Raw genomic sequence first — 144,179 nt, 5'->3', positions numbered from 1 at the left:
AGACTTCATAACTGACTTACTGTCCCAACAGGTTGTTGCAGATCCTGATTACAGCCACTTTACCACTGGTTACATTAAAAGCGTAATCTCTACATTTTAGATTTTTTTCTCCTTGCTTGCTTGTTTGCTTTCATGTGCTGACAAATGTTTTGACTGAAATTGCTTTGAGGATAACGATGACCTGGACAAATGAGAATATTCACAGGCTTATAACCTTGAGATCTATGAGAGGAAAAAAAAAATCCAGTAGTTCTTGATATTAAAAAGTTTCTTTAAGAGTGCATGTCTATCATTCTATCTGTCAAGAGTGATGCTACATAATGCTTCAGACATGTTGCGTTTTTCTGTTCAAATAGCCTTCTGCAGGCTACACCATGACTAGGCCTGTCACGATAAGCAATAAATCGAATAATTGCATGATAACGTTTAATGAGCTTGCAAACTTTGCAAGCTGCGATAATTTCCATTTTTCATGTCTCAGAGTGACTTGATGTTGTCACCCCGGTGCATCAGTTTCTACTGACCCCTCCTAACCCTTGTCACGTGTCGTGCCAGTCACCTGTCAGCCGCACGGTCTCGTGTGTTGGAGACGGACCCCTGGCGTTACAATCAGAGTGCAGCATCAGAGCCCTGTGATTAGCAAACACGCTGGTTGAGATTTGGAGTTTTAAAAAGATGAAATTGGTTTCAAAGTCGAACGTGACAGCTGCCTGTGGGAACACTCCGGTTTCAAACAGAATGACTGCGGTGAACCACTTGACCTGAATGCACAGGTACTGTATGTCGCATTTGTCCGAAAACAATGCAACTAAACGCATCAATACAACAAACCTGCACCTCCAACTGAAGCATGATCATCCGATGCATTTTGTTTACATCCATTTTATTTATTGTTATAGTTGTGTGTTTTTTGTTTCAATTTCATTGACTTTGACACTGCTGTTTGCATGACATCTTCTAACAGTTAAACAGGAACGGAGGCTCAGTGTACGTAGGCAGGGTGTAGCAGGCTCTATCGTGTCTGTAACGTGTGGCTGCTGCAGCTTTTTGCTTTAACACAGTTGGTTCTGCAGGTTTGTAAGCTGTTTACAAAAGCCCTAACTGGCAGTTTTGCCTGTTAAGGAATGTATCACTCTTTATTTCTGAGCCTAATCTTTTATATTTTTTGAAGTGCAATTAAGTTAACATCCAATTTATTTCTAATTTTCTGTTGTGTGCATTTTTTGTTAAAACAGAGTGAGCGTCCTTTTCATTTATTGTGTTTGGTTGTTTTGTTTATTTATTTTGGATATTTAAAGACAATATTATTGCTTACCTTATAATTTCTGGGATAATTAATCGCCCAGCAAAATTAGTTATCGTGACAGGCCTAACCATGATCATCATAGGTTTCTTTGGGTTACACTCTTGAGAAGTGGATTTTGATTTTATGACTGATTCTTTACCAACGACCTCACTAAAACAGTTCAGTCTTGTTTTAAAGATCATTTTAAAGTTCTGTTTCATTTACTGGAAACACAAACTTGGGAATGTTTAAGTTGAACAGGAATGTACTTGAATAGAGTGGGCCAGGAGAAAAGCTGGATGCCTTTTTTTTGTTGAATTATTGACAGGCAAATAGAAGGTCCACATCTTTAACTTATAAGAGGGGTTTGTCTTTTACAGTACTCATTTGACAGTAGGACATGTCATGTCTAGTGTATTTGTAAAAAAGCTAAACATTTCTGAAGAGAAATTCTTTTTCCTACCAGTTACCAAAGTAAAACCACGAGGTGCCTTGTTGCCCTTTCATCTCAGTGTATTGATAAAAGTGATGAGATTATCGGCGTCCATAGAGATTACAACCTCAAGATCTATTCTCTTCCCAGACACAGACAACCAGTCAGACAGTACCAGGGAGTTTGCCCTTCTGTCTGGATCACATCTGTAATCTCCTCTAAATACATATACCGGAAGTGGGAGAAAAGTACAGTAGTCTGACTGCCTGCCACCACAGCTGGACAGAGAATGGCCACACAACTCAGATTTCATTCAAATCTGTGTTTATCTTTTGGGAAGTGCATCATTATATGTAATATACTTAAATGTCAGAATAAAAATATGTCAATCTGGCAGTGCCTAAACTCTTGCATCCTGCAGTGGTACAGGATTTAAAAATACTTAACAGTGGGAGCATAGTGTTGCAGTGGTGATATTGTGTATCAAAAATCAGTTTGTCAGAAACAGCCACAGATTGTGGGTTGCAGTCAAACAGTAGTGGGAATGGGCCAATATCACTTGCAATATCAGCTAAGAAAGACACTGTCAGGCTTCCCAACCAGCTTGATTTCAATTGAGATCGGGTCAAGACTTGTTTTAATTTTGTCAACAAGTTAATAAAACCTCTCCAGATGAACGCTCATCACTTATAATGTGTATTGTATAGCCTATGGGAATGGTCAGCTCTCTCCTTATCGAGTTTGTACATATGCAGTGTTTCCCCTACTATTATTTTAGAGGGGGTGCCCCGGCCCCCTTGAAAGTCAGGTAAATTTTATTTAATTTTATTTTCTGAATAGCGTCAGATCACAACAGAAGTAATTTAAGGATCCCTTTCCTACAGAACGGCTCTATACCATGTCCTTTTAGTAAACAAACTAAAAAGCCTTACGTTATTTATCTTATTTGCACAATGGCATGTCAATTTTGTCTCTACATGGTGGTGTGTTTAAAATTCTCAAAAAGTATTGGAGATTTACTTGTTCAAAGATCGTTTGTTAAATTGTTTGGAAAGAACTGAAACATATTGGAGATCCTTTATTATTTTGTCACAGAAGATGATTCACTCCTACAAAAAAACAACTAGAACAGAATTAAACACACTGAAATTCTTTCTTTACTTTGTTGTGTTTGTTGGAGAACATTATTTGGACCTTTTGGACAATTATTAAAAGACATTTTCTGGTGCCGAGTGTGGCCCATTGTGCAATACACTGATTTAAACTGTAGCATGGTGGCTATGATTATCATATAGCTATTGATGAAAAAATGCCAACCATAAATAGTATCACAAGGATTTAAACTTAAAGGCTAATATTGTGTGTCCATTCAGATTAACCTCGAGGCTATTTCTGCAAAACATGGAAGCCAGATAAAATATTTGCATTTCTTTATTTGAGACATTAAGTAGGCTATGTCAGAAAACTTGGAAAGTGAAATTGCCAATACAACAGATATAATGCCACTGCGTTTAGTTCAGAAGTTTGCACAACATGCTGCAGTTATGTAAAAGTAAGAACTGGCTAATGCATGAATCAGGCTTTAGGCTATTGGGCAACTGATGAGATCGAGTTGCAGCAAACCACCATTATATAACCTCCTTACCCAACATAGTGGTACCTGTATCCAATTCTCAAGTCTTTTAAAAAGAGCCCATAAACACAGTCCTTTGAAGGCAGTTTAGTGTCTCCCTGATGGAGAAAGACACAGGAAGGGACTGCTATCACTTTTACAGGTGGATGTCCCAGGCCTCATGCTTCTCATTCAAAAAAGATCGGATCCAGGAGGCATTTATGGGTGAAAACACGTAAGCCTTCATCTTCAGCTAACACCAGCTAGGCCAGAGTGGAGACAGTAGTCATTGAACCACCTTCCAGAACAGTACCACAACTCAGTGGGGCGTAACGGGATGGATGTTGAACTTTTGTTGGTTTAAATTACACACAAATAATGTGGAACTTGAACCAGGCAAAACTATGAGACCCCCCGAGTGACAATCCTGTATGATTAAATACATTGTAAAATATCACATGTGGAAAATAAACTGTACTTAGGGCAACTTTAGCCTAAGCACTGGGAATTTTAAAAAGTATACATTTTGAAGACATTTGGGGCGGCTTGGTTGTAAACTTAGGGCGCACTCACACTTGTCCCAGATGATCCGAGCCGTGTTTTAGCGTGATTATCCACAAGTTATCCGCATTCGACACAACAGGTAGACTGTCACAGTTTATATTAGCAGGGCTATTACCAATTGTTTTTGATGCTTTTAAAGTCTGTTAACTTCAGAGATAGCCAGCTCTAAATCTATGTGTATTATTGTTATTTCGGTTTATGAGAATATTTTCATTTGTCCAGGTCATCATTATCCCCAAAGAAATTTAAGTCAAAAGCAACTGGACTTGGCCAGATACTTTAACTTGCTGGTACAATAAGCATGATTCCATTAGCCCTATAGAGTGGCCTCCTGGAAAGCCCTCTCAAATGGCCGCTCACTCGCTGTGTTTCCATTACAAAAAAAAGGCCTGAGAGGGATTTACAAGACTCCAGAAGTGACGTATCAGTCTGAATTGGTTTAGATCACCGGTGATCAGCTAATCAGTGTTACGCGTTCTTTCTCAAAAGAAATACAGAAGAGTTGTAGTTTGCTTTAAGGTGGCCTGTATTATTCACAGCGTCAACTTATGTACAGGGCGCCCACTTAACAACCGGACAGATGCCATCACTCACTTGACTTCCACAGAGTCCCTTTGGTGCCTTAAGTGTGAATGTACTGAGGGATATCAACACCTAGTCCTATACAACAGATCTGATCATCTGGTCAACCAATGACTGCTGTAAAAAGTGCAGCTGGCAACAAGGGAAAGACCTTGCGACATATAAGTAAGCTGACAGGAGGGAATAGACCCCACCGGGGTCACCATGGGCTACCCACCCGTGGTGGCGGGATCCAGCACAAGCGGTGTATGGGTCCCACCCAAAATCTCCTACGAAAAATTCTAAGAAGAAAACACCTCTAGAGCCTGCGAGAGCGGGGCCGGAAGATGGCTCATCGGCAGATAACACGGTAACGAACACAGGAACGGAACAGACTACGAGACTGATGATCAGCACACCGGAGGCTCCGACAGCTACAACAAGACGCACGTCCCAGAACTGCGTATGTGGCTGGACAAAGGTTACTTCCACCCTCAGCCTGAAAATACACCAGGACAAGAAAGGGTGCCTAAAGAAGGGTCAACAGGGAAATTGCAATGACAGCTACCTTTTGATAAGCAGGCAGAGTCAGTCAACTGAAGTTCAGCAGCAGGACACACACCACAGTCTGCAGGACATCAACACCCCTGTCCCAGAGGAGGAGGAGCAAGGCACAGGAGAGCGACCTGAATCCAGCACATCAAGTCCACAAGCAGAGAAGAAGATCCTGGGGCGAAGGCCATTAGTCAACTGGCCAAAGTCCTGCGAGAAGACGCTGTGGAAGGAGGTCAACACTGATCTCTGCAACATCCTAGGAGGGATGAAAGGCACCATCATGAAGAAGTTGGAGGGAATGGGCAACCTAACTTATGTTATGTTAACAGTTCAGAGTTGCCGAAGGCAAGAGGTCTACTCCATCAATTCCCACCAAGTCCAGAAGGCAGACAGAATTAGGCCGCCTAGTCAAGGAGAGGAGGCAGCTGAAAAAGCAATGGAGGAAGGCCACAGAGGAGGTGAAGGAAGGATTAAACCTGCGGAAGGAAGAGATCCAGAGCAGGCTTGCAACACTTAGGAGAGCTGAAAACGTGGACAAAACCGCCCCAATGGAGTCCCATACAGGCTCTACAAAAACAAGCCAGATGTCCTGTGATGCCTCTTGAAGCTGATGAAAGTTATGTGGCAAAAGAAGGTGATACCAACATCCTGGCGGAGAGACGGAGGGATCCTTATTCCCAAGGAAAAGGACTCATCAGAAATCGTCCAGTTCCGCTAGATCAGCCTTTTAAATGCAGAGGGAAAAATCTTCTTCAGCGTGGTCGCTCATAGAATGGCAGGAAAGAGACAACATGATTGACATGTCAATTCAGAAAGCAGGCATTTCAGGCTTCTCAGGATGTGTGGAACACGCTAGTGTCATCTGGCATCAGATTCAGGTTGCCAAGAAGGAGGGGAAAGATCTACATGTGGTGTTGGTTCTTGGATCTTGCAAATGCCTTTGGCTCAGTCCCTTACAACCTCCTGTGGACAGCCTTTGACTACTTCAGAGTCCCACCAGCTCTTACAACCCTGGTCAAGGCCTACATCAGGACATCCAGCTCTTCGTGACAACATCAGAGTACACCACGGCGTGGCAACATCTGGAATTGGGAATCATGGCTGGCTGCACCATCTCCCTGCTGGCCTTCACTCTAGCCATGGAGGTCATCATACGGGCCTCTCGATGGGTGGTTGGCGGACAGCAAATAAGATCTGGGCTGAGGCCAGTCAGAGCCTATATGGATGACCTCACAACATTGATCAAGACCAAGGGTTGCACAGCACAAGTTCAGGAGGGTAGGAGTGGTCTTGGTCTCGGGGCCAGTACACCGGCCTGGAGTAAGGAGGCGCGAGCTGGTGGTCCAGGAGGTAAGGTGGGAAGAGGAAGCAGGAAGGCGCGCACCAGCCGTGACGCAGAATGACGGAATTGCACAACTCCTTTTGGTGCATACAACAAAGAAACAATAAAAACAATTAAAAAAATGATTTATAGAGAGGTACAAGCTAAACAAATCTAGCTTGGAAATAAATTAATTAATTTATCAACATAATGCTTACTTAAAGATTTTTGGGAAAATTCAAGACGATTCAGGACTGTTCTAAATGTTTTTCTGGACGATTCAAGACTGTTCAAAATATTTTTCGGGACGATTCCAAGACGCTGGTGGAAAAAGTCAGTTTTAACCCCCGCTCGGCTCGAATGCTTCTTTCTTATATGTCATCACCCCTCTGAGATTTTGTTTTGTCCAACTGTTTTTGAATAATTTCATCTGACTAAATCTGCAGTAAACACATCTGCATCAGACCACCACAAACCATTTGGCGGCATCTTTTTAAATGTCCGTCGCGGAGAACAGACATATATAAACAGACATCAAGACCGCCGTCAAGGCTCATGCATGTGCAATTAAAGCTAAAGCCTACCTCTCTCAAATGGGTCGCGGCCGGGAAGTGCTCCGCACTAAAGCATGGAACAGTTGCGCTCACACTGGTCAAACGAACTAGACTTTAGCAGTGAATCATGCTTGGGCACTGTACGAATGGATAGCATGAGTGTCGCCTTTTGGAATCTGAATCAGCTATATTCAAGCCTCATGTTTTGGAGCGTTATGGAAGGAGTGTGATTTACCATTTCTCTCTGTGCATCCCTGAGGTCCACAAAAGCATTGTCTTTAGCCACATCTCGTTCTCCTTTACTCTGTTCTGTACAGTCATCAGCCAAACACTCAGGAAAGGGCCAGGCAGTGACACATTATTAAATCACTACAACTGAAGCCAAAACTTGATAAAGGATACTTGCCAAGCCCTATGAAACTCCCCTCTGTTCTTTATACAAAAGAGAAACAGCCATAAATGGATCTTGAAGGAGGGATGAATGTAGATAGGTAGCAGCTGAAACCACTCTCACAAAATAATAGACTAAAGTGCTCCCAAACAACAGTGTGGGAGTACTGGTTGTCAGGCTTTACTGTCCCTTGATTTTGAGCCTAAGAGAGGTACAAGACCACACTACTGAACAAGGAGGCGTGATACAAGTTAGGACTTTAACATCCACACTGTTGTCAATCGGACTTAGTCTCAGACTACTAAGATTTCCTGCCTGCATTTTTATTAGCTTTCCATCACATGGACTGGGACTACACTATCAAACTAAGAGCGTGCTCACATTGTCCTTTTGGCCGCGGCCAAAACCGGTTTTTCAGCTAAAGTCTAGTACCTTTAAGCCATGTGAGTGCACCCGCTCCGCGCTCAACTGCGGCCAGCGGACCGTCCACGGCCCGCTTGAAAGAGGTGGGCTTTAGCGGAGCCGTTTGCACATGTACGAGCACGAGCGTGCGCACGTGTACGAGCACGAGCACGAGCCCTACGGCAGTAGCGTTATGTCCGCCTGTTCGGACATGTAAATAGAAGGACGGACCATGCGCGGACATTTAACAACAACAACGATGGCGGTGAAAGGTTCACGTTGGTGTGGTGCGGAGGTGGAGTGTTTACTGCAGATTTGGTCGATGAAAATATTCAAAAACAGTCGACAAGACGCACAAAAACTCCGACGTCTGTGGAAAGATTTGTAAACAAAGCCACACACACGCGATCAATGCGTGTGACGTGTTACGGCGTGATGGCGTATGGACAGCAAGAAGCATTGGTCGGGGCCCAGGTAGTGTGAGTACAAACGGGGCTGGGGCGCGGGGGGGAGAGGGAGGGGGGACAAGTACCCTAAAGTCCGGGTCGTGGTCCGGGAGGACAGTGTGAGCAGACCCTAAAGCTAATTTGGTTTTATGCCACAACTAAGCACTTATGAATAAACCTCAAGCTTAATCAACAAATGAGATGGTGGTGTTACACCAGTGCCTCTAAAAGTGGGAGGCTTTTAGGATTAGTCAAGGGTGCGGTAAGATTTAGTATATCATATTTTTTACGTGTGTTTCATCAAAAAACGAAGCAAACGATTTTGTGCTGTACAATTAAACTAAAATTACATTGAACACTCCTTGGCTAACTCCTTGACGGACAAGTTTTGGCTGTATGTCTAAGATATCCATCACTGTCTGATAGCACATTTAATGTGGTATTGCACATTCCCAACATCATATGTGTGATGTTCAACTCCAATTTCCGATGAAGTTGGGATGTTGGGTAAAATGTAAATAAAGACAAAAAAACAATGATTTGCAAATCCTTTTCAACCTATACTCACTTGAATACACTACAAAGACAAGATATTTAGTGTTCAAACTGATGAAAGGATATTTTTTTTTTTTTTTAATATTCACTCATTTTTAATTTGATGCCCGCACCTGTTTTGAACATTCCTCAGGTGAACAGGTCCATTTGAAACAGGTGAGTGTCATGATTTGGTATAAAAAGGAGCATTCCCGAAAGGCTCGGTTGTTCACAAGCAAGGATGGGGCGATGTTCACCACTTTGGGAACAACTGCGTGAGCAAATAGTCCAACAGTTTAAGAGCGTTCCTCAATGTTCAATTGCAAGGAATTTCGTGATTTCATCATCTACAGTCCATAATATCATCAAAAGATTTAGAGAATCTGGGAAAATCTCTGCACGTAAGCAATGAGGGGGCGAAAACCAACAATGAATGGCCGTGACCTTTGATCCCTCAGGCGTAGGGATTAATGCATTAAAAACCTACATCATTTTATAAAGGATTTTACCACGTGGGCTCAGGAACACTTCAGAAAACCACTGTCAGTTAACACAGTTTGACGCTACAAGTGCAAGTTAAAACTCTACCATGCAAAGTGAAAGTCATATCAACAACATGCAGAAACACCACCGTCTTCTCTGAGCTCAAGCTCATCTAAGATGGACAGAAGGAAAGTGGAAAAGTGTGCTGTGGTCTGAGTCCACATTTACAAATGTTTTTGGAATCAAGAATGGGAAAGTATTCCACCTACAAAGCTTCAACAGTCAGTGTCCAAAACTTATTGAGTTTATTATTGAGTGTTGTTAAAGGAAAAGTGATGTAACCCTGTGTCAAACATGCCTCTGTCACAGCTTTTTTGGAACGTTTTCAAATAAAGTTTTTTTGAATATTTGAAAAAAAAAAACCCTGAAACAATAAAGTTTATCAGTTTGAACATTAAATATCTTGTCTTTGTGGTGTATTCACTTGTAAATGGGTTGAAAAAGATTTGCAAATCACCTTTTATACAATGAAATGTCCCAACTTCATCAGAATTAGGGTTGTAATAACTTCATCTGACATGTTATTAATAAGACATGCTTTAGTCCCATGTGCTGATAACTGTTTGTATTTTATAAAGCACTAATGGCAACAACACATCACAGGATTGACTTATTGAGTATTATAGGCTACTGTGGACCATCATAACTTTTATTTCAGAGAAAGACATAACAAATATATCCCCTTCTTTTTGAAGACATATTTTTAATATATTATAGGGCTTATCAATGTGAGATGACTGTAAATCAAGCTGCATCCTTTTAAAACATGTCTATCAACCAGCCCAAGGTTGTCTTTCCAGCGAGTATGTCCAAATCGCCAGAAGCCATGTGAAAACTGCAGATCGTGGACCTCAGTGAACACACCACCAACTAACATCACCCGTACACATCGTGAAAACATTGGAATTAGGGGGATGAGTCATTGGCCGTTCAAGCCCTCACTGACAGGGGTGAGAGCAACATCTGACTGGCAGTAAATGAGGAGAGGAACTATTGAATCTACTGCTTCAACTCTGAGTTTATGCACATTAACAAGCAAACCACTGCAGGTCACACATACAGTGTTGTGCATACGATGAGTCCGATGACTTGTGCAGAGGTGGGTAAAGATGGTATAGCTGGAGAGTGGTACTCACTGCTAAGAGCCTCACAGGGAGAGAACACCCCACATACTGAAGATAATTACCTCACAATGCAAAATAGATATAATTAGGATGATGGGAAGGGGAAGACTTTTCATTTAGTCATGCATCACACTTAGCTCTGAATTTGTCATCAGCTGTCTCTGGCTTGGTTACAGTGTCCAGGCCTTATGTATTGCTAGGGACAAGCAATATTTCAGAAACCTTATATGGATAGTTAGACCCATTTTATTAACAATCTCAGGTGAGTAGTATAATGATTAACATTTTCTTTTTACGTAGTTTTCACACCTTTTTGTAAAAAGGCTTTTGGCAAAGTCTCTTTTACTTTTTGGGCAACTCAAATATGTGTGATAGGGAAACTCTATGACCTGATTCTCCTATCGACGTTATCTGAATTTCGTATGTAAAAATGACATTTTATGGTATCTGGCACTATGAAAAGTAAATGTAATGATTGTGAGGAAAGATCTGACATCCTAACATTATTTTAAGTAAATCACACATCCAAAATATACTATGTATTTTGTCTGTGCTCAAATTCTGATGGAGCACGATTTTTTATGCAAATTGCTAAACGCTGAAAGGTTTTAAAGTACCACAAATGCCTCCATGAGCTGTTGTGTCACCGCCACAGCTGCTGCTCCAACTGCTGACTGTGCTGGTGAGCAGCCAAATTACTTTGGTCCCCGTTGTTTTTCACACCGGCACTAACCTATCCCTTTCACCTCATGCAGTATCTTTGAGGATGTGTACCTCACAGTTTTAAAAACACTGATCTAAGCCACTCAGTGAAAGGCTATTTTAGCTTTATTGCAAAGTGGGACTTTTATTACCAAAACCATTGCAACCCATTAGGACCAATAGCTTTTAAGACCTCTTCCGTACCCCTGGGAGCTACATATCTCGATAAGCTCTCATGAGACACAGTATGTTCTACGGACGGCACACACTCACCTGAACTGTAGAGCTGATTTCAGCAGCAAAGCCTCCGGTTATTGGTGCTTCATGACTGACGAGCAATCGTCCGGTTTTCACCACTGACTGAAAAACACAAAAGTCACATACGGATGATTATAGAAAGTTCCACGTTCCCCTGTTTAATGGTTTCACAGCAGCGGGTGGCCTTCAGGCCTAAAACACACACATACCCCCACAGGACCCATGGACACAGCAGCGGCGCCTGTAAATGATGTTGTCATTATCCACAACAGTAATTCCCAGAGATTTTATTTGGGTCATCGAATACATGATTTCGGATGTTTTTGTGATTGATAAATACATAGCAATGTTAATTGTACATGCAACACACACTTTCACGACCTGATTTAAACCGTAACTTATAGGCTGTTGACAAATTAATGTTACAGACAAAGGAAAAACTGTAGTGAACTGCAGTCAGTTTGCCTGTCAAGTCAGTGAGGATGTTCACAATTACCTCTATAATGGAAATTTACCACTATAAACTTATGAGTTTTTTTTAACACAATCTGCGATAAAATTATGATTTTCCCATTCATTTATTTATCATTCATTATTCCACTGATGAGGAAAAGAAAGAGAATGCACTTATTGTCTCATTCATGTTTAGGCACTTGGTGCAATTTAATATTGGTCTAATTTAACAATAAACACTTGAAGCTTATTGTGACTTGGGTCATTATGGTTTGTCTTTTTAAAAAAGTGGGTCACCCGAAAAATGTATACAATTTTTTTGTTGTTGGGAAACTGGAATATACAAAATTAAAACTGGGCATGGTCGGCTAATGATGCGCATCAGAGTTCAGAAATGACAGTGCTAGTAACTGCTCAGCTTAACAGGAGAGTAAACTCTTCACACAGGTACATATTACCAGTCCCAGTCGACCTGTGCTGTGGCAACCCCATCACTCTGACATCTCTACAAAAATGCACGTCCATGGGTCCTGTGGGGGTATGTGTGTGTTTTAGGCCTAAATGCAAATAACAGGGGATAAATAAAGTTGTTCTTCTTTAGCACCATGCAAAAAGCTTCCACTGTTTACTCCGACAAAGTCACAATTACTTGTTCTTGTGTGTCTGAGTTTGTGTGACACGCGCACGCGCACACACACACACACGCACGCACGCACGCACGCACGCACGCACACGCTTAACTACAGAAGGTGCCATGTTGAGGCTGTATGAGGGCTGTTAGACGGGTGTTACCAAGTAAAAGTGGTTCTTACTGCCTGCTGTGGTATACTAAATCTGCTTGCTACCCCCCGGCTGCATGTGTGTCTGAATGTGTCACTGTGTGTGCATGTATAAAATGGACATGACACGAGAATATGAGCTGAAGGGCTGATTTAGGCTGGTATACAGTGCCAGCAGGACAATCATGGACATTAGAGGTCTCAGTCTCCAAGGCATTTACATTTGGGTTTTCTGCAACCTGACATTACAGCAGAAGGATGCCTCTGCTCCACCCGTTATCTACCAAAGCATAAAACCAATACTATACTATAATCTCATCCACTTGCCAGTGGTTCAGACCAAAGCTATGTCTGTTCCATGCAACTTCAGCAAACCTTGCCTCTCCTTTGCCCAGTTGTATGTTTCCAGCAATAAATTGGGTAAACACCTCTGAAACTCATCATTACCAATAGCAATGTACATGTTTTCTATATTATTTTGGAAATGTACATTTTTTAATAGGATTTAAAATAAATGTGTAGAGACTTATATGTTTGAGTGGAATCCCTGGTCTGTGTTTAGGAACATGCGCTAATTTTTCCACTGAAAAAAGGGGCACTAAACAGTAAACTCTTCATTTGAACACAGCGGAGTAAATATCAGATACCTCTCCCTTCTCTCAAAACCCCAAACCAGGCCAAACAGCGACTGGAACTAAATAACCCACTGAAAATAAGCAAAATAACTTCCAATTCACAAGGTGAAATATATGTCGGAGTACAAAAACTACAGAAGGTATTGCAGGTTAAATGGTGACCTGAAGTTACTGCATTTCAGTCACAGAGGGGAAAAAAAATACATATATTACATACAGTATATATTGTTGGGAACACATTTGTCTCCCCGCCTCAATGTATTCAGTCCATAAAAAAGCTTCAAACCTTGCCTCTCCTTTGCCCAGTTGTATGTTTCCAGCAATAGATTGGGTAAACACCTCTGAAACTCATCATTACCAATAGCAATGTACATGTTTTCTATATTATTTTGGAAATGTACATTTTTTAATAGGATTTAAAATAAATGTGTAGAGACTTATATGTTTGAGTGGAATCCCTGGTCTGTGTTTAGGAACATGCGCTAATTTTTCCACTGAAAAAAGGGGCACTAAACAGTAAACTCTTCATTTGAACACAGCGGAGTAAATATCAGATACCTCTCCCTTCTCTCAAAACCACAAACCAGGCCAAACAGCGACTGGAACTAAATAACCCACTGAAAATAAGCATCACATGCCCATATGGCACTGTAAATTAGGCCTGACATTTTTTTCCTTTAACAGGACCACATAGAATCAAACACAGGGGCATTTTGAGGCTTAATGCTGATGCTAAATGGGTAAATATTTACATTGCTGAGGTCCTTGGTTTGGCTGTAAAGCACTAAATACCAGTGGTAAACTGTACCACTATCACAAACTAATAATGGGGGCTAAATTAGTCAGCACTGTGAAACTCTAGGGCACTAATACGTGATGGAAAGCCAACATGGCTCTTTCTGGTGGGGCCCATTGGCAGAAAGATGGAATGCAAAAATTCTTAAGTGTTTCATTTAACATGAATGCAGAAAAGCTAAATTTAGTGCTAATGTCCATTTACAGAGGCTAACTACTGTTCATTATTTAGCCATCTTTAACCAGTTGAGGGGAATGAGTTTGGCGTGCAAAAATCACTGATTAGATGACACTATCTTCAGGAATGTGGAAGTTAATAACAACACTGGAAGACAATAACAACACTTGGCTATCAGGACAGTGAGGAGGAATCAGGCGAGGGGTTGAGAGTAGGGCGATGTCTTGATATGACATGTTGCTGTTAGGTTCGCCTTAGCCCAATGACTCATACAGGTGCAGAGCTGTCCAATCCTCTACCCCGCCCCTATGCTGAACTCAGTCCTCTTTGACACACACTATGCACAAAGACTGTTAAAATAACTTCCAATTCACAAGGTGACACCAGCATCACCCTGATGGTCATCTCCCCGAGGGGAGACCTATCATAATACTCGCTGCATTAGGGGTGCATTCTTCAGATGCTTTTGACACAAAAGGAGCTTGCCACTGTTTTGACAATATCGTGGGATAGAATTTCAGACTCTGGGGCCTGGTGGAAAAACTTACTGACCTAGTTTATAGACTTGTCCCATAATCTTGCTGCTTAAACAAAAGTGGTCAGTGGTACTAGTTCAGCAGACTATTCTAAGTAGTGTGTCGGGGCATTATATGACAATATGGGTTAAAATATTACAAAATGCGATAATGCCTGGGACAGCAATGTGGCCCTGGGAACACTACTACCACTAAGTGCCTGTAAGATATTGTGGCATCACCTCAGTGACACCTGTTTCATTTCAGTGGAGGGTGAACTCTTGCAAATATATGCCGGAGTAGAAAAACTACAGAAGGTATTGCAGGTTAAATGGTGACCTGAAGTTACTGCATTTCAGTCACAGAGGGGAAAAAAAATACATATATTACATACAGTATATATTGTTGGGAACACATTTGTCTCCCCGCCTCAATGTATTCAGTCCATAAAAAAGCTTCAGTTGTCAGATTGCAACCTACTCATGGCCAGGGATCTCCAACTATGTGGACAAGCATTACCATCTCTGTGTCCATCATCATCTCTACATTTAAGAGGGCACCGAGACAGGCCTAAAGGATTTAAACACCAGCTTCGACTCATGGATCTTCTGACTGGCCAGTGTGTAGGTGTTGGATGGGGAGTTGGCTGGCCTCCTTGCCCATGTTGTTTTCCAGCGGATGTCGACAGGATTCAGGAGTGCCGGTCAGCGCCATTCAACCAGTTAACTCTTTTTCGGAATGCGCGGAAGAATCACGCACAAGTTGAAGGAGCTGATGGGATTACAACTCACTGGAATTATACGATTTCATGCACGAAATAAAAATTGGTTGATTGAATGACTGATAATTCAACTCCCCTCTGCCTGAGGTTCAATTGACAGAGAAAACAAGACAAAAAACGCACTCGTGCGGAGTAGTTCTTGCATCTCTGACAGGAGACCAACTTCTACATAGCAATTGTGGCTATAGCCTTTGACCCAGTCACTTCCAGTTGCTGGATGGGTTTTCACGATAACCATCCACTCTCACTGTGCGGTTTGACCCTTTTCTCAAAAGTCAACCAGTCATCTTATTTACCCTTTGCAGCCACCTCTCATGGCAGTCGAACTGAGACTTAGATCGAGGCAATACTTTGAACACTGTGGTGGAGCCACAGGAAGTACATTTGACACGGTAAGAAGATGATCAGTTTGATACATCCAGGAGAGAAATTATATATCTTGAGTGAGGCGAGAACACTGAAACATGTCATGCATCTTTCAAGGCAACCTCAGGAAGATGTGTTGGTAGGGGGATCTCTTACCATGGCCTTGTGCCTGATGAGTGGCGCATGTCCGGTGTAACAAAGTGCATTTCCTCACCAAAAAGGAGCAGTGAAAAGAGGTTGTTGAGAGGAAATAGTAAACTATGCACCAATATTGAGTTTCATAGTGACAGTGGAAAACGGTAGACAATCTAAAACTGAGAAGGTGAGTTAAGGAATGTGGGTTCCGTTTTAAATAAATGTTGTTTTTCTAGTCTGGCAGATTTTTTAGTGGGGCAATTTTTACTTTAAAAAACAATGGGTGTGGGGTAATAATTGATGATAAACTGATACGTGTGAAAAAAAAAACAGTATTCCAGTGAATAGGAAACTGATCTGCTGTTACAATGAGAATCAGTTGGTTTGTTTAATTCTATGTCATTGTTTTTCTGTATGATTAATCTTCTAGACTGCACAATATTCTTGGGTGGAGTCAACAAATACATTTTTAATGTTTCCTTGCACTGTCTAGCTTCTGAAAAAAGCCAACAATCTCCAAGTAAGTCAGGCTATAAATAGTAAACTTGTCATATACTACTAAAACTTTTCCCAGACAATAATTACATGACAAAACAACAAAATCACATTGAGAGCCGTGATTGATTTAAGTGCCTGTAGGACACTGTGGCATCACCTCAGTGACACCCGTTTCATTTCAGTGGAGGGTGAACTCTTGCCAATATATGTTTGAGTAGAAAAACTAATTGCCTTATGCAGCACAAGAATTTGTCTAGAATCCCCCTGAAAAGGACCTGAATTTGCTACGTAAGATATTCACTTAATAAAATACAGTATTGGGGACCATGCTTAAAAAGTTGGCTAGCATTAGATTGTACCCTTTTCCTAGTTGGTGGAATATTTGTGAATTACGGTTTTGCATGTTGCTGGCACCCTCTTCCTTTCCCTGGCCTGGGCTCTGAGTCAAAATGAGGGCTCCTGGTTGGTAGTGGCTGGTGGTAGTTGGGCTGGGCAACAGCTCTGGTGGCTGTAGCTTTACTACTCATTGTGCTGCAGGGCTGTCATTAGATGCCGGAGCCGTTCCGCTGGCTGCAGAGGAAATGTCATGTTTACTTCCATTCCCATACACACCCAAACCTAATGAGTAACATAGAGCTCGTCCTCCGGCATTTACTCCGTCCGCACTACTGCAGTCAGTCTATTCTTCCATGATCAGGATCCTTTTATCCTGTTCTTCCAAACCCTGTTGCTCTTTAATGCTGTTGTTAGTCTCATCCTCATTAAAAAATCTTCCCTCTGCTCCTCCATCCTACCATACATGCATCCCTCAAACAATCCATTTATCCGAATCTGCATTCCTGAAGTCTATGTTCCCAGTAGAAGTGCTCCCCACTACGCTCAAAGGCTGGCAGCCAATGACCTGGCATAACCTCTGAGGCTAAAGTCAGAGCTGTCACTCTCCCATGGCATAGAGTGCTATTCAAAGGTTTGGACACGCTTTCCTACTCAAGTGAATGAAAACGCGTGTCCAAACTGTTGACTGGTACTGTATATACTCACACACACATACACATAAACAGAAGGGGGCCCTACAGAGGCATGTGCACACGGACCATAAAACCACACATAGGCTGTATATGAGCATATAGTGTGTTAAAGTACACCGCACGTGCAGACACACTGCTTTTCATACACTGCTTGTACAGAATTGATAGATTTATATTTCTGATGGTGACTAAGTTTCCTTCACAGGTTGCTCCCTATTGCTGATGCTGTCATGGTATTTTGGCATTGAAGTCTTCAAAGTCATCTTTGCAAAAAGGGGACACAGATATAGTGCAAAAATGGTGGCATATTTATTAACTATATACTATATAGAGCACTGATTAATTGCATGTGTAAAAACTGGGGATGAGAAGTGAATAAAAACAGTCCATACTCGGAGCTTAACTAGGCAGACACGTGGACCCACACACACTTTGTATGTGCATCACGCATCTGTATTTTTCCTTCACTAAATTGTTTGAAAAATAATTAAAAAAAATAGTGGTGATGACAAAAACTACATCTGCTGTGCTGGACTGTATGCGTGTGTGCACGCACACATACACTGTACACCATGCCTTCACATATAGTATGCCTCCTCTTCCCTCATGCTGTCCATCAAAACGCGACAGGAAGAGAAAGTTTAGTTGTGTTCCTTGCCGCTGGATCCACTGGCTTTGCTCCCTTCCACCGACCCTGTAATTGCACGGCTGCCACAGGGTCCTTACTCATGCGCCACCATGTGATCTCTTTGACAAATGAGATTTGGTAAGAGGCTTGACTACTTGCTGGGGCTTTTTAAAGTGGCACTCTGCGTTTAGCGTAGAGGGGTGAGTTCTCAGCGAACCACTGGCCCTATTAAATCACAGCTCTGGGAGGGAAGCAGGGCGTGAGGAAACAAACACTCACTCTGTGTCATACAATCACTTGCTCTCTCTCACAACGGAGAGAGGGAAGGTGAAAACCAGTGAGAGAGCGCAAGAATGAAAGAGCGAGAAGGAGGAGAAAGTGCAGGACAGCCCCAGTACTGGGCAGAGGGCCAAGACATCCTCCAGAGGAGCCAGGACGCCAGAGGAGACCTCAGACAGAAATAACTCCAAACATCCCATAAAGTGCCATTAAAACCAACTCACTCCCTGACACACACACGCAAACAGAGTCTACCTTTATGCCCTGCAACCACACACGCGTGTGCACGCACGCATAAAAAATGGCATGATTAACTGTGTGAGAATAGAACAAAAGAAAAGGAGCCAAATCAGCAGCTACAGCAGAGAAAAGGCTGCTGGTGTGTCTGCAGCTGCAGGAGGGCAGAGCTCTACCGAGGATACACTTTGCTCAGCTGAATGGTCGGACCGGTCCGGAGTAGAAAAGTACAATTACCACAACAGTAATAATATTAGAAAACCATCTTGCGATGGGATCACACCAGCTGGGACGTGAAATCGGGCCAATGGAGAGAGCGTGCACACGCACACACGCACACACGCACAAAGCAAACACAACATTACTGCACCGTGGCAGGTAAAAAAAGAATTTCCCCAAATCATTTAATGCACCAGCCCAGCTGCCCTCCTGACTTTTGTGTTCTTAAAACTGTACTTGTAAAAACAAACTGCCACAAGCTTTTCAAAACATTGAAACAAACAATAAATTGGCCAAAAGTGAATCATTGTAAATATAATCTTAGGCCCCTGACCCACTCAGCTACGGCCCTGCATCAGAGGTGCAGAGCTGCACAGTCCGGCTCACACAGCAAGTCTGCTGCGGTGGAAAGAGTGGAGCAACTGAGCTGCCCCCGAGCATCTGAAGGTGAAGTGAGTTTCCCCTGCTCAAGTTTAAACACAGTTAAAGTTACTTAAAAAATAAAGAAATAAATATATATATACGTATATATGTATATATATATATATATACGTATACGTATATATACACATATATACACACACACATATATACATATATATACACGTATATATATACATACATATACTATATATGTGTATGTATATATATATATATATATATATATATATATATATATACATACATATACTATATATGTGTATGTATATATATATATATATATATATATATATATATATATATATATATACATACACTACCGTATGTCACTACCGTACTTGTCTATTTATTTTTTACATAGAAAAGAGCTTTAACTTTAAGACAACTCTAACTTTAGCAACTGCAGTATATAGATTTCAGAGTGGTGAAACTGAAACAAAACTGTGAACAGAAGAAGTTTAGGGTTCGTCAAAAAAGTCATGGTCAAAAGAAAAAAAGTTGAGTATCATAATGTGTTAATTCCCAATCATACATTTTAAAAGGGAGTTTCAAAATATTGCAAAACCGCACAAAACATTAATTGATGTGTTTTCTATTAATCTTAAGAGCTGATGTCACAAGAAAAACATAAAAACCTGTGCTTGAGATTGATGAAAATCTTTATTACGTTTTTGGTTTGGTTTCAGGTTATGCAACGGATTCATGATTTATAACTGCCATTTAAAAGACCTGGAGAATCCCTGGGCAACAGGCAATCTGATAGTGAGCGTTGTATCTGAGTGGAGATATTGGATGCCTCTGTGTTCTTGTGACTTCAGGCACTGTTTTTTCCACACAACAGCCCTGCTATCAGCCTATAGGCTGACCTCAATGATCTCATTCTGCCCATACCTCTGGCCAAGGCTTCTTAACTTAACTGTCCTCTCTAGTGGAAAACTGATGACCTGTCCCGAAAAAAGCAAAAAGTATGATTTCTCTGCCTCATTTGGATGTTTCTGCCCAAGTTCAACAGTGTCTGGTGATTAATCTCCATTTGATCTGTAAGGGAGATGCCCTGGGGTGAGTGACATGGTCTGCTGATCTGAGGTAATCACTTGCTAGTCTATCTCCTTCAAAAACAACAGAACCATCAAGGTAACAATTCACAAAACGTCTTACTTCTCCGGGCCTATCAGAGCAACGAGCCAATATGAAATTTCAATGTGTCAGAGTGTGGATTTGGCCATATTTCTCCGATGAGTGACACTGGGAAGAATTTGAGAAATCTCCAGTGCCTAGCTGTGGAATGGAAGTGGTAGCTATTGCCAGGAGGAAGACTGGAAAAGAAGTCAGCAGCAGACATTCAAGTGGGAGGTGGGGGGTTTGGAGGAGACAGAGGGGAGATTACCCTACCTTAAAAATGTTTGGTAAACCACAAATGGGATTCATCGACCACAAATTTTATGATGTACACATCTAATCTAGATAAATGACCCAAATGATGGAAACTTAAGTGCCGGTCAATGGTTTATTCTTTTGCTGTGTTGCATCACGCCATACTATTCACCAGCGACACCACTAGAGATAAAAAGAGAAGCTGGACCCATCACAGAATAACAACCATGAGTAATTTTCCACTGATATAAGCACCAAAACACTGCTGCGGCATAACACATGACAGAGTTATGACACACACAGCCATTGGCCAAAAGGCATGTATGGTCTCCCCCGTCCCAAAATTCCCCCTTCCTGACTCCAATCTTTATCCGACTCTGTCTTGCCCCATGTTTTTCCTACTCTCCACAAAGTCCTGCTGGTTGGGCCCACAGAACTCACTGTTAACATTGTAATTACAGACGTGGGCTTCAATAATAAGAATGCAGGGAGTGGGGCCCAAACCTCTGGCCACTTTCTTCCTGTGCCATTTTCTTCTACTTTGATTGTTTCCATTGTGTATGTGTATGACAGTATGCCAAAGATATTAGGAGTGTGGTGGTGGGCCAGGGCGCAGATACTGGCTGAGACCCCACAACTGAAAAGGAAACACAGGCATGAGCCTGCTCCGTCTGTGTGCTAGTCACTAGCAGGCTGCCTGCCCCATTCCTGGCCCAGCTCCAGACCACAGACTCAGATATAGGAAGAGCATGATCACCACTGTGCTGCGCTGGGTGTCAAATCTGGCCAGGTACCAAGGAAAGGCAAGGAAACCTAAATGATGCGTAAGCTCACAATAATATCCCATGACTTTTTTGGTTCACAAAAATCAATTTTGGATCCTGCCACCAACTGATAAAACACAACTGACTGAACTTACAGCTTGTTAATCAACGGTTTTACATCTGCTGTTCAAAACACACACTGGGCCTCATGCAGCAACTTCTCTTGACTTTCTCTTATATTTTCACAGAATTTTCTGTTAAGAGAAAAAAACAAGTCAACTCAGGGTGCGCCAAACGTTCTTACCCTCCTAATGTTCCTCTTCTTACCCAAGTGTACACGATGAATACCACTTGATCATAACTGTTTATCAGCAAATGCCTGATACACACTGTTATTACACATCACAACACCTTCCCTTACACACACTGACACATGCCCAAGAACTGGAGGGATTTCAGCAAAAAAAGAGTGAGAAGAAGAACTTCAGCAGGAGTGAAATGGACGCAAGTACGCATGTTCTTTTCCAGAGCATCAGTACTGTCTTTACAGGAAAATCAAACACATGTAATTATCTAATATACTGCATATATATAAGTATAATGATCTAAAATATATAATTATCTAAATTTTATTATGATATTCATGCCTATTTTATGTTCCTTAAATTTAAAATAAGTTTGAAATTATTTATTGTCATTTGTATTACAGGAAGCAGTCGTTGGCCTGAAATATGATTTCAGGCTCCCTCCAACAACGCTCATTAAATATGTTTTAAAATAATACATTTGCACAAGCAAAAGTAAAATGTCAATTTAAGATATGACTGTACATTTGATTAATAGGGCTTACTTATAATAAATAAATAAATAAATAATATTTACTCTTGTGTAAAAGAGTATTTGCAAATGAATAAACTGAAAGTGAACAGAATGTTAACAGGTATTTAGTAAATGTGTTTGCATGAGAAGTAATAAATATATACACACAGGGAAGCCTTTGTATAAAGTAGGTGAATATATAAGGTAAAATGACAGTGTAAGGGAAAAGCTCAAACTTATGTTTTCTTGCATTGGACAAACTTTTTGTGGACTGTAAAACCAGATGTTTTTTCTGATCTTGGTTGGAGTGCTCTCGACCACTCGTACAATTTTCTCTTGCCTCAGAAGAGTAAAAATAAGAAAACTGGTGAATCCCAGAAAGTGATGGACACTGACAAAACATGAACAAGTTATATTACAAAAATACAAGAAAGTGAGTTCATATATCCCTTCATCCAATGTCTGGTATGTTGTTGGGATAATCATAACAATAATGCTCTGTCACACAGCAGGGGTTCCCATCATTTGAAAGACTTTTTTCCTGCGCATCCTACAGATCAATAATCTTATATATTATAATATCTATGGAGAATTCTTGTTGAATTTGCCAACATTTGATGTGTTAATAAACTTTGAAAACAGTTTTTAGATGGTAAAACATCATGACCAATCGCCGTCATGAGATCCTTGACACGCCTTCCTTCCCTTCTTTCTGTCTCTGATTAGCTGCTCTAACACCCACACAGATCATTTAGTGACTGAACTGGTCAGGGATCAGATAAATGCTACAGCAGTACGGCGCTCCTTGTATTTGATCGTATGTGTAGAAATCGCTGGAGCCAGTTTTACTTGTTGCTTAAACAGACAACAATGGTTGATTTCAGCATCATTTTAGACAAACTTCCGCTGCCGTTATTAGAACGACAGAGGAGACGGACCGTGAATTTATTATGAAAATCCGACTGACACTGGTTTCCCCTGCAATTACTGCTGTCCTGATAAGTTTGTGTAGCCTCGATCTTATTTGAATAACCCTAGTCTAAAGTACAGTGGAAACAAACTCTTGTTCTTCTTCACAGCAAAAAAAGCAGGTCCTGGGCCATCATCTGGAGGCCACCTGTTAGGTAGCCATAATTTGCTGTTCTAAATCATTATCATAATGACAAGCTCAAGGCTAATCTTTCTTATTGGGAAATAAAGCAAAAAAGGACTGGCTATTGTTCTACTTTACGTTCTTCACTTGGCTTTAATGGAAATGCAGAGGTCATAGGAAGCTGTGGCTGGAACGAGGACGAGAAGTGATGTCGTCAGGTTCAGATTATATCATGAGCCACTGCCATATTTTAACTGCTGGAGTACAATCAGTGAACACGTTTCAAGTTCGGGTTTCAGCATGATCGGTGTGGTGACATCTAAAATAAAAACCTGCTGTGCCATGTTCACATGCAAAATGCTAAATAGGATCAAGGAAGCGTGCTCTGAACCAGCATTCGCCAGCAGACTTGTTTCAATACATTTCCATGTGGCCGTTCAGAAACCTGGCTTTATTGGAAGAACTCCAGGAATTTTCATAGTTCAACATAATTGTAGCTGAAACCTAAAGGAAAACGAGGCCGCAATAAGTGGTAGATGTCAAAGCAGACATCTTAAGAGGTGGGACAGTCTCTGTAAAATATACATTTGTCACTTTTATCTGCCTATTTTTTCCAGTTGACCACCTGGCAAAAACTAAATGCTTCAAGTTGTGGAATCATTAATGCGCTGACATCATCATAATGTAGTCTGTGACTGATCTTAGGGTCTCTTGTGAACACAACAGAACCCTTGATGTCAACTATGGGGTTATTTAAAAATGCTAAAGCCAGATGTAGAAGAACAATCATGTGTCAAAATTGGGGAAACAGAAGAACCCCTGGCAGATTCTTTGCATAAGGAAAACTGACCAGCAAATTGAAAACTCATTTAACCACAATAAATCAGATCAACACTCAAAATTGTTGACAAATTGTTGAGATTTGATATTACGTTCATTTTTCCAAAACATGTAGAGAAGAGTGAGGTTTAGGGTAAAACAATTCCCGCCGAAAGCAGCAGCCAGAGTTTAAATTTTTCCACTATGGCGCATGACAGACAAAAATATCGGGTGTACTGTGTCTTGCCTGACGCCCACTTGCCTCCATACACTGTATTTACCACCCGCCTTTGGCTCGAGATACATATTACAGCTTGAAACCATTAAGAGAAAGTGAGGAGGTAAGCAGAGCCTTGATAAAGAGGTCTTATCTGTACAGTGAGTCAACAGTCTCCAGAGCACTCAGAGTAGGCAGACATTGCAACCTGCATCACTTCCATGAATCTGAACAGATGCTGCTGCACACTCCTCCATACGCACCCCCCCAACACTTATTTCTCCTCTATCAACCATCCTTTAAATTCTGCCTTTGTTGGCAACTTGGACAGAGATGTATTTATAAGACTTGAAATATTGGTGCACATGTGCACTGCAAGTCCTTAAGTGAATACCCCTGCGTATGTTTTTGAGGGTTGAACCGGTTCAGACAAATTGGTTGCATCACTGCGAGGGCTAAGATCCAGGCAGCGCTGCAGTCACAGAGACTTCAGCTGGAGGCAGGCCAAGAAACACATCTATTGAGGGAGAAAGTTTACACACACATTTGAGAGAAGAAAATGAGCTGGAGAAAACTGTTACCAGGCACACCAGGGACCTACGGGCTAGCTCAAGTCCTGATAGAACAGCATCAGGATCGGCACTGCTCCCAACCATACAGACAGGTAAACGGTAGCTGGTTCAGCAAATCAAGATGTCCCAATATAAAAACGTTGAGGCCCTGCAATTTGGCATGATTTTACACAACTTCAAAAACATCTTTGACATATCATAATTCTGAATGGGCCTGTGGATTTTCTCATTTGTCCAGGTCATCGTTATCCTCAAAGCAATTTCAGTCAAAAGCAACTGGACTTAGTTATTTGTTCATGTACGCATCTGACCAGGCTGGGACTGGTCCAACTAACTGGTGTGGAGATCCAGGTATTTGATTTGATGAAGTCTCTTGGATGAGAGGTGAAACGTCTTCCAAGACAAATAACCAAGTCCAGTTGCTTTTGACTGAAATTGCTTTGAGGATAATTCTGAATGGTTTGAACAATAAAAATTTACAACCAAAGCTATTGTATAAAATATTAGGCACGTAAATGCCTGTTAAATTCCATTTTATTCATAAGGCCTTAAACTATTATAAATACAGTGAGAATCATTTGGTGCTTCTGGATCTGTAGCGGCAAATATAAAGAAATTGTCTTCATAGAACTTAGACAGCTGCCTATTTGCAGACCACATGTTGATTGCTGTGCTTTGCCATACGGATACAAACGACGTTCATCATCCACCTCTTCATGCCTGCAGGGGCTGAATGTTTGATAATCAAGACAGACTTTGGATGGATTGTGACTTAAAGTCTTTAATGTGAGCTGATGGAACTTGCAAACTCACAGGCTAGCACAGACTTGCTAAGAAGACATGCCCCAACTACCTCACTCCCTGTGGTGGAAATGAACAAAAATCTGTGGGATGAGTCCAATAATACTAGGCGAGCGAGAAGGCAGAGAGATAAGAAAACATGGAGAAAGATTACTGACCAAAACAGCTTTTTTCTCAGGATATATGACCACAGTGACCACTTCAGGCCCACTGCATCTTGTGAAATTACCTTTTAAGAAAAGTATTAAAGGATGTAAAATTGACCCTTTGAATACATTAGTCATAAAAAGGAAGAAAAAGTACGCTTTCAAATCTCTATTGTAAGGTTGTTGTACAATAATGTACAAATGCAGTGTTTATAGCAGACATATGACTCAAGTCATTTGGTCCAAGTCTCAAGTAAGTCCCAAGTCTTGGGCAAGTCAAGTCATAGGTTATGTCAAGTCAAGTCATTATTCATGGCAAGTCAAGACACTTACCGGCAATATCCTATCTTTATAAAGAGAAAAGATGAGGTATTAGTTCCTGTCTAATATTATTATTTGCCAAGTTATCTAACCTGTTCAACGAAAAAACAATTTTATTAAAGCTTATTTATTTCTTAATATCTTCTCAATCAAAAATGCATCCCCTCCCCAACACTTTTGAAAAGTGCAATACTGGCTTATTTGGTTCTTAATTTCTTCTTTATCAAAATGCCATTTCGTCCTATAATCGAACCTTAGATTGAAGAGGAACAATGGGGATTCTGTCCTGGACATGGAACAACGGACCAGCTCTTCACTCTCGCAAGGGTCCTGGAGGGGGCCTGGGAGTATGCCCATCGAGTCTACATGTGCTTTGTGGATCTGGAGAAGGCATATGACCGGGTCCCTCGGGAGATACTGTGGGATATGCTGCGGGACTATGGGGTGAGGGGGTCACTTCGGTGGGCCATCCAATCTCTGTACACCCAAAGCGAGAGCTGTGTCCGGATCCTCGGCAGTAAGAGGGATTCGTTCCCGGTGGGGGTTGGCCTCCGCCAGGGGTGCGCTTTGTCAGCAATCCTCTTTGTGATTTTCATGGACAGGATATCGAGGCGTAGTCGTGGTGGGGAGGAGTTGCAGTTCGGTGGGCTGAGGATCTCGTCTCTGCTTTTTGCAGATGACGTGGTCCTGATTGTGTCGTCGGTCAGTGACCTTCAGCACTAACTGGATCGGTTCGCAGTCGAGTGTGAAACGGCTGGGATGAGGATCACCACCTCTAAATCTGAGGCCATGGCTCTCAGCAGGAAACCGGTGGATTGCTTACTCCAGGTAGGGAATGAGTCCTTACACCAAGTGAAGGAGTTCAAGTACCTCAGGATCATGTTCACGGGTAAGGGGACGATGGAGCGCGAGTTTGGCCGGAGAATCGGAGGCGGTGTGGCAGTCGCTCTACCGCACCGTTGTGACGAACAGAGAGCTGAGCCAGAAGGCAAAGCTCTCGATCTACCGGTCAATCTTCGTTCCTACCCTCACCTATGGTCATGAAAGCCTGGTCATGACCGAAAGAACGAGGTCGCTGGTACAAGCGGCCGAAATGGGTTTCCTCAGGATGGCTGGAGTATCCCTTAGAGATAGGGTGAGAAGTTCAGCCATCCGTGAGGAACTCGGAGTAGAGCTGCTGCTCCTTTGTGTTGAAAGGAGCCAGTTGAGGTGGTTCGGGCATCAAGTAAGGATGCCCCCCTGGGCACCTCCCTAGGGAGGTGTTCCAGGCACGTCCAGTTGGGAGGAGACCTTGGGGAAGACCCAGGACTAGGTGGAGCGATTATATCTCCACACTGGCCTGGGAATGCCTTGGGTTCCCCTAGTTGGAGCTGGTTAATGTGGCTCGGGAAAGGGAAGTTTGGGGTCCCCTGCTAAAGCTGTTGCCCCCGCGATTCGACCCCAGATAAGTGGCTGAAGATGAGATGAGATCAAAATGCCAACGTTTTACTTTGGCAATTTGGCAATAAATTAGTAACTGTTATGAGGCTAACGTAAGCTAGCTACGGAGTTGTGAGGGAGCAGATTGTATCTGGGTGACGTTAGCTAACATCAACCCTCAAAGACACTGGATCATGTTACACACACACACACACACACATACACACTTGTAATGTCAACACTGGCAATGTTGAACATTTGTAATATTTAATATCTAAACTTAAGTCAGGATATCAACATATACAAGTCTCAGGTTCTCATCTCTGGTTTATAGCTTGCTGCAAAACATTGATCTAATGGATCTGGGTCACCCTTTTTGAAACAAAATTTGAGAACCTTCATTTCAAATTCAAAATGTACAGTTTATGAGCACAGCAGACCATTTTAAGTAGTTTGTTCTGTGTTCCAGCAGAGGGCGTTACACTGCCTTACTGAACCATCAGTGAACTATGCTAATAAATAAAGATAAAAGGAGGACACTAGTGATCAATGGCATGCTGACTGGATAATCACGACACCAAAGTATGTGAGAACACTATAGATGGCAAAATTACCAAACAACAAATTCTCACCAAGTGAGGCAGCAGAGGCATCAGGAATGAGTGAAGGGACATCAACTATACAACCTCGTCTGTCTGCCTACTTTTCCACATTCATCCCCGGGACCCTTCTCAGGAGCTCGTATAAGCATTACATTAAATGTGTTGCTTTAAAATTAATTTGAATTAATTGTTGGTTCAAATGTGGCACGTGGTATGGTGGTTAGCTCTGTCACCACACAGCAATATGGTTCCTGGTTCAAATCCCGGCTGGGGCCCTTCTGTGTGGAGTTTGCCTGTTCTCACTGTGTCTGCGTGGGTTTTCTCTCCGGGTTCTCCGGCTTCCTCCCACAGTCCAAAGACATGCAGGTCTTAGGTTAATTGATGACTCTAAATTGCCCGTAGGTGTGAATGTGAGTGTGAATGGTTGTCTCTCTCTGTTTGTCTCTATGTGCCCTGTGATAAACTGGCGTCCTGTCCAGGGTGTACCCCACCTCACGCCCAATGTCAGCTGGGATCGGCTCCAGCCCCCCACGACCCCGATAACGACAAGCGGTTGAAGATGGATGGATGGGTGGTTCAAATGTGTTCGAACTAAAGGTGAGAATGATTCAATTCATCCACCACCCTCTGGTATATTTGAAAAAAGCATAATTTGACATGATTTACTTTTATGGATCACAAGTGCACAAGGAATCTGGAGCCCTTCTCTGGGGCTTCCCCAAGTATGGCAACTTTATCTTGTTCACATCTGGCAATTGATGCTAGCAGGTTTGTCTTGGACAGGCCTGTTTAGAAAGGCGATGTGCTTGATAGTGGACTGAGCAGTCACAGTCGAGAATGTATGGTAACTGAAGAACCACTGAGGGGAAAATAAGAGGTTTTTGTCGAGGTGCACGAGCTGCTGCCCAACGAGACTTGTGTGTGGTGCTGTAGGAAATGCCATCTCCAATAATGGTTAGAACCAATGAATGTATCATGGACTGCTCCTGGCAAGACACTGATACTTTACTGGCCGGATCTGGAATCTGGAAAACCTGAGAATGAGGCTGAATCAGCAATAATTGAGTGATACAATAATGAGAGCAGATATTTTTTATACTGCTGACTGGCCAAGTCAAAGCCAAGTCAAACAATCATGGATACAAGAAAAAACAGACAGAAATGTTGCCTTTCTGGCCATCACAATAACAATAAAAGCTATTAAACAACAGGGAGTGAAGCAGAACAGTGAGGAATTAAAAGCACTCTTATGCAGTATGTACCCTATCATGAGCATCTTTACACAACTAAATCTCCACACGCACTCCATCTAAGCACAACAGGGAGACTTTCCAAAGCATATCATCTGAGCCATTGGTCTGGCAGAGGTAAACCAGCCATTTTGTTCATCCCATAAAGAACAACGATTACATTTACTGGACCGCTCTAGACAGCGGGTCAATATAAAATACACTCACTTTTTCTCTATGTTTACAGCAATTTCTGCCCATGATTCCCTTTGTCAACCAGAGGGTTGAATATATTTATATCCAAGTATAGCTGGTGACTGCCAGAATGGATCCTTCAGGAAATAGAAAGATGGCATGTTCAGAGCATTGCCTTAATGCCTCTCATGCTGAAAGACATCAATCTTTATTTATGTTGTTACGCAGGCTCAAAAACAACTCTTGCTACATATAAATCAGCTCACCACTAAACACATACACACGAATAATACTGAACATTCATCAATTATCAGGTAACTGGTCAGTCTTTTTGTCCAAGCTTTTTCCTTTAGTATCTAGGGATACAGAGGCCATGATGGCATCTAAAAATACTGTATTTGCACAAATTTAAGAAGACATTTCTTCTCAAGAAATTGTGTTTGAAAAAGCAGGGGTTGTATTATACACAATGAGAAAAAATAATGTAGCTCTACCTCTTTCTGTACTCCTTAGGGCATCTGCAGGAGTCTCTAAAGCTGCATGAATGACTGCTCATTTTACAACTAAACAGTACACAAAGATGTTTTCTGAAAATATTTTATGCGTGAAAATATGCAGCAGTAACAGTTTGACAGGAGTTCACGGGCACTCATTGACACTGTGTCAGAGACTCCTGGGCTCTGAGTGGTTGTTGTAGGTTGGACGTGGTGGAAACTAGCAGATACAGGAGCAGGTACCATTAGGAGCAGACAGGAACAGGTGAAGGTACTGGACTTTTTCAGAGATCGTCTGTCTTATTGTGCTGTTAGCAAATTATAAAAAGTAAAACATTTTTCATAGAACGTTAACAACTTCAGCTTTCACTGCCAGAAAAAACCTCTTCGAAGAACCTGACAGGATATTATGTGAGTATAAGGACTGATAGACAAGCCACACGGCTATGACTATTACTTCCTGTCTCATAATAAGGGTTGACTAATGTTCATATTTAACCTCTAATCCTTAACATTCGCTTTTTCCTGCTTCTGTGAGGATTTCCTAAGTTTCTGTCTTAAATATCTGTTCAGACAAATCAAGAAATTTGAATACATCACCTTTGACACTCTGAACTTGCAAAGTGACCTTTTCTCCATTTTCTGAAATGTTATGGACTTAACAATTAATTGATTCATTATAAAAATAAATAACAGATAAATCTGTAATGGAAATAATCATAACCTGCAGTCCTAAAAATAGTGCAGTATATAGATATTCCTGTTAAACTACCTCAGCATAGGTGGGTTGCTGTGTAACAAAACTCTTGATGTCTGAGCATTAGCAGAGCTGCAGCCACAGAACCATCTAAATGTCCTGCCAGCCCAGAGCATCTGTGCAGCACCCAGTAGTTAGGGCACCACTGTGCAGGGTTACTGAGGACACACTGAACTCTGTTTCTCATTTCATGCATTATACTTTCGGCATGTGCATGGCTGCAAAGGACTGTAGCACAGGCAAATGTTAACACTTCTGAATATGCAGACACTCAATGCATTCGCTGTTCCTCTCCATTTTGGAGAACATCCTTGAGACAGGGGCTCATACAGTAGTAATAATAATAATAATAATAATAATAATAATAATAATAATAATAATAATAATAATAATAATAATAATAATAATAATAATGAGTACAATTTTTTGTCAATGACAGAAGCTTTAGAATTTTTAAGTAAAATATACAGCAGCTTAAGTCAGAATTACACTGTATGAATGATGTTGATAACACTCACTATTTTTCTCATTAATCAATGAAATGGTCAGAAAATCCTAAAAAATAGCCATCGCAATTTCCCAGAGACCAAGGTGACAACTTTAATATGGTTCGTCCAACATACAGTCCTAAACATAATATATTTTTATTAGATAGGTCACACAGGAAATGGGGCGAGGTTGGAGGAACGGGGGGGGGGCATGCAGCAAAGGGCTGCAAAAGCTCGGACCTGGGGCCGCTGCCTCGAGGACCTTCAGCCTCTTTACATGGGGCAACTGCTCTAACCACAGATATGTCTATCTTTTGTCACCAGAGGTTATCTTAGCATTAAGCCTTCAGCACCTTTTATGCAGGATGTTGCATTGATCTTTGTGCAATAAACCTGTGTTGATTCCATAACCTTTCATTTATATTAAAGTCTTTTGTAAGCTTGACAGCACTGAAGCATTCACATTTAATTCATTCTGACTAATGCATATCTATACATCAATAAAAATTCAAAATGATTTAAAAGAGAAGAGAGAAAATAAAGACCCTTAAAAGTGCAGTCCTATGCAATATGCATTAGTCTTGATGAAAAGAATCATGATTTAGTCTGGAATTAATTACTTGACTTCACTGAGATTTGATAATACTTGACAAAAAAAGGTTCCTCTTGTGCTCAGTCAGCAGAACACACCAGGAAAAAAGGGTCTCAATGGAGAAGAAAAAACAATAGGGACACCAGTGAATCAGTGTAATGCAACAATGACTGAACTGCCAAATATGAAAGAGCGAACAGGATATGCGTGTGTGTACTCTTGCCGGATTGTGGGGAAATTGGTTTATGGGTTTGACATCGACAGACATTCAAGAGGGCATTTGGTTGGAGGAAATGACAAGGAGAGATGTTGTTGACAAGCCCGAGGTGGCAGGCCTGGCATTAGGCCCACTAGGCAGCACATAAACACTCTATTCAATTTCATGGCAGTGGTTTTAATGGGGAACACCCCCTCCCCCCAAAACACACACACACACAAAAAGAAATACCACATTCACTTGAGAAGTTCCCTCTTAACGGACTACTGCTCACTTGGAGTTACAAGTCCTTCCGTGGCAGCGCTACAGTCTCTGCCATCAGTTTCAATTGACTCTCTGTGAAATTACTACCCTCCTATTGCAATTTCATCCTGTGCTTTAACTGTTGGTTATAAGATGTGCTTGGCAGTAGCAGCAGCATGGTGCTCACTGACAGAGTTGTATGGTTCACCAGAGGAGTTTGACAATTGGACAATAAATATGCAAAATTAATATGTATCTGGTGATAGAATAACCAATGGAAAGCATATCGAAGCCCTTCCAAATTAAATATGTTATATTGTTGAGAGCCATATCCTGCATGAATCTGTGGCAAACACAAGCTAGTAGTCATGTCTTACTAGCTATGGAAGGAATCCTGTTTTTCAAGCACCAAGAGAACCACACAGTCCAGAGGAACATTACCTGTGCACCACAATAAACACATCTACACTAGGAGGGTTATTCCAATGAACTCTTCAGTGGCATCATTATTATGTTACGGATGATTTAAATGATTTATTGTAGTTTAATCCTCACAAATGAAAATAGAGATATAAACAGACTATGGTAAAAAATATATTTTTAGAATATTGGTTAAAAACAAATGAGAAGGAAATCACCGATTACCACTATGGCAACCAATATTGATTTTTTGAGTTGGAGTGGAAATCGCCATTTTCTATGCGTTTTGTGGTACTCAGAAGGCTGGTTTTCTAGACTGTAACCAATTCTAGCAATAATAATTGAGAAAAAAAGAAGAAAAATAATATACGCTAAATAAACATTATGCACAGTATGGTGATCACCTATGCGCCACCATTTCTAATGTCTTCTAACCTGCATTATATGAACTGTAAAAAAGGTTTTTATATAAGCACATATCGGAAAACATATCAGTCAACTGCAATATCTGGTTCCTTTAATTAATGCCGTTCACAGTTTTGAGATTTTCAGCTCAGACTGCTGCATTTGTGAATGTATGTGTGTTTCTCTTACCTTACAAACAGTTTCAGTATCCCAGGGCAGGATGGTCTGCAGATCGATGAGCTCGCAGGACACACCTAGTTTCTCTTGAGCCATGTTGGCCACCTCCCTCATCACATGGATCTAAATAGGAAAAGGAACAATGGCTTTAAATGTAATTAGATAATGCAGTTTACAGTTTGGCTAGGAAATCATGTCCACTGCAGCACCAACCCTGTCGTACATTTGTTGTTCATATGTCTTTCAATTCTAACTTACACTAAAAAGTCTAGGGTTATTGGCAGTAAGCGTACACTCATATTAAATCCAGATGCTTCAGAGGTGCAATATTTATTAGAGCTCAAGCAGCCTAGTTATGATTGAAAAGATGTTGCAACATTCCCAAAAGGCAATTTTGTAGTACAAATCCTATAAATGTATCAATGAAATGCTGCAAACTTGCTCTCAATATCAACTGTGCAGTATTTAGACTGAAATACACTTAAAATATTGAGATATAATAAGTATCATAAACTTGATTAAAATTACTTGAGTACTTTGACTAAACAAAAGCATATGCCTTTTCCCTCATAATGTGTAGCTTATAAGAATTGGTTCACTACCCTAACATATATATAGTGTATGTATATTACACTTTAACTTTATATGTAAGAAAACATAAAACTTACTGTTCAAACTAGTACTTTGTAACTAAACACTCACAATAGCTACTTTTTAAATGCTCTGCTGGTGCGTAGGAGGTAAAAAAGAGAATTAATAAAGATTTGGTTTTTATGCATACCCTCTCGGTGATAAATGACTAATAAACAGAAAGTTGAAAATGCCTAGGCTATTTAAACCTCAAAATGTGATTCCCATTAATTCATCACTTGTATCATAAAAGTACTTGAGTTGACTGAGGGCGCGCTCACACTATCCTCCCGGACCGAGACCCGGACTTTAGGGTACTTGTCCCCCCTCCCTCTCCCCCCCGCGCCCCAGCCCCGTTTGTACTCACACTACCTGGGCCTCGGCCAATACTTCTTGCTGTCCATACGCCTTCAAGCCGTAACACGTCACACGCATTGATCGCGTGTGTGTGGCTTTGTTTACAAATCTTTCCACAGACCTCGGAGTTTTTGTGCGTCTTGTCGACTGTTTTTGAATATTTTCATCCGACCAAATCTGCAGTAAACACTCCACCTCCGCATCACACCAACGTGAACCTTTCACCACCATTGTTGTTGTTGTTAAATATCCGCGCATGGTCCGTCCTTCTATTTACATGTCCGAACAGGCGGACATAACGCTACTGCCGTAGGGCTCGTGCTCGTGCTCGTACACGTTCGCACGCTCGTGCTCGTACATGTGCAAACGGCTCCGCTAAAGCCCACCTCTTTCAAGCGGGCCGTGGCGGCCCAGCTGGCCCCAGTTGAGCGCAGAGCGGGTGCGCTCACACTACTTAAAGGTACTAGACTTTAGCTGAAAAACCGGTTTGGGCCGCGGCCAAAAGGATAGTGTGATCACGCCCTGAGTCCCTGTTTACTGGCAGGCACTACTGGCTGTTTCTAAGAATCGCTGTGATAAATCTGAATCATCACAACTAGAAAGTTTGTCAACAGTTAAGCAACTTTGAAAAGATACAGGCCGTGTAACCATAAACATTTGTTAGGAAATGATGTGCCATCACATTATTCTCAGCATATAAAGAGGATCTTACTGAGAAAAAAAAAAACATTAACAGAGGGACAGTTAAGACTCAGGGCAAAAACGTCCTCTGTTTTGGGTGATCAGAAACTGAGGATTTGGCACTCATCCTTTCTCTACACTGTGAAAGTTGTTTTCTTTATTCTCATCTGCACATGCTTGACAAATCAGGGGAGAAATGAGGTGGGAAAGAAGAGTGGCATTTCAATAAGGAGAGCCATGCTTTCCACTACTTCACTGGATCTCCGCTATTTTCTGTCCACCCTTCACCAGTAATTATGGCTTTGATAGAGAAGTTTTCCTTCAATGCCCTCCGACCCCCCTCCGGGACTCGTGGTACATTACGGTCTGGTTAAGCCCATTGAAGTGGCCTGGTACAATCAAAAGTCGAGGACGACTCCCGGTGAGTTACAGACACCTTGATACAGAGCTGCAGAAAATAAAATCTCTTTAATGAAAAGAAAGGCAACAATGGAAAAGTGTCCTGCAGACATGCAGTGTTAACACACGGGGAGCCAAGAACAACCTTGATGATGTGGAGATGTCTGGGCAGATATGGCCACAGACTGCTGGCTGAGAGACCCCGCTGGGACAGAGGGAGCTTGTGATGGACTTAAAGATAATCCACTGCTCGCCTCTGTGGCTTTAAACATCATTTAGTGGAAATAAGAACACATTCCTTTTTTCTTGTGGCCAAGGAAAATGATGAATGATAACTTAAAACCGAGGTCACCCACTGACTCTGTCAGTCATGAACGCCTACCTGCGTCCCCCAGGCAACTAGAGTGACATCACTTCCTTCCTGTAGGACCTCGGCCTGCGAGAGTGGGATGGTGTAGGGCTCCACGGGAACCTGCTCCACTGAGGGACACACACACACACACGCACACACGCACGCACGCACGCACACACACACACACGATCATTTTAAGACATTTAGGTAATTCTTAATCACACTGATGTTTGTTTAAGTATTCATTTCTGATAAGTTTGGTTTTAATTAGATATTTGATGCTATAAAAATGAGGTGAAACATTATGATTGACAGCTGTGATCTAGGCAGAGCACTATATTTATATAGCACAATTTAACAACCAGGCAATTCAAAGTGCTTTACATGAAACATTTAAACACTGGAAATATACATAATATTAAGTTGCATAAAGAATGGCATATAAATAAATCTATAAAGTGACATTCAAAGAAAATTATTAAAAGATCGGGACATTTTTGAAAAATAAATTCCAGTTGTCAATTACAGGTGAGAAACATCTTCAGTCTTTATTTAAAAGATGCAGCAGTCCTGCAGTTTTCTGGAAGTTTGTTTCAGATATATGGAGCATAAAACTGAACGATGCCTCTCCAAGTTTATTTCTGACTCTGGGGACACAGAGCAGACCTGTCCCAGAGGATCTGAGAGGTCTGGATGGTCCGTAGCTGAGCAGAAGAGTGTGGTCTATGCCTACTCTGTAAAGTGTCCTGAGATAACTTCCTTTTATGATTTGGCACTATAAATAAAATTGAAATTGAAATGTATTTTGGTCCTAAACCATTCAGTGCTTTGTAAACCAACAGAAGTATTTTGACATCAATAATTTCACAGACAGGAAGCCAGTGTAAAGATCTGAGGACTGGAGTGATATGATCAACTTTTTGGTCTTAGTGAGGACTGGAGCAGCAGCATTCTGAATTAACTACAGATGTCTGATGGACTTTTTAGGGAGACCTGTAAAGACTCTGTTACAGTAGTCGAGCCTGCTGAACATAAATGCAAGGACAAGTTTTTCTTAGTCCTTTAATCCTTGATATATTCTTTAGGTGATAGTAGGCTGACTGTGTAATTGTTTTAATGTAGCTGTTGAAGTTTAGGTCTGAGTCCATGACTACACCTAAGTTTCTGGCTTGGTTCGTGGTATTAAGCATTTCTGTTTGAAGCTGGGTGCTAACTTTCAACCTTGGCTCCAAAAACAATCATTTCAGTTTTTTCTTTGTTTAATTGGCAAAAATTCTGATCCATCTAATTGTTCATTTGCTCAATGCATCTACAAAGTGTTTGAATTGGATTATAGTCGCCTGGTGATATAGTTATGTAGATTTCTGTGACATCTGCATAGCTATGGTAACATATTTTGTTGTTTTTCATGATCTGAGACAGTGGAAGCATGTAGATTTTGAACAGAAAGGGCCCCAGAATAGAGCCTTGGGGAACTCCAGATGTAATTTTTGCCCGCTCAGATGTGTAATTACCTATAGACTCACAACTGGTCAAGCGGATGTATGGGCAGGACATCGATACTGAGCGATCACTACTGCACAAAATTACAACACAGCGCCCGTATCCAGGATATTTTGGCTTTACTTTTGTACAGTGGGAGGATGTGGAGATGGGTCGTCCATCTTTATATACAGTCTATGGTGCAAACACTTTACATGCAGGCTCACATACAAAATAAACACAGGGTGATTCTGAACACTATGTACCCTGTGGTTTTCATGTAACATATTCAGATCCCGAAATGACTGGACCTTAAATGATAGACTAGATGACAAGTTGGTGAAATGACAGAACACAATTCCTACATTTTATTTGGTTCATTTCAAATGCTTTTTCATGCTTTTTTTCAAGAACCTCATCTCACTAGAGTGAGCTTTTATCAGCACAATCCGATGCATTACTGAATTAAATCTCTTGCCAGCTACAAGCCCATAACCCCGATTAATCCTGACAACAAAACGTTGGTGGGATGGGATATCAATCAGAAAAGGGGCCACATAAACGGGGCATCGGTCCAAGGGGGGCCTCACAGCCAGCCCCTCTTTGAACCAAAGTCCAAGACAAAGTGAATGTAAGTACATGGTTTGAATAATACTTAATGCCTTGGAAAACTGAAGCATGGTCATGGAAATCATTATAATGCAAAAACAAACTGCCATCACTTTTAAAACATGCATCTTATTAACAATATTTACACTGCTAGAGGCAACATATTATCACTACACACAGAATTTTAACTATCTTGGAATCTCATTTATCATCATCGCTTGAGCTGGATAACATGATCTTAAAGTGTGAGAGGACTTTCAACCAAACTACTGAGAGCATTCCTACATGGCAATGCATGAAGTCAAATTCACAATTAGGGAGAGTAATTATACTCTGGGGAGACGCTGAGTGTGAGACCATTTTGGAAACCTTGAATGACTTCTGGAATCCTTTCAAGCCTTTGGGCTGCCCTAAAGGAAAGAAAAATTACCCATCCCGACGACTCACTATATTAAAACAACATAAAGGGATTGAGTGAATCATACGCAACTTCTGGTTTAGGCTTCCAGACGAGACAGAAAATAGGCCCTTAGAGTGGAATAATAGCATTTTGTAGAATGTTAAAATTGAATTATGAAAACTAGGTTATGGTTTAATAAGTGAAATCTCAGGCCCTACAAAACGGTATGGCCTTGATGAGAAAAATGTGTTTTTTTATCCTCTTTTGCATGAGAAAAGAGAGGCGGCTGCAATTAAAAACATGACTTCATAATCCTTGCAGAGATCATTAGAGGCATGTGGACATGGCACGAGAGCTGGCTGGCTCTGCCCCTTTAGGAAATCTGCAATGTCCTGTGATGCTACCAGTTCTAAATCTTGTGTCAGATGGATGAGCTCTCAAAACACAAAGAATTGAAAAGACAAAAAACAAACAACTAAGCAGAAACAAAGTTTTTGATTCTGCTTAGTTGTTTTTTTTGGAAAAAAAACACATGTTAATATTAACAGACACACCGCCAAGAACAACAAGTCGCTCTGAAACAGTGCTATACATTTTCCAACACACATGATCCTTATTAAACCAATCAGATCAGTCAGTTATTTCACAGCCACTTAATCCTCCACAGCTTTAACCGAATTTTAGTCCACCGCAGCTGTGAGGTATTAAAGACATCAATAACATGCTTGCATAAAGTCTCCGCTTTAATATTTTGCAGATATATTCTATGGCTACAGTTGCTGTTTCATAACAGTGGAAAGGAGCATTGTAACTATACACTACCACATTATTCATCATCAGTGGCCTATAGATCTAAAGGCCTGGGGCCTTATTTATAAAGCGTGCTTCGGCAAAATGTGCGGCAAAATGTGCGGTAAAATGTGCGGTAAAATGTGCGGTAAAATGTGCGGTGGCAAACGTGGGTATTTATAGAAAAATGATTTGGGTGCGTATTTCTACGCCACCTATCACCCGTGAGTAGAACGAAGAAGTTTTTCCGACCCACGAATCAGCGACTCTCCATGACGCCATGAAAAACAGCTGAGTCGACAGAAAAAACAAACACATTAACTATAAAATAATTGGCGGGAAAAGTATTTCCCACTGTATAAAGCCTAGTTGTAGTTAGGTGTGGATAGGCTATACTAATATAGGACTATACTGCTGGCGTGCAGTTAAGATGCAGTTTGAATTAATTATCAAGTTGTATATGTTTTAAGAACATGTTAAATTGAATTTCAGAACTGCATAAGTCAGGTGTGTCCATTTGGCCCAAGTTGTGAAAAATTTGAAATGCCTCTACTGGGACTTCAAAACAACACATTTTTGCGGTGCTCCACCTTGGTAACAAGCGCCTCCATTTGCTTCTCGGAGCACCTTGCTTTTTCCACCTTCTTCTGTGTCCTTTTCCTCACGTCAATCTATGTAACGTCCTTATTAAGACAGCGTCCATATTCATGAGCTATTTAGCATTTATGGTAGATAGTGGGAGGAAAAGTGGGATGACACAGGTGGGAATTTATCTGTATTTATAGAGGAAAGATGCAAATGTGCACTGCAGTTTTATAAATCTACATTTTTTTCTGCGCAGCACATTCATGGTTTTGTGCAAACGCAATGTTTTGGGAAGGATTCTACGCACAGTTTTATAAATGAGGCCCCTGGTCACGACAGCATTTAAAAGAGCTCTTTTCCCTCTTGTATAAAACTTAATTGAATGATGTACAACCCTGACAACAAAATGCCAGGGGGAGGAAACATCACAGTACAGAAACAACAGACAGAAGCCTGGAGAAAATACTGTAAATAGTGCTTGCATATAACAACTCACAGGCGTGTAAGCGGTTCGCTCGCCAGCTACAGAAGTTGTTCTTTTACGAGGAGTAACCAAGCTTCTACTGCAAATTAAATTACACTGTATGGGGGCCTTAAAAGTTGAAAAACTCAAGAAACAAAAAGGAGATGTGATGATTGGAGTCACTCCCTTTGTGCTGACTTAGAGTTAGTATCGTTTTAATATCGGACTGCATTGTAACAGGAGAAATGCTTTGGACAGCCATGCTACCATAGTGCCATAATTTATAATCACAGCATACAGCTGTAATATTTCACAGTCTTATCTTGTTAGTATCAAAGCGGTAAACTAACAAAACTGAAAATGAGGTTTCGCTTTGAGGCTGGTATTACCAATCGGTTTTGGCTCTGCCTTATATTTACTTTACTTTTATTACTATAATGGGCTCAAACATCATCTTAAAGCTTCCAAAACTTTCTTAATCACGGACACCAAATTATTAGCATGTAGCCAAGGCAGCACCAATTTGCTACAGCTGCCAACAACAACAACAGCACCAAGAGTAAATTACGACTTAGCTGGCACCTTTTTGCACGGCTGCCTGCCCGAAGCCTGCTGGTTTTAACACTTTTGTTCCCTTCACACAGGGAGGGGAGAGAGAGGGGATTCAGCTGGGCATTGTCAACACTTCACAGCCCATTTAGACGCTCCGCTTATCCAACTCACAGCATTCAGGCACATTGTTTGTCTGTCTTGCCTCCCGCCCTTTTAAACGGGGAATATTTGCTTTCAATAAAGTGCCCACGCAACAAACATGACGATAAAGGTGTATATTCACATACTTCCAACCACCCTTACCTGCTGCTCTGTACAGGATCTTCGGCTCAAAGAATATGCAGGGGTTCTGGTCGGCAATGCAGGCGAGGAGCAGCCCCTTGGCCTGCACTGGACTACGAGGTATGACAACCTGAGGAACACGACACTTTATTAGAACCAGTGTGATGTTAAGACAATTTCGTTTTTACTTTGATATGTCTAAAAAATAATTTATCAATTGTTGTCTCTCTGGTAGAGGCGGGCGATGTGACGATATTAGACTGTGAAGGATTAGAACGTGTTGACGAGCTGCCAAAGCAGAGAGATCGTGGTATCGTCTATAGGGCACATTCTATCCACTGCTGCTCTCGACTCTGCAGACGCATCAGCCAAATCCCACTATTGGCTAGTCCGCCTCATGCCCGCCCTAAAGACACACCGATAAACCAATAATAGCGGACTATAGGCAGTGACAAGGATTTCCCATCCCCCACCCGGTTTGATTCAGAGAGTAGCAGGGAGTCAGGGCTGAAAATGTTAACAGAACAGAGTAGCTACATCATGTCCGAAGAGAACATGAGCGGCAGACTATCGCCCCGCATCGACGCTCTGTCCACACTTATTCACAGAATGTGTGGAACAAACTGAAAAATATGCCCCTGAAAAACTGTTAAATGGCCTGTACACTAGCAGACTACTATGTGTTCAACAAGGAGCGAGCACAAATACTTCTGAGGCTGACTTGAGTGATGGTTACTCACACTGAATAAACTGTGTAGACCATACAGCCATTACAGGTCTGTGGCACATGAGATACTTTGATGACAATTATATGTATGCTCAGTAATATAAAAAAAAAGCAGGGAAGATGTGACACTTGACATTTTGACTTGTTTACTTGAGCAAATGCTAATAACCAATCCATCTAAGTGACGTTATCAGTGTTTAGAGAATACTGTTTTTTAATTTTTCCCCTCAGGCCCTGTTCAAGCCTGATGCTCGCAGGTGTGTTAAGTGTTGAGCAAGAAGTTTATATACTACTTTATTTATATGATTGTACAGTTATTTTCTCCAGTTGCCACTACAATGGTGCCAAAATTCCTGAGTGATCTGTTTCTAAAGATTGTTTTTTTTACTCAAGTCTCCATAGCTTGTAAAGTTATATCATACTGAATGGTGAAGCTGTTGTTTGCAACAATTCCTCCAGTTTCTTTTAAAGTACTTTTACTACTATTGAGTTGCAGAAGAAAACAGCTGTCCACTTGTGAACGGAATCCAAACAAATATGATCGGCTGTCTCCAGAGAAGATTTGCATAAAGTTGAAACTGGGGGCGCTGGGCTTCTTCTGTGTTGCAGTGCTTGTTGCCAAGATATTCTTTAGAGGTTAAGTTAACAATTAACAATATAATGTCCTTATCCTCAGTGAAGCAGATCTATGGTTCACATGTCTCCGCTAAAGCTTAATGTGTCCACACCAAGCGCCATTTGCGGGCATTCATACAACGGCAATGCAAAGACGCAAATTTGTGGTGGGTGAAGTGAATGATTTGAATGGCGCAACAGGAAACTCAAGATTCGGTTCGTTCACATATCCTTGAGAGTTGAAATATTTGAATGTGAGCGATCAATTTTGCTTTATCAACGAGGCGTCGGTTTGAACACAACATAAGAACCCTATATACATACACACCATATACAGTATAAACAGAAACACCACAGTACTGTCACCCAAAAGAACGAAATCCTGGTTCTCTGTTCAAACAGAGCAAGAGCACCATTTTTTGGGAGAAAAGTGAAGTCTCTATGTGAGGCAAGATTAGATAGTATTATCCTCCCTCTAACCCTTAGCTCCCCACCATCTCATCTCCTCCATAGGTTATCCAGTTCTCGCTGAATGAAATCTATATTTCTAACATGTTCTCTTTCTAGATTAGATCTAGCTGGTGCAGGTTATACTGAAGATGCAACTAAGGTTGAGTAATTGGCCGGATATATCAGCTATCGACAATGACCAAGTACATTAGCAGTTGTTTTTAGGGCAACCTTTTCGACTATAGTTATCATTTTCCAATTTAAAAAAGGCAATGCAGCTAACGTCTTAGTTCATTGAAAAGGAGAAACTTGATTTCAGTAGGTCTAGGATTGTATTTTTCTGTGGAAGAATTCTTACAGTTTGTGAGTTCATTTTGTCGATTTATCACTGGGAATAATATTGCGGAAAATAAGAAAACCCGGGGGATCTCTGTGAGATGCAGAGTTTGTGGCGGTGACCCCTCCCCACCCCTGGATAATAATAATACACCTAGGGCCTTGAAACAAATACAATTCATCAATCAGTGAATAAAATCATTACAACTCAGTCAAAATAGTCCTTCGGCTACGTTTTCAGCACCATTCAACAACTTTCTTCTGATAAGAAAATTTTGCCTGCACTTCACCAGTGTAAGCAGAAAACTTTTGAAAATGTTTTGGGGCGAGACATGGCATTTCAAAATTGCACAGAACAGAAGAAAATATATAGAAAGGAAAGAAATACCAGTCAGAATATGTAACAAACCACAACTGACCTTAATGCCAGGGCAGTGGGCGAAGAAGGCTTCGGGGCTTTGGGAGTGGTAAAGTGACCCGTGACCAACACACCCCCACGGAGCCCGAATAGTGAGGTTGCCACAGTCGAACAAGTTTCCAGAACGGTAGCGGTACTTGGCTGCTTCATTGACTATCTGGAAAGAGACCAACAGAATTGAGGTTAACACAAACACACATTATTAGCTGAATACTGGTCCTTATGAGACACCCGGGTTGTTGAAACAGTAAAAGCAGCACATTTCCGTCTGTGGCAAGCCATTCTCTCTGCTATTCCCCTAAAACCTTTATTTCCTTTTTAACGAGCAAAATCTTCTCAAGTGTCTGGCTCCTTTTACCTATATTTAAATTCAGCTTTAATGACTCTCTAAGGCCAGTTAGGACTGTGCCACTTTAAGCAAAAGCACAGGAGAGAGAAGGATTTGATCCACTGTTGCTCTGCACGGCAGCAGGAGGCCCTTAGAAACTGGCACCATTATTACACATTCTGTTTTATGTTGCCTTGACATAGCAGGGGGACTCTCATTCATCTTGTGGAGGGCGAGAATACACAAAATGACACTAGTGTCAGCATGTATGCATGCTAAAACAGCAGCACAACCCGCTGTCCTGCTCAGCATGTTAATGCCACATTAATCTTTCTCAGGAAAGACTCAGAGCAGGAAGACATGGGAAAGGGCATCTTTTGTTTAACCCATTTTTCAGTTAGGTTGTAGAATATGAAACAATTTGAGGTCTGCCTATCAAACACCTGCATGTAACAAGGAATACGATATAGACACGAGACAGGAGTCAAGTCAGAGGAATGACTAAAACCACCATTAGTGACTATCAGGCTAGCAAACATATTTAATTTTTTTTCCATTCCAAGTGTTTCTGAAGATACATTTTGTAGCTTTTGTTGGGGGCATCATCTCTCACATGGATGCAAACAAAAATATATATTACATAACCATAATCATTCCATCATTCATCACTTATTATTCTATATTCTGCTTTGTTGGACCATGATGTTCAGGTTTAGTGATTACACTTAATTTGTGTGCAACAATGGTATATGCACTCTGACAGTCCAGAGCCCTGCAAACATGTGTGTGAGTAGAACCTAGCTTGGTGCTCTACATGACTTCAGCACAGAAATATGTAGCAGGGATTTCAAACTATAGATCACACATACATTCATCCTTTTGATTAAAGACATCTGCAACAATATTTTTCTGTTTGTTAACCTTTATTTTGACTTATTTTACTCTGGCCTATAGCATTGGCTTGGCAAGCTATACAGTGTTTCCAGGAATAGTTAAGCCATCACTTAATGTGTGAGTGGAACTACACTGGAGATCAAAATTAGAGAGCAAAATTATTCTGAAATACTGTTATTTTTTTATTGTTCAGAATGATAGAATTGATCAGAATATCAGCTGTGTCTGTTAGCTGCTGAACTAGCATGTTTTTTTTAAATAACCAAGGCACTTCAACAAAAACAGTGATCAAAATTAGAAAACACAAACCACTGTGTCAGAAGAGAAGATTTAAACAATGTTTTATTGTACTACATCATATTCAGCATCAGACTGGGAAAAGAGTGTATAAAGAAGTCAGTTAAATTTGGAGGATGAAATGTTCAGATCACAACTCCATAGAGAATCTCCGGAAAAAATCAATCAAATTCTGAACATATATAACAGTATTTCAGAATAGTATTAATAATTTGTCTCTAATTTTGAGTGTACAGTGTATATCTAATAAAAAAAACATGGAGATGGGATATCCTTGGCCCCTGTCGTTACAAAAAATGTTTTCCTAGTGTTTTTTCTGTCCATATTCTTCTTCTTCTTCTATACTTTCATTTGTAGTTATCATCTTGTGATTTTTGCCAATACAGTTGCAGTTGGTAATGCAAACAGGATGTACAATGTTGCCATGGAGACAGCCAGGGGATTTATTACCAGCCGCAAGAGCGCTGTATTGTTTTCACTGTGTGCGTGTGCGCGTGTGCGCGTGTCCTCGAGACTCCTATTGTAGCGGGACCTACCACAGAGGAGATTTTAAGCATTTTGCCAGGTGTTTATATATGTCTGTCTGTGGACAGATTTCACCACCAGCAGCATCCTACGATCACAAAACGCTACAGGTGGGTAGTTGAGATCAAAATAACGGAAGAGTTCAAAAAAAGGGTGTGATCCAAGCTAAGGGCAGCGAGGTAGGAGGAACAAAATAGGGAAAGGGCCACTGCCTCACCACTTTATGCCCCTGGTCAGATTTGGCATCACAGCTGGTGTAATCTTAGTGTTAAGAGTTTGAGGTTAGAGTTCCTGTTTTCTTTTTTCTTTACTTTTCTTTTTGGGATGTTTTTCATTTGTATTGCTATGTGATATATCTAGGACCTTACCTGTAGAGCTGCAATGATTGGTAAATTTACCAATTACACAGTTGACAGAAAATTTGAAGATTTTGACCATTAAATATTTTTTCTATTTATTTTTTAAGCCAAATCTCAAACATTTGCAGTTTCTAGTATGATTGTAAGTTTATGGACAAAATGAGTGATCAAGACAAAAAAAGGGCAGATACCTTGACAATGACAGTAATCATTACTTGCAGCCCCTACTTACCTGGTCAAAAGCAGGATAGATGTAGTCAGCAAACTGGATCTCAGCAATGGCTGTGGCACCAGCAACAGCTGCACCAATACCGAATCCCACAATCCCCTGCTCACAAAGGGGAGTGTTGAAGACTCTGTCCTTACCTGGGGAACAGAAGCAGAGCAGAGGGGAACAAGACTAAGAAGCTGAAGCACTAGTAAAGGAAGTGAGTGGAAAGTAATCTGTGGCTACTGGGTGAGTGAACTGTTGTACTTTGTCAGAGAGAAAAGTTCACAGGTTTAAGGTTTAGGGTGTGGCAGCCACCAACTACACTGGGATCACTGAACAGCCCATTGTATTTTATTATTTATTTGGGACCACTGACCACAATTGTAGAGGGTGTCTAACACGATCGAAAACGACCACAGAAATACACCAACACGGAGAAGAAGAGAGGGAGGGCCGCTGTTGCGTAGAATCCTAATACAAACACTGGAGAGCTTCTCGCCAAATCTGGAGACTTCCCAAATCCTCCTCCATCCTAGAGAGAAATCTATCGACTGTGTCTGGTGTTAGTGGAGATTTTTGTGGTGTTTTGGACTCTGATGCACCAATCACCCTGCAGTTAGTGTCCTCAACGAGCAGAGGGTGCTGCTGTGAGCCCCTTCCCCGTCCCAAGCACTCTCAAGCGGGCACTGTCTCGCCAATTTCTACTTTATTTATAAAAAACTACTAGCAACAAATTTAGCGTCTTATTCAGAGCATCAGGGTCAGCCAAATTCATTCCCATGCATATCGCTCAGAGTACAGTTGGTGTTTGGGGGTCTGTGTCTCTCTCCACGCAGCAGCACTGTTGTTGTTATGACACCGCGGGGGTCAGAGGCCGAAGCGGGGGGTGATGATGCATCGTTAAAGCGCCCCAGGGGCCTTCTCAAATATTCCCACTATGGGACCTGGTTACAAAAAATACAGTTTTCAGGCGATAATTCCTGCTGCGTGTGGATGTTTGGCCAAAACGATACTAAAGTTGTGCGGTTACAGGAAAATGCGTCTTCGTGTGGACGGGCCCTAAGGAATAGCATGTTTTTTTTTGTTTTTTTATAAAGACCAAGGCCCACGCCACACACTTGAGTGATGAGAATGCAAAAAGCTCTCCCTTAAAATGCCAGGCAGTCCTAAAATAAATGAGGTGACAAGCTGATGACTCCTCCTCAGCTTTAGCTTACCAAGCCTGTGATGCGCACACACAACATCCACAGAGTGAAAACAGAAAAAAAGAGAGTCGTCCATTCTTCTTCCATTCTCCACCCTATAATCTGAAAAAAAGCCGCAAGAGTGGGACTCTAAATTTGGGTCGAGTGTGTTATTTTTGCTCTCATCTTTGTGTGTTTGCCAATCCAGTCTTTCTGTTTTGCTGGGAAGTGTGCTTCTCAGCAGCCAAACTCTGCCGTTTTGTGCTCACATAGTTCCATTATTAACCACAGCACCACAACCCCTTGGAGTAATGAACAATTAAGAGATCAAAATTTTATATCTTGCCGTCTCAGACTGAAGTCAACCTCAAACATGCAGCTTTATCTGAAAGTGGCTGAAAGTGGCAGAAAGTGACACGTGTGCTTCTGTGTGTCAAAGCAATGAGTACTAAGTCCCCTAATGATGAGAAAAATACAACTGAGAGATTTAGCAATAACACTATTTGTAACCATCAAATGTGTCGTCGTGTTGATGTTTGTGCTTCAGCTGTTCACACGGGTCTAGTACGTATATTTAAAATAGATATGTTTGGTTAAACTTGTACAGCCGCTGCTGCCTGGAACCAATGGAGCTTTCAGTGAAAAGGGCTGCACACATCAGTGAGAGGGAGAGCCAGTCAGAGCACAGGGTCAATGTGTGTTGTTGTTTTCAGGGAAACAGCCCTCAGAGGTAGCTAGCGACGGGAGCGCAGGATCACAGAGGTGAATGCATCTGACTTGTAAAAAGCAATTCATATAGTGTCCGCCCTGCATTAACCTCTGCTGTGTATAATGCCTGTGGGTGGAAGAGCTGTGCACCATCCCTTTCAGTAGTGAGGGGGATAAAAACAGCTCGTCACTGTACACACGGATGGGATGGAAAATAATGATCCCTCTCCAAAAAGGTCAACACTTCTGACGTCAATGAAAACAAAAGGCAAAGGCAGCTACCCTGTGATGGACTCGACCCTCTTTGCTATTAAAAAAAGAATACAAATGGACTGAACGTGAACTCAAAACCAAGAAAAGGCAAACTGTTGACATCCAATTACTGTTTGCGACTTTTATACCATAATAAAACAAGACTAAGACTAACTTAAGACTATTAAACACTGTCATCACACAGTTTAAGTACTGTGATTCGTCAACCAGTTTCAGAGAAGACACACTGGGCTGCTTAAGGCTATTTGGAGGGGGGGGCTTGGATTGGTTGTTTCCAGTTTTACAGAATAACTTTTTTTTTTATCAAAATGTGTTTTTTTTCAATCAATCTAGAGGAGATAGGTCACGACTACTGACTCCTACTCAGCATCTGTCGTGGGCATTCCCAAAGTCTTTTTATAAAAGGAAGCAGCTTCATGCTATTTCCAAGTGAGAAATGTCCTTTGGTCATTTCTGCCTCCCCACAGAGATTTATGTTTATTGTCAGACTGTCAACTGTAGAATCAAACTGAAACTGCCAGTTTCTTTTGAAGTGCAAATCCTCACTGATTAATACCAGAAGAAACATATATTAGTAATGTAATGAAGTGCAGATGCAGCGCTCTCTGGGGGTTCAAACTTGAAAGCAAGTTAGCAGCTACAACCCAATAAGCCTTTTTCACAGAAGGCATTCTCACGTGTGACAGTGGGAACAGAACAGGTATAAATAATCAAATGAGTTATGAATTCCATACATCTGCTTCACTTTCAGGTTCCTAAAAGGGATACAAATATGAGTGTATTGTGGGTTACTGTGTATCCAGAATGTAACATATTGGATATAAACCATGACATGACTTGTCAGTTGTTGCATTTGTAATATTTCATAGATATCCAGAAAACAAAAAATAATTATGAATTAAATGCATAGACATAGTCACTCATATATGCCAATTCTAAATGCCTCCACGGTGAAAAGAATGAATCCACAGAGAACAGAGTCTTGAATATGAGAGCTGATTTACCCTTTCAAGACTCCAATCATTTACACATTTAAGGCACATTAAAAAAGGAACACCTAACAAAATAATGCTAAATAATTGAGCCAGAAATACTATTTCAACAACATCTGACAAATTCTCAGAACACAGTAGGATGTGCTTGTTTGAAGCCTGAAATGGGAACGCCTAATGTAGCCTCTGATTATAATTATTATTTTTATTTATAATAAATAATTACGCCTGTAGTTTGCCTGCTGTGACAGTCCGCCTTTTGAGCACCAGAATAACACCAGTGGGCTCTAAAACAAACTCACAGCAGTGAGCAATGACATACTGCATCATCTTACCGTGTCATGTTTGTAAGGCTTCCCTGCTACAAAGGACAAATAAGTGCTAACGGATCCTTCCGGTCCTCTAGGTGAACAGTAATACGACCTTGCAAAGCCAGAGTTGGTGAGACGTTTAACAGTCCTCTGCTGCCACCTAGTGGCAAAATCATGTAATGCAGAGGGAACAGGTTTCTGTTTTAGCAAACTCAGCAGTAGCAACTAGAGTGAAATGAAGGGTAACGAAACATCTTACCATATTTGTCTCTCAGACCCACTGTGCAGCGGAAGACTCCACCGAAGGCAACATCTTCCCCAAAGATGACTGCAGATAAATACACATAATACAGATGAAAACACACATTGCAATCAGTGATAAAAATGTCACGTTTTCTCAAGATTCTGCGCTGCTCTAGCATGTAAGAACAGAATAAGCCAGAATATTAGACACAATACCTACCTACAGCTTTGTGATTGGGGTTTGTTTTGGCTCAGGGAACTGATCGAGCAACATTTCAAGCCTTTATGGAAAACTCATCTTGAGTAACACCCAGGACTGAATACTATGAGGATGCAAGTTAACATTGGAACATTTTCTGAAATAACACGATGACTCAGCAGCTGCCTACATCAGAAGTCCATTATAGTATAATTGTACGATAAGTTCATCTTCGTTTAGAGGTGTTTAAAATGAAACCGGGCTCCAGACTAACTTTTTTCACTAGGAGCACTGTGGCCCACAACTGAAACTTTTAGGGGCGCAACCAGAAATTTTAGGGGCAAACACGGCAAGTCAATAACAGATGATGAAATTACAATGTGCAGTTTCAAATTCAGTGTCACATTTTTATTGTGCTCTTTTGAAGATGCAACATAGAAGGTAAACCGACAGCACCATCGCTGTCTAGACAGTACAATATTAAAAAAATGTAATGTACCATAAAATCATAATAAGGGGCATGACGAGACGATACATGATATTGAGTCCACGAGAACGAGACACAAAGAGATTTTAACACACTTTTAAAATGTCAGTATTTTCTTTACAGGGGGTATTTGAGCAGAGAACTATGGTGGTACAGCAGGTGTCTTTGCATAGTACTTGTGTTAGCTGCGGTGTAGCCTACAGTACTCACGGAAGTATAACCCCCATCCCCTCAACCCAGTCGACTGCGGGGGGTCCTCGCCATCTAAAAGGGCCCCGCCCTGCGCCTGTCAACATACGGCACTGCTCCACAGAGAGCGAGACAAGAAGCGGTGTTACGTCCGCCACTCGTTCATCTCACAGAACAGACACGTTTACATTTTATTTAGTAGATCGACTCACACAGTTTTCTCCCGCTGTATATATGTTTTAGACATATGAACGGTATCTACAATGACTTATCAGATCAGGCTGTATATGTGTTTTAAACCTATGCACTGTATCTACACTGACTGATCAGATCAGTCTGTTTATGTGTTTTAAACATATGAACCGTATCTACACTGACTGATCAGATCAGTCTGTGTCACCTGCTGCCTCACTCGCTGCGCTGGGCGGAGAAACAAACGGGCAACATGAAAACTATTTTGGTTTAGTACATTTCTCGCCACATATGGAGGATTCCGGTCCATCAAGTCACGACACTGTGAGTAGTTGCAGGAGTTCACGTGTTACGTTTTTATGTTACGGTGCTGACGGCACTATCTTCTTACACTGCTTACATATCGTTCCTGTCCTATCTGTCACTTTGTTGCTGTTTAGCCACTTACATATTAATATGGTGAGACGTCTTGTTGCGCGACCAGATGTAAAATTCAGTTGCACACTCAAATTTGGTCGCAGTCTGGAGCCCTGTGAGTGCAGTAACATACGAAATATTTCCACATTCTGGTGTTCCTGGACACACCTAATCCAGTTGTGACAGAGAGATTAATTTAGCCAGACTATCAAATCTCTTAAGACGTACAATGTTTTGTTGGATATATCTAACCTGTAAAAAGTATGAAGTATTCTATTGTAGTCCAACAATTTCCATGGCTTGCATCTAGTCTTTCAAGCAACGCTATGAAAATGATTTTAAAGCCAGTGTGTTCTTTCAAAAGAAGCGTGATGGTGGTGGAGGTAGAAGGGTAGACTTCACAGATTCTCATCTGATAACAGCTATACAATTCCCTTCTCTATTTTAGCATCATACCTGCTGTTGGATCACTGGCGAGAGTGTTGTCCATGGCACTTGTAACTGACTGGAACAAGTTCATCTTCTGGGTGGGACCTAAAAGGTTTTAAGATAAAGAGAAAAAAAAACACATCTGAAAAAAAGGTTGTGACACAAGTAACAATTCATTATTCTGTATTTGACAGGTCACTGTTGATGAATAAGCAACCATACCAGTTGTACAGGAAATAAATGCCATTAAGGAAACTTGGCTAAGATGAGCTGTCACTGTAACTCATCGATCATATAGGCTTTGTCTTGTGTGGTTCGATCACCTCAAAAGTTCTTTCGTGCTGGCATGATACACAATACAGTGCTTTCAAATACCCACATTGTTGATAAACTTGTTTGGTAATTCCCCCTACAATCTTAAAGTCCATAGCCCACAATGTGAACTGAAACATTGTTGTTCAGTTCCTTGAATATAAAATGTGTTGCAATCAAGATTATTGATAATGGAGTTAGGCATTAGCTATAGTTGACCGACATTACTCCATACAAAGGGCAGCATGGTAAAAATCCACCTAGCTTACTTTTGAATTCCCCCTTCAGTCAAACATGTGTTTTGCTTATTGTGGGGTCAGGGGTCACCTTGAATCTCAGTTCGACCCCTGAACGGTCAACATGATTTTTGTGACATCACAACAATCGTGGTCCAATTTGCATCCATATGTTTTACTCAAGTGATGTGGAAACTATGAAGCTTCCTGTGCACATTCACTGATAACGGCTGCTTCGGTAAAAAACAAAAAAAGCAACGCTAATTAAGCATCTTGTGTATCGTAGTTAAAGTTTTGAGATAACCATTTTGCATATTCATACATTCTGGATTTTTTCAATGAGGGAGAACGATTACATGCAGATTAGTGAATTTTTAGCTTTTGGTAAAAAAAAAAACATATCAGAAACAAAAGATCATTCCAAGCGCAGTATTATTAATTTCTTAATATAAATAAAACTGTCTAGGGAAGATATTTAAACGTGCAGGTGCAAACTGTTAAACCTGTACCGAGTGAATGGTAAAGTGACACGGCGACTGAATAAATATATCAAATATGACCCTTTCAGAAACCATAAACTTCCCGCAATGCCGGTGAGTCACTTTTTTTAAAGCGTAACCCTTCAGTGCTCCATATGTCATGTCAAAATAGTGTAGGCTAAAGTTAGCCGGCTAGCCGGCAGCCACTCACCATATTGTGTCGGGACGGGGTCAGGCTGGAAGGTAAAATGCGCGGCATGTCTTCGTTGCGTTTTTGTGCGAGAGCTGGAGCTCGGTGACAATTTCAGCAGAGTGCCCCCAAAAGAGCAGTGAGTCCCGGTGCCAACACTGGAGATTGCAAGTTTGGAGTGTGAACCTCGGGTGAAGAACCGTGCAGCGGCCGCCATTACTGTTGTTGTGACTGACCAGGAAGGGCAAAATGAATCAACGTGCGAAGACCGTCTATTCAACACAGAGCACCGTCGCGTAGTGGAGGAAATATATTCAGGTAGACGAAATCACGCCCCATTTTTAAATCCTGACGTATGATGTATGTTTTGAAGATATATGTATTAAAATGTTAAGAACTATAAGAGTAGATACCCATTTAACTTAAATATAGGGAGAAAAAAACGTTTTATCTGGCAGAAAGGCCGTCGAAAAAAGTGAAACAGTTAAGAAGGGAGAGGAACGTCGGCTCTCCGTGGTAACTGGGAATAGGGGCAGAGTGAGAGCTCTTGTGTCTTCTTCTCCATGCCAGCCTCCCTGGGCTCATAAAGGCTGTGATTGGTCAAAATGGAGGGCGGTGTGCGTGGCAGCGATTTTGGATAGGTTCAGTAACGAAGTGGTCGTATTCCGTCGCCAGGCAGCAGTCTGGGGCTAACATGAGAAGTGTACGCTTTAACCTTATTTAGATTCATAAGTGCTCCATCCCTGTGACCAGAAAACCGGGCGTGTCAAGTCAGCCGCCGTTTGGATTGGAAGTCCTATAAGTTACACTATTTCAAAGATATAAACATTCTATATATGCCCTGGTTTATTTCCTGTTGCAGTGTATGTGAATGACACCAACTGACAGGAAGTTACCAAAGACTAAGGCTGTTGCCTAGCAATGGAATTATGTTGAAAAGGTATACTGGTAGTTTCACTCTAGCCCATTATAAATGGAGCACCATAAGGGGAAATTGAAACAGAGCATTTCTTTGGTGAATATCCAATTTTACATTTAAAACAGGACTTAAGAAGTTGGTTTTCAAATCCATTCATTAATTCATTATTAAAAGGATGAACACTTAAACGATTCTCCAAGTGAAAGTTTAAAACAGTATTTAAATACATCATTTCAAAATACATCATTGAATTCCTGTATGAATGACAGCATTCAAAATCAGTTTGAAAATGCCATTTTAAAAGCAGAAATAAATAACTGTATAATAACTAATATGGCTGGACCTAGCCAACGCCTACGGGTCTGTGCCACACCAGCTGATAGCCTATGCCCTCGAATTCTTTTACATCCCAGATAACATCAAGACCATGATCATGAACTACTTCCAGGACATGCACATGTGCTTTGCACTGAAGAACTTCACAACTGGTTGGCAGAAACTAGAAGTAGGGATTGCAATGGGATGCTCCATCTCCCCCATCCTCTTTGTAGCAGCCTTTGAAGTCATCCTGATCGGGGCTAGGCAGGTGGTGGGTGGTGTCCGGCTGCCAGCAGGGCAGAGGCTTCCCCCTCTAAGGAGCTATATGGATGACATCACCTGCCTGTTAAGAACAGCCCCATGTACATCCAGGCTTCTGAAGAGGTTGGACGAACTGATCGCTTGGGCAAGGATGAAGTTCAAGCCTCAGAAGTCTAGGAGCCTGTCGCTGCGGAAAGGGGAGAGAAATGACAGAGTTTCCTTCACCATCGGCGGGGAAGACATCCCCCTCATCGTGGACCAGCCCATCCGAAGCCTGGGAAGACTATACACATCTAGCCTCTCAGACAAGGATATGTGGAAAACCATCCTTCAGCAGTTGTCAGAAGGCCTGGCAAAGATCAACTCAGGCCAGCTACCTGGAAAGCACAAGGTGTGGTGCTATCACTTCACCCTGTACCCAAGGGTGATGTGGCCTCTAAAACTGTGTGAAGTTACCGCAACAGCCGTAGGCAAGATGGAGGCAAAGGCCAACTCCTTTATCCGCAAATGGCTCGGGCTGCCACGGTGTTTCTCAGCAGCTGGCCTATACGGTCGGAATCCATTACAGCTACCCCTGAAATCCATCACCCTGGGTTACCGGCAGGAAAAGGCAAGACTGCTGATGGAATTAAGGGACTCCGTCGACAGGACAGTGGCAGAAGCAAACGTCAGAGTTGCAACTGGAAGGAAATGGAGGGCTGAAGAGGAGGTGCAGAAGGTGATGGGCAGGCTGCAACACCAGGAGCTTGTGGGCAGGGTCCAAACAGGAAGGGAAGGCCTTGGGTGGAGTGATCCACCCATGCTATGGTCCAAGGCAAACAGGAAGGACCTTGTTGCTGCCGAGGTCCCCAGAATGGAACAGGAAGAGCTCAGAGTGAAGTCTGTGGCACAGGGGCAGCAGGGGCTGTGGACCACCTGGGAGGGTGTCGTGAGTCGAGCACTCAGCTGGGCAGACTTCTGGAAACTGCCACAAGCTCGACTTAGTTTCCTCATTAGAGCAACCTACGACACGCTCCCGAGCCCCCGAAATCTCCATCAGTGGTTTGGAACAGAGCAATCCTGCGACCTCTGTGGCAGCATCAATGCCTCGCTCCAGCATGTCCTGTCAGGATGTAAAACAGCTCTGACACAAGGTCGACTCACATGGCGGCACGACCAAGTGCTCAGGAAGCTGGCGGAGGTGCTGGTGAAACCTGCAGTACACTCCAGCAAGAGAGCACCATCCTCCAAGCTGTTAACACCAGGGGCAGAGTGGAAGATGGAAGTGGATCTAGGTCGACAGCTCCGGTTCCCACAGGAAATATGTACCACCACCCTAAGACCTGACGTGGTACTGTGGTCCGCAGCTGCGAAGTCTGTACTGCTGGTGGAGTTGACAGTGCCATGGGAGGAGGGAATGGCAGCTGCCTATGAGAGGAAGAGGGCGAAATATGCAGACCTGGTCGCAGAGTGCAGAGAAAGCAGCTGGCATGCAAGGACGTACCCGGTAGAGGTGGGGGTCAGGGGCTTTGTCGGCAGTTCCACGTCACGTCTGCTGAGAGACGTGGGGCTACGGGGAGCCCACCTTAGCAAAGCCACCAAAGAACTGTCAGAAGAAACAGAGAAATCAAGCCACTGGCTCTGGCTGAGACGGGGAGACACGTCTTGGGGGGGAACAACAATATAGGTTGAGCTGCAGGGAGTGTCCCTATGTACACTGCCCCGCCACTGGGAGATGTTCTGGGCTAAGGGGCGAAACATCCGAGAACAGTGGTGCCCAGCTGAAGACCCAGCAACTCAACCTGCTCTTTGGTATGCGGTCAGGTTTAGGCCTGGCTCAGGGAAGCGGACGCCCCTGCCATGCACAGTCCTCCATAGACACCGTAGGAGGTGCGTCAGGCCCAAGGCCAAGCAGATATACCATCACCCTGTATGAAATAATGCACTTCTGGAGACAGTGACTGCTGTGATAAGAGCAGATGAAGTTCAGGGAAGACTGGAGGACAACCAGGAGAGACAGGTGGCGGCAGGATAGACTGTACCGGGAGAGGCGGTCCAGTAACCCTACCCTCTAGTTTCCCAAAAGGAGACACCCTAACCTTACTACGAAAAAGAAACAGAGAAAACAGCCCGAAGGCCCTCCGAGAGGCGGGATGGAAGAAGGGCCTACAAGGACGGACCAAACGGTAACGAACGCAAGGACAACGGCAGAAGAGAAGATTCCCAGGAAGTGTGGGTGCGGCTGGGAAAAACAACTACTTTGAGGGGACTTCACATCCACATGGGAAAGATGAAGTGCGGTGGAGGGAGCCATAAGCAACCTTGCACTGCCCCAAAAAGGGCAGGTCAGACAAATGGGATCCAAGGCCAGGTAGACAACCACAGTGCCACAGGGCCCAATGTTGCAGAGGCAGGGCAGGAGGAGAGGAGAGAGGAGAACGAAAGGGATGATGATGAACCCCACGAAGTGAACCCTATCGCACCCCCGTTTCACCCAAGAACAGATTCACGTCAAAGTACCAGGATCCTTAAAAGCCCACTCCGAAGGAATAAGGTCAAGTGGCCAAAGGCCAACGAAACTGAGGAGTGGAGAAAGCTGGATGAACATCTGAGCGGACTGCTGCAAAGTGCACTACGCGGGTCAGTGGAATCCAAGTTAAACCTGTTTGGGGAGATCTTGTAGGGAGAATGCAGTAACAGGTATGGCGAGGTGACCATCAGAGAAACAGCCTCAAGGACAAAGGGGAGGAGAGAGAAAGAGATCGATGACCTGGTGACAAACAGAAGGCTGCTTCCCAAGCTTTGGAGGAAGGCAGAGGAGTTTGAGAAAGAAGGCCTGAAAGTTCTCTGGGATGAGATCAGGGCACGTCTCGCCAACCTACGGAGGGCAGAGTGCATCCGAAGGTGAAAGAAAAGGAAAGATCAAGCTTCTTCAGGAATCCATTCCAGCACGCACGAGGGCTCCTCGAGGAGAAAACAAGTGGAACCCTCAATGTCTCCAAAGAAGAACTGGAGGAACACATCCGTGCTCAATACAGTGACCCAGCAAGGAACAAGCCCCTAGGCTCACCAGGATATGTGCCCAGACATCCAGAACCGTCAGCCCTGTTTGATACATTGCCACCCAAACTCTGCGAGGTCACGCAGGTGGTCCAAAGGGCAAGATCTGCAGCAGCACCAGGCCCAAACGGAATACCCTACAAGCTCTATAAGAGCTGCCCAGGAGTGCTGAGGCTCCTATGGACCCTGTTAAGAGTCATCTGGACCAAGCAGAGCATACCATCTGAGTGGCAAAGGGCAGTGGCTGTCTTCATTCCCAAACAACAGAATGCCAAGACCATCGAGCAGTTCAGAAGTATAGCGCTACTGAATGTAGAAGGGAAAATTTTCTTCTCTGTGATGGCAAGAAGAATGACCACCTACCTGATGGACAACAGCTATATCGACACTAGTTGCCAGAAAGCTGGAGTTCCGGGTTTTCCTGGCTGCGTAGAGCATTCTTCGCTGATTTGGGAACAGATTTAGACCACCAAGAGGGAGAAAAAAGACCTGCATGTTATATGGCTGGACCTAGCCAACGCCTACGGGTCTGTGCCACACCAGCTGATAGCCTATGCCCTCGAATTCTTTTACATCCCAGATAACATCAAGACCATGATCATGAACTACTTCCAGGACATGCACATGTGCTTTGCACTGAAGAACTTCACAACTGGTTGGCAGAAACTAGAAGTAGGGATTGCAATGGGATGCTCCATCTCCCCCATCCTCTTTGTAGCAGCCTTTGAAGTCATCCTGATCGGGGCTAGACAGGTGGTGGGTGGTGTCCGGCTGCCAGCAGGGCAGAGGCTTCCCCCTCTAAGGAGCTATATGGATGACATCACCTGCCTTTTAAGAACAGCCCCATGTACATCCAGGCTTCTGAAGAGGTTGGACGAACTGATCGCTTGGGCAAGGATGAAGTTCAAGCCTCAGAAGTCTAGGAGCCTGTCGCTGCGGAAAGGGGAGAGAAATGACAGAGTTTCCTTCACCATCGGCGGGGAAGACATCCCCCTCATCGTGGACCAGCCCATCCGAAGCCTGGGAAGACTATACACATCTAGCCTCTCAGACAAGGATATGTGGAAAACCATCCTTCAGCAGTTGTCAGAAGGCCTGGCAAAGATCAACTCAAGCCAGCTACCTGGAAAGCACAAGGTGTGGTGCTATCACTTCACCCTGTACCCAAGGGTGATGTGGCCTGTGTGAAGTTACCGCAACAGCCGTAGGCAAGATGGAGGCAAAGGCCAACTCCTTCATCCACAAATGGCTCGGGCTGCCACGGTGTTTCTCAGCAGCTGGCCTATACGGTCGGAATCAATTACAGCTACCCCTGAAATCCATCACCCTGGGTTACCGGCAGGAAAAGGCAAGACTGCTGATGGAATTAAGGGACTCCGTCGACAGGACAGTGGCAGAAGCAAACGTCAGAGTTGCAACTGGAAGGAAATGGAGGACTGAAGAGGAGGTGCAGAAGGTGACAGGCTGCAACACCAGGAGCTTGTGGGCAGGGTCCAAACAGGAAGGGCAGGCCTTGGGTGGAGTGATCCACCCATGCTATGGTCCAAGGCAAACAGGAAGGAGAGGAAGGACCTTGTTGCTGCCGAGGTCACCAGAGTGGAACAGGAAGAGCTCAGAGTGAAGTCTGTGGCACAGGGGCAGCAGGGGCGGTGGACTACCTGGGAGGGTGTCGCGAGTCAAACACTCAGCTGGGCAGACTTCTGGAAACTGCCACAAGCTCGACTTAGTTTCCTCATTAGAGCAACCTACGACACGCTCCCGAGCCCCCAAAATCTCCATCAGTGGTTTGGAACAGAGCAATCCTGCGACCTCTGTGGCACCATCAAGGCCTCGCTCCAGCATGTCCTGTCAGGATGTAAAACAGCTCTGACACAAGGTCGACTCACATGGCGGCACGACCAAGTGCTCAGGAAGCTGGCGGAGGTGCTGGAGAAAAGTCGGCAGGATGCCAATAACCAGAACCCAACAAGGAGCCAACAGAGGATCCACTTCCACAGGCAGGGTGAACCTGCAGTACACTCCAGCAAGAGAGCACCATCCTCCAAGCTGTTAACACCAGGGGCAGAGTGGAAGACGGAAGTCGATCTAGGTCGACAGCTCCGGTTCCCACAGGAAATATGTACCACCACCCTAAGACCTGACGTGGTACTGTGGTCCGCAGCTGCAAAGTCTGTACTGCTGGTGGAGTTGACAGTGCCATGGGAGGAGGGAATGGCAGCTGCCTCTGAGAGGAAGAGGGAGAAATATGCAGACCTGGTCGCAGAGTGCAGAGAAAGCGGCTGGCATGCAAGGACGTACCCGGTAGAGGTGGGAGTCAGGGGCTTTGTCGGCAGTTCCACGTCATGCCTGCTGACAGACGTGGGGCTACGGGGGGCCCGCCTAAGCAAAGCCACCAAAGAACTGTCAGAAGAAGCAGAGAAAGCAAGCCACTGGCTCTGGCTGAGACGGCGAGACACGTCTTGGGGGGGAACAACAATATAGGTTGAGCTGCAGGGAGTGTCGGGGAGACGTCCCCATGTACACTGCCCCGCCACTGGGAGATGTTCTGGGCTAAGGGGCGAAACATCCGAAAACAGTGGTCCCCAGCTGAAGACCCAGCAGCTCAACCTGCTCTTTGGTATGCGGTCAGGTTTAGGCCTGGCTCAGGGAAGCGGACGCCCCTGCCATGCACAGTCCTCCATAGGCACCGTAGGAGGTGCGTCAGGCCCAAGGCCAAGCCGATATACCATCACCCTGTATGAAATAATAACTGAATTCACAAACAAAAATCAAGAATACAGCTTTAGAAATGGCATGTTTAAGGGTGATTCCTTAGTCTCACCTTAGCGAGTACAATGGCATCAATGATATTTATAATTTTCACGTCGAAATTATCAACAAGTTCATTTACTGAGACCCAGGGGAGGGTTGGTGTGGAGGAGAAAGCCTGAATAAATGTTCCACGGGTGTTTGCTGTGATAGAACATTTTTTGGTAAGTTTTTCTTTAACATCAGTCTGCACAGGGTAGCACTTTCAAAGACAACACAGTCAGAAAGGGCAACATCAGTTACAGCATACTTGCTCACACCCGTGGACATGACTAAGTCCAGAGTGTGACCTTTGTTGGATGTGGGCTCAGTTACATGCTGAATAAATCAATGGTTATCAATGACACATAAAGTTCTTAAGCCCCCTTGTCATGAATTTTGTCAACATGAATGTTAAAATCACCAACAATAACTACACAATCAAAGTCAAACAGATTATGGACAGCAGTTCAGAAAATTTATCAAATAAGGCTGCACAGTTTTAAGGTGGCCTGTAGACATTTAGGAACATGGAAGAATTCAACTTAAGAGCCACGTATTTAAAGAAGGGAAAGGTTCCATAAGCTATCAGCTTGCACTGGAGATCATCTTCAAACAGGACGGCCACGTCTCCTTCTTTCTTATGCACTGCTTTCACTTATAAAACTCAGGTTGGGAGCTGATTCAATTAGAACAGCAGCACTGTTACCCTGATTTAACCAGGTTTCAGCTAAACATAAACAAGATTGTGCTTGATCATAAAATCATTGACTATAGATGTTTTTCCTGCCAAAGATTCGATAGATTTGCAGAATGAGTTGGGTTTTCTTGCTTAGCCCGTATCGATATCTTTTTTTAGACAGGGACTGAGGAAGCTATCGACCTGGGCCCTGATTTATTCAGGAAAAAGTCATGATGAGCAAAATCCGTCCTGTAGTCTGAGCACAGCACGTCTCAGTAGATTGTATTTTATTGTACAGCAAGCTCTGTGTTCTTAATTAGCAGAGTGGACCCTCTGTTTGAGTGAATAATGTTGTAGGAATTTTGGATATTTGTAATTCATAATCATAGTTTTGTCAGGTCAGACGCAGTTTAGTGTCTCCTCTATTTAACCTGATCATATGATTAGTACATAGCTTGTTTGCGCATAATGGATAACGTAAATAACTGCCTCATGACGGTATAATGGCATATCTGTGCTTCTGTACATCCTGTTTCTTGCAGATAACTCATGACTGTTTTTATGGCCTATGTGGACCCTGTGTTAGAGACCTTCTGATGTGAGAAGTTCAGAGGGGGATTGTAATGTCTAAGGCATGTTTTGTTTGGTCTAAAGACGTCACCCAATCAAGGCTTGGCTCGTTCTATCTATGACCTTGTGACCCTGTCTGTCTGAATGGTGCGTCTCCTCCTTTTTGTTGATCTTTATTGAAGAATACCATTTCCACAACAATACCAAGAACCATAATCGCTGGAGAAACTCCTGAAAATCCCACACAGTTGGGTCATGCAAACTGAACCTATATGGACTGGCCTTAATCCATGCTGCAATAAAGTCAATGTTTGGGTGAGCAAGTAATTTCGTAGTGTCGAATATTGTTGTAATGTTTAATATAATTTAATTTACTTTAACATAAAACTTGTTGGACGGTAGATAGATGTATCATCAGTAACCACGAGTTGCCACAGCTGACCGCCACACTAGTGCGATCAGGGCAGACTGAATGTTTCCCTTATACACTGTATGAAAACATAAACAGCACGCAGGACTTTAAAACAGATTAATAATGAGAACATGCAGACTCCACACAGAAGGGCCATAGCCGGGATTCAAACCAGGAACCCTCTTGTGTTAACACCAGCTCAAACACTGCCAGGAGACAGATGTCCATCGTGTTTTTGCAATTTCCCATCTTGGGATCAATAAAGTATATTTTTTCTATTCTATTTTATACTAAATTCTACAGACATTTATCAATCTCATCACAACGATATTTGACACTATGACATTACTTGTTCAACCAAAAATAGACCTGATGGTTTACTCACATTTTGAAGCTATTTAATAGTTAGGTACAGGTGTTTGCAGGAGCAGTAAATAACATTCAGAGAAGTTCAGTTAACATGATTTGAGGAGAAGGTCTAGCTTTCACAGTTAGTGATTATTATTGTGAGTGATAGTGAAATTGGCTAATTGCTGTGTGCTGAACTGGGTTTAGCAGAGCTCACTGCCCGATCATGGGAGCACACAATGCCGCCACTTTGTCGCTCGAGGCAAAGCGTCAGACTGACTGACTCTGACTTTAAACTTCAATTTGAATCAGAAACTAAACAGTGTGGCGTCAATGGTGGAGTCATCATTTATATATTGGCAATATATGGTGGAATTAGTAATACCCATGTTCCCTTTGTACGGGGAACATCTGACCCTTTTTAAAGAAATCTTCAAATCTGATTTAAAGTCGTCCTGCGTGCTGTTTATGCTTTCATACAGCGTATAAGGGAAACAGTCAGTCTGCCCTCATCACAGTAGTGTGGCGGTCAGCTGTGGCAAATCGTGTTACTGATGAAACAACATCTATCTACCGTCCAACGAGTTTTATGTTAAATTAAATTTAAATTATATAAAACATTACAACAATATTCAACACTACGAAATTACTTGCAGATGTTCCCGAATTCCAAAGCAGATAGGCCTACGTAGACCTAACCCTAACAAAATGCTGCATTAAATGAGTGAAGGCAGAGGCTTATCCGACCAGGGAACATAGGGATGACCCCGCAACCCACCACTGATCACAACAAAACAGACTTTGCAAATCCGAGCAAATGGATTGGAAAAAAAAAAGGAATTTCCATTTTAAAAGCTGTATTCTTGATTCTGTTTGTGAATTCAGTTATTGATTTCTGTTTTTAAAACTGCATTTTCAAATGGACTTTAAACGCTTTTATTTATTTAGGAATTCCACCATGTATTTTTAAATGTTGTATTTAAATACGGTTTATAGTGTCATTTGGAGAATCTTTTTATGGTTCCTCTTTTTAATAATGGATTTGAAAACAAGTTTCTTAATTCCTGTTTTAAATGTAAAAAGATATTTATCAAAGAAATGCTCTATTTCAATGTCCCTGTCCCTTGTGGGCCTACATAATTGTAAACACTTAAAATGATGAAATATGAACGAAGAGGTTTGCCGATATGTGATGATCATGTCCAATTTCTTTTACTGTAGTTTTCACTTTTCAATCCAACACACTTTATTTAGGATAATATTAAAAGGGAAAGTTTCAATTACATTATAACATATGATGGTGATGATTTCCTCATATTGGTACCTTCATTAAAATGTGCAATGGTTTACTGACATTTTCAGCGCAACCCTGTTCAGGATGGCCCTTATATTATATTCAAGTTACTTTACTGTGCAGTTTCAGAGTAGAAGGGGAAAGTCACCACAAATTGAACACCTATTTAAACTTTCATAAAAATATTTTATAGCGGTCACCCTAACAATTAAGTCATTTTGCTGTAGCCTACAGTTTTGGAGAAAATTCAAGGCAAACCTACCTCTTCTGCCACTGCTTAAACATTTCCTTTGTTCCTTGAAGTCTCAAAAAGTATTTTGCTGAAATCACGTTACAACAAAATTGCTAATACCTACCTAACTGTAGAATTTTGAGAACTTTAAAGGTAAAGTGACTTGCAAGGTCAAAAAGCACAACACCAATACCATCATATTGAAATGAAAAATATTTGATATAATATACAAATATTTTGATAAATTCAACATCTCTCACAAAGAAAAGTGTTAAAATAGCACAGCTTGTCAGAGCTATCCTTTGTATCAGCCGAGACAAATTATCCAACAACTCCTGAGGATACACTGTTTATTTGACTATGCTGCATGCTTACATTTATCAAACAATAAGAGCAAAAATTAAGCAATATAATGATTTTACATGTTACAAACATACAAATATACTGAAGATTTGTTGTTCTACATCTTGTTACTGAACCTAAGTGGTTAAGAGGGTCTAAAAAAAAGAAAAGAAAAAGAAATGCATCTCGATCACATTTTCCAGGACAGTTATGTCGATGACTTTGCGCACTCTGCAACATCCAACTTCCTGCCACTGCTGCACATTTTGGCCAGATTCTGTAAAAAGCAGAAAGCAGAAAGCAGCATTTAAAAAAAAAAAAAAAAAACCTCATGGATGGAGATAAAGTCTCAAGTTCTACCAAGCAAGTCTTACATTAGCAGCTCGGACAATGCTGTTAGGAGACTGGAGGGCTGCGAGGTCTGTTAGGATCTTCTTCAGGTCTTTGTTACTTGGACATTCTGAAACAGGTGATTGAGGTTAGGTCAGTGTCACATAGTGAACAGCAAAGATGGCCTCCACGTACACAGACGCTGAGTGTGGGTGTGTACTATATACCTGGTCCAGGAGATGCTTGTGACTTCAGCTGCAGGTATGGATGCTCCAGCAGCTCCGCAATAGAGATTCGCTCTCTGGGGTTTCGTACCAGGCACCTCTGGAACAACCAGACAATAAAAACAACTTATTTAGGATTTTACATCACTTCAACAACATTTCTAAGCTCCAAATAGGAGGCAAACCGCGGCTCCTTCACATTCTGTTGATCATTTAAGTTCTTTTTTAAAAATGTAACTAAAACACCACGCACGTTTAATTTATGGACCTATAGCTAAATATTAATCAGTATTTTAATTCAACATGTTACAGCAGCCTGTACTGCACAATATGGGCTTAGTGTATGTTTGATTTAATTATGTAGATGTGTCTTAAATATTCGTACTTAATATAAACAGATTATAGAGATTTATTTTCACTTTGAACCTCATTCTCTGAGATCAGAGAGGACAGCAGTCATCCTCGGCCACCACGGCCATGAGTTACTGTTTCATACAGGCTACTACTCAAAAGGGTCAGGAAATGTTCGAACGTTTGTAGTTCACTGATAATCTCTGGTACACCCCCATGTCTCGTCCATACAAATATTTTCTCATCGGATCTACACGGTCAACTGGGGCTACACGGTGGTGTAGTGGTTAGCACTGTCGCCTCACAGCAAGAAGGTCACAGGTTCGCATTCCGACCTCAGCCTTTCTGTGCGGAGTTTGCATGTTCTCCCCGTGTCTGCGTGGGTTTTCTCCGGGTACTCCGGTTTCCTCCCACAATCCAAAGACATGCATGTGTTAGGTTAATTGATGAGTCCGAAATTGCCCGTAGGTGTGAATGGTTGTCTGTCTCTGTTCGTCTCTATGTGCCCTGTGATAGACTGGCGTCCTGTCCAGGGTGTACCCCACCTTACGCCCGATGTCAGCTGGGATCGGCTCCAGCACCCCCGCGACCCCGACCCCGGGATAAGCGGTTGAAGATGAATGAATGACCTATTTTGGTTTCACTTTAGAAAGGTGAGTGATTTTAATGCCTGATCTTTTGTATTCACGTCACACTAATACAGTTAAGTCTTAAGTCTCTCACCTTCAACACATCCAATAAATCCTTCTCCGAGATATCAGGAAACTCAATCCCATGGGAAGGATCAATGATGGCGTGCAACTTGGCAATCTGATTGGTGATGCTTTGGAATGGAGTTTTCCCATAAGTCATGCAGTACAGGATACATCCAAGGGACCATACATCACCTTTGGGACTGATCTTTGGGTGAAAAAAAAGGGATATAAAATATTATCACCACTGCTGGGATCAGAAAAGATAGTTTAATTATCTTGGTAATAGTATGATCACTCTAGCTACGTTCAAGTCAATGATAGACAGGATTAGATACAAATTTGTGGCATGTAGCTCGGCACTTGCAGCTGTATGTAGGCACACAGAGCTCTATATCACTGGAACCGGCAGTCCTCCAGTGGTAACATTACTTCCTGAAGACAGTAAAATTCACAAAGCTGTGTTCCTTCAGGTGATGTTATTTATTAAAGCCCAACAGCATTTTGTTTTCCAGTTCTGTGACTTCCACAACAGGTACCAAGCAGCAATAGAGGTTATTTCAGTCATGGTTGATGACAGAAAGAACATTCTTGATGCCTATAACTCTGCAATAGTGCGAGTAAACACAAAGGCTCCAAAAAAGATCCCGGGATCAAACTCACGGAAATAAAGTGAGGCAAATATTCGCTTTGTGTCCGGTATGAACAAGACAAAGTACCTTTGAGCGTGCTTTTCCTGCCTGGGATGAAGTGTCTTTGATGGCTTCAGGGGGCATATAGTTCAAGGTTCCGACCTGTGGTTGTCAAACAACATTGTATTACATGGGTAGAGGCCTTTCCACCTGAGGTGCAGATCTGATAGCTTCCTTTTGTTTTCTCTACACAGAATCCTCAAAGCAATTTCAGTCAAAAACAACTGGACTAGTTGTTTGTCTAGGAAGACGTTTCACCTCTCATCCAAGAGGCTTCATCAGTTCATGTACGCATCTGACCAGGCTGGGACTGGTCCAACTAACTGGTGTGGAGATCCAGGTATTTAACCTCTCACAAGGCCGATGATGTCACTGACACCCTTTGTGCTCCAAGTGCCCACGCCCGTCGTTAGAGTGACAGTCGTTGGTGGGCAGTTGGTTTCGACTTCGTTAGTGCTCTATTGAGTCTGAACGACAGTCGTTGGGGTCACCCGGGCCATGTGTGAACAGTTGTCCTTTGAGGTTAGATTGTTGAATCTCCTGGGAAGGGATGAAAGGGCGGCATTGTAAATTGGAGATAAGTGGTGTCTCAGACCCCCTCCTCTGTTTAGCGATGGTTTCTCCACTTTTACATAGATGGCTTCTTTTACTCCTCTTTCAAACCATCTGTCCTCTCTGTCCAAGATTTGGACATTGCTGTCATCAAAGGAGTGGGCTTTCTCCTTGAGGTGTAAGTGGACAGCCGAGTCCAGGCCTGAGGAGTTAGCTCTCCTGTGTTGGTCCATGCCTTTATGCAGTGGTTGTTTTGTTTCTCCAATGTAAAGATCTTTGCATTCCTCGTTGCATTGGACAGCATAAACCAGGTTGCTTTTGTGGTGGTGTGGTGTTCTGTCCTTCGGATGTACTAGCCTCTGTCTGAGTGTGTTACCGGGTTTGAAATACACAGGGATGCAGTGTTTGTTGAAAATCCTCCTGAGTTTCTCCGATACCCCCTTAACTTCCTCTCTGGTGAACTTGATGTTTCTGTCCACTGAGTTGATATGTTCAGTAAAAGTTTGCACCTCTTTGGATTTGATCTTAACCCATGTGTCGTCCACATATCTGAACCAATGGCTTGGGGTTACTCCTTTAAAGGAGTTCAAAGCCTTGTCCTCTACCTCCTCCATGTACAGATTTGCCACAATAGGGGATACTGGTGAACCCATGGCACTCCTTTAAAGGAGTAACCCCAAGCCATTGGTTCAGATATGTGGACGACACATGGGTTAAGATCAAATCCAAAGAGGTGCAAACTTTTACTGAACATATCAACTCAGTGGACAGAAACATCAAGTTCACCAGAGAGGAAGTTAAGGACAACAGCTTGCCCTTCTTGGACTGTGACGTCCATATGGAGAATGACAGGAGCCTCCACATAGGGGTATACAGAAAACCCACTCACACGGATCAATATCTACTTTTTGACTCTCACCACCCTTTGGAACACAAGCTTGGCGTTATCAGAACACTGCAGCATAAAGCTGATAACGTACCCACTAGCTCACAAGCTCAAGGGGAAGAACGCAAGCACCTGAGAGGCGCCCTCACAACTTGTGGCTACCCCAGCTGGACCTTTGTTAAAACGGCAGCTGCCTCCAGAAAGAAAACCAAAGTGGTTGAGAAAGAAAAAGATAACAGGAGAAACAACATAGTCATCCCATATGTGGCTGGGGTATCGGAGAAACTCAGGAGGATTTTCAACAAACACTGCATCCCTGTGTATTTCAAACCCGGTAACACACTCAGACAGAGGCTAGTACATCCGAAGGACAGAACACCACACCACCACAAAAGCAACCTGGTTTATGCTGTCCAATGCAACGAGGAATGCAAAGATCTTTACATTGGAGAAACAAAACAACCACTGCATAAAGGCATGGACCAACACAGGAGAGCTAACTCCTCAGGCCTGGACTCGGCTGTCCACTTACACCTCAAGGAGAAAGCCCACTCCTTTGATGACAGCAATGTCCAAATCTTGGACAGAGAGGACAGATGGTTTGAAAGAGGAGTAAAAGAAGCCATCTATGTAAAAGTGGAGAAACCATCGCTAAACAGAGGAGGGGGTCTGAGACACCACTTATCTCCAATTTACAATGCCGCCCTTTCATCCCTTCCCAGGAGATTCAACAATCTAACCTCAAAGGACAACTGTTCACACATGGCCCGGGTGACCCCAACGACTGTCGTTCAGACTCAATAGAGCACTAACGAAGTCGAAACCAACTGCCCACCAACGACTGTCACTCTAACGACGGGCGTGGGCACTTGGAGCACAAAGGGTGTCAGTGACATCATCGGCCTTGTGAGAGGTTAAATACCTGGATCTCCACACCAGTTAGTTGGGCCAGTCCCAGCCTGGTCAGATGCGTACATGAACTGATGAAGCCTCTTGGATGAGAGGTGAAACGTCTTCCTAGACAAACAACCAGTCCAGTTGTTTTTGACTGAAATTGCTTTGAGGATAACGATGACCTGGACGAATGAGAACATTCACAGGCTCTACACAGAATGTCATATTTAAAACAATGAGAAAGTGTATGTTTTGCATGAATTTCTTGGTTGCCTGCTTAGTAAGTGTTTCTCTGAATGCAGCTTACATTGTGTAGTTACAGCTAGTGTAGATGATCAATTCTCCAGTGTTTTTCCACAATTACAATCCAACACTAACACTACATGTAAGATACACAATGTGTCCCTTCAGTGTTCGACTAATGTTACCTGTGAGTCCTTCATTATGCTCGTTACATCTGGCTGGATTCTGTTTGCGATGCCAAAGTCAATCAACTTCAGCGAAGCATTCACTATGACAAAATTAGCTGGCTTCAAGTCACTGTGGACAATTCCTGCACAGAAGACATGGAGGACAGTCAAGATCATTCCAATGTTGCACTTAGTTAACAGTGAAAATGGACAGGGACAGTAATGAGAGCTACAGGGAAAGAGAACCATGTTTGTGGATGATATGGACAGCCTCCAACATGTTCCTCCAGTAGAACTTCCTGTCAAGCGGATTCACAGTTTTGCGGTTTCGCAACCAAGTGTTGAGATCCAGGTTTCCACACTCCATCAGCATGTAGATGTAGCTGTTGGTTATTTCACTGCAAACATATAACAGTCAGGGTTTTTGTAACAGAAATGATTATTACAGGTGGACTTCAAGCCTTTATATGAATTAGATTTCTTTTTTGAAGACAAATGAGTTAACTGCTCCAACAGCCCAACTTTCCAAAACAAAAGAGGGCAAATTATTCCAAGGCCATTCATATGCAATGCATTGATACACTGTTATATATCTCTTACTTACTAATCATAGAGCTTGATAATTTGCTCGCTGTACTGCTGCAAGTGGTTCAGATGTTGAATTTCATTTTTGTAACTTTCTATTGTTTGAGCATCTGCCTCCTCAAGGTCGACGTATTTCACAGCAAACAGCTGTTTTTTGTGATCAAGGACCTGGTATACCTGAAACAAACACAAAACAGGTCATTGATTATAGTTGTAAACAATAAAAAAAGCAAAGCCCTGTTAATGTTTTACCTTGCTAGATCCGCCACGCCCAATCATCTTGAGTATGAAGAACTGCTTGCCTTTGATGGTAATAGATTCATTTGACATCGCAGTGAGGGAAGCCTAAAATGAGATTTAACAAAATTATACCATGTCATTACAGTTTACAATGATTCCTTGGGTAGGTAAAACAAAAAGGGCCTTTCTGCATTATAGGTGCTTGGTGTCAATGAAAAAAAATGTGGACGCATAGAATATGTCCTCCGAGTGTAAAAATAGGAATTGGCATGAATTGATTTAGGCAAAGCTAGGAGGTGGACATGCTGTACCTGTGGAGTTTGGAAACACGGCGCCTGATTTAGTGGTGTGCATGGCTGCTGAACAGTTCCAGCTCTGTGTGCTGCCACTGCAGAGGAAGACACTGGAGGGCCTCTCTTAACAACCGGGGTAATGAAGCTGAGAGAAGGATGGATTAGGTTTGACTGAGCACATTTTATGCTGGTACAAAGAAGCATATAAAGAAACAAGAGACTTCCATAAAAGCAAATTAAAGGTATTATGTCGAATGTGAATGACACTGGTGGCCATTAAGTGAACTACATTCAGCATCCTGTTTCGCGTACACACACACACACACACTGTAAGCACGTGTGAGCATCCTGGGCATCGGCCAAAACAGTGCCGTTACATTCAAGAGACTCAATGTGATTGGTCAGCATCATGTTGATAGATGAGGTATGTAAAGTGACACTGTCTTAGTCCAAAACCCGACAAAGGTCCTTTTCTCACATCCGTTGGATTTTCCCGGCAAAAACCATCCCATGATCTCAGTTTTTAGGTGACGCTACAATCCATTCACACAATGGTAATACAAATCGATCCATGCATTGAAAACTGCTTCATATAGTACCTCTACATGCTACTAATAATGTTCCAGACCAGCAGACTACCAAGTCAATATATTACCTGCTAGCACAGGGGTTTCTGTTGCTGATTGGTGTCTGACAGACTGTTTGTGGGTTCAGTCTTGAAGGAAGATGTTGAGATGAAGCAGGAAGTGACTCAAGCACATGGGGAACGGGTCTGGGGTCAGGAGGTGTTGTGCGTTTATCCTAGGCAAAAAAAAAATTGGAATGATTTGATCAGCACTAGGGAAAGCTTTTTAGTGCCTAAATCTGCCAGCAAGAACAGGGAGATAAAAAAATAAACTAACAGACTAACATACACAACTTTACCAAAAATGCTCATTCAAGATTATTTGAGAACGTTAAGATATGTCGCTGGGAAACAATTGCTCTAAATACTTTGCACAGAAAATAGTAGTACATAAAGGATGCCATCAGACCTCTGGAGAAACATGCCGGTAGACGAGAGCTGGAATCTTCCACTCTGATAAGAGCTCCTTGCCGACAGGTTTAGCCTTTTCCACTGACTGGTTCACAGGGATCCGAGCAGGAAGCTGAAGTTCCTGTGATCGCCCACAAACAGGCGTACTTACTGGAACAAATGTTTGCAAATCTACAAGAAAAAATGTAGAAAGCAGAAACGTTTCAGTTACAAACCATGTCCAAGTTGGTGCTTTGACTTTAACAATGCTCCTCTGTGAATCTCTACCTGTGGGGTGCTCCTCCTCACTGGTGGGCACAAGCTGTTTCTCCCCGGCTTTCAGGTTACGCATGGCCGTCTCCAGGAGCTCTGCTGGCCTGGCATTTAAGGTTCTGGCTTTGTGCAGAATTGAAGTTGCTTTGTTCGCATTACCTTACAAAGAAAAGGAGGAAGACAAAATCAGATGTGGTAAAAGTATTAGGAAACTAGCACATCTGTAAAAATATCTATATAACTGCTTTTGTTGTACTGCTGTTGACTTAAAGTTCTTTTTTGGGGATAACAATGACCTGGACAAATGAGAACATTCACCAGCATCCATATAACTGAAATGTGTACACTTGGTCTGTGTGTCTATTCCATATATCAGATTTCTGGAAACTGAAATAAATGCAAAGCCATTCTACCTTGAGAAGCCTCAAACTGGGCATGTGCTATGTGGACGAAAGCGAAGCCTTTACAGTTGGATCTTGCAACTATAAAATGGTCTCTGGCTTCATCTGGGTCTTCGATACTACAAAAAAAAAAAGATGATATTTGGTTATACAAAAGCACCTAACAAAGCTTGTTGCTAGGGCTGGGACAAGAAATCGTCCAATGAGATCAGGGCACAAGTTACAGTCACTGAGTCAGCACTCCGTATGTGACGAGCAGAGAGAACGCATCAGTCTCTGCCGTTTGTCAGCAGCTCCTGAGCAGAGTGACAGCTGCTGGATAACCTGCCTTCACCAGCCAACTGACAGCGATTTACTAAACCAAAATAATTTTCATGTGGGTTACATGGGAAGAAATCAACAGTGTTTTATTGATTCACTGACTTTATTGTTGTTGAATTTGATAGAAATTCTGTTGTGGCTATACCACTGTACTAGCATGTTTATAAATGTTTGGTTATTTAAAAAAACATGCTAGTACAGCAGTGCTATAGCCACAGTGGATGTTTTATCAAATTTCAGACATTTCAGAATAAATCAAAAATAATAACTTGTACTCTAATTTTGATCTCCAGTGTAGATACCGTTAATATGTTCAAAACAGATAAAGGCCTAGCGGGAGAAACCGCGGGTGTGGGTCGGTAATAACATGGAAATGTACGTGTTCTGTGAGATGAGCAAGTGACGGCCATCACCCCACCACAGCTCTCTGCTGAAATCAAAATCAAGAAAATAATGAAAGTTAAATAGTGTTAAAATCTCTCCTCTTCCTCGGGAACTCAATACCGTGTATCGTCTCATGAGGTGAGGGTCTCGTCACACCCCTACTTTTAAGATTCTTTTATTTCTTATTGTGCCATGTTTTATTTTTTAGTAAATAAATGATCATTTACAGAGATACTGCTTTAAAAATGATCACAATCTTGTTTTTTCCCCCCTGCAATGCCACAATACACACACCACAAAGTCCCAAGACTATAATGCAGATAGAATAAATTCAGCCACACTCACCCCTTGAGTTCTGCGTATCTGATAAGTATTCTGGCATAGCTGGCATTTTTGCTGAATTGTCTTATTGGCAGCCTGGAGAAGATTTTAGCATAACAGTCCTTGAGCTTATTGAGGAGATTGATGTCTGTGTGAGGGTTGCCTCTTTTCTCCAGGTTCATCAGATATGTCCGACACGACTCCGGGGAATTTGCATTGATGGCCTGGTCAAAGTTGTATGTTAAATCTGCCAAAGAAAAAGGAATGTCATCAAAACAATCAAAATGCCCCACCTAGGAGAACCTCAGGGTCATAACAACACTGTTCTGACTGCTCAACACATCGAAAGGCATTCAGTGTAGCATAATGTCAAGGTTTTATTGTACCTTCCATTCTGGAGGAGTCCCTTGTGTCATGTGTGTGAAGGAGTGGGATGGAAGAGTCTACAGCTGCCTGGTCCTCCCAGGGGCAATGCTCTGGGCTGACAGCTGGTGGCTAAGAACAAGGCAATATAATAAGAAGAGATAGGGGGGGGGGGGGGGGGGGGGGGGGGGGGTGTATGTGTTTCTTTTAACGTCAGCAGTCAATATAACAACTGTACATTGAACTAAACATCAAAACATTAATTTTTATGCCAATTATCCACAAAGTGTGCAGCTTTTGTCACTGCAGTATATATTTCTGGGCTTCCAGAGCCTTTTGATATGGGTAGCCAGAAATGTCTGGCCCATTTATCAAGATCTGCATGCAGGCTGCAAGATGTTCTCCTTGCAGCCTATTGCAGATGTTTTTCTTGACCTGTGCACATGCACGTGTCTGTGTGTGTGTGTAAGCATCGTGGCAGAACTCCACTGTGAGCGATAGAGAGAGCAGAGGAGAATTGTACAACCATGCAGACAAAAATGATATGCAGTCATATGAATAAGAGAAATAACATAAGGCTACTAAGCTTGTTTAATAAAAGGATAAGGTATAGAACTGTTCTCTAGGAAAGGTATCCTTGGGTGACTTCTGCTGTGATCTGGCACTATTTAGAAAACAAAATTAACAGACCTTCTAGGGGGCGCCCCCCAAATACAATGGTAGGGGAAACACTGCGGACATTGCTAGACCCAAATCACTGTAGCTCATTTGTACTCACTTGAAGTTCCGCATCGACTGCATTTTTCTTTGAAGATGATAGTCCAAAATGTGGGTTCATGCGTGAGCCAGATGTTTGCCTAAGGCAAAATTAAACAAATGTATCATTGATAAAACATAAAACACTTGAAATCAGTTCTTACAGATTTGATTGAAATATTAAAGAATTTACATGCAAAGTGAACCGGGCCATTGCCTTACAAGACTAACTAATCAGTCTGGAACCTCAGTTAATTTTAGATTTCAAACTGGCATTACTAACGGTTCAGACCAAACTGCCTCTTGACACAACAGGATAGACTTAGGAGCAATCAGAGTAATGAAGTTGGGGCGGTGCTTGGCACATGTCACAAGCGTTCTTAAATAACAGCTAAAAAGTAAACTAAAATGTGTTTCTGAAAACATTTGAGTCGAGCAATAGACAATATAGCAACAGAATCTTGAATCTTACTTGATCAGCAATGCCTAGTTTTTTTGGGCATAACTCCTGCTTCCCTTTAAAGGGACCTTGGGTGTTCCAAGCAGGATGACAGTATAAGTCATTTTAACCATCATTATCATATTGTATTAAATTTGGCAAAAAAAACCAAACTGACTTCATACAATATTTCTCAAGACAATCAAATTAAAACATATTTGGAAATAAATATGAGTATGAGGAAATACCTGGACAAACTAAAATGGATTGATGAATCGTTTCTCTTTGAGGACTTTCCATTATTGTAGTCATCATCATCCTTTTCTGGGATAGAGAAAGGTACTACGGGAACTCTTCCTGGCTGGAATCGAAAAGTTCAAAACTTTAGAACCCTAAGGACTATTTGGAAATTAATTTCCCAATCTTTGACAAAAATTAAAAGCATTATAAAGTTATAGGTAAAAACGTGAGCAGGATGAAATGTAACTGTCACCATGCCAACTGCTCTCTTGCGATGAGACCCAGATCTCCAGCCTGGTAGCTGGTCATCTGATGATCCACCAAGGGGCTCTGTCCTAAAGGTCAGAGATCAACATAAGCTGTTATATTCCCTATAACAAACAGGGGCCTTATTAAATGTTGAAAGCCGTTTTATTCTTACCCTGATCCAAAAATACCAGAGAGCTGCAAGTCGCCTGTGCCATCTGATGTCCTGCATATTTTTCGGAATTCTGAGCTTTTTTTGACAGAGCCGTGCACATTACTGTGCGACAATACTGGCACAAAGAAAACACAGCAAAATGTTAAAACCAGACAATGAAAAGTTAATATATCATATGAGAAGATTTTATTGCAAAATGGTTGTATATTGCTGAATTACGTGCATAATAAAAACAATTGCTGTATACCGGACAAGTGATGTAACATAACAATACAATGCCATGGAATAAAACACAAACAAATACTCACATGGTACATTTTCCTTATCCTTTGAACAGTAGAGTTGAGTTTTCCCTGTCTGCATGCTTTGCAAGGCAGTCTCCAGCAGTTCCTTTGGTTTAGCACCCAGTGCAATAGCATTCTGCAATATGTAAATGCTTCTCTTTGTGTTGCCTGGTAAGATCATAAAGAGACAATAAAATATCCCAGATAACACATCATGAGAACATGCTTATACGAGCAACAACAACCAAACAAACTTACCTTGAGAATATTCAAACTCTGCATGCGCAATGTGAACAAATGCAAAGTTCTGGCTGTGAGATCTGGCCAAGTTAAAGTTGGATTCTGCCTCATTGACATCCTGAATTCTAATAAAAAGGAAAACAGGAAAAACAGACTAAATTCCCACCCTGCTGTTCTTATTATTTCAAAATTATGTATTTAATCCCGCCCATTCAATCTGCTGTTCACAGAACGTCTTTGACATTAGTAAGAACCTTGGTTACTCACACTTTAAGCTCTGCAAATCTGACCAACATCCTGGCGTAACTCTCATTCTCACAGTGTTTTCCCAGTGGCATACTGGAGAATACTCTGGTATAAAAATCAACAAGTCTGGTGAGGTGGTTATGATCCAGGTGAGGGTCCCCTTTCTTCTCCAGACCGTTCAAATATGTGAGGCATGTTTCTGGTGAGTTTGAGCTGATTACCCGGTTAATGTTGTCAGTGGTATCTGTAACAAGCACAAGGTGTTATGATGACTTCATGAAGTATGGACATATGAATACTGATGCATATGGGTTGTACAGTGACAGTACTACTGGGAAATTTACGTACCTTCATTGAGACCCTCTTTAATTTTGTTGATCTTTTGAAAAAGCATGGCAAGCTGCTGCTTTCTGTCTGTATGCTCCTCTTCTTCCATCTGAAATTGAGTAGATGCATCACATTAGGCCAAAACCCGTCTAAAATAAAGACGATTTTTTTAACTTCTCATTTGATATGAAAATGTGCATTAGTCTAACTTAGTGATACACACATGACTTACGGTGTCTTAATGGGCTAACGTCAATCCTTACAAGACACTTTACAAACCGGTAGAGTTATGAGTGACATTTAAAATACCAGCAAGGATGTGGTGAACAGAGTAATTTTAAGAGAACTCAATAAAATCAATTGTAACATTACGTGACGGTAATGACGTTCTGCTTTGTGGATCGTTTAGTGGATTATTAAATACATTTCTTGAAAATACCCGGTAACGTTATGCTATGTAAAAGACTGTGACGTAAGATAGAGTTCACATTGACATATTCAGAGTATTCGCCGTTCCTCTTTTACAAGTGTATTTAACTAATCTTTATTTACATGGTAAGTAAACGCTCGGTCGGCCAGTTAGCTAGCTAGCATAGCTAATTAAACACGCCGTTAACGCTCTTAAAGATGACTACTTTAGGTTAGGTTTGCGACTTTGTGCCGCTAATGGCCACGCAAAGTCAGAATAAGTTAACCACGTATAAAGCTATGTCAAAATATGTCACTATTAAAAGGCATCTCACCGTGTTTACGCGGTCAGTAATTCCGTTTCACTTATGGAAAATGAAAAAGGCTCGCCTTCAACTCATGTCAACTGCCAGTTTTCAAATGTGCCACTTCCGTCCGAGTCGTGTGTTGATTGGATGGTTCTTCTTCCTCGTCTTTTGGTTTCATGAGGGGTTGCCACCGTGACTGATAAGGTGCATGCTGCCATCTACTGTACCGTTGTATGTAGTATGAGATAGCACCCCTGGACTACATTACACCATTAGGTAAATTAAAGTAATAATTAAGTGATAGCATTAATTACAAGTTATTACTTTTGAGGGTATGAGGGTAGAATCTGGATCTCCAACACTAATTCCCCCCCTATTGTATTATATTCTGGAGGCCTCTAAGAAACTGTAACATTTGCTTATGGTTTTTTGGGATGCCCTACTCCTACTCCTCTTACTTAGGTCTTTTTCATTTGTTAACTTGGAATCTGCTTTATTCACAGCATGTCTTAATCACACTCTTGGTAGGGTTTTCATTCAAATGGCTCCAGTAGAGAATACTTTACTCTTTTTTTTTTCAAACAACCTATTTTAACCTGAATATTTCCGGTTCTTCCACTTAGACAAATAAAGTCTGCTAAAGCGGTGCTGGAGCAAAGAATAATGCTGGGAGGAAATAGATGCTTTGATGTGACAATACAAATGTACAAAATATATTCCTTTGTTGTTTTGATGTACCTTATCACTTGCATGTGTTGCGATAGTTAGTCCAGATGTGATGATACAGTCATAAACTGTGCATAGATACAAATAAGTATCTTGACTGAGACCCACATTTAAAGGTCAACAATCATAAATGTGTCTATGTGAATTACGAGTATTGGCATACGCTCACAATTTCCGACAGTCCCTGAATGCAGCAGCACCACGCGCTGCACTTCCCTGTTCCTGCTCCTGCTCCTCCCAGCTCAAAGATGGCAGCCATGGGGCAGAGATGAGCGACGACACGAATTTAAGAGTTTTATCATGAAACCACATTGGGTGTGCCGCTGTTACACGCATGGTTTTAACATGACAGCGATATAATTGGTCACCTTCAATGCGACGTGTTACGAAGAGAATCAAAGGATTTAATAATATCATGTTTTCCTGTGGGCTAAGCTAGCAAGCAACGGTTAGCAAATAAATGAACTCGTCTCTTCTGCCATACAAGAAGAAAGAAGCAGCCCAGCATACGGTGTATTGGTATCTCGCAAGGTGAGTATTTGTAAGAAAGCTGATACGTGCAAAGGTCTAACGTGAAGGCACCATTATGTCAGTTTAGCATGGATACTGGTAGAACTTGTATCCAACCTTAACCGTAGCTCGATCTCATGGTGAAAAATGCGTAATTAAGAAAAATATAAATATGTCACTGTAGTAGCATTTATTAGTGTTTAGTATGTTATTTGCGTCTGGTGATACATTTGCATACAACGTTACTAGCTTTGTGTATCCGTTCAACGTTAAGTTAACAACAAGCAGGGAAGCATTTTAGTAAGAGGCTACTCAGGCTAACGCGCTCCATGTTATGAATAATATGACCGGCTGTTGGCACGTTCTTTTCATGTACGCCAACATATTTCTCTTTAAGGGCTGACTCCTGACCAACTTTTCTCAATTTGATGCTAACCTTCACAGTGATTGTTCTATTGGAGACTTGTTGTACTACACAGGAACAAAACAAGTCACGATCATCAATTGCCGCATTTCGACTGCTTGATAAGGAACGGCTCTACTCAACTCGTCTGGCTCTTTTTGGTTTTCTATTAACAAATGTTGGGGAAAGAACCTGGTGACCGGTACTTTTGTGGAACCACCTCAGTCAAAGGTCCAAGCAGCTGAGCTGATACTAGTGGGTGGAGTTAAAACACTGCAGACCAATGATTTGTCAGAGAGAGTCATCACTAGAATTGTCACTTGTGTGACACTGGACCAGGCCCCCACCACAGCGACTTCCTGGTTGATCCAAAAATTGCAGTTCATCCAGTGTCCACTAGGCTTGCATAACAGACCAGTTTCTCATTGACCCCCATGTTAAACAGGCCATTTTCACAGCATAGTTAAACCTATTTAAGGGCTGGTACAAATAAACATTCTAGTCTGTATGTTTAGGTCATATCTCCATGACAACACTGAGGGTGGTGGAATTTTTTTGTACCAGGCTAGATTTTATTTTATTGGAGGTTAAAGTTTACGAATAATTAGGGTCACGGCCTCTTGAGTGACAGCTAGCCTCTGGCCTTCACTTCTCCTCAGAGGCTAGTTGTCAGGATTAGCATGCTTACTCCTTCATCTCGACCTGGACTTTGGTCATTCGTGTGGTGGTGTTTCCATAAGTGACAAGATGGTTTGCTCTTCAATCAAATGTACAAACAGATTGTTTAGGAGCACACTGTGTTAACGTTAGCTCGGTTATGCTAATTAAATAGCCGCACTTGCACCATGACTTGCAATTAAGCCTTCTATTGATGGCTCATACACTAGATGCTAATCTGGAGCAGCTGGAGGATTTGAAAATGACTCTGGGTGAAAAATCTCAACACTGACTCCCACTCACGTTTATCTAGTAACATTTTCTGTTAGCCTAGCTCATGGGCGGTGGTGCTAATGTGACTTATTCAGTAAACTTCAGCCAGATGGATGTAGCTCCCTCCCCCCAATGCCCTTCTTTGGTAAGAGGAAATGAGGCAGAGCCTGTGGATCAAGTTGAGAGAAAGAACCTTCATGGAGAGGCTACGTCAATGCACAGGATACACAATTTGTTTTCCTTGGCTCCCTGGTTTACTTCTATGATTTGTGGCCCACTGAGCATATTCAGTAGTGTTTCTCCAACTGGCTCCTCCCGAAACTTCCTTCTCGTCCATAGACTTTATATTGGGATGACGTCACTGGTTTCTAAATTGCTTTTCTCGGGCTGAGGTAACCTTTACAAATATAAAATGTACATGGATTAAAAATGAATTATAAGAATATCTTTTCTTGTTTGTAGTTCGAGGTGTCCTGTCACTTTTCTTAAGATGCCTTTTTTACAATAGTGGTCCATGGGAAAATTATTTTCGGGCAACAGGGATTTTCATTGAAAGATCGCAAGTGGCCACAGGAAAAAATTGTCTGCAACGTTGAGCAGTGGCATCGAGTTCTTATAATACATCTATGCATAGGGATGGGAATTAGTACGTTTTAACCAATGCTGGTATTGATTCTGATTCGGCCCGATTCTTGATTCCTGATTAATTTTATTTGTGGGGAAAAATAATTGGCCTACGGAGGTTTTCAGCATCAACACAACTGTTTTACTTTCCAAGTCTGAACAGAATGTAGATGAAATAAGAGAATAATATTTTTAAAGCTTTCTTAAAAAGGTAAAAAAATTGCTAAGCCTGTCTGCATGGTGCTAACGGCATTACAACGCCAGACATCGCACCGTTTCTTCCTCTCCAACACGACTTCTCGTAGTTTCTAGCAGTGTAGAAGTATGATGAATATTAGATGTCTGACTCCAATTTTTTATCGGTTCTTGATTCCCATCCTTATCCATGCATGACCCACCCTACTCTGATTGGCTTATACTGATATTCTGGTATGCTTCATACCATGGCGCAAATTCTTACCGGTGTACTCTCTATACCGTTTATACAATACACCCGTATTCCCGACCATGGCTGTGATTGGCTTATCGTCAGTCCCCCCGTGGTGCTCATAGGCTTGTCTTTGTTTTTATCTGAGCAACCACAGTTTCATGTCAATCATTCAGCTTTCTGGAGCAGGCAGATTCTAAGGAATGGACCCAGGCAAAAATCCAAATGTTAATATTTTCTCTTTCCTTTCCTTCCCCACCAGCTCAGTTTCATCATGGCCATCACTCAGTTCCGTCTTTTCAAGATCTGCACATACCTAGCCAGCTTACTTTCTTTCTTTAAAAGATTGATATGCAGGTAAGCACAACTGAACAAAAATGCATACCAGTAGCCCTGAAACATGCCATTCACTCCTCATGAAGATCTTGCTAGTGCAACGCTACTTTTTGACACACACACACACACAAATACAGCAAAAAACTAACCTAATGCCTTTCAAAAAATTGATAGGATATATTGATAAATGTGGTACACATCTAAGCCACAAGTAAATCACTGTTTACTTAAATTAATTTGAAGTACTAGTTCATCATACATCATACAACCACCTACCAGGGTATATTTTGTAAAGTTTCAACACATTTAAATTGGCAAAGTTTAAAACGCTGTCAGTGGATCAATCTCTCTACACTAAAGAGATCTGACTATGGTGTCTGATAACAATGTTCTAACAGTTGCTGCTGTTTCCAGTGTTAAATTATTTTTTTCGTATTTTTTTGTATTCACTGTGCAGGAGTGGAAGAGGCCGCAAGCTCAGTGGTGATCAAATAACTCTCCCGACAACAGTGGATTTTTCATCTGTACCAAAACAGGTCAGTATTGTGTCAATCAGCAGCACCCGCCCTCGGAAGTTCAGAGCCTAGTTTGTGTGCAGTTTGTTTGTCCTGCAGTTAATATTGTGACAATAAAACTTACGCAGTCACAATAAACACAAAACACAATCATTAGACATTACCTCACATTACACAAACAAAACACATAAATAGTGACAACATTACAGCAGACTCAATGAATCCAAAAAACAAGAAAAACAGATGTTACACAACTCTGAATGAATCTATATCTACTATAAGTGATAACAAAAGCCTGTGTAGCCGACTCGCTACAAGGATTTTTAAGGTAATATTCTTCAAGTGATTTTTTAAAAACTATATTGAGTAAGCCTGTGAATGTTTTCATTTGTCCAGGTCATCGTTATCCCCAAAGCGATTTAGTCACAAGCAACTGGACTTGGTTATTTGACGGTCCCAGCCTTGTCAGATGCGTACATGAACTGATGTGAAACGTCTTCCTAGACAAATAACCAAGTCCAGTTGCTTTTGACTGAAATTGCTTCGGGGATAACTATATTGAGTGTTTTGTTGTTTGATATTATTTGGGTGTAATTTCCATTCACACATTACTCTGTATGTGACTGAACTTTGAACGAATTAGGTTTTTGCTTTAGGTAAAATAAAACAACCTCCAACTGCATGCCTCATTGAATAATGATGTGTATTTGTACTAAAGGATCATTTCTTGTATAAAGTAAAAGGTGTTTTAGTTGTTATGACATCCCGTAAAAAAAACATCAGAATGATACACTAATCTACAGTATATTTAACTTTAAACCAGGAGACGCTTTCATGCATTTTACTGACATTTGACCTTAACCCACATGAGAGAGCTACACGTGCAGCTTTATTCTATATCAGTTGTCATTTTTAATATTACTTACTGAAATGCTGGACCAAACATCAGAGCAATAATCCAGAAGTGGAAAAAAACAAAGCCGGAATTACTTGTTTGACTGTAATTTTTGCACACCTTTTCATTCTAGTTACCAGTCTCTGTATGTGTTTATCCCTGGTCAGTCTATTGTCAATAATAACCCCCAACAATTTAGCCTCTTCCCCTTTTCTCTTGTAAGGTTTGAGTTATACAAAGATCAAGCTTTGGTTTGGAACATAAATAATAATTAGTTCCAGCCTACTGTGCCTGGGCTGAAGTTGTCTAAGTTGGGCTAAGCCCCTTCACTTTCTTCAGCAGGAAGCAATGAAGATCCAGGAACTTATATTGTGCGAAAAAGAGGTGTAGTTCACTGAGCACTTTCACACAAAACTAAGTGGCACTATGTCAAACCTACAGCAAACTGACTTTCAGAATTATCTTTTAAATTGACATACATCATGTGTAATTCATGGCACAATTCAAACAAGATGTAAAATATATTGTGTCTCTTGCCATTCACTGCCATACAATTTTTTCTCCAAAATAAGATCCCAATTCCACCTTCAGGCCTCCTTTACGACACAAACCCCTGCTCTTTAACTATACAAATACATATGACATAAAATAGTGTTTTATTTTCTTCACAGCCAGAGATTGAAGAATGGAGCTCTTGGGATGAAGAGGCTCCTACAAGCATTAAGATTGAAGGTGGCAATGGAAACGTTTCCCCTCCACCTGACGAGATGGATGAAGAGCCTGACTACTTCAAAGACATGGCTCCCACCATCAGGAAAACACAGAAGGTATGGTCACAGACAGTGCAGCTGATCCAGTATTACTCAGCAGATGCAAAATTGAAACTGAACACTTTTTTTTTTCAAGTTGGTCACGGCCCTTACATGTTTCTCTGGCATTGTATTGTAGCTTAAAACAGATTAAAGGTATTTCTTTCCTGATTTTAAACTAGCTCTTTATCATGGCAATGTCCGTGTTTCCCTCAGGTTTACAACGCGGATCTTTTGTCTCCTTTCAGGTGGTTGATGAATAGGGTTGCTTTTGTTTTTTTCCGATAACGGTGCCTATAGGGTTCTAATATCGATAAAAATATAAAAACATTTATAAAATAAAAATAAAAAAATGACAGTCAACGACATTAAAGAATGGCTTTTTTATTGAGGCAAATTTAAAGTTGAAATTGATCAATTTTAAGCTTTTTATCGATATGGTGTCAGTTTCTGCTTCTGATACTTGTTTTTTTTTTTGTTAGCCTATTATTGATCTTATTATAATTATTATTATTATTATTATTACTATTATTGATCCAAGGTATGGCAGCTGCTAGCTATATAAAATTCCCCCATTTGTTATTTTAAAGCTTTTATTGTGGAGTGGCAAAATCAGAAAACTTTCCATCAGCAGTAACTTGAAGGAAAAAGTCATCCATTTGAATTAAGCTTTGCATCGTTAGAAACCCAGTAATTTTTTTGAATGGTAATTTTTCCCCTGAGAAGGGAGAGAGCCGTATCTTTGGTTTGTAATCACGAAGTGCCTCAGTACAAGTTTCAGCCTTTCTCTCTGGTTTCCATGTTGCAGATATTGCTGAAGAAAAGGGAGCCTTTGAACTACCTGGTGCCTGATGGCTCAGCAGGTTTCTCCAGCAGACTGGCAGCCTCTCAGGATATGATGACCTTCAGTCCACCTTCAGTAAGTTTTCATACCATCCGAAGGGTCAGGCAGGTTTTCTGTTCCTCATACATCCACCATCTTGTTTGAAAAATGTAGTACCAAGCAGAGTTTCTACTTTAGAGTAGCAGAAATTGAAATGTTGTCCTGGCCATGTATTTTACATAGTTGTTGTGAAAATCATCAAATTACAAAATAAACCCTGAAAGTAAGGACTGGAAAATGGGTTAATTTTTAAAAAGACTCCAGTCTCTTATATGCACCCGCCTCAGGACTGATATCTCCAGTAGTTTATTTTGGGGCTTAAAATACAGTTTTTAACATATTTGCGCAATCGCATTTTGCTTTGCACACACACACACTTCCAGTAAGCTGCAGATGTAGGCTAGCCTATATTACAAGGTTAAATACTATGTTCTGTATAGTTTGTTCAGTAGGCGACACTACAAGTTAGCCTGTGTTGATGCTCCCAGTTTACAACAAACCTAAATGTCCTTGATTCACAGCATTATCAATTATTGTATTCAAGTCTGTATATTTATGTACTGCATGTCGTGTTCGTCTGTATATTCCTGTGTTTCTGTGTGTCTATATGTCTAACCATGTTTGGCCAATGCGTTTGTCTTTTTCTTGTATTAACTTTGGTTGTGTCCGTGTGTGTTTCAATGTGTGTCTAGTTCTGTCACAGTGTGTGGTATGTGATGTCTGTGAGTGACTACTGTATGTGACACTACGTGGACACCTCTTTTTGTGTCCTATTTTTTAGACAGACAATATTTGGGCTTTTATAGGCTCCACGGGCTAGTACTTTTCCATAGGAATACTTGCTTGTAGGGGCAATGCACTATTAATAATAATAATAATAATAATAATATACACTAGTCATCAAAATTAGAGAACAAAGTATTTATTCTTTATTTATATTGAAATACTGTTGTTTTTTATTGTTCATATTTGATAAAATATCAGCTGTGGCTATGCCACTGCCATATCACCATGTTTTCTTAAAATAACCAGGGCACTTCAAAAAAGAACAGTAACCTTCTATAGAATTCAAAAATTAAAAGGAAGTGTAGAGGCCACAGCTTTGAATGACTTCAGCACATCTGCACCCACAGGACATCACTACTTTCTCACACTGCTCTGCTTTGATCTTGGTCCATTCTGACTCAGTCTCTCCCACAGTTCACTAACTGGAGTGGGTTTCTTAGGGCGCACTCACACTGTCCTTCCGCACCGCGACCCGGGCTTTAGGGTACTTGTCCCCCCCTCCCTCTCCCCCCGCGCCCCAGCCCCGTTTGTACTCACACTGCCTGGGCCTCGGCCAATGCTTCTTGATGTCCATATGTCATCACGCCGTAACACGTCACACGCATTGATCGCGTGTGTGTGGCTTTGTTTACAAATCTTTCCACAGACCTCTGAGTTTTTGTGTGTCTTGTCGACTGTTTTTGAATATTTTCATCCGACCAAATCTGCAGTAAACACTCCACCTCCGCATCACACCAACGTGAACCTTTCACCGCCATTGTTGTTGTTGTTAAATGTCCGCGCATGGTCCCTCCTTCTATTTTCTATGTCCGAACAGGCGCACATACTACTACCGCCGTAGGGCTCGTGCTCGTGCTCGTGCTCGTGCTCGTACACGTGCGCGTGCTCGCACATGTGCACCTCTGTCCACACAACATGCTCCTCAGCAAAGGCTAGCGTTTTTATACTTACTGCTGATGAGAGGTTTGGTCACTGCAGAGTGGGCTTTCAGTCCAAAAAGTCTTAAACGATGAGACAATGTGCACAGACAGATCCTTGCCCTGTTCAGAAAGGAACTGGCGAGCAACTCCAGCTGCAGTGTTGAACCGATTCCCTATTGAGTCTTTGCATAATCCTGTCCTCTTAGGCACTTGTTTTATGTGGACGACCGGCCTTTTTGAGAGACATAAATGAATCTGTGTCCTTGTAAAGTTTCAGTATTATTGAAATCACAGACTGTGAACGCCCCACCTCTCTCTGATGGCTGAGAGGGTCATCCCTATGGCCTTCATCTGGACAACCTGCTGTCTCAGGGTTTCAGTCTCCTTAGAGCAGCTGTCATCTTACAAAGTAACCAGGAGAGCTGCAGATAAATAGGGTGTGTCCAACAATTAAATAAATTGTCACCAGGTGCAGATTAACACCAATAACTGGGAGGGATCTGATGTGTTCTCTAATGTGGATCAGTGTTTTTTTTACAAAATAAAGGTGTTTGTTGAAGTGCCTTGGTTATTTAAAAAAACATGATAGTACAGCAGTGGTATAGCCACAGCTGATATTCTATCAAATTCTGAACAATAAAATACTCAATATTTCAGAATAAATCAAGTATTAATAATTTTTCCTCTAATTTTGATCTCCAATGTATGTTGGTTTTTTTTAAACGCTGGTATTCAATCGGTACTTGATATTGGCTGATACACAAATTCAGGTATTGGAATTGGTATTAGGAAGGAAAAAAATGCATCTCTACCCAGTATTGAAAAATTTGGAAAATGGTGCCATATTTCTTTACTTTATGGTAATAGACAGTCATGTACAGATGAAAAAATACTTAAGTGGTTTCCCTAATTAGCAGCGTTCGCTCTGAGTGGCATTGTGCTAGACTTACTGCAGAGGGACAGGACTGTGGTTAAAGTTATAACTATATCTATAGGTAATTGTCTGTTAAGATACTGTCTATCGAAGAGGGAGTCAAAACAATGGTGATCAAATGATCCACAAATGAAAGTGTATTTGCTGCTTTGCCCAGAAATACATTCGAGTGTCTGTGGTTTGTGTCAAAATTCAGATGCAAAATACTTTTTTGGCCTAATTCAGAAAGTACAGCTCTTTATAATTGTAAACTATCCTTTTGTACAGGCTGAACTGGGAGAAATGGACAACTGGCAGGAGGACGCAAATGCTTGGGAAGACGAGTCTAATGCTGCCTGGGAGGCAGAGGAGGTGCTCAGGTAATATTTCAAGACGGCAGAAGTGTGGGGCGGCCAGAGGCACGGTGGTTAGAGCAGTTGCCCAATGTAAAGAGGCTGACATCCCTTTGCTGCATGTCTCCCCCTCTCTCTTACCCTATTTCCTGTCTGTCCCATATAATAAAAGGCTTGAAAACCGCCCAAAAAAAATCTGTAAAAAATTGCCTATTGAGAATGTGTCGCCACGACATCGTGATCATGGTATTTGCTATTTTGGCAGGGACCCGTCAAATGCGCTCTTTGTTTTTTGTTGGCAGAGGCAGAACTCATTCACCTTGCATTCACAATGTTAATGGATTTAGCCTGACAAAAACATTTACATCATCAAGTCAGCCGGTACTGGCTGGTACGGCGTATCACTAAAAGATTTGGAGGGCCACGCCGTACCGGAAAGAAACATACCGTCTCTGAAAAAAATTGCACTTTCAGCATGACAACACACCTGCTAACATCACCAGAAACAGCACATTTTCCACAATATACACTGCATATACTAAGTCATTCTGAACTTACTCTGAATTGTGTCGGAACCTTCAGTGCAGCATTTCACTCGTCAGACAAAGAGCGAGATAGCGCAAGTGGCAGCTGGTTTCCAAAGTGTTTTAGCAGACAGACGTTTGTTGCAAAGTCTGAGACTTTCACACTAGCAGTGGAATAAAAAGTACTTGAATGATAAGAAGTCCTGGTGAATTTCAAGTGTATTTTTTGGTGCGCACGCTATGATGTGTGTATTAGGTGCAAAAAAAGGGGGCAATGAAACTTACTAAGCTTTAGGATGACTTAACTGTAGAGGACATTCACATAAAGCAGTCTGCAAATATACAGTGTTACTATCAGTGTGACGTAATCACTCAGGACTTGAGGTGCTCTTCTGCTCATGGAATGACAGATTTTGTTGAAAGGAAAATGTAAACTAAGCTGAAAATAGGCTTCCTTGCAACCGTACTAATGATGCAAATTTTAGTGTAAGATCACTTTAATTTAATGTCGGTGCGATGTAGATCCATACAATGGCCAGCAGGTGACAGTGTATGCCATGATTACAACATATAAGAGCAAGGAACAAGATCTTGTTTTCCACAATCCCAGCTGGCCTAGCTTCTGTCGAGTGTGCTGTAATGACATTGCTTTCAATCGTTCGTTTGTCTTTTCTTTATTTAACAGACAACAGAAGATGGCTGAGAGAGAAAAGCGGTCCATGGAGCAGCAAAGGAAGAAAATGGAGAAAGAGGTCCAGAGGATGATGAAGAAGGAGCAGAAGATTGCCGTCAAGCTCTCGTAACATTTTAGAAATGCTCAGTTTTGAGCCAAAGGGATGGGAGGGGGCAAAGACACTGAATCAATCGTCACTCTGTCTTTAAAGTCATCAAACCAACCAGGATTACCACCCGACACTACTTATTTGTTATCAAACTGTCCTCCTTCTCCACCCTGTTTCCACCAGCAGCCATTTTAGTCTGTTTTCCAGCTGCAGCAGTGTCAAGTGCATCATTCTTGAGGGCAGATAACTCACCTGGTGCAGTCCCTGTTATAATGGCATAGGCATTTGGGTCTTCAAGGGAGAGCTGTATTACTATGATCCAGCTCATATGAGGTCAAAGGTAAGATCTTGCATTAGAGAGCACCATTAAGATTCTGAGTAAATCTGTCAGGTAGCGTAGGAAAAATTATATTTCCCCCCCAAGGAGCATTTGTAAATAAACAGGTACCTGTACTACCTTTTCTAAACTCAAATCGGGAGTACAATTCCCTTTCTTTGTCTTATTTATAACCTCAAAGGGCGAAGGAGTGTAATGAATTTTAAGTATCACTGTATGCCAGTGACGTTCCTTGGTTTGCTTGATAATTGTGTTTTTATATTTATGTCTTTCATTGTCTGATTTTTTTCTTTCTAATGAATGTTTGTATTTCACATCTCCCTGTGCTCTGCAGCCCTTAGTACACTGGAAATCTGCATTAGGATGAAAGCTGAAGAGTTTCGATATGAGCCTGGATAAGTGACCATAGATTAGAATCTTGCCCAACTATAAATGCTAGCTGTGGGTTCCTATGGTAATCTCATGGCTACTGACCCGTTCTTTCTCCTCCTCTGTCAGATTTTGGTATTGAAGGAAAATGTCCACCGATCACTGCATTACTTTCTTTGAGCGGGTGGAAATAAGGTTGTCATGATACCAGGATATTAAACTTTGATAAAATACCAGTATGTAAAAACAAACGATACTCAATACCTCTTTCAATACCATGGCAAAAATAAGTCTCTTTTTTTTTTAATTAGCCAATCCAGAAAATATCACTGAACACATACCAACACACAATTGTTAGTTCTTAAATCTGATTGTAGATCAGCTTTTTTTTAAGCTTTGAAACTTTCAATACTATCAACCGTGGATATCTCAGTGTTTTGAAACACGTGTTATTGAAAAGTATCAATACTTTGATACTTTTTTTGACAACCTTAGGAGGGAATGTTACTTTGCTCTTCATAAGTTGATACAGACGCTGCATTTATAAAACCTGGATCACCATAACAGCGTAATCTCAGACTGGTTACATGGCTGATAAGAAGATGAAAAAATAAATGATTGCTTTGTTTCTCATCTTAAAATAAAAGGCTGACAGTTGAAGTTGGTAGTTTTGACTGAAAATCCTGTTATGCATCATTAATTGAAATGACCAGTCAGTGTTAAAAGCATTGGTACCAGTGCCAATGGGAAAGGAGTTGTCATGGAAACACTGGAAGGAAGAAAGGCCCTTTTTATAAATTGAAATGTGCAGACATGATATGATACAGTATTTCTGCTCTGTGTGGTTTCTGATGAATGACTTGGAGGGAGGCACATTTCTTTACTGAATACTATAATTGTAAATGAAAAGCTTTGCTAGCTGTGTGATGCTCCCAAAGAAATACTGCGTCAGTGTTATCTATGATTTCTAACACTCAGATGACACCTAAATGATGAATTGATTAATGCATTATCAGGTTTAAAAGTTTGATTGAAAGCAGGTGTTTATTTTAAGGGAATTCGTGCTCTTTTTATTTTTCATTAAAAAAAGCTGCATGTTATGTTTTGTCATTTTGCACATTTTAATTTTCAAGAAAAAAAAAGAGCAGAACCCCTTGTTGATTCTCACTAGGGTCGCAAAGGGGCGGAACATTTCAAGTAAATTTCCTGAAACTTTCCTCAGGAAGTTAAGCTGGGGAATTTTGGAAATTTTTCCAAATTGACATTAACATTAATACAATATATCAAATATACTTACCCCATAGCATAAACAAAACTTGCTTCACTTTATGTAGTCCAAGGACTCAAACATGTGGCCTCAATAGTCCAGGGTTTCATCATCTGTGCATGTAGGGGGCGTGACCTCAATACTGCTGCAGTAAGCACTGTACTATGTGCATGTGATTGAGGAATAGTATAGATGTTCTCAAGTGTACTTGAGTGAAATGAAGTTTTAGTCAAAATTATGCTAAAATATATTCCCCCAACTATATTTAAAATGCCTGTTAAGGGTCCAGGTTTATTCCAGTTTATTCCCATAAATTCCCATTGATGCCCATGGAACGTTTCCAACTCTGAAAATTCCCGGAATTTTGCAACCCCAATTCTCACCCATTTGTTTTCTCTTTTATGTGTAAGACGTCATGTTGAAATGTCATGATTGAGTGCGAAGGAGGTCCAGAAACTCAATCAATCCAGAAGGTTTGGCAGGTTGTATACCTGCTTTATCAGTCCCACACAGGTTTTTAATAAAAATGAGTTGATTCTTACCTCCAGAGGTGGATAACTTTGGTCATGAGTCTGCTGCCTTATGTGCAATTTGGGGAACAGGCACGAAGCAAGCTCTGGTCCTTTTCTTGTTAACTACGGCCTTCAGGTCTTGACAGGCTGATGTGTGTGCTTTCTTTACAAATAAAATAAATCACCATGATGACAAATGGTTAAATTTAATGGAAAACTACAGAAAAAAACAGATACAGGAAAACTAAAACCGTTCAAACCTACTATCGCCTATGATCGTACAGTGGACAGCGAAGGCGGCTCCCTTCTACGTAATGGGATGAGGTTAATGTATGATGTTGAAAAACGGTTTGTAGAAGCAATGCTCAAAACGGCCACTTTCACCCCTGATTTCTGCCCATGTGTTTTGTAAAACATTAAAAATACTTAACTTTTCAAATGGTCATCTAAGAGAAAGGTTAAATGTAAATTTAGTAAAAAAAAAATTAACCTGCAAGTTGCACTTTAAGTCTTGTGGTAGGAGTACCACTACAGATACATTACATGTTACATGATTATGGGTACAACATATAAGATTGGGCTTTTTATTAGCCTTGCTAGTTAAAGGATGTCAATCAGCCACCACTTTGATCCAGACTAAAATATCTTAAAAACTATTTGGATGGGATGCCATGACATTTGGTACTCAAACACATTATGCTGATATTAGCATTCAGTTTGAAACACAGCTGTACCAAAGTACAGCCTCAACAGCTGCAACCATAGACTGCAGTCTTTGTCATTATGTCACTCTAAGATGACCTTTAAACCTGGATTGTCTGACCGTTGTCACCACTCATCTGACCCCCATCATAATGGTGTCACTCCCATTCCAGGGGACACTGCCTGCCTGCCAAAACAGACTGACCCACTTTTAAAAAAGGGAAAAAGCATGACATCAGTCTTCAGAAAGGGAACAAGCTAAACAGGTGAAGAACTGTCCTGAAAGGCTTGAGAACTATACAGGATAAAGCCTACTGATTACACAAGACTGGTGTTTTCTTAGCTGGTTTGATTTACAGCCACTGCTCCCCATTCATTTTAATCCAGCATCCACAGAGCAGTGTGGGGATTACAGCATCTGGTGACTCACTATTCCGATGCCTTAAGAACTGAGGTCATGCTTATGCAATTTAAGATAGGTCGCCATATGGTGGTGGAAAATGGAAATGGAGTAATCATGGCAAAGATGCCAAGTGTCAGTTCATTTAGACTTAATCAGCTTTCTCTTTCATTGAATATGGGTAGATGTTATGTAATGACTAAAGAAAACATCAGTAGTACATGCGGGCAAATGTTTGCTCTGGCACTGACCCCGTTTTTGCAAGTATAAGGGCACGGATGACATTTAACAGCTTCCGGGAGAGCTCAGTAAAGTGGATGTAATGCACTTCGCGTCGTCAGCGCCACAACCCAAGAGACATCTGCAAATAGTTGCTGAGAAAGCTTTTACGTAAGATGAGCTGTCATGAGGACAGTGGTTGGTTGCACTTGGCTTCAGACTCAATATTTTCCCCTTTTTATTAATGTATGTGAACATCCTGTGCAAACGAAGAAACTTGGGCTACCCCAGTCCTCGCTTTGGTTTTTACATAACCGTTACACAAGTCAAACTTTTGACTTGCTTACAAAGTCACACTACAAAAGCCACAACACAATGTCATAACGTATCATGCTTTAATAACAAAAGATAGGACATTTGATGTAAACCACAAGTATTGCACATAGCTCAGGCACATTACAAGTGTCAATTGCTTTGAAGCATCAACTTATTTCTATGAACAATACAAGGGCTGTACTGAATAAAGCTCTACTCCAGGTGGGGAAAAAAATAAAATAAAAATACACTTCTCACAAAACAACAGTGAACTCACATTAAAGCTTTGGCTGAGGGTTTCTTTATGAACAATAACTCAAAACAGTTTCAAACCCATCAAATGGAAACTAACATTTAATCTTTCACCTCCTAGAAATCTCATCCATAACAAAGAACCTTAGGACAACTACTGTATACCACAGGACGATAATACATAACCATCTACCCTGATGATCATCTTATACATGTAAATGATAAAATAAATAAATAAATAACCCCTTTTATAAATAATCCCTTTCATGTCACCATTTTACTTCAACTCATGGTAACTGTACAGTGCAAAGTAACAGTGTTGAAACCAAAATAACTGCATTGATATCAAGTGTTCAACAAAAACGTAACAAATCTCACAAATACTTTTGAAAAGATGCTTAAGTGCTTTTAGTTTTATGTTAGGCGTGTGCATGCGAAGTGGAAGCCTTTACGCATCCGGTCTGTGAGCGACATGACGAAGAGAGTGCAATCCCATGATGCAACATCCCCTGATAAGAGCAGCAATGTTGTATACTGGAGCGCTTCCGTCCACACCATGCCGCGAGTACAGCCAAGCCACCGTGGGTAGCACAGGGGCAGCCACTGCGACCAGATCCACCAGGAAGCTGTTGCTCCAGTAACGCTTGCCGACCACATCCAATCCTGTTGACAGACAAGGTTCCTCCTCACCGACGCTAAAATCCAGTTCTTCCATAAACCGCCGGCTATCTGCAGTTTCTGAGCAGCACATGCCGGAATCGGTGGAGATGTCGGGGCTCTCTGGGGGAGGCGTTGGGTCGGGAAGATTGGCAATGGTTGAAGGGGAGGTGGGTAGGTTTTGGAGACCCAGAAGACTGCTGGAGGCTGGCAGAGTTGTGTCCCCCGCTGTTGCCTCCTGGAACTTGAGTAGCTGCAGAAGCAGAGCCTGCAGGTCTGGAGACATGGGTGTTATGTCAGTCTGGACTTCTTTATCTTCTGCATTCTGTTGGGGAAGTGTGCTCGAGGTGATGGTGATGGTGGTGGAAGCTACGTTTGCCGGAGCTGGTGGGGTTGCAGTAGATTCATTAATCAACCGTCCCTCTTCTGACAGTGCCGACACCCCTGGCCCAGACTCTGTCCCTGCACACAGGCTGCCGCTGGAGTCCTGAATAAAATCCACTGCAGTGGACATGAAGACCTGCTCCAAAATGTCCGCTCTGTTGGCCATCTCATCGTTTACCAGCAGCCCGCTGTCTGCCATCGCCTCCGCCCCAAGCTCCATCCCGCCCTCTTCCTCCCCCACCATCTTCTTCCCACTATTACTGGGGCTGTCACAGAGGAAGTCTAAGGTGCTTTCGTCTTGGAGGTTGGCACCGCTCTGGGCGAGCTCCATGCTTTGCAGAAGGGACTCCAACTTCCTGTTTTGGATGTTGATGTCAATGAAATACTTCTGTATTCCTTTATCCTTCTCCATCAGGCTGCTCTTCATTGTTTCCACCACCTGACGCAGCTGCTTGATCTCTTTGCGAGCCTCTTTGAGGGACAGCTGAGCCTCCACCCTGTGACATTCCTCTTCAATCCAGTCTTCCCTCATTCTGCTGAGCTGGGCCTTAAGCTCCTCAACCTCTGTCGCTCTAATAAGAGGGAAGAAAAGGTTACTTCAATTTTTTTTGACATTTTGGAAATGGGCTCATTTCCTTTCTTGCAGAAGAGTTAGATGATACCACTCATTTATGGGCCCATGCTAAATATGAAGCTATAGCCAGCCGTCAATTACCTTAGCATGATAATGTAAGCAGCAGGGAATGAGTGATGCTGCTTGGCTGCATTTAGTGCAAGGATACTGAGTGGTTTTGACAAAAATGTGTCAGTGATATGAAGCAGTTTAATTCACAACTGGTTTTGTTGTTAGCCAGCTAGTCACAATAGCGCCAAAGGAGATTGTTACAACCCACACAAAATCCGGTCCAACTGTACCTCCAATTCTAATGTTATTTGTTAAGTCTGTGCAAGTTTTAAAATGTGCCAGTTTCATAACTTTGGACAGAGCCACGCTAAAACTATCCCCATTTCCAGTTTTATACTAAGCTAACTTGCGGTAGCTTTCTATTAAACTGATACTGTATCAGTCTTCTCACCTAACTTGTCGAGCAAGCAAATACTTGCATAATATAATGTCAATTTGGCAAACTATTTGTAACTAACCAATCCTATAACTAAAAAAATAAAGTAGAGCAGATTAATCATATGGTTTGAATCAGAAGTTGTCTGTGTACAGCGCATATTTCTTGCAAGCCTATATTTTGAGTAGCCCCATGCTATTTTTTTCAGTATGTGGGCTTTATGTCACAACCATGGCCATTCCCTGATACAACCACTATTAGCATTCCTTAAAACCATAAAAAGCTTCAGAGGCAAGTCACAGGAGCTTCTGTGCTGCTCAATCTGAACTAACATGTCACCTGTCACGGACTGTGTTCTCTGACTCCATCAGCTTGGTCTTCAAATGTCTGATGGCTACTTCCTTCTGCTGTAGAGGGGTGAGGTACTGCTCAGGGTTAGGTGGTCTGATGCCATGGTTGTCTCCACAGGAGTGGTAGCGGCCTAGGCTCGCTCTTCTGTTGGTTAGAGAGACAATTATATTGGTTAAAAAGGCCCAGTTTACCCCTTTTGAACCAACATTATCCATCAGTTCCCAACTAGACACTTAGGAACAGCAGAAAACAAACCAATTTGATGCTTAAACAGAAAATCACTCCCTGCTGATGGTAATTTGTCTGGCTGAGAGTGCTGTCGGGGCAGATGCTCTCTGAAGCCTGGAATTACTGTCTGACACAGGATTACTGGTATGTAGACTACAGGCAAAAAACAACCAAAATGCTAGTTCATCCTAATACAAGCAGAGTCGGCAAGAAGAAATCACCTCACTAGAAAAAAACAAAAACAAAACACTGGACAATATGCAGAGCAGCATACACCCCTCTCTTCCACTAGCACAATATCCTAGCAACCTGGGATACTTGAAGCTTTGATTCAAGCGCTCTGCTTCTGTGCCAGAAATAGAAACAGCCTAGGAGAAGGTAGCATGCCAGAGGAAAACATATCACATGACTCTTAGGAAAGCTGACAGCAAGATGTCCTAAAGTAACACAAGTAGAGGGTTATAATGCATTTATGGAAGCTGTAAACATGAGATAAAGAGTGCAGATTCTGCTACTGCACAAAAACTCAAGTGGCTGTGGGTTAAAGATTTGTCATTTATACTGCTGAGAGAGGAATTTTAGGTTAGGCTGGGCTGCCAACAAACATAAAGCCTAAGAAGTAAACCCTCCAAGTATTACAGAGCCTGGAGCACCATGTCGGAAATTCATGGTGGTCCCAAACACTTTTGAGCTCCAGGTTATTCAGTTCACTAATCAATTCTGTCATTCTGAAATATTTATGACCCTGTTCTCTCCTGCAAACCAAGGTGTGTTCACTCTAATCCTGTCCTGCGTCCTATATTCAGACACTTGCTATATTAAATCCTCAATCCCGACCACAGCCAAATCATGACCAATATAATCCCAGACGGCTGTAAGAGGAAATGATAAAACAGTCCGAGCTTAATCCAGCCACCCACTGACTCATCGGTAAGCTGCATGTGAGCTGGAGCAAAGCCCAAATCTCTCCAGTCTCCAAAATCTACTCATTTCTCCCTGAAACAGGGAAGGTTGAATTCATAATGAATCAAGTGGAGAAGTGTGGAAAGATTAGACATGAGGTCACAACGGACCAACACCTTTGTCTCCCTCGACTTTAAACTCCACCATCTTTGATCTGTGATTATCAATAATGCATGACGTGAAAGCCATGTCTAGTACCTGGAGGTGGGGCTGGAGTTGCAGCTGCTGCTGTTGGTTGAAGAGGCAGCTCTGGGAGGAGTCCTGTAGGGAGCGTAGAGCTCTGCATCACGATTGGCTGTAGGGCTCCCGGCTGGTTTGAACACTGGGAGCGGTCTGATGTGGGATCCGCGGCTTCATAAAAGAAAGCGTTGGAATTAAAGTGAAATTCCGGCGTAAAACCCAGCGTCGTTTTGTTTTTAGACAATTTTTTTCATGTATTAACTACCAACAGAAAATTCACGGTGAGTCGCTAATAGCTGAATGCAGCTAAAACGCTGCTCATCTTGGGGCATCACAGTGAGCACATTAAAACAGCTTTTTTAACCACCAATACTGGTCAAGATAACACCAAACCTCTGCAGTAGCATGATAAAGAGTCCCTACACATAAAACGAAGCAACAACAACAACAACGTTAGTGAACCCGGAGTTTATTAAAAGAGTGTTTTGAAAGACTTACCTACTGGCTTTGGTACCATCTCCTCTCACAGTAAAGTCCATTCAAGTTGCAATCCAAAAAGAAGGGGCCCATTGGTGCTTTGGTTAATGTGTAAGGACTCTATGCTGCTGCAGAGGTTTGGTGTTATTTGGAGCAGTATTTGTGGTTATAAAAGCAGTTTTAATGCGTTCACTGGCTGCCCCGAGCTATCTGTGTTAGCAGATTTCGGCTTTTATTGACTGTCCGGTATTTCTCCCTTAATAGTTGTTACACAAAAAAAATTGTCTCGATGGCTTATTTGAGGAGTGTATTTGCCGAAAAGACCCTGGGATGATTTTATGCCGGAATTTCACTTTAATTCCAGGAAAATTGTACAAACAGAACGTTTAATGCATGATGAACATTCCCATTTTACTTAAGCTAGAACTGCCTTAGTACAAGTATTAGTGAGGGACCCCAGCAGACCATACTGATAATATAAAAAAATACATGAACCTCATACCTGCGTGAAGGAGCCCTCTTTCCGGCTGATATGGAGGCGAGGCCCTCCCTGGTCTTCAGGCTGCCTGTGCTGCTGGAGGAGCTGAAGTCGGCCTCACTACCTGCAGGGACCAACATCAGTTTCAGCATCCCAGCAGACTTAAAACAGGACTATACAATTTTGAAAAGGTGATATGGGCCATTCCACCGAATCGGTGCCTCTTCAGGACATTTCATGCCTTGCATTGATATTTGCCAGAGGGGTAGTTAATGGTTCAGCTCTGTCCTGATTTAAATTTGAAGAAACAGCACATAAAACCTTAATGATGTCTACCTAGAACACTGAAAAACAGGATTTTAGCCCATCCCCACCCTCTAACACTAGCTACACTTCACCATGAAATATAATGATTAGAATCATTCAGAAATCATTTTCTTGTATTATAGTGTGACTATTTCCAAGTTGGACATACAATTCATAATGTTTGTTAAAATACACATTTTAGTGGTGTCCCCAGGTTTTTACTCAGCCCTGTTACCCTGACATAGTCCCTGCTCTTAAACTTTGGGACATTTCACAAGTTACATAATCAGTTAGCAATTTGAGTTCTTCAATCTTTTTTCTATATTTTTAGTCATACTGTAAGTATAACTGAGGTGGTCAATATCAACTTTAAGTCCTGTTACCTAAATTATTTCTTTAGATGTTTTCTTTATTTAAGATAGTTTTGGTAAACCAGGTGCTAAGAGTTCTCATGCGATTAGCATTGATGCCATGTGGCTACATTTCATGTATTTTTTTTTAATTCTATGCTAAAAACTCAGTTACTTACAGTTCTGTTTCAGTGTTTCAGTCATTTAGAAACTAATGTCAAAAAACATAACACCCTTGCTCCCTGCTGTGGCCTCACTTTGTCTAATATGACCGAGTGGTGGCTAATAAGCAAACATTAGCAAACTTGAGATAGAGTCATTTTGTTGACTTTAAAATATCTTTCTTCCTCTGCTAATCCAACACCCTATTTAAACATGTCACAGCTAAACATTTCACTAGTTTACACCAATAGTAGGCCAAAACACATTGCATCTCACCAAGAAACATGTTTGCCGTGTCTGTTTTAGCCTCTCCTTTAATAAGCACCAACACATAGGTCTCTTAGGATCAAGTGTAGAATAAAACACCACTTTACATTTTCCATCAAATCTCCCTGATGGAGGGACTAACTGTAGCCTGAAACATAATCTCAAAAGCTTTTGGATGGGCTACTCCCCATAATCTATATGCTTTGAGAGACTAATGCAAGTTTGAAGAGGGGAACATCTTCATATGATCAGAAGTGCCATTAACAGAATTAACCAATTACATCCTGTAATAAGTAAACGATCTGCTAAAATGTCACAAGACAGATACAAAGCACAATACTGAAGCAAAGAACATCTCAACCTCATTGTTTGATGGATAAAAACAAATATTATGTTGAAATGATTAAAGATGAAAGCCATACCAGAGTAGCATCTTTTCCCATCAAACAAAACCATATTACCATGTCCAGTGAGGAATGTGTCAAGAAAAAACTCAAAACTAAGTGATACTCCACCACCTTGTGAATCAACTGATGGTCTGTGCACACGCAATCAATATAAAACCTCCTGCTAATCAGTCTAATTGGCTAAGCTCCCGAACATTTTCCTCAACCAATCAGGTTTCTTTCTCCGTTTGACTCATGATCAAGCAGTTTTTTTCTTCCCTCAGATTAAAAGTGGGGAGATTTCAGGACAGAGGCTTGCGTGCACTCTTTCTAGAAGAGAGCACAGATGCAATTCACTCCAGTTATTATTCTCCTTTTAGGCAAGAAGCTGCTTCCCCACCAGTGTTTGTTCAAGTCAACATACCAGGGAATCTGCTAGCTGCTGACGTGACAAATGCATACTTATTGTACTTTGATCTTTAGGGAACCTCTGGCATGCAGGTATAAACATATTCAGTGTGTAAGTCTGTGCAAAAAAAAAAAAGCTCAATCAGCACAAATTATTTTCATAAATAAGATTTTGTTGTTGATCCTTATTCTTTTTTTTTCTGAAAAACAAACAACTTTTCATGTTTTGATCTCCATCTGTGTATTCGTCTTTACCTCTGGCTTTCATGGCTGTCCTCAGCTCCCTCTTGTGCCTCGGGGCGCTCCGTGGTTCACCGCTCCACTCCGCCATCACCCTCACCCTCTTCACTTTGGTCTTGCGCTCGGGGAGTATGGGCGAGCTGTGGGCACTCTGCTCTGAGCCTGACGGGGTTTTGGAGGGGGACACAGACTGACTAGTGGGGCAGCCGGTGTCATCTATTGTAGACAGGCACACAGACAGTAATATCCAAGAACAGGGAGCGCAGGGCAGGCAGCGAACACACTTGCTCATTCAGAGCTCAAGGTTCAGCCTGTTATCTGACAGATAGCGTGACAGCTTTCACAACTCACTTTCAGATAGCAGGAGTCGTCAAGTGCTTGTTGTGTGGTGGTTTACACAGCACACCTACACACACTTAGTGTACACACAGGCATTTTTGGTAATCCTTTTGTTTCATTTGCTCTGTTTATTAAGGAGGCCAATTTAGGGGAACATAAACTAAACATAAGTGATTTTTTGGTTTGGTTATATAATGCAGCATGCTGAACTAAAAAATAAGGTAAAATATCACCTGAATAGTTACGGCTTTCATCCAGTGGAGGAAAGTAACTAACTTACTATATTTACTCAATTAGCTACAGTTATGAGGTACATCAATTAAGGATTAAGGATTAAGGATTAAGGACTTTTTAAATACAATTTGCACATGTACTGTCTCTGAGCACTGATCTGCTTTTTTATTTTTAATGCTGCTATCATGTTAAGTTGTGTGTCATGTTTAGTTTGGTGTTGTTTGGGTTTTAAATGTGAAACTTGTGTGTTTATGCTGCTGTCTTGGCCAGGACTCCCTTGGAATAGAGATTGTAACTCTCAATGGGAATATTCCTGGTTAAATAAAGGATAATGAATGAATGAAAAAAATCATCATTTCCATTGTCTTGCTACTTTATACTTACATTAAGCTGATTGCATGCGTTACTTTGGCTGGAATATCATTAGCTTTGCACATATTTGGTCATAAACCAAAGTGTTGGATAAAACGAAACTGTGACCTGAACATGGTCCTAATCCAATAGTTGTTGAGCTATTGAATTAAAATGGAAGAAGTCTCTGTACGTATGGCTACCCTTCGATTTTCTCAACAACTGTTCATCCAATCAACTTAAGAACTTTTTTCTCATAGTGAAAACACTGTAAAAATATTGAATCTTATCAATTAAATCAAGGGCAAAAATCTAAATCTGCCATTGCAGATTTTTATGAAGTTTTCGAGAACAAAGTAGTGATCCCTTATTCTGTCTGCTTTCAAAATTCTCACACTTGTTTCTAAAAAGTTCATGAAACAAGTGTCTTTATGACAGAAACATCTGATTAGACTGTCAGGTTTTTTAACTTATTTTTGGAACTAAGCTCAATCCGATCATAACAGCTAAAATCAGCTCCATCTCCAACATTTTTTTACATAAATGATAAAATGTTATATGTTAAAATCTATTCTGCATCATCAGTACTTTTAATGATTTTTTTAATGCTTGACTTTTACTTGTAATGGAGTATTTTCACACTTTTCTGAATACCTCTGCCACCACTGCTTTCATCACCCGTACAGTAAGGATTTAACCAACCAAAGCAACCAATGCAATACAATCTTGCACCTACAGACTGTAAATGAAGCTGTAAATGTATCTGAGGCTACATTTGAGGTTATTTTCAGCTATAAACTCAGCTGTCCTCAGACTGGAGCTGAAGGTCTTACCAGAACAAAAACTGTTGGTGCTGATGGTCCTTTTGGAGTGGTCTGAGCTGCCGTCACACTCCTTCCCCTCCTCCTCTGAAAAAGGTGAATCAGACATAGGGGAACCTTTGTCCTTTGGTGGGAAGGGATGGAGGACCAAACGTGGGATGCGGCTGCGGGGGCTTCCTTTCTCTGGTGACTTCTTTTCCTGTTCAAAGCAACATCTGTCAGAGCCGTAGGGATGTAGCCACTTAGCTTTACTCAGTCTACCTTCTTTTTGAGGATGACAATATTTTCAAATTCATTAAAAATTGAAGATGAAGATGATTGAGATGATAACTGTAAGGCCGCATTTTACCCATCTCTTTCTTTACTTACATTGCTTAAAAAAGATACTTATATTTGGGACAGATGCATTCAACATATCTACGTATCAGCAGTGACCAGAAGCAACGATAAGACTCACCTCATATTCTTGGAACGGTCCCATTGTGCTTCACGCTGCGTTTTCCTCTGTGAGATGAAAAGGAGGAGAAAATCAGGTACGTTATGTTTTCTGTGGCCTGTGTATGTGGCAGCGTTTTGACTTGGCACTCCAGCCCTTAACTAACAAGAGCCCTCTGTTACGCCACTAAATCCCACCCACCACTACACACACACACACACACACACACACACACACACACACACACGCACAGACACACACACACACACACACACACACACACACACACACACACACACACACACACACACACACATTCAATTCAATTTTATTTATAGTGTCGAATCATAACAAAAGTTATCTCAGGACACTTTACAGAGTAGGTAAAGACCACACTCAATGACTAATTTATGACCTGTGCAACAAATTCTAGACGGTGACCCTAAAAATAAACAGAAAATCAGATTTTGTAAAATTCACTCAAACGAAGGCAAACAATTTAACAGCAAAAACAATTAAAAAGGTGTAAAACTATGAGCTAACAAGACTAAGTTTATGGCTGTGCTAATGCCTTAAGCACATTAGCTAACAGGCTAAACTATGCACAATCTTAGTTTAGTGTGTTAGCATGCTAACATTTGCAAATCAGCAAGTACAGATGAAGCTGGAATATCATTAGCTTTGCACATATTTGATCATAAAGCAATAGATTTAGAGCAATTGAGAAAGAAATAGAAAAGAAAAGAAACTTAAATAGTGCATTCTATCACTCTTCCTCAGCCAGCTAGGGCACAGCTACAGTGGTTCTGAAAGCCGATCAATCCAACTGGAGCCCATCTAACCGCTTCACAAATTCAACAAAGCCATCTGAATACGTGAAAACCCCATCCATTTACAGTAAACCTTATCTTTTCTAGTTTGAGATTACACATGATGGGACCATGAATTTCTGTACAAATGTTCTTGGCAATAAATCTGGTAGTTGTCGAAATCCTTTAGTCTGAACTAAAATGGTGAACCGACATTTCCAGAGGGCCATGCTACTGTGGCTATTTGCTTTAGTCTTATTTCTTTATAGTGGTATAAAAAATAAGACTAAAGCAAATCTACGAAATGAATAAATCTTAAATACCTGTTGAATCATCTGCGTGTGGTTTCAAAAGAGTAGAGAATTCAGACTAAACAGATACAGCTAAAAAGAAGAAAGATTGGTATTACTCTTTTCATATTCATCCTGGATTAAGATGATCGGATGAACCACAGTAATATTTCATCTGTCCAACTTCAGTATATCACTTACTCAGCAAACATTCTGTGCCAAAACTGTGAGCTGCCTGCCAAAAGCTACAAAGGGCTTCTAATAGGTGATGGAGTCATATTATATCCTCTTAATAAAGTTGACTAATAGAGACCAAAGTAGACCTCTTGTAAAGACTTTTCGTTCTTTACATGTACATCTAAACAAGGAACAGACATATTTTATTAATGCTTTAAAGCTAAATAATGCAGGTTTTCTCTCACGCTTGAATATGCTTGAATAAACTTTATACAATCACTTCACTTCCTCTCGCCTGTTGGTTTCTTCTCAACATCGCAGCCTCAGGAGGTCAGTTACGTAAGTGCATACGTGTTTTTTTCTTTTTTTGCATTGGGAATGATGTAATTGACCCCAAGGCCTGTGTACTGCTGTCACATCAGTGAATCTGAACCTCCAATTATCCAGATGGTACATTTTCTCACATTTTGCCAGGCTTTCTCAAACAATCCCCCATCAATGACAGAATTATATCACCAAGTGACCTATAGTATGAGTCAAGTTCCCTTTATGAGCAGCCAAGACTCGTGCAAAATCCTTTCTTCAAAACCACCGTGGCCCAAAGAGGATTACAAAAATAGAACAGAGACTCGTGGGAATCAAACTGAACCTTTTATCAGACTATCAGACTCAAAAATAGATTTGTGTTCTGGGTGGCCTACATCACTTTGCCTACAGTTTCACTTTTTTTTTCAGGCATCCACAGTATCATCATACTGTAGGATTGCAAAGCTGCCTGGCATACTGGCACAACAGAATCAGATATAGGCACCAAGCTTTGCAGAGCAACCAGAGCCGTGCCCTAGCAACAGTCTTAGCAACGGAGGGAAAACGCTGCATGGACGACTCAAGCTAGATGGGAGCAATTATGTGTGAATCTGAAAAGAGTGAAAGCTTCGGCTGCTCATTCTGAAACGCTGTCCTTCACTGAGAAAATATCTTGAGTGGGCCGAGGTGGTGTGAGGGCGTTCACCATTCAGCTGTACCGTGTTTTTTTCAAACTGAATGAACACTGTGTCCTTGAGCTAGGGAGCTTCTGTCTATACTTATCTAAGTACTACTGACTTACATTTCAGCTGTTGCAGCATATGATTATGGCATATTTTGCTTTATGTTTTAACAGACTATCTTACTAGGAGTTCAGCTGATCTTTTTAAAATTTAAAACCAAGAAAAAGAAACTAATAATGCATGTTAAAGAAGTCTTTCAATGAGCCTGAAATGACTATGTGCACTAGTTAAGTGCTCGGAAAGAAATAAAATATGAGCTGAATGAATAGGGTAAAAAATGATTCATTAAACAGGGTGGGGTTGAGAAGATAGAGGGATGCTTTATCTATCTTAGGATGTGACTTTTATAATGCAAATGCAACTGCTATGCGAAGGAACGTCAACATGAAAATAAAGAGTAAGAGCTGAGCCATATCATTTAAAAAAAGAATCATTTCATGCTATTTGTTCTGGTGCCTGGATAATATAATAAGCTGATAGTCACTCATAGTGTCAACTTGTACCTTGAAACCCTGTGAGATGCTTGGACGCGGACCCCTGTCTACGCTCTGCGACCTGAAGTAAGTAACTCTAATTGGATTGTTTCATCTTAGCTGTGGTGACATTTTGCCTGTTTCCACGGTGTTTGTTCTGAAGCAGCCCCTCTAAAGTAGGATTATGCATTTCATTCTGCACATGCATCCTCTGCTTGACTCCGGACAATGTTGATTGGCTACCCACTGAGCGACAGGCTAAGCATTATCTAAGTTGCAAACACAGGATTTTCAGCTCTCCTAAGCATGACGAACAAACTACCTGTGTGTAAGCATTACACAATCACTCTAACAACTCATCCAAACGCAAGAGGGCCCTGATTTAAGAAGTAGACATACTGGGAAGGGAAGACTTAGATCAAATATGTCAGTGCTGTCAGATGCTGATATCATTTGTACATGACTGATAAACAAGTCTTTAAGCCTCCACTTGAGCTATTTTCCTTGTCCAGATGGTCTACTTTTAAAAACAGCATGGAATGGGCGTGAATAATAAATTCCCTTAATCCATCCCAGTTCTAATGTTGATGATGCACATGGACTAATGCGAAGCTGTTTATTCTAATTTTATCTCAGTATTAACCCCATGATGCACTTACTCTTTGTGCTATTTATATGATTTCTAAGGCTTTAAGTTATGTAATTCAAGTGATGACGAACATTTGATGCACTCTGATGGACTCCTAAGTGACAGACAATGGTAGAGTTTTGAACGGTGTGAGCTTCACTGAGCATCCTTGTTTGAATAAAGGAAACAATTGTACTCTGAAAATTCATTCTTTTTGAGTAGCACGTCATTTGCAACACTTGTTCTGAGCTCATAACCTCTAAACAGACTGCATCATCATTGCCTGATGTCATTGCTGAGTACTTTGACTTTCACTTTGACTTTCAGTGATCAAAGCACATTGAAACCAATACCAAAACTGATAAAATGCCTTTCTGACAGTCCAGAATAAGTTTATTAGGCTTGTACCTAGAGCTGCAACTATTTGTCCATCGAGAGAAAATTAACCAGCAACTAAAACCCATTAATCATTAAAGTCGTTTTTCATGCAAAAAATGGCAGAAAATGCTCTTTTCTCTTTTCAGCCTCCCAAATGTAGATATTTCCTGCTTTCCTCTATTGTGCATCATATTAAACTGAGAATCTTTGTGTTTTGAGCTGATGAAACAAGACATTTAAAGACATCACTTTTGACTTTGAGGAACTGGGATGGACAGTTTTTTTTAACCAAATGGATGGATCGATAAATCTATAATATGATCTGCAGACTAATGAAAAAATTATCAGTTGCAGGCCTACTTATACCATTATATAATAACACAGAAGACTGCCATAGACCATAGACTCATTCTCAGTTTGTATACATGGAACCTATATGATGCTAAAACCATTTACAAACACACAACATTCTCATAATACACTAAATGCAACATGCTGAAGCTTATGAGCCATCAAATAGAAGCACTGCTCTCACCACTGAAAAGACCCTCCCATGTGTTTACATGCTCACATGCCTCCCTTTGTTTTCCACATCTCACTTCACCATTTTCATGCTTTAGAAAGGCTTATGAGACGTTCGTGTCCTGATGTGCCCTGACAATGACAGCATCTTCTCGCACACTGCCTCCAAACGGCTTGTTTTACATCATTTCATGTTGTATCCACCGATACATGGAGATTTTGTTTGGTTTCATCAATGTTTTTCTCCGTGAGGTGCCTCTAGAATAAAGGCACGCGAATTACGATATAGCCATAGTGATGTAAACACCAAAGTCCGGACCTCGTGCGTCCACACCTCACCCAGAACCAGCCCAAAAACATGTATGAGGCGTGCGAACATTTGCGTGATTCGACAAAAAGACTCGTTCCTGAACTTGTAAACAGCTCCTGCTCAGACCACCTGCTCCCGCCCTGTGTTACTTTGATTTCCTTTTTCTAACCGAATGGTCATAATGGATTGATTTAAAATGATTTCCCGTGAAAGGACAATAAATGAAACGCTTGCCTGGATGGGCGGTGGTGGTTCTTGTCAGAAGGATGCGCATGAGTCGGTGAAGCACAAAGGGTCGTTCCGCTGCTGGTTCTCCGTCCGACGGTACCAGCCTCCGCTCTGCTGTTTGGATGGATGTCGGGTGGAGGGGAGCTGTGTGCAGACTGAGGACACACACGATTGGACAAGAAGTGAGACCGCTGTCAATGCACGCGCAATATGACGACCATCCCAAGTGCGTTACATAACGCGCGAGGCATTACTTAACCACTCACTGCCCTCCTTCATAGAGCCATCAACTGCAGACAGGCTGGCGTATAATACGAGCTACATGTGAACATGGCAGTCTGACCAACATATAAGTGACATGCCTGTCAACGTATGATACATTAATAATACATTAGTCATGGATGCACATTCTAATATGAATATCATCGCCGAAATCAATTTTATATTTTAGAACATTCATCCAAATAGTTCCTACACACACACACGCACGCACGCACGCACACACACACACACACACACACACACACACACACACACACACACACACACACACACACACACACACACACACACAGAAGGTCTATGTCCTCAGTGTAAGAGCGAGTTTGCTCTCCATGGTGCTGAAATCATGGAGGTAGGCGCTAACTCCTGTCCATCCTAAAATAATACCACAACACGGTAAAAACGCCTTATTCGCCTGAAGAACCTTGTCATTGAATCAAGTGTAGAAATGATATCCCGATTGACAGTGATTGCAGCCCACTATGGGAATGAATTGGTGTCGCGTATCTCTGTGAGATAACCTGCAGGCCTTACGTTAGTGTTGTATCTTCCTTTGCACAGGCGTTCATCATCATAAGGGGCTCAGATTGTGTTCCGGGGAAGCACTGACACTGGGTGGTACTGGATCAAATGTTAGCATGTGACTCAGGAGCAGCAGTCGGTGTTCTTATCACTGATGCCCTCTGCTGGGGCACATCTTGATCATGTCATCCAGTGGGCTGCGGGTTAACATAACTAAATGCATTGACATGAATATCTCCATCACTGTAACCTGAATCAGTGAAACGCCCAACTTTTTTATTTATTAGGGCTAAAGAAAGGGACAACCCTCCATGCGAGCCTAAAATACTTGCCTATCATGTTATTGATGCAAATCATTTTTGTACAAATTACATTCACTTGACTTTGATCAGTAAAATTGCATTATTGTGCCTTGTTTTAAAGAGCAGTCGAAATGCAAATGACTGCAAGAAGACACCGATATGTCAAACCGCTATGACGCAGTTTGAGAATTACAAATGCATAAATCTGTCTGTTGGTGGCATGCATCTTTCTGGTTATCACAGGTCCCATTTTTCTTAATCGGCTGCATTCTGTAATGTACTATGATGTCTTTGGGAATGTCCAATTCAAATTGAAAGATATAATGGACTTATTGTCACAGTTTGAGGTGAAACCCCTTTACTCATTGTTAGATTTTCTATAGAACATTGGCCCGTGTCCTTTACTGTAAGACAAAAACCAGACGTTTATGTCCGTGCGTGAAAGCTGATCAGAACGAGTTTTATACCGTTTTAACGGGGGATCACTGACCTGTTACACGACAGAGTTGAGCCTGTTTCAATAGAATCATACAGCCAGATTTTCCCAGTGCACGTGAATGCAGCATTTGTCCTCGTTTCCTTCGGTTTCTTTATAAATGGGACACATCGATTTGTAACGAATGGTGGTGTCCACTAGAGGTCACTAGTGTGATTTAAAAACATGTTTGATGTATTTGAACGTCTCCATGTGAAGGCAAAATGTTTTAGGTTCACTGTGATCACATCTCTATGTCACATTTAAATGCACGAGACCTCTGCCCTCAGCTTGTAGTTCCATGAGTTGAGTCTCTCTTTTTCAAATGCCATCCGCTCAACACATAGGCAAATACTCCAATTGAATCCGCCTTGATACATGCTAGTATTGATTCCACATCATTTAATCTCCCGCTAAAAAAAACATGTCATACTAAATAGAATTTATGATGTTTCTTTAAAAAATGCCGCTGCTTTATGAGTACCTTGTTAACACGATGTTTTCAGTCTATCTGTGCGTAAAATCTAATCTAATCTAATCTGATCTGACGTGTCCTTGGAAACTTTCAGACTCTCAAAGACTTTGTGATAAGGAGCACTATAACTTTGTTTTAGGTTTTCTGAAATTGTGTAAACAAGAAACTACTTTTGTCAACTTTATAAACTTGGTATTAACGGAAGTAGCTACCTGTGTAGACAAACCTCTGTCTAAGTTTGAGAAAGGAGCACGATTTACAAGAAATCATTTCATCGTAGTTCGATTCCCTAAATGATATCCCAATTTAGGTTATTGTCATCCGAAATAAATTATTCTCTATGGACGGTGTAGTTCAAAAAACGTTCCCACTTGGATTCTCGTGTGTGTGTGTCTTGTGGCGGTCCCTTGGCTCTAGTGCGCGTCTGTTTCGAGGTCTGTGACACAGAATTGTTTGGAAAGCCCTGCACTCAGCGACCATGTGGGCGTGTTTCTCTCGGCCCAACAGTCTCCACTCTTGTGTGGAGTCAAGAGCGCAAAACGCACTTCTTCTGGTGCGACCGGAGGGCGCAAAAGTAACAGTTCTCCGACCCTGATGCGCACACCATCTCCGACTCCGGCGGCCCCCGAATCCAAATTCACTGAGCGGGAAATAAAGAGTTTCTTCAGATCTCCCGGTGACTCTTCCAACCATGGACGCATCTCGACTCTTAACGCTATATCTGGGCCTGTTCCTTATTTTCCTTGGGAATATACCGTGTTTCCAGTCTGCTGCTATCATCTCTCCCTCTGCGCCGAGGAGAAACAGGGGAGCCCGGATCTCTCATCGGGATGGACAAAGGTCATCCAAAATCCTAAAAGACATCCTCGCGTCTACGCACCCTATCGTAGGCCATCACAAAGAAGACCTAAAGGACTCTATTGTGCCGCATGAATACATGCTCTCTATATACAGGACATACTCGGCTGCAGAGAAGCTCGGACTAAACGCAAGCTTTTTCCGCTCCTCTAAATCTGCCAACACCATAACAAGTTTTGTGGACAGAGGAACAGGTTGGTTTCAGTCCGCTGCCAGCTCCCTCGACTCATTCCTGCATAATTCTGTGGTATAGTTTTGCCTTAAATGACTGCTTTTGTATAGATCTGTGGCTGAAAAGTATAGAAAAAAACGTGCTCGCAACGGCAATTTTTGCGCATGTTTTAGATCAGGCAAAAATAACGCGCAGAATGCACTTTTAAAAACAAAATATCCACAAATCACAAGAATAATTGTTAAACAAAAGAAAAGTTTTGAAAACTACAAGATCATAGGTTGTTCATGAGCAGTTGTGCGGTTGTGTTCGGATATATTTGCCGCACAGCCGCCAAACATGTAACTTTTTCCGAGTATTAACTTATATTACGCTTAAATTAACCTCTGGGTAACACGACAGTAAAACACTAATTATGGCGCTCTCTTAATGAAGGCTGTAAATCACTGTCAGTGCAGGCTGCAGCAAAAACCATTCTACTCCCAACCTCCTCTGAATACAGAGGATTTTAAGTTTTAGGGGAACACTCGGTGGTAGCTTCATTTTAGATTTTTTTTTAACATTAATCTCCACGGTGAAATAAGCCCGGACATTTAAAATAAAAACCGAGGTTAACCCCCAAATCCGGCCCATATTAAAAAGCCCAGTCTGCTGTCACTATGGTGTCCAGTTTGGCCAACTTGTGCTGACAAAGGGAGCTGGGGGCCATGTCAGAGTGGGTCGGTGTGAGAAGCAGGTGTTTGAGTCAGTTAACACGTGTAACCAAGTGATTTGACTGGCCTGCGAGGACAAACACAATCTGATAAACACAAAAACATCCAACACACACAAGAGGACATAAGCCGAGTTAATCTTTGCAGGGGAAATAAAAGCTATCTTTGTTTGCGTTCCCTCCGGTCTGAAACACCCCGAGACTGCGCGCTGCAAAAAATATCCATCATTGGGAGTTATTTAGTCCAGAGTCATCTGCACAAATCCTATTATTATCTGCCTATAGGTGAGGTGCAACTGCAATTATTTTCAGTGCAAACCGACCTTTTTTTCCAGGACTAACGTTTAGTGAAATCCACTTTGAAAATATATTACTGTATTTGATACAAATTGCACAACAACACCTAACTGCATTGGAAATAACTGGTGTACCCTCACACAATTGTTTATTTTCGGAAGTAAAAAATGACGTTGGAAGAATAACTCAAAAGCTTAAAGGCTCGTCCGTGTGGCCATTTCTTGCAGTGTGAACTGATTTGATAGGAAAAACGCCTCGCTTTCTCCTGTGATTTTGATGTGATGTGTCACTGGCTGTGACCCCGAGCTGGACCCTCTGAGAGCTGCTTGGCATCGAACGGCTGATTGGAGTATTTGAACTCGGTGATCTAATTGAGTGTCCATGTCATAACATATCAAACACTGTCTATTCTCCCATAATGACCCAGCTCGGCCGCGATGGGCACATCACCAAAAAACGACGAGGGGGGAAAAAAATGAAAGAGCACTTCCTCCACTGTGAAGTGGTACGTGTTTTTACTGCGGAACCTCCCTTTGCGACCGCCACTTTAATTACGGAAAATTATTTTTCTTCCCGTTCTTTCAGCTCAAGCGCCTTTGGTTTCTTTTGGGATCCCTCCCAGCATCCCCTAAGTGTTGCATTGCATTAACATGTAGAATGAACCTCAGCTGGGCGTTTTTCGTTTTTTAAATCGCCTCCACCAGGAAAGAAATACACACGGTGGCAGCCTTTGACGCGTAAAGTAACAGGTTTTTACGTCTTTTACGCATTATTCATCCATGCAGAGACAGGTTTTACTGAGTGCGCCTAAGAGCTACGGCTTCTTTGGCCTTCACACTTTTGTAGGTAAATGAATTGTGCTTATAAAAGCAGGCAGGGTGTTTCCTGGAGGTCAGAAAAGGCAACATCAGAAAAGAATAACCCCAATCTGAAAATTAGTTTTGGCACTTGGGGTAACTCATTAAAGCGCAGATGGTGCAGCCCGGCCTCTCTCTCTCTCTCTCTCTCTCACTCTCTCTCTCTCTCTCTCTCTCTCTCTCTCTCTCTCTCTCTCTCACTCTCTCTCTCTCTCTCTCTCTCTCTCTCTCTCTAAACAGAGGCATAGATGACAAAAACATGTTTTGCATTTGTTCAAATACAAGCAGCAAGGTCAAACAAAAGTGCACAGGATGCCGTTTTAACCAAGCAATAAAGTCCACCCCAGTCCCTCCCAATTATCCACCGTCAAGCATCTTACGCGTAATGGAAAAAATTGCCCTTTTACATAATAATGAAATTATGAAAAGTCTCTAAAATGTTTTAACTGTCAACACGAATATCTCTCAATAATTCCAACAGTGTGTTCAGTCAGTCAGTCAGTAAAAGTCCGTGCAGGAGCGTTTTAAGGGGAATGTTGTCGTTGGCAGGATGAGATGAAATATAAGAGGGGAAGTGCTTTAATGAGGAAGTTGGGAATTCAGAACTGTTAATTATTTGGTGAACTTGTATTCGATTTGTTTGAGGTCTTATTAAAAAAAAAAGAATCCTAATGCAGACCATACGCTCAAAGTCACCGAAACGAGCACAGGGTTTCAATCTGCTTTTACTGTTTGGCTCGGCAGGGTTCACGGAGGGAAACTGACAACTCCATTCAAATATCTCTTTAGTACAAGTTTTACAGATTATATCACAGGGGTGTTCAGATGGAGGCATGTCACTTTAATTACTTTTTTATTTTTAAACGTCCAGATAAAAATGGAGACAATCAGCCGAGGCAACGGGCTTTGATTTTATAAGGCAAAAGACCACACATCCTCGGTCTCAACAATGAATTTAATTCCGCTTTAAGGCTTTAAAAGATTGTGTTTGTATATAAGTGGGAAAGTGTGACATTTTAACCCAACGTAAATAAGGTTGTCTTAAAAAAAAAAAAATCTTGATTTGAATATCCCAGGTCCTGCTGTCGAAAAAAGGGAAAAAGCAAAAAAAAAGAAAAGATTTCACTCTTTTTTTGCTGATTTCTTTCCGTTTTTCATAGAAAAAAACGACATCAACGGAAAATGGTACCAAATAACTTTTTGTTGAAGCAAAACGTTAATTTTGTCTATACTCTAATAAACGTAATATACGTGATAACATTATGCTAAACATATTTAATTCTGATCCGAAATGTTTGTAGAAAAACACACCCCCTTGTTACTCCAATGCTGATATTTAATGTGTTTTGTAAACGCATTGTTCCACAGCGTTAGATTCCAGTCCCATTGGTTCGCCTTGGTGGAATATTTTAAGGCCTCCTTGGTCTCCAGCAGGGAATAATGCATTAATTGTGTATTGTTCAGTTGAGTGTACAGTAGGCCAAGTCGCATTTGGTCCGTTGTGTCTGGCAGCACCCGGGGGCCTTCACATCACTAGGCCCCTTGTCTTTCCTTTCCTCTGCATGTCTTTGCCTTACAACTCTGCAAGAGTTCTCCAAAAAAGAAAACGAACCAAGATTGCAATGTTCGGACTCCTGCTTACATTTAAAAGCTTTTGAGACCGTGAAGAAGGAAAAGTTTTCTTCCAGCCTGTCAAGGAGCTGGAAATGAATAATCAATCCGTCGTCAAGTGAAATGAAAGCAGAATTTATTTCATTAAAACACACAGGCTTTGATTAAAAGTGGCATGGCATTACATTTGAGCCATAGTTTACTGGATTATTGTCACTGCAATATCAAAAACGAATTTTGACCCTAAAATGACAGTGGATCAGTGGATAAATACTGAACATGCGTTTCTGGAACATGTGAGATTAAATACTTGCTGTGTGACATGAACAATAATTTCAACTTATGTGCAACACATTTGCATGAAACTTCACTTCGAGGAGGGGGAAACCTTAAATCGAGTTCTGTGAAGTTAAGCCTCGTTTAGCATTTAGCATTAGCCTATACAATATTTTATTATCAAGAGAATTCTGTGAGGATGTAGTCAAATCAAAGTAGGAAACATTAGGGGTCAAATGGGTAGAATATAGCTAGTGCCGGTTTAATGCTGGATAACCAGCAATGTTTTTGCCAGTAACACGTGGTGTGAGCTTTTTCCATTCTGATCCATTCTGAGTTCTTGTCAGCTGTAGTTTGTTTCAGACAGGTTCAGGCTGGACGTTTGTAAAACAAGAGAGAGAGAGAGAGAGAGAGAGAGAGAGAGAGAGAGAGAGAGAGAGAGAGAGAGAGAGAGAGAAGGCCTCTCTTGGAGAATGTGAGCCCCCCATCCCTGTGAACACTGTACACCCTAAGTGAATCTGACTGCAATTATTTTCTTCTTTTATCCTTGCAGACGATCTTTTGCACTCTCCTCTGCGAAGACAAAAGTATCTGTTTGATGTCTCAACCCTTTCAGACAAAGAGGAGCTGGTAGGGGCGGAATTAAGGATATTCAGAAGAGCGCCCGGGGTTTTGCAGACTTCCCTTCAGACGACGGGCCTCTACGATATCCAGCTCTACCCCTGTCGTTCGGACAGACTGCTGGACTCCAGGTCTCTGGACCCACTGGACTCCACCAAGGCCGGCTGGGAAGTTTTGGACGCGTGGGAAATGTTTAAAGCACACCAGCATCATTATCATCACCCCCATCATCATCATCATCACCACCATCATCCATATCAGCAGCAGGGGAACCAGCTCTGTTTCCAGCTCCGCGTCACTCTCCGCAAATCCAACACCGAGGTGGACCTGAGGCAGCTGGGGCTGGGCAGGAGCGGCCGGTCCCAGCAGGAGAAGGCCATCCTGGTGGCCTACACCCGCTCCAAGAAGAGGGAAAACCTGTTCAACGAGATGAAGGAGAAGATCAAGTCGCGGAGGTCGGTCGGCGAGAAGGAGGAGGCGGCGGCGGCGGTGGTGGTAAAGGCGGCGGCGGAGGAGGAGGAGGGGGTGTCACTGAGGGGGGTTAAAGGAGAGGGACCCCGGCGGCGGCGGAGGACAGCGCTGAGCAACAGACACGGGAAGAGGCACGGGAAGAAATCCAAATCCAGGTGCAGCAAAAAAGCGCTGCATGTGAATTTCAAAGAGCTGGGCTGGGACGACTGGATCATCGCGCCTCTGGATTACGAGGCGTACCACTGCGAGGGGGTCTGCGACTTCCCCTTGAGGTCGCACCTCGAGCCGACCAACCACGCCATCATACAGACGCTCATGAACTCCATGGACCCCAACAGCACCCCGCCCAGTTGCTGCGTCCCCACCAAACTCAGCCCCATCAGCATCCTGTACATAGACTCGGGCAATAACGTGGTGTATAAACAGTACGAGGACATGGTGGTGGAGCAGTGCGGGTGCAGGTAGCGGCCCTAACTCATTCAAACACAGACAGAACAATCGAAGATGAGTCTTGATGGGTCCCAGGTTGAAGATATAAAGCCCTCACAAGGTCTGAAATGCTTTGACGCATGACGCGCCTTGTCTTTATTCAAAAGGGATGCACACACAGGTGATATCTGCTATTTATTCAGACTCAGTACAGTCACGACCGTCCACACACTCTGCCTTAACGTGTCACGCCTTCATCCCCATCCACGCAACAAGTGTTCACTCATCAAACAGGCTTTTGTTTCCCAGAGAGGGAGACGTGTCCCTACGGCGCAAGGAATGGGTACAAGGCGAGATGGGAGCCTATTGAGTGCGACTGTGCACCTGTTCGTGCCAAGGCCAGAGGACAGTGGGCTCAGTGGGCTTTGTTGCAGCTCTGCCGTGGGATCCTGCCAGCCAGGCCGGACTCTTTTGGGTATGTGCATCCAGGCCGTAATTGCCACTGTCCAGCTGGAGTCATTACAGGCTCGAGAAAGTGCCTGTTTTCCAAATAAAAGGGCTGAATGTCTAATCTACCAAACACATACACGCAGACTGGTCTGAGGAGAGGAGATAAGATGGTGGTAATAATGCCTTCAAGAGATTTTCGCCTTTCTGGAGACCAATTGAGAGAGAGGCTTCGTGCGCCTTTGCGGACAGAAAAGGACACAAAACCAGACTTGTGGTGGACCGGGGCCCTGTTGTAAAAAATAAAAGAAGCACACAATACTGAGGCGAACTTTTTGCTCAAAAGTCTGCATCTTTACGAAATGCACTTCCACAACTGGCTGCGCCACGGACACGCAGTCAGCGAGAGTTTGTCTACGCTGACAACGAGAGACAAGAGGAAAAAAAGACTCGCAAACGAGAAGATATTTAAATGCACATTAGCTTTGAATGCACTGCTGTTCATTATTTTTTTTGAGCTGTAAATATTTGTACAGTCGAAAACTTTACAAAGTGCAACGAATGAAGAAATGAGAAAACGTCATTTCTTTGTAAATATACAAAATGCACTCAAATCGGTATAATTTCTATTCTATAATTATTTTATTATTTGTGATGTACAGAGTTTCATGATAATCATATATTTCTTACATTGATAAGAGTAATTTAAGGTGTATTCGATATTGTTCTGGCAGAGGGTGGAAAATACCATTATTAATGTCTACCTCATAATTGCATATAGGATCTGAGTTTTGAGGTGCATTGAGTTAGAGTGTAAAGAGCTTTTACAATGATATATAAGATCATTTATAAACATATATTACTGGATAATATTCCACACCATTACTGTACAAATAAAATTCAAAACAAAGTCTACTAGTCTGGTACTTCTGGTGATTAATGCAACCCCCTTTGTTTGTTTTTAAGGGGGAACTACGCTCATTTGCAAAAATCATGCACATTATTATTTTGTTGTAAGGCAGTCCAAACATATTAGTAAACATGAACAACTGTCTCCCACCTCCTCCGAAAACTAGAGTGCTAAAACTCAAATTTGTGATGTCATCAGGTATAAAGTGGAACTGCTCAATAGACATTGAATTGAGACCGATGTTAAAGCTTTCCTGAATCACAACTGAAAACGCAACAATAGAATAAAGCGAATAAAGGTAGAAAAAAGAAAGCACACAAATCAGTATTCCATTCACTGTCTATGGAGCAGCTCCAAACTTTATACGAGATGACATCGCACGTTTGAGACTTCCTTCCCTGGTTTCTGACTCTGAGAGAGCAGCTCATGTTCACAAATACTGATAGAACTTTCCTAGTCCATAGGAATAACATACTGGAATGCTAAATTAATGTGGTGTTCCCCTTTAAAAGAGTCTGACTTTCCACAAATGCACAAAAAGTCAATAAGAACATTGTCAGACATTTCTTTTTCTATACAAAGGAATAAGAGGTCCAACTTTGTGTTTTATCAATGGATCAATTCAATGAAAAAATAATACAGCATGTAGACCTGAACAACAGGAAAAAAAAATCACATTTATTTCTTCCTCGATGATTAGATATGCTTAAATTACACACAACCTTTAAAAAAGACATGGTATACAATCACACTGAATGACATTTTAAGAAAAGATATAATATTGTGGCAATTATAGACCATTGCACATAGTTATAGAGACTTTCTAAGCTTATTAAATCGACACTAGTATCCCCCAATAACGAGTACAGTGCATATGGAGCACATAAACATTTGCCTTCAGGTATGCAAACTAATCTATTCTTCCCCCTTGTAAGCAGTCATCATCATAGACAACAAATGTGATCATTCAGTGAGTGGCTGCCTCAGGATTGCACTATATAAACATATGGTGACCATCCAAGCAAAAGGAAATCCACTGACTGACTGTCATTGATATGGCACCGAATGCATGAACCCCAGCTATTTCCCAATGAATTAGCCTGCCTGGGTCAAGTTTACTTAACACTTTAATGTTTCCCAATCTGTGGATGAAAAAAAAGTTTGAAAGAAGGGATTGCTTCCATATAGGCTATCGACCTTGGCCTGGAAACAATTAGGAAATTGCTTTGAAATGTTATATGTTGTCCAGGCTCTTGTACAGTATCATGTCACTCCCCACATGTTTGCTAGGGGGAAACAGAGGATGCTAAGTGCACTCTTTAGTGGTCACAGCAAATGACTGACACAACAACCATTCCCTTGAGTATAACCAAATGGCCCTCCAGGCTATGTGTCTGGAACACCATGGCCGGGGTGCTACTACGAGCGATGCTATCCATGCTGCTCACAAGTGCACAATGGTAGATACTGTGCACCGCCATGAGTCTTTGCAGCTGATTCTATGTTAGAAATACTGTACATTTCGAAAAAAACTTCATATAACCTGTGGGATAAACCTTTCCTTTTTTGATTTATATTTATTTGACAAGTTCTCCGGTCTGGTGGGCATTGGCCTGTAGGTGAGACTGAATGTAAAGGGAACAGTTAAAGGGTGATGAAAGGGAAAGGAATGCTTTGTTTACCCGCTTCAATCCCTCACTCTCAAGTTAAATGTTCCTATAAAATTCTTCATCACAACCGCCTTATTGTCCCTCTGCTCCACGCCGAGTCAGAGTGCAAAAACAGAGAGTTCTGTTTATTTGAAACTCGGTGCTAATATATTAGTCTAAGCAAACCGAAGTTGGCGAAGAGAAGGGTCCTTTTCATCAGAAACACAAATAGTCTTGACACCTCACATCTGTGCGCGGAGGCTCCTCTTTAGAGATCTGTGAGGCTGCATAAGATCTACTAGGTGTTGCTCCGAGTCGAAGGCCCGGGAGCCTCTCCAAGATTTAAAAAGAACGTCTTGGCTCCAATGGAGACATAAATGTTCCTCATACTTAACCTCTCTGTTATCAGTGATGTTCTCATCAACGACAGTAAAGGCATAAATCATGCTGATCTTTCAGATGGTGAGGACCTCTAAGCAAGCAGAAATTAGTTTAAGTGGCATTAAGGAACATTAAAATTTATCACAAGGACTTATATTTTGTGCTTTGATTTGTTGGATGGATACAATTTAAACGTAGAGAGGGGAAGAGGCTGCCAAGGCCTGACTTTTAAACTGCTACTGATAAAATCCAGCAAGAACTTTATTTTTCAGTGACTGTTTCTCTCCCCACAGATTCTTTTTTTTTGCCTCTGGAGGGGTCCCTCCTTCTCTGGTTTCTTCTAGTTCCCATCATTATAGTTTGCATATACTGTAGTTCCCTCTATAATAAAGCTTGACACCTTCCTCCAGCCAAGAACACAGGCCAGCGCAAGGTGGTGTTTCTCTGCACTAAACAGACGCAGAATAAAAACACTCTGCCAAAAGTACGTGTCCATAGTATGTATGCGTTCACACGCAACTTTAAGAAATGTATCTTTCTGTATGTATTCGTGTCTGTGAGTGGACAGAAGGGCAGCAGCGTACACAGATGGACAGATGAGTGGTGCAGGAGAGCAGCAGATGCCTGAAGTGACCCTTACTGCTGCCTTTCATTGAACCACTGGCTTCAACACAAAGGCAGGGGTGACCCCAAACCTTACATACACTTGCTTTTGCCTTAATGCCAGAGATCACTGTTTTTTTCTTCTGCGATCTAATTTAAAAAAAACAACTTGTTTTGTAAGAACAAAGACGTGTTTTGTAGAAATTTGTTCAAATTACTTGCTGAAAGAGGACAGAAAGTGTAAAAATGTTTGAGAGAGTGGTTTTTGGTTGCACCTGGCAGCTGCTGTTTAAGCAGAGACAGATAATAAACACAGCAGCCACAGTGTAACAAAAGATCAGGGTGTTCCCTCTAACAGGGCATCTGCCCACCTCTTTCCCTGACTCCTATGGTACAGAAAGCCATCCCTCCCTCCTGTCAGACTATACGGTAACAGGAAGAGAGCAGACACCTTCTCTTCACCACAGATAACCTGCTAATTACATTAAACTCACTCCCAACTAGGTGCTTGAAATGTGAGGATGAAGCCATGGCCAGTGTTGCTTTTCTCATCTGCAGTAGAAACTTTGCATAAACATTTTTTGAGAAAAATCTTGGCACTAAATTCTTTTTTAAACACAAATAACAGCAAAGACTAAAGTCAAGTTAATAGATCTGCTTGGAATACCTGTCCAGAAAAGCCTGCTTTTGTTCTGTTTATTTTCTAAAGGAATGTCTGGGGGTGCCCTTTCACCCCCCCTCATCCATTTACTGCCCCTGGTCTATGTTACAGATGGTGACCCGGGTCTTCACCATCCCTGATTAACAAGTACACCTTCTGATTCTCCTGCAAATCTCCGCAGAAAGGAAGCTTGTCTTTTTGTATGCTCCCAGTTCATCTTTTTGTGTCTCTGTATGTTTGTGTGAGGGTCTGAATGAGCTCGAGTCAAAAGCAAATTTACTCAGTTAACTCTGACAATGCTTATGTTTGGGAGCAAAGCAAGGACATGACCTCCCTGCCAATTCACATCCGCGGACGCTTTTGGAGAGGAGAGGGAGGGTCGTTGACCAACAGTTGCCGGACAATGGCATTCACTAGTCTGAGCGCTCGGCCTGCGGGAGGTCAAATGAGGCCTAAAATGTATGTTTTGGCCTGAAGCGCCAAAGGAAAAGACAGGAATTAAACAGCAAACCAGCCACACAGTAGCCTGATATAGCCTTTATGGCTCAAACTAAGGAAAAACCTAGAATGTCAGAGTCAAAGGGACAATTCTTTCCCTCCTGGTCCATGCACAATCAATGCTCATTAACTTTTTCTCTCCAATACACAAAACATACCAAATTCAAGGAGGGACCTGGGTGGTAAAACGAGGTTTTGGTTCTGCATTGTAAAACGAGACATGTAGGCAAACAAACATGGGTCAGGGGCAATGAGGCAGCAAGACAAGGATCTGACTTTGGAAGGGGGGGATGATGACGGGGTGGAAGGTGGAGGGTGGAGGGCAGCGAGGTGCAGGAGGACTTGATGGACAACTCAACAACTCGGCAGAGGCAGAGCTTTCACTTAAAAATGGTGCCTGGCCTATCTCAAAAGGTCAGAGCCTAGAAAACTAACACACTACATTAATCATGAGAGGCTGCGGCTTACCTGTCTAGCGTTTCAGCCGTGCCGTACAGTTAACCTCAATTATGCTTGATTACGAGGTGTGGAAGATGCAGGGCTCGAGCTAGGCCGTGCAAAAGATCAGGCATCAATAATGCAATTTCAGATTAGATGTGCCCGTCTGTCACTGTGCAGAATATCCAGAGTGGTTTCTTGCGGAGCAGGGTCAATGAACAGGTAAAAGTGGAGTGTTTCTACAATATGATTAACCTCTTGCCTCTTTTAATATAGTGTTTCTATGCCAGAAGGGATATTATATGCATGTGAGACATAAACACATACACCAAAGCATTGTGTGGTGTACCAAATAGAGCTGAAGGCTTCATGCTGTCCCAGCCCCCTTCTTGGTAATTGCCCCATTATGTGTTGGTGGTGGATGGAGCCATTACAGATGTTTTATGACGGGGCCATTTTCATTTTGTCTCCCCAATGAGGGACAGATTTATGGTCTAAGGCAGTCTTCCATTCATGGGTAAAAAAAACCCCACCACTGCATTCCCCAATACACACACACACACACACACACACACGCACGCACACACACGCACACACACGCACACACACGCACACACACGCACACACACGCACACACACGCACACACACACACACCAACACACACACACACACACACACGCACACACACTTTCTTGAAACAAAAATGCACTTAAATTCACTGCATTATCTTTTATTCGACTGTCATTGTGAGCCTGTCCTGCCCTCTATTTGCCCAGCTCACTGCAGTGCCCACGCCTGTGAGTGAGGCTGTTGGCAGCAGCTCATGAGATTAATAAACGTTTGATGGTCCCCTGGAACAAGGCACACTTCCAGGCCGGTCGTCAGTCTGTTACCCAAGGGGAATGTAGGAAGGGATGATCTCCTCGAAGAGTCCCTGGTCTGCGGAGAAGCAGCAGGCCTCGAGTAAAACCAAGTCTGACACTTTCTCACCAAATGTTATCCTACTAAAAGGAACCATCATAAAGTGCAAAGTAAACCCCAGTTAGCTTTTCAGAAATAATCTCTTTTAGTTGGCAGTGTTTGAAGTGCTGAAGACTCTTTGGCTGTGTGGTTTCTTTCCAGAGGCTGTTTTGGTGTGGTTCCCCAGAGTTCCCATTTGGAAATCAAATCTTTAACCAGTAGCTTTTATGCCAAGAAAAATATCTGCCATAAATTGGTGCCTGAATAGGCAGTCTAATTACAGGGCTGTGGACTGAAAATGTACCCTCAACTCATGGCTACAATTATTAAGGTTAACAATAGGAACACTGGGATGGAGATCGCAAAGCTTCAAAGAGCTTGACTTATTCTATGACTTGTGCAACGTTCTGAAATAGGAGTAGGTTCCTGCCTGTGTCAGAAATAGTTTTCCTTTCGTGAACAAACTGGAAAGTTGTCAGGTACAAGTCTTTTAACAAACAAGGCCAGTAGAGGAACAGTCATTATTAATGATTTACCAGAATAGCACAAAGAGAGCTGGATAGACTAGATAGCCCAGAGGACCCAGGGGTTTGTGGCCGAAACACGGCCTCATCATGTTACACACACTGTGATATATTTGACACCTCGCTCCTATCAGTGTTACCTCCCCAGCGATGATTGATTTTCTCATTGTAGTGGTCACCTCAGACAAGACATCCTTATCTCATCATTTGACTTTGCAGGGGGAAAAAAAAATCACTTTTATGGCTCCAAACAAAAATCTGTAGCTGTAGCTGTATGAGCTGCATCATACTGTAGCTGTATGAGCTGCATCAGTAAATCTGACCAGGGTGGAAATCTCGATGCGTGGATGTGTAGTTGAATGAATGATGTATGGCTGACCATGTCCGGGGTTAGCTTCTGTCAATTCTCTCAAATGCCACTCTTTATTCACGACAACATAAATTCTTCTGCTCTGGCATGAGGAATGGAGTGAGGTTTGTTTGACCAGATGTAACTTTATCAGGGACTCTCTCCCCCGCTACTCTTGTGTCTCTCACATCTCTTAGCTCAGGCACAAAAAAGTGAGCTCTCACACAATATTTCTGTTTGCCATAGTCTGACCCCTTTGTGAACTGCGGTAAAGTGAAAGGCACTTTCAGCCGAGGGGAATCGGATGGCAGTAACCATATGCCTTTCAACTGATACAAAGGTGGGAAAGGGGGAGGCCAGGGGTGTGTGTGTGTGTGTGTGTTGGGTGGGCTGGGGGGAGTTTCATGCTAGGGTGAAAAGGAAAGTGCCGTGCTGCATCTTTTTGTGTTGGTAAAGTGGTGGCGGTTTAGGGTTGGGGGGTTTGGGGGAAGAGAAGGGGGGTGTTGGCTGGATGTAGTGCTGGACTCAGGACAACGCCTGGTTGACTGACTGCTGAGATGGAGCCCTCTTATGGATGAGTGCAATGAGTAAACAGCATTCCTTTCTCTCTGTCTGACCCTCTCTGCCTCCTATTTTTGTCTCTCTTTCTCGTCTTCCTTATAGTCTGTCTATATTAACAAAAGCACCCTACCTCCCAGTCTGTATCTGCAGTGTGACTAGAGCTATACTCCTCATCTGACCTCTGACTGACCATCAGCCTCCTTAATAAAACATGTACAACTACTTACCTACGTTAGGGACATTTTACAAGGAGAATGTGTGTGATAATTAAAATAAAGTAAAAGCCAGTCTACAGTATGTTTTACATCCTTGTTGGCATATTATATTGTGGTAATTTGATGCATATTGTGAGCAAAAAATAATGTAGCTCAGAAGAAGCCTGTTTCTCTTTGGATTTGAAAAGTCAGTTGAAGTTGCAGTCAGCAAAATTTGTTTGATCATATTCACTGAAACTGACACTATGCTCCTATAGAACAACATAAATCATCCCGTTTTAGAAAAAAACACGTCTCTATGTGCACCTATAGAGCTTGTTGTTTGTTTTGCAAAAATCAACAGTGCCTGTATCATCCTGTCCACTCAGCTCAGGGCTGTGTGAGAGCTGAATGTCAGGCACAGTTCGTGCACACGCCATAGATCCCACCTCCCGCCTTGCTCATGTTACAATATCACACGCCTCAAGCTAGGCATACGCTAAATGACATTAACAGTTGCTATCTTTGAGTGAGTTAGCCAGCCTACCTCCATGTAGCGTGTACTCCATACTGTTTATTGATGAGAGAAGACACAGGCAAGTTCACAGGAATCTGGTGCACACGCACTGACGAGCACTCGATGGGAGGGAGCTGAGGACCTCGGTGGTTGTCGGGGAGGGGCGTGAGAGTTGTAAACATTCAAAGAATCACTGACTCAACTCGATCTGCCAGACTTGCTGACAGCAGTTTTAAAGTTTTACTCCATAAAATGATCTAGCGGCAGTAAGATGTAATAGTACAAGTAAATGCAGCAGTGACAAGCTCCACCTGGGCAGACCAACGGCTGCAGACTGTGTAAACAGCGTCACTAACATGGTGGTGCATTTGCATTTAGGGAGGGAATGTCTCCACAGACACACAGATACGAATACTCAGCAAAGAGGCACTAAGTGCCATTAGTGGGTCATTTGATCAATAACCATTGTATTAACTCACTCTTTGATATATAATAACTTAAAAGACAATAAACTAGCTGGAAAAAGATTCTGGTTAAGATAGTTCACCAAATGACACAACAAGACTGTCCCCCCAAAATTACCCAGTAGGTCATTTGTAGAAGCAGCTTATTATGACTCATATTAAGGTTTATCGTGAAGGCGACCTCTAATGGCTTTGGCAACTATGACGGGAGCAAAGGCGGAAGTCAGATGACATAATATAAAGAGCGACAAAGTCAGCAAAAGGACGAGGGAAGGGTGGATAGATGGTTCAAACAAACAAAGGACTTGCAGGAGACCACTGTTTGTGTCCGTTATGAAACCACAAATCAACTGACTTGTTTTAACTTAGATACAAAAGTCAACTTGTAAGTTTTGTTGCCTAAACTTAATTTCTATAAACAGATTCTGCATGGGAATGTAGAATCTGTAGTCAATGGGACAAATATTAGCCGTTGCACCCAGAGGATAAATTGTGTTCAGACAGATAGATGATTGATGATAGGTTGATAATTGCACAATGTTAATTGTGGCTGTTACATTTAGGTACGATGATGTGATGATTTTCTGCTACAGGTAAGTGCACTCATTTAGGAAACGCTCCTGTGGGTCATATTAGAGGGTAGGAAGAAACTACCTCTGTGGTTGCATGCGTTGAAGGACTTGTTGGACATGGCCTTGTGTGTCATCGCTATCCATATTAGCTAAAATTAGCTGATGCAACAGGAAAAATAAAATAAAAAAATATTCTGATAAAAATATTCTGACAATGAAATTTTTATTGGATTACACACATCCAAGCCAAAAACCACGGCTGCTGCAGTCTGATATAGTCTTCAGTCACAGGAAGTGACACACTAAAACCTCTAGACAAAGCTAGAGCCAGCAAAAGTAATGTCCTGCCTCCCTTATATCCCTTGGTATAAAACATCTCATCATGTTTGTGTTGAATTATAACATGTCTAGATATTGAAGTTCAATCTTGTGCAGCCTCATGAGAAAACAACAAGATGTAGTATATTATGTAGTCCATGATGTGACCTATGTCCATGCATTTGAGTTAAATCATCACATTTGTGTGGTGTGTTTGTTCAGAGTTAAAACAGATTTCTGTACAACTCACATTGACCTGTTGATGCAGAAAACTTACAGTATAATACACAAAGTATCTCAACTTTTCACATACAAATGTATGTCTTTCTTATATAGCTGGCATGAAGTGATATTGATTACGTAATGGGATACAGGAGCAAACATTTTGTGATCTAAGAATTAGGTAAAATGGCACACGCACACACACACACACACACGCATACACGCGCCCAAACGCACACACATGCACACACATGAACACACACGCACACAAACACACACACACACACACACACACACACACACACACACACACACACACACACACACACACACACACACACACACACACATACACGCACACGCACACACACACACACACACACACACACACACACACACACACACACACACACACACACACACACACACACACACACACACACACACACACACACACATCTTAAAAATATTTGCTGCCTTTTTGCTATACAGTCAGTAATCTGTGCATGGTTACAGTCGATATAGGGAGCCTGTGTGTTTAGTAGGAGAGGACAGACAGGAAGAAAGTTTGTTACAGAAGCGACATTAATCTATTCCTCTCTGCACTCTTTGAAGAGCAGCAGCAGCTATGACAGGCTAAATGTTTCCAGAGATGTCACATTTCCACAAAATCTAAAAAGGTTCTTGCGAGCACTCATCCTTTCATGTTTGATTGTGTGTTGGAGATCCTATGATAAACAGACGAGGGTGGCGGTTGGAGGGGAAAGGGGGGGTCGGGTGGAGGGGGTTTTGGAAGAGGGGCTGTGGATGGGAACGTACTCCACTGCTCAGACTGCTCTGCCACCGGATCCAGATGCTGTTGCAAATTACCTCTTACTTCAGAGAGGTTCGAAATGCAAGTCTGAATTAAGATCCGGGGCTTCTCTTCAGACTTCTAGAATTGCATGCTTTTATTGCAGTGAAACTGATTAATCTGTGTGAACTCTTCCATCCACCCCTGTCACTTGTGCACTTATTGGCCATAAAAAAATACATATCCACGCTCAGACAGACGGACATTGAACAGATGCCCCAGGGCTGCTGTGAACCATTAAGCATGTGAGAGGTAGCTCATCAACGTCAAAATTGTGCACAACTGGACAGAGCAGGTACATTTAAAACCCTACCCTCTGGAAGCCAAATGCACGCTTTCTGTAAGATTTGGAAACTACTTTAAATAACATGCAGAAATGCTTGGTCTCTCTCTCTCTCTCTCTCTCTCTCTCTCTTTCTCTCTCTCTCTCTCTCTCGCTCTCTCTCTCTCTCTCTCTCTCTTCCTCTCTCTCTCTCTCTCTCTCTCTCCCTCTCTTCCGCTCTGACTCCATCCCTCTCCTCCTCATTCCTCTGAGGCTCTGTGTCCCTGTTTGTTAGTCCCCTCCTGCCATCTTTTCCAGCGCTGCTCAAGTGTTTTGTGTCTCAACACTCTTTTGGAGTCATAAAATTCTTGTGGAGAAAGCAGAGCACTTCCAGCTGAACTCTGGAGAAGAAGACGCAGTAAAGAGAATGTAAACTGAGGCAAGGAGACGAAACGGAAAGCAAGGGAAAAAATATGTCCTCATAAAAATGAAATAATAAAAATACCAGAACAGTAGTGAAACATCTTTTCAGCATTTTTCAATAAAACCTCTTAACAAGCATGAGCATTGATGGATACAGTTTCATGACAGAGTGCCATTTACTTGTCTATGAATGCATTTAAATTGCACCAGTACCTCCCTATAGGCTGCAGTCAAAAGTTATGAATGAAAACTCCGGTGATGTGGAATATGAATAACATCGATTAGTATCTTGTATTTTTCTGTTGTCAAAATTAACCTTTAACATCGGGGGACGTGCCTCCGATTACATTTAGCTTATGAAGAAAAGGCACTCTTGCATGCACCGATAGAAAGCACACAGATGCAAAGCATTTGCGCTCATAATCCCCACCTCTGGGGAAGTTGGTGGCAGTCTTTTCATGCTCTGAGAATGGTGCGGTCACAGATCTCCTGGTGAGTTTGGTATGAGCCATTAGGAAGGGAAGGAGAAAGAGGGGGAGAAGCAGGGCATTCCTGATTTCCAGCCAGGCTGATCGGCAAAAGCCTGCTGCTCACCTGTTCCAGTGCAGCCAGCAGGACGTCCTGTGACTGGCACATCTCGTTAGTGTGGGCAGGAGGGGACGAGCGAGGGTGAAATTGAGAAAATGAGATTGGGAAAGCAGAGTTAGTTTGTTCTCAGGCCGGCAGCCTGTGTGCTTTGGTTTAAATAAGTGGGTTAGTTGCATAAATGCATCAATTAAATACATACATTACTAAAGAACCATAACTCATCAACAAAAACCACGTGAGAGCCATTCCTTCCTTCACTGCCCCTGCAATTTGGGACATGAAAGGACTCTTCTGGGGTAAAACCTTAACCCATAATTCATGGCACGGTTAACCCATAACGTACAGCGATTCCTGTCGTTGGGTGGGATCACCGGTGGATCAGAAACCACATTCTGAACAAGGTTTCAGTACAGCTCTCCTACAGCTGAATAAACCCAACAGAAATACTTCTGAAATAACTGTTTTTGAAACCTTCGAAACCTTGTTGACATTGGCACCTCTTCTTCATTGTTTGGGGTCACACAGACCTCACTGCTGTATTTGTAAAAAATAAAAATAATAATTCAGCACTTTTGTTTCCGTCAAATATATATTTTTCTTTCCCTCTGACCTCATTAAATCCCAATATGTAGAAACATTTTGAAATGGTGAAATTTTCCTTTGTATCAAACTGACTGGCCTTTGATTTTCCGTGCACCTGACGGGTGTATCGCTGACAACCCAAAGAGTGCCGGCTCCTCATCAGGATTAATTTATTAGTGGTACATTATGCACACATTGAGTAGTGTATTGAGTTGATTAACTGTTGCACCACCGAACGGGATGCTGGGTACAGGTCATTCTCCTTTGCTCGTTATAGTACCATTAAGAACAGATGAAGAAAGGGAGGCCGGAGATGTTACACTGTAGCAAACTCGACATCATTTTCTCATCAACAGGTATGATATCCTCCAAAAAGTTGTGCACAAAAACTTATAATATGACATTTTATGTAATGCTATGAAACAGCTACCATAATTGGAACGCGGTGGTTCAAAAGTTGATGGTTAGGTTTCGGCACCAAAACTACTCTTAAAGGTTGAATTTGTAGAATCTTTATTAAAAGCTATATTTAAAAAAAAGAATACACCCATGGTGCATTTTGAGGGGTACAGGATGTTATTATTGCTTTTCCATAAAAAAGTATGTTTAGTCTGAATTAATATTTAAAAAAGTCTTTGTCCCGTTGTGTTTCCATTGTAGCAGCCAATAGCGTTGTGTGTTGCTGGTTGCCAGGGTTGTCTGTTGTTGGGTGCAGCTACTGTAGGCTGGCACTGGGTGAAATGGAGTTTGCCAATCCTGCAGCTGCTTCGGAGCCTCAGTGAAGGGGGCGTTATTTGTCCCAGCAGCTGAGTGAGTGGGGACGGGCGAAGACGAGAGTCAATATAGGCCAAGCATTCACTCCATGGACTGAGAGAAAGGAGAGAAACGCCATTAGAACGCACGCCCAAATGGCTACGTTTCTCCTTGATCGGTAAGCCAACTTTCATGTTTACTTAGTTGCCTCTTTTACCTCAGTCTCTCCATCTCTCCATCTCTCCATCCTTCACTGCTGTGAAAGCTGCTGGTCTGCTCATGCCGATCAGGCGACAGAAACAAGGAATCACGTTGAGTTGAGAACTAGCTAATGGATTACACAGCACTCAAAGAAAGACGTCCAGTTGAAGACTGGCCAACGTTAAATACTGTTGTAAGATTAATTGATTAGTCGATAAAAGTGGTTAACCTGTATGATTCATCACTGACATGGCGCAGGTTGATCACTGACATACTTGGCAACGAGCCTGGCAACCCGACTGCTGGAATTATTTTTTGTTGTTGCGGCTACGATCTTGAGACACCAGATGGTGCTGTTCTGCTCATTCTCCATATTCAACCTTTAAGTTTAAACAACAAAAACTGACGGTTAGAGTTAGACATCAGAGTGACTTGGTTAGGATTAAAAAAAAAGTTGTGGTTTGGCTTCGTACTGCCAGGATCCAAACCCCGCTGGGACATGAAAGATTCCCCAGCTGAAAGTCCTATGTTTTGGGATCCATCCAACACCTTGACCTTCCTTCCTGCACGGACTTTACATGTACACAATTACAGCACATTACTTTTCGTAGGTAGTGTACAAACAGTGAAAAAGACAGCCTGAATTCAAACATTTTAAGCATCAGCAATGTTACTTTTGGAATGAACTCTTTTGTTTCTGGAAAAAAACTGGTCCCATATAGCTAGCTGTTAACAAATAACCCGTATACTCTAGCATCGCAAGGGTATGCAACTATGTCATGGCAGGTGTATTGCTCAGGACCAAAGGGAGCGCAGTGTTGAGTGTGAAGTTTGAATTAATGGTTCTCTAAATAGCTGCAATCACCAATACAGTCCGAACGGAACACACACGTTTTGAATCACAAGGCACTAGTTTAATGAAAGTAACAAAATACAGAAAGGACCATAAAGCACACCAGATCAGGAAAGAATATGTTCTATGAGTTATATGGGCTTTGTATGAACAAGAATATTCATTTATTGGACAAAAACCCATTCACTGACAGAGACATTGAGTTTATTTTACACAGTGATGCTGCTTTTTATGAACAAATTGTTATAAAAGTTCATTAACTTAAATCTAAATAGAGTTAGGCTGCTGCATAAAAAGAACTGTGAAAACCAATCACACATGTAGAGAACATAATCCATTGTATTTTCCATCCTGAGGTGAAAGGTATTTATTATGTAACATGCTTCTGAAACATGTCATCAGATCAAAATAATGTATATCAGCTGTTCTAATACAATTAGGAGAATCCACATGGTGTGAGTTGATACGACCTTAAGTTTGTGCCTTTGAACTGTTAAAAAGGGTACAGAGGAGTCCGAACACAGTATTTGTTATATTAATTGGATCAGAAACATCGTCTTCATAGATACACAAAATTGATATTGAGTTTTGAGTTCATCTGCGTGTGTCTGGACTGTGGGAACAGACTGGATCACCTGCAGCAACCCGCACAGACAACACATGCAGACAACACAGAAAGCACCAGCAAAAAGTTTCAAACTGTCCCCTCAAAAATATTCTCTCCACTGCATAATGTAATGGGTTGTCCTTGTCTGAAGAAGAGAACCCCCCTGATAGCCATAACGCACAGTCAGCCATGACTCTTTGGCTTGACTTCCTGGACTCACTCTGAACTTGAGTGCAACTGTGCACAGTAAACTTTTCTGTTTAGTCTGGCCATGACATTCAACTAAAGAATTTTGAAACTTAGAAAAAACACAAGAAAAACCACTTCCCTCAGACTGAAAACCTGATCCAAAAACTGTCCAACCGGTTGAGAATGTAGAGAAAAGTGCAGAATGAAATAGCGGAGAACGGCATTGCATCTATTAATTTGTGTCAATAAATGCATGAATTTACAGACATGTCAACTTTATGGGCCTCTGGCTGAAGTGCCAACACTTTCCACTAACAGCGAATTGGCCAAATAAAATGGCTCAACTGTTTATGATTGATTGCTCACAGGAACAACAGTTAAAGTTTGGCATACTGCATCTGCCTACCTAAAGCAATTTTTATAGTATGTGTGTGTGCCCGTTTAATACTAGTTTGAACATCTGCTCAGAATGAGAACAACCCAGATTTAATTTTTATATACATATGCATTACAGATGCACAAGTTTCCACACATCATTCAGATTTCACTTCTCTTCTCAAAATGAAACAACTTATCATTAAACCTCAGGATCTGTGCTTGTAAAGAAAATTACATGAGCTATTTGAAATTGATAACAGCCCCTCAGTAGAAATGAGCGGGACTGTTGTGGTCGGCTGTTTGCTGATTTATTGCCCTTATATACTACTGTGTGTACTTAACTTGCCTTGGAAAACATGTGGATAGAAGTTACAGCTCCATTCTTTTTTTCCCTCTCACACAGACCACATTGTGCTCTTCACCAATCATGTCGCAAGCGTTGCGATGTCATTTGAGGTGGGAACCCTGGTAAGAGGGCCTGATGTGAGGGTGGGTGGGAGTTAGTTCTTTGCCAGACACTAGGCTGAATAAATAAACCCGGAAACATTAAAAGGCCTTTTCCCCTTCACCTTTGAACTTGTGCATTAGATTGTGTAAACATACATCGAGACGTTTAGACACACCTTGTCCTGACACTGTGCTACACACTCCGCTGGTTCTTCCTCCTCTGCAACTGCAGATCCAAACTCTGGTTTGTCTGTGTGGGAGTGCAAATGGTCAGGAATAAAAGCCATAGCAAGTAATAAAAGGAGGAAAAGTGGGATATTCTCCTCATTTTTTCATCAAATATGATTATACCGCCAATGAATCCAACGTGATTCCTTTTTGGCTTGTGACCCAGTGTTTCCCCTATAACTGTACAGGCTGCCAGGCCAATGGGAACCCACCAGGCCAGAAAAATAAAAATTTTTAATGCCAAAAATAACGCCAAATATCCACTACAGCGTTTCCCCTATAATAAGCCACAGTACCGCTGCAGTTCACGGCGGTGCACGACTGTGAGAGCATGAATGAGGAAAGTGTCTGCGGTTAGTTCACATGCCTGAAATAACAGCAGGACAGTTGAGTGTTGTCGGTAACTTAGCGGTCACAAACAGGCTCGGTAGTGAACGCCACGCTAACGTATTTTTGTGTTTTTAACTGAGCTAAAAAGAGAGAATATTGGGTTAAAACAGATTGGTGATGCTGTTTTGCCCTCCTTGTTCTCCGCAAAGTTAACTGGAAGTGATGTAATGTGCGTTTTGTGTGAGCACTGCGCCGGATTCCATTTAAAAATAGCCTTTTAAATCCTACATTGCTTGTAGGACAATTTGGCCTTGTATGCTCTGATTAATTTGGCATGCAGTTCACCAAAACTCACATTCTGAGGGCATTTGCTGCTGGTGTTCTTGACGACTGCTTTGGAAGAAGAAAATAACAACAGAAACACGAGAACAAGCTTTAAATGTGATGTATTTTCTCTGTAATTAAATGCTGTGCTGTGGATATTATTCATGTTGATGTAAAGAGTTTCATGTGGACTTAGAAAAGAAATCTAGAAAGTCTAAATAAGCATTTTGTGTAGCAGAAATATATTTATTTTGCATACAACATTTCAACAAGAGATGACTCTTATTAAGACAAATCAACAGGTTGGTAACCCCCTGCTCGAATGCAAAACTATGAATGATTGGATATGTAATATTTAGATATTTCTGTTTAAATTGAGTCCTAAAATCCTCCTTTTCCATTTCAAAGAATATGACAATGTTGTAACAATATCTCAAGCTGAATCCACCAGAAATCAACTATTTAAAAACAATTTAGAAATCCTGATTATTTCTTGAAGCATGAAAGAACAATTAAGTCATCATGTCACTGCACTTAAATCAACCAAGATACTACTTCATTTTAGAAAATACTGGAAACTTTTATTGGAGTGATTCCAACCAAATGTTTCACTGCACAAGCAGATTTCTTTAAAAAAAATAGGAAATTCCTTAAGATTTAGTCCTGGTTGATTTGGTGACACCTGTGGTTACTGGTGGTTACTGCAATGCTCAAAAGCAGATTATTTTCGACATAAAACAGTAATTGGTTTATCTACTTATGGTGCAACCGAACACTAGTTTTGATATAGAAGTTGGCTAATAATTATTGCAATCCCGATCTAATCTGCATGGGGTGGCAGATTTTGTCCCTCACAGCAAGGCACAGTAAAGTTGGTGACTTTGCTGGGGATAAAGAGGTGTGAGTCCTGTGTGCTGACAACACTGGACCGTGACAATGGCCATTTTAGTCAGCTAAATCCAGTGACAAATCTATATTTTCTGTGTCACAATAAAAAACACCCTGTGTTGCCCCTGTTAAATGCTTTAAATGTGATGCAGCAGCAGATGTGATACATCTTTAGGAGTGTAGATATTTACAGTAAATGGTCATATAAACTGCAGATATCGACGAGATAAAATCAGTATAATAACTGCATCGTGTCTTGAGGTCTTGAGAATAACTTGTATGTAGGTAGGAACACTGAATGCAGTGCAGGAGTGGTGGACTCCACCACTGTAAGTGAAAAGTACTTTACAGAGAGGTAATTGTAGTTCATTACAGAATCTAAATACATTCAATTACTATTGCAAAAATAAAAATATTGATCATAAATAGCTTTAAAAATGAGGTTTGATTTCATAAAAATCTTTAGGATTCTAACTGACGAAATTCAAAAAGGAAAAATGACTGGATTTAAAGATAATATTGCAGTGTTCATACATAAATGCATACGCACATGCCAGGATGAGACGTTAAAGACAATTTGATGACATGTTTTTGAGTTCCCTTTGGTCTCCATTTAGGTTGGTACACGAATAGGCATTTCAGCAGTGCCACATTTAAGTAGAGAGAGGATGAAGTTACCACTGTGCACTTTTGAAGTACTACCTGGGTGGGCGGAGAGGAGTTTGCAAATGGGCAGTCAACACTCACACACGCTGGGCTAAATGTGGAGAAGGAGAATACAGATCTGAGGTAAGAATCTAAGTGTTTCAGCTTGCAAGTTTAGCTTGTGGGGATCATGTTTATGTCCCCAGTGAATCCTCATAATGTGTCTATGCAAACATAGTCCCCACAATGTGACTTTAAAAAAAGTACACAGTGACTAATCCCAAAACTAAGCATTTTTGGTGGACTGACAGAGGTGATTATTATTACATTAGCAAATCTTCCTCAACCACATCACTCCAAAGTCAAAAACAAAACAAAGTTGTGCTATGATGAAGAAATTTGATTAACTTAAAATTCCACATTTAAAAAAGTACCTGCATGCTCTCAAACCGCCAAAAGCTAATTTTCTCTTCGTTTGTCCTCAACAAATGTTTCCCTCATGTGTCTATACAGTATGTTTCTGTGTATGTGTGTGCTCATGCCTGTTGGTGTGTGTCATCGTGTTTGTGTGCATATGACCTGCATTAGCCTGCTTTACTTTGGTTACAGAGTCCTCTAGGTTTTTTGACTCAGGAGCCCCGAGGCAGACAGCAGGGGTTCCATACTTTGTTTCCTGTAAAAAATACCTCAGCACTCCACATCCTAATTAATGTGAAGGGCATGCCCAAGATCCCTATAAAATCATACAAGACTATACCAATTTCCTGGTAGCTTGCTCGCTACATGTGCTTCTTGTTCCTCAGAATAAGAGTTTCCTTCCCTGCAAACCCCATGAAGATTTATACACCACCACCATCAGCACCACCATCAGCACTGCTCCCCCAAACTTTTGAATCTCCTCTTTTCTATCACTTTCCATCAACGGGATTTGTACTTTATAACATGATACACAGAGATTAGACTTTATGTCGCCTTTACTCTGAAAAAAAAACATGAAGATCTCCTGAAAAGGGACTTTCAGGAAAACAAAAGAAACACATGGCGTCTGCTGGTTGAATGAGGAACTGGCGAAAATCATTTGGCTTGGAAGGGCAAACATTTTTTGTTTGTGTGTGTTTTCTGTGTCAATGTGTGTGTGTGTGTGTATGTGTGTGTGTGTGTGTGTGTTTGGGAATGTGTGGGATTGTGATTTGGAGCTGAAGTATAGGAGGCCAAAAAATGAATGAAAAAATTATAAAGAAACACAGACTGATTGCATGCACGGCTGCACCCCAACACTCAGAAGCAGTAACAAAGCCCTCTGTCTGAGAGGTAACAGATCCCCCCCAAAACACACACACACACACACACACACACACACACACACACACACACACACACACACACACACACACACACACACACACACACACACACACACACACACACACACACACACACACACACACACACACACACACACACACACACACATAAACACAGACGTGATCACTTACACAAAGCATGCATACTAACCTCTATACCACTGTTACCACGTTTTCCATATGCATCTGTTGTATGACTTTCAGTAAATAATCATTCATTCCCTGTGTTATTTCAAGTATGACCAAAAGTTTGCACCACAGCATTTTGTAAGTTTCTGGTGGTTTCAGGGTATTTATTATTATTTTTATTTTTTGCATGACCGGGCCCTATTATAGGTTTATAGTGGCTTATATTCTACGGTCAGGAGTACATAGAATATATAAATGTGCGGTTTGACTGTTTTTCATTTTCTAGCTGTACAATTATTAATGCTATAAAACTGTTTATGTGTCACAAATTGTTGTGTACAACGGTATTTGCCCTGTTAAAGAGGATTGTTGTGTTAAAGTTATTACTGTTAATAAGAAGGGTAGAGCAGTTAACAGGGGTCCCCTCTCAATACACTCACAGCCTGCCCTGACTGTAACGCTCTTTGCGTCAAACTATAATTCATAATTTGTTGCCTTTTGAAGAGTTATAGCAATTGTTTTAGCTAGGCACCTGTGTGGCGGCATATAAAAAATTCACATCATACAGGAAATTACAACCAGAAGCCCAGTGCTAATATTAATATCAGTCTTGTATACATTGCAAAGGAACAATACATTTGACCACCTGCAAAAAGCCAAAACACAGCTGCATGAGATCATTAAATGCAAAGGTGTCCCTAATGTTACGTTAACAGATATAAACCCAAGCAGTTGAGATGCAACACGATGAAGACTCAAAAGTGTGGGTGACTGCCACTGGCAAATGTCCTCGACTGCAATATATTCTCATCAACAGGTTTGTAGGGTATCATATGAAAAGTTCTGCACAAAGATGTATGATTTCTCACGAAACGGCAAAAAGAAGTGGGCCGCGACCATCTCTTTTGGTGTCGGTCAGGATTAGGCACCAGAACTACTGTTACGTGACCAGTTTTAGCCTACAAAAGGTGACAGTTAGGGTTAGGCATCACAACGTCCTGTGTTTTGGGACCCATCCATCACCCCAGTCCACTTCCTGGAGATTTGCTGTCTTATACTTTGTCCCCTGCTTTTAATATGTGGAATAAAAACGAAATAAATACCTGGAAAACACACAAATTACTGCACATTACTTTTTGTTGTTAAATGTACATAAAGCTTATGAGAACAGCCTGTCTAATGTGCAAGACTGTGGTGCATATCTCTAGCAATTACGTCCATATTGGACAATACTATACCTCCCTATTTACAGTATGTCCAATGCCAACATTAAGTATTTTAGGCTAGTGATAGGAGAGTAGAGTTCGAGTGCTGTTACAGACCTGCACTCATTTGATTACTGAAAATAAAAAAAACGTCATTGATTGCATTTCGAGGTTTTGTAGACTTGTTTGAGGGACAACCTACAGTATTTTTTGCAACAACCAATTTTGAGTTGGTTTTGATTCAACAAATGCAAGCACATATTTTTCTACTCCACTCAACTACAAAAAGGACAGGTGCTTTGAAAAGCTGGCCGTTGAGTCTGATGGCTTTCCACTTTGCTTTAATATAACTTTAACAAGCTACCGGGGCTTAAATAAGAAAAATGATACATAGCAACACATGGCTCTGGAAATTAACAAATGTGTCATGCTCTGGTGTTGATCATGTGCTCAATGCAAACCTGCCCACTAACAACCCTGATAACATTTATTACCTCTGCATAGTGTCATGTTATTGGACCTGAGTTTCCTCTTGATCGGAGGGGTGTTGATGGAGCAGGCACATTCATTTTCTCATTATTCTTACAAACAGGTGTAGGACATTGCTCTTGTAAGACAAATAAAAATCTTGCCATCGCAGCTTTAAATATAACACAACATGACTTTAAATGGATTGCCTGGATCTTTCCAGGTTCCTCATCAAGGAACGAGTATGGTAGTGACCAACATTCGCTCATGGTTTTTGCTTTCATGGCGGCCCAGGATGAATCATCCCCGCTCACTGAAGTCCTTTACACAGACCAGGTCCCACTTCAAGGAATGCGTGTGAGTCACTGCCGCTCATTGGACGACTGTCTACGGTTTGCCTGCAGCTTCTCTCCCTGATCACTCCCCAGAGACCTATTCAATCAAACCCCCATATATTTTGTAATTATCTCTAACTGATGACTTTATGCAATAGTTGTGTTTTACTGTCTCCTTTAAATGGCATTTATCATTCTTCAGGTTTGAAGGTCCGAAAAGCGAGACCTCCCCTCGGCTGAGCCAGTAAGGTCCGACTGAGTCTGTTCTGAGCCCTGACCTTGCTGCTAGCCCCGACCCCCCATCGTCTCTCTCTCTCTCTCTCTCTCTCTCTCTCTCTCTCTCTCTCTCTCTCTCTCTCTCTCTCTCTCTCTCTCTCAGGGTGTCTTATGAATGACCAAGACAGTTTTATTAGCCTCCAACTAACCGGCAGGAAAGGGGGAGCTTTTGCGGGGTCTTAGCAAACACGCTGGCAGTCAAGGAAACAACTGGCAGAAACATTGAGATTTTCACTGAGAGATTGATGACGGAGCTGAGGGAGGATTGATAAGCAAACTGTTGGGTGGGGGTAAGGGAGTTGTGAGGTCAGGGGACATGAGGAAACAGTGGCCTGAATGAATGAGAGGAAAAGGTGGAGATGAGCCCCATAAAGTTGTTTTCAGCATTGGTTGTTTTTAACATCAGCTGTTAAAATCTGGACTTCAATCCAGAGTGATTTTCTTTTTCAATATATACTTGATGGACATGTAAGTGCACTGATCATGTACCCCCTCCAAATATTTACTATTTTTTAACATTGACAAATGACCAAATTCTGAAGCATCAACAGGGATATGAGGGAGGAAATGCAATGTTCAATGCATGTATGCTATTTCCGTGCAAAAACAGAACAGTCTTTACATGCTGATATCATTCTACAATGTTACGTGAGTCAAACAATAACTGCTGCTGCCAAGCTGGCTGCTGATTTTACCACTTTGTCCCCAGATGTCTTGGCAAGCAATGCGAGTCCCTGAATATCCTTCTTTTTTTTCTTTTCTTTCCAGGTGCTATTGGAGATCTCTGGCACAGAAGCATGACTTGGTCCAGGCAGAATTTGCAGTCAGAGCACTGACGAGTCTGTGCAGTCAAAGGTTAGATGTTCTAGAGGCCTTTAAATAAGAAATGTTCTCAATGTCCTCCCTCTGTGTTCCTCTTCTTGACCTCTGGTCCTCATGGTAAAGCTAGACGTGTACTGTAACACACAAGACAACACAACTCTTTAATCTTCTGCTCCTCATTAGAATTACTAATATGTCTACGGCTGACGAAAGGTGTGTGAGCGCGTGCTTGTGTTTGTGTGTAAGTGTTTGCAAGTGTATGTGCCTCCATTTGCAGAGTAGGGAGGGAATACTTGAATAACAGCCTAATAAATATCAGAGCTAGGTTTATTGGTTTTGAAGCATATTTGCCGTTTGTTGGGAAACACTAAACCGAGGAAGGTTCCTGGCAAAGTGGCAGGGTGGTGCTCTTTTCTGGGTAACGGAGAACACTGAGGAAATCTACTCTGACATTAACAGGCTGCTATAGGAAGTGTTTTTGGATTAAATTAGCATGGTATGAGAGGTTGGCTGGCCTTAGCCAAGGGTAAGGGCACAAGTGTGGAAAAGGTTTGGCATTCGGGGGTCCAGAGGGGCACTTTGGCATGGTTGATAGGTGAAGATGATACGAGAGTACAGGATCAGATGGTGAAGGTGTTGGTGCAGCTGCAACCTCTGTGAGAGGTTTCGTTATGCCCCGGGCAGCAGAGTGCGTCACCAGTCACAGATGACAAAACTAGAGGATGAATCACTGGATGGATGGACGCCGAGACTTGCCGGTTTTAAGATGCAGAGGAAATGTGGAGAGGGATGGGGTATGGGTGGAGTAGTCTTTCTGTTCCTTTAATGCCTCTTTAAACCTCTTAGGTCCTAGCATCACGTAGGTGTTGACTAAGGGAGGATGTGTGATGGGTGAGGGCACAGACTCCCTTCTGCCTAGAGTAAACTCTGCTGTGTGGTAAGATGACCACCTAACTTATATGCTATTTATACTCAATATGCTATTTATGATCTCCATTTATAAACATCAAAATGTATAATTAAAATGGCAAATATTATTAAGAATTCATATTTTTGGTAGTTGTATGCCAGAGCATGCTATCCTAGTTAGCCACTTAAGACCCTTTCTTCTAGTCTGTAAGCATCTACCCATCAAAATAATAAAAAGGGTTTCTCGCAAAAATGAATCCAGGTTGTGAATATGTTGTTTGGAGTCCATTGCTAATTATCTGATTGTTTTCTTGAGGTTTCTGTCTACAAAATGAAAGTTTCACGACCTTTTTCTGTTTTGTTTTCACCCAGGGACAGCTCATGAAGTACAGCAAGTGCATCCTATCATGTCTCCATGCAGCTGTGGTAGAATGAGCTGTCACTGACTATCCACCCGTCAGTCATGAAGATTGTAGTCAATTATTTTACTTTCCAATGCTGTACGGCATGGTAGTTAGGTAACATAGGAGCTGAGCTATTTCCACGCCACAATGCAAGACTCTCCTAACATGCCTCTAAAAGTTATTTAAAAAAATCCAAAAATTATCACTCTTTTCAGGAACTACTCATAACTAATTGACGAAAGGTGTTTTTTTCAAGTGTAATAAGGCAAAATCATGTAAAAGTGAATTGTTTTTTCTTTAATGCTGTAGATGCACTGTTGAAATTCTGCTCTAACTTTGTATGTGGTTTTGTATGTTTTAAGCCTTTAACTAGAAATCCCATACTTCCCTACTTTCCAAATCCTTTGCATTATTTCTGACTCTTTATAGGCCTTAAGTTCAATTCCTTACTTTTAAGACAATCACTTGACTCCATTCATTTCAATATCTAATAGAATATCAAATATTAACTACTGTAGATGCAGAAGATAGCCTTTCGAATGGTCATTACTCTGAATTTATTTAATATTCCTAGCCTGGGAACCATATGCATCTGCCAAGCTCATGTTTTATTTGATCTGGCAGGTATGTCTGGCCCCTTTCCCATTCAGACAGATTTTCCAGCAGCTTTAGATCTGACAGACCAATCGCAGCGGTTTATCTCATGGTATAGCTGGTTTAAGAAAATGAGGAACATCACCGTTCATTCCAGATTAAACCCAATTTACTCAGATCAAACAGTCAAACTACAGGCAGTGCTGATTAAATTAAGAACAATTGCAACACTATTTGAGAAAGTTTGTGACCAGGACAACAATCCAAACATTGATTTTTGCTGAATAAAAGCGTTGCAATTATGAGATTTATTGTCAGAAACATTTTTGTGGAAAAGGGTAACGTGAATTTTCTATTTTTTTTTCCATTGTTGCTCTTTGGTAGAAAAATATAAAGCAGCTCATTTTGCTTGCTCATACAGTATCTTTCCTTTTTAACACTAGAATATAAAAGTAAATTCTAAAAACCTGTAGTAGAACAAGGATATTTTACTCCCCTGTTGCAAACATTATACGGACATTCCATACCCAGATGTTTGTACCTGCACAGTGCTGAGTCGCTCCTGTGACCAGGTAACTTCATGACCTTCATAATTTATTGTTCTTTACTTCCTGCAACTTGGAGAGAAACTTGAATTTTTTTCCCCCTGAATTTTGAGAAGAAGGTGGGAAGTGAGTTCCAGCTCTTTGTCCTTGAAAGAGGGTCACAAAATCTGGAATGCACAGGAAGGAAGTCACAGAAGCAAGGCTATCTGTACTCACCCCCTTGCTTTACTTCCCTCCTCCTTTGTTTCCCGCTTCTTTTCTTCCTGATAAAGGGGAGAACGGATGATGGAGGAATGAATAAGTTGAGCCCTGTGGTGGGGGTCTGACTGTGCATGTAAGAGCACATGTGTGTGTGCACTTATGTTGTGGGAGGGTTAAGCGTTTCAGAGACGGCAGTCTCCCCTCCCGGGCTGTCTCTCATCACACTGTTGACCCCCCAGGAAGCTTTAGATGTCCGTCTGACTTCATAATTCTCTTATCGAGCTAATCTGGGAGATAAGGTTGGGATAGCTGAAAGTGTAAACCCAGCCCCGCGGCCCTGGAATCCAGTTGCAGTGGGTTCATTCTTTACCTGCCTGCCTGGGAGACTTTAGATTGTGTGTGCTGTGCCCATTGCACAGCACAGAGACCACCTTTTGTGTGTGTATGTGTGTGTGTGTGTGTGTGTGTGTGTGTATGTGTGTGTGTGTGTGTGTGTGTGTGTGTGTGTGTGTGTGTGTGTGTGTGTGTGTGTGTGTGTGTGTTTGTGTGTACACCTATCCCCCCGTACTGATATGGTTGCCCCCCACATGCAGCTCTGCTAGAGTATGATTGATCTGGGCAGAGGTAGTGGTCACATCCTGAACTGGAGTTGATTTCCTCTCCTCCCCAAATACAGACCTGGTGTTTATCATAGGCTCAGTGTCATGTTTGTATGTTTTCATAGATCAGCGCTGTTATGGGCGGTAGTAGGAGGATAGAGGAGGTGGGATTGGGTCTGAGAGGAGGAAGAGGAAAGGAAAAAGAAAAAAGAGAGTCTGAAATTAGAGAGTGCTCTCCCTCGCTGTCTCTCCCTCTTTCAGGCATAAATCTCCGGGCAGATGGAGCGGATGCAGCTACTTGGGGAAAGTACTAATTAATCAACTGAAAAGTTGAAACGTTTGGGATCAAACCATCAGATTTATATAAGGTGCTGTCACTGGTAAACTAGCAGTGTTTGATCCAGGTGTTTTCTCCAAATACACCAGGACTCAAGTGATATAGAAAATATATCATGTGTGTAGTATAGTGTTTAGTGTATTGTTTTATATTCATAGTTTTAAACCACCTACCAAATAAAATGGTTTAGATCATCTGAGCATTCATCATGTTTGATGTGTTGCACTTGATTTTGTGTTGCAAGGTCTCAGCAATACTTAGATGAATACGTTATCATATAACTGACTGAAATACTGTCCAAAAATGTGAAAAGAAGACCCTAATACATATATAATAAACTGGAATTATCCTTTAATTTGTGGTTGTAAGCACATGTGGGCTCCATAATACAAAAATTCATCAACATCATCATATCATCAGTCACTACCTTAAATATTAAGTAATAAGTGAAGTGAAGTATTTGTAGGTAACAGATGTTGTCTACTTTAAAATTGATAATACTGTAGGATAAACAGTCTATTTCTAATCATTCTGGGTTATGTTCTTCATCAATGAATGTTATAGGTCCCCACTTCAACCAGTCTGTGTGACTGCAGGCTGTTCAATGTTTTCCTTTATTGACGCTTCACACTCTTCCTGCCCTCTGTGTAATTTGCCAGAGTAGTTTCCGATGCTTCACCATTCTGAATCACTGGCTGGCTGCGCCGCCAACAGCAGGATGACGTAGTTTCAGTAATAGATGGTTTCTTTTTGGGGGTAATTAATAATCAAAGGTGTAATTTAGATGCCCCGGGTTTACAGGGCTCTTAATAAAGTTTCATACTTCCATACTCCCTCAGGCAACATGACTCATGCACTGGACACGTTTTTGGTTTGTATCATTCTGTTATGTGTTGGCTTAATGTAACTCTGGTATTCTTTTTTGAAGATAGTGGCGATACTTATTTTATTTCATAGAAACTGTACACCTTACACTACTAATAATACCTATAATAGTCTTTGGTGATAGAGGTAAAAATATGAGCTGCAGCAGATGCAGTGTGTGTCAAAATATGACAAACACCTTCCGAAATTGTGATTTACTGATGACATTGTGAACTCTTTTGCTGAATCTATCTGTCTCCTACTCCTTCTTCTTCCTCTGCACTGTCCTTTGGCCGAGCTTTAGATTAGAGCAGGCTGGCTTGAGCTTCTCAGGGATATCACTGGAATTGAGTAATCGCATGGCATGACAAGATCCTGCCCTCTAATTATCCTCTGACAATGTTTGCTGCGGCATTTCTTTTCTTCCTGTCTGTATTTTCTTTCTATACATTATTCTTCTCTCTCTGCTGTGTTGTTACTGTCTCATCTCTTTCATCTGTGTTCTCAGCTGATTGTGAGATGGTGTGAATTGTAGGGTAGAGTGTGTTCAATGACCAAATGACATGCCATCACTTACACGCCACTCTCTTCTTCATGTAATGACTCTACAAGCCTTCAGCCACGTCCCCACAGGCTGTAGCCTCATCTCTGACACTATTCAATCTCTGTGATTCATTTCTGACAAGTCAAAGCATGGAGGATTTACTATGGAGCAAATTACAAGCATTGAGTAGTAATGTGTTTGGTATTGCCATGTACAGTATTATTAATTATAGCTGCATGAAAAGTGTTACATGAATGTTTGTATCAGTAATACTAAATAGTTGCTCATTTAATAAAATTGATCAAAATTGAATTATTTAACTACACAGCTATTTTATTAACAACATCTCATCTCCCTCACAATCACTTTTATCACAATGTATTATCGTCATCTGACACTCAGGAAGCTTTACTATTTAAAATCTATTAAATTATACAGTATTAGCTTTTTACTCAATACCTTATAAAACCATACTGTAGAAAAATGATGAGCATATGGAACATAGTGAGCACACATACTGTCTGCTGTTTTAGGTGCATTGTCAGCTTAACAGTGGGTACACACAGTACTGTGTTTTGCATTCATATGTGATTAAAACTGCCATGGTACTGATCATGTCCTTATTGCTCAGATTAGTGAGCCATTCAAAATGT

The 144,179-nt window shown here is 41.7% G+C and overlaps 5 protein-coding genes across 5 annotated transcripts in view; 2 read left to right on the top strand and 3 right to left on the bottom strand.

The window, feature by feature from the left end:
- bckdhb (branched chain keto acid dehydrogenase E1 subunit beta) overlaps positions 1-53,224 on the bottom strand; it is a 58,508-nt gene extending 5,284 nt beyond the window's left edge. Inside the window, exons 1-9 of the mRNA XM_083918902.1 lie at positions 53,020-53,224; positions 51,809-51,886; positions 49,885-49,953; positions 46,179-46,312; positions 43,545-43,700; positions 41,019-41,127; positions 35,866-35,963; positions 33,429-33,539; positions 11,301-11,387 (exon numbers count right to left, since the gene is read on the bottom strand). Coding sequence (XP_083775028.1) covers positions 11,301-11,387; positions 33,429-33,539; positions 35,866-35,963; positions 41,019-41,127; positions 43,545-43,700; positions 46,179-46,312; positions 49,885-49,953; positions 51,809-51,886; positions 53,020-53,215 — 1,038 coding nt within the window. The 5' untranslated portion in view covers positions 53,216-53,224. The remainder of the gene's footprint in view (positions 1-11,300; positions 11,388-33,428; positions 33,540-35,865; positions 35,964-41,018; positions 41,128-43,544; positions 43,701-46,178; positions 46,313-49,884; positions 49,954-51,808; positions 51,887-53,019) is intronic.
- Positions 53,225-64,343: 11,119 nt separating this feature from the next.
- ttk (ttk protein kinase) lies at positions 64,344-76,491 on the bottom strand (the record flags this gene model as incomplete). Its single annotated transcript, XM_083918971.1, has 24 exons — positions 64,344-64,479; positions 64,577-64,662; positions 64,760-64,856; positions 65,831-66,007; positions 66,519-66,593; positions 69,252-69,376; positions 69,480-69,631; positions 69,838-69,995; positions 70,071-70,163; positions 70,370-70,496; positions 71,007-71,152; positions 71,386-71,558; positions 71,655-71,798; positions 72,053-72,159; positions 73,091-73,313; positions 73,453-73,561; positions 74,208-74,286; positions 74,873-74,985; positions 75,118-75,199; positions 75,286-75,400; positions 75,594-75,737; positions 75,828-75,934; positions 76,077-76,299; positions 76,404-76,491. 24 exons carry the CDS (start codon positions 76,489-76,491, stop codon positions 64,411-64,413), a joined length of 3,012 nt encoding a protein of 1,003 aa, XP_083775097.1. The 3' UTR covers positions 64,344-64,410.
- A 1,583-nt stretch (positions 76,492-78,074) lies between these two features.
- ebag9 (estrogen receptor binding site associated antigen 9) lies at positions 78,075-90,240 on the top strand. Its single transcript, XM_083918845.1, has 7 exons — positions 78,075-78,355; positions 80,981-81,075; positions 81,512-81,590; positions 83,136-83,291; positions 84,082-84,192; positions 87,064-87,155; positions 88,338-90,240. Exons 2-7 carry the CDS (start codon positions 80,993-80,995, stop codon positions 88,453-88,455), a joined length of 639 nt encoding a protein of 212 aa, XP_083774971.1. The 5' UTR covers positions 78,075-78,355; positions 80,981-80,992; the 3' UTR covers positions 88,456-90,240.
- Positions 90,241-93,255: 3,015 nt separating this feature from the next.
- On the bottom strand, positions 93,256-101,931 carry sybu (syntabulin (syntaxin-interacting); the record flags this gene model as incomplete). The annotated part of the gene is made up of 7 exons (XM_083919102.1): positions 93,256-94,420; positions 95,249-95,404; positions 96,650-96,802; positions 97,611-97,710; positions 99,721-99,921; positions 101,463-101,649; positions 101,908-101,931. 7 exons carry the CDS (start codon positions 101,929-101,931, stop codon positions 93,256-93,258), a joined length of 1,986 nt encoding a protein of 661 aa, XP_083775228.1.
- A 7,529-nt stretch (positions 101,932-109,460) lies between these two features.
- On the top strand, positions 109,461-115,685 carry gdf6a (growth differentiation factor 6a). The gene is made up of 2 exons (XM_083918550.1): positions 109,461-109,858; positions 114,143-115,685. The coding sequence occupies exons 1-2, from the start codon at positions 109,498-109,500 to the stop codon at positions 115,144-115,146; spliced, it is 1,365 nt and encodes a 454-aa protein (XP_083774676.1). The 5' UTR covers positions 109,461-109,497; the 3' UTR covers positions 115,147-115,685.
- Positions 115,686-144,179: the final 28,494 nt, after the last annotated feature.

The sequence above is a fragment of the Echiichthys vipera genome (assembly GCF_963691815.1).
Source record: "Echiichthys vipera genome assembly, chromosome: 8".
NCBI lineage: Eukaryota > Metazoa > Chordata > Actinopteri > Perciformes > Trachinidae > Echiichthys > Echiichthys vipera.
The sequence above is the reverse complement of the archived record's forward strand: the minus strand, read 5'-3'. Positions and strand labels throughout refer to the sequence as shown.

Excerpts from the sequence above, each read along its gene's own strand:
- ebag9 (XM_083918845.1), top strand. The coding sequence starts at position 80,993 with ATGGCCATCACTCAGTTCCGTCTTTTCAAGATCTGCACATACCTAGCC. Across the intron at positions 83,292-84,081 it reads CCATCAGGAAAACACAGAAG|ATATTGCTGAAGAAAAGGGA; the intron begins GTATGGTCACAG and ends TCCATGTTGCAG. Across the intron at positions 84,193-87,063 it reads TGACCTTCAGTCCACCTTCA|GCTGAACTGGGAGAAATGGA; the intron begins GTAAGTTTTCAT and ends CCTTTTGTACAG.
- gdf6a (XM_083918550.1), top strand. The coding sequence starts at position 109,498 with ATGGACGCATCTCGACTCTTAACGCTATATCTGGGCCTGTTCCTTATT. Across the intron at positions 109,859-114,142 it reads TTTTGTGGACAGAGGAACAG|ACGATCTTTTGCACTCTCCT; the intron begins GTTGGTTTCAGT and ends TTATCCTTGCAG.